We start from the raw sequence: 133,537 nt of genomic DNA on the forward strand, positions 1-133,537 counted from the left end.
CCTCCCATTAGAATAATTTAAGCATCTTAAGAAAACAAGAGATTTTTCTGGATTTCTCTCTGTACTGCAAACTAAAATAAGAAATACAACACTATCCCTGGGGAAAACATTCCATTTTACAGTGGCATCCTGTATAACATTTTTCCTCTTTGTTCCTCATTCACCTGGAAGGGCAAACTCCACACGGCTCAGTTCCAGAGACACAAGGTCAAAACCTACAGTATGAGACTAGAGGACTAAGGTATGTGATAACTTCCGTCAGTATCTTTTGCTTTTTCTATTTCAAATTGACAAATTTTACTAAGCATTGCTTTAAAAAGAGCAATTTTCACTGATCAGTTGCTAAGTCGAATCTGACTCTTTACAACTCCATGAACAGCAGCACGCCAGGCTTCCCTGTCCTTCACTATCTCCCAGGGTTTTCTCAAACTTGTGTTCACTGAGTGGGTAATGCCATCCACCCATCTCATCCTCTGTCGCCCTCTTCTCCTGCCCACAATCTTTCCCAGCATCAGGGTCTTTTCCATTGAGTCCGCTCTTTGCATCATGTGGTCAAAAAGAGCAATACATCTTTACAAATTGATGAAAACCGTATTGTTCCTTTAGGACACATTCTAAGCTTCTACTGCTCTCCACACAACAGGCCAATAATTGAGAGACAAGTCGTTGGGGCAGGAATAACAACTTTATTCAGAAAGTCAGCAAACCGAAAATATGGTGGACTTGTACCCAAAAACCATCTTACCCGAGTTGGAACTCAGTCCCCTTTTATACTAAAAGAGGAGGGAGTAAAGTCAAGTCAAATTCCTTTGAACCTAAGGAATCGAACAGTTAAGTAACAGAGCACAACCTAAACTAACATCAAGGAATCTGAAGAGCAATCAGTCAGTTCAGTTCAGGTCAGTGGGTCAGTCGTGTCCGACTCTTTGCAACGTCATGAATCACACCACGCCACGCCTCCCTGTCCATCACAAACTCCTGGACTCTACCCAAACCCATGTCCATCCAGTCGGTGATGCCATCCAGCCATCTCATCCTCTCTTGTCCCCTTCTCCTCCTGCCCCCAAGCCCTCCGAGCATTCGGGTCTTTTCCAATGAGTCAACTCTTCGCATGAGGTAGCCAAAGCATTGGACTTTCAGCTTGAGCATCAGTCCTTCCAATGAACACCCAGGACTGATCTCCTTTAGGATGGACTGGTTGGATCTCCTTTCAGTCCAACGAACTCCCAAGAGTCTTCTCCAACACCATAGTTGAAAAGCATCAATTTTTCGGTGCTCAGCTTTCCTCATCGTCCAACACTCACATCTATACATGACTACTGGAAAAACCATAGCCTTGACTAGATGGATCTTTGTTGGCCAAGTAATGTCTCTGAGGTTTCTCATGATGTAGTCTGCATATAAGTTACGTAAGCAGGTTGACAATATACAGCCTTGACGTACTTTTCCTATTTGGGACCAGTCTGTTGTTCCATGTGCAGTTCTAACTGTTGCTTCCTGACCTGCATACAGGTTTCTCAAGAGACAGCTCAGATGGTCAGGTATTGGGATCGAATCCAGGTCTCCCTCATTGCAGGCGGATTCTTTACAAACTGAGCTGTGAGGGAACCCCTCGGGGATTTTAGCAAGAGTTATTTTACAGATTGCGTAATGATTCTTGCTCTTCCAAAAGACAACACAAAATCCACTCCATGGAGTCAATGCTGTGGGGAACCGTCTGGATCCCACCTCCAGGACCAATGCACCCATCCCTCCCTGTGGGCTCAGCTCAGGCCTTGATTCTAACACACTGCAGGGGAACAGTCCTCTTCCCAATTCCACTTTCTTCCTTCCTTCTCAGGTGTGATCATGACTTTCCCAATCAACCAACTCATGCAAACTTCAGTCACAGCATCTGTGTCCCAGGGAAACTAAGCTAAGACACTGTGGCATGCCCACCCTTCCAGGAAACCCACAGTTAGCTATGAGCCCACATCCAGGTCCTCCAGTCAAAGCTGAGACCACCCTTGTCGACAGTTCCACACAACATGATCGCACAACTGTTGCAGGGAAAACCAACTGTGATTCCAAGTTGGAACGGTTTCTTTGCCTTGCTTCTCACTGCTGTAGTTATTGTAATCATCCATAATGGCCGGCCTCAGAGGACCCTACCTCTTGGCCTGACTGTTCAACTAAAGTGCCTTTGGTGAGCTCACAGGGAGATACTCTGACCTCCCAACCTGTGAATGGTTGCAGGAAAGAAGAGATGAACACAGAAGGCTGGCTGTCCCTGAGATGTACTGCAAGATGGATGGTCCTTTTGACCTTACTTCCCCACTGCCTCTCCCTCTCCATCCTCCCTTCTGACTTTATTTCCTCACTGCTTCTTTCTCTACTTTCATAAAAGAACCTGACATCCAGACACCAACAAGTTGGCTATTTTGAAAGATTAGTTAGCCATCTTCTTGGTTGGCTGGTTTTCAAAATGAAGTCCCATTGTTTGCCTCAAGAAGTCGTATCCTGGAAGCACTGGCCTCTCTCACAGGCAGCAGAGCGAGCTTGAACTGGGTCACACCACTGTGCTTGCAACACACACATACACCATTCAGAGGGCTCATCCAGAGGCCGAAACTTGCCTCCTCTCACACCTCTCCTAGACCCCCGATAGCTTCCTTGCCACTTCTCCACATTTTGTCACCGCTTTTCTGTGCTCTGTTGAGCAACAGGGCTAAACAGCAGAGACCACTGGGCCTGCGCATCACAGAGAAACACACAAGTCACAAATGCAAAGGCACTGGGCACTCAGTATGGAGACCAAGAAACTGGCCCTCCTGGGAAAACATGCCAGGAACTGGGGATATCCCAAAGTTTTAAAGGTCCTTGAGATTTGGCTCGATTGGGCTCAGTTGAGAAGTCATTGAGAAAGGCCCCAATCTCACTGCCACCTGTTGTCCTTGACTGAGCTAATTGGAAGATACCCCAGCTCTTTTGGAAGGGGGGCCCCCTTCATAGCCCCTTAGATTCCAAAGCTTCTGGCCACTCTAACCACAGTAAAATCAGTTATCCCCCACTCTGAGTAGATAAACTGCTGAAAGCAATGCGTTTCCTCAATACAGCCCTCATTCTGAGTCTCCCATTAACATGAAAAACAATCCTCACATGATTCTATCCTTAAGATCTTATTATACAATCAGCCCACAAGTTGCACACCAAGACCTGAGCCTATTAATAACCCTGTCTCTACATCCGACACAGCTCTGTACAACACTCATGTCACTGACTTCACAATTCTAGGACAACCTCCCTTCTCCGATTAATTTTAATTAACGAAGACAACCCAAATCTACTCAACTCTATCAAAGGTCTGTTAGCTAGAAGCATTTTCAACCAATTCTTTATTTCTGACAATATTCCACCAATAACATTCCCACAAATAACCAGGCCTCATTACTTGAAGCTAACTGCTCCTTGTCCACCGGCCCCACATAATCATCTTAGGTTTAGTGTAGCACTGACAGTCAACCTTGAGGCACAAAATCTAAAACTATCCCTCAAATGCCTTCAGATTCTCAGATCTCTTAAGATATTTTCCCACTATATACACCACTTTCCACTGTACTTGTCAGCAGTCCATAAATCAGCATTATCCACACTGGGTCTCACTGACCGGAAAACTACCAACCAAAACTCACTTCTTTAATTCAAATAAAACACTAGTATCAGACCAAAGAGGCTTCCCAGGTGGCTCAGTGGTAAAGAATCCTGCTGCCAATGGAGATGCAAGAGATGGGGGTTTTATCCCTGAGTCAGAAGATCCCCAGGATTAGGAAACAGCATCCCACTCCAGTATTCTTGCCTGGGAAATTCCATGGACACAGGAGCCTGGCGGGCTACACTCCATGGGGTCTCAAAGCCTCGGAAATGTCTAAGCATAGAGACCATTTTATGTTTTTCTCTGATTCTAGAGCTCATACATGTAACCAGCATCACTAAAAATAACCTCCTAAAATGAAGAGTCTCTGTAGTCAATTTATGACCCTGGTCATATAAACCAGAAAAGGACAGTAATACGCCTCCCTAACACTCGAGAAAGAACTCCAGCTCCACCACCAGTTGCAAAGATTAAATTCTCAGCTAGTTTCTGAACAACTGTTTTGGTATATTTACAAAATTATCAAGTGCCATGCATCAATTATAATGACTTTCCCCCTATAAATTACTATATATTTCTTGGACGATATATGTTTTCCTCAGGAGTTTACACTGAAAGGAAATTAGACGACGGGCCTCTCAAGGCAACAACTGAATTTACTTGAGGAGGAAAGGTTTGGGGATTAGGAAGGTCTGAAGTCACCCGAGACCACAGATACGGAGTAGAGGAGACCCTATGGGCGGAGCTTAACAAGACTAAAAAGGATAAAAACAGTACCTCACCATTCCCGGGGAGACCGCACCTACCAAGTCTCGGCTTCAGGAATTGCTGTAAACAAACATCATTCAGGTGAAGACACCAGAGACTCCCAAGCAGTAGGTTCCAGAGGAAAGGGAGAATGAGGGGCGGAGCCTAGGACACACGCCTCCGTAGGACGCGTGAGGGGCGGGGTCCAGCGGGCCCGGACCGGGGCGCGCGAAAGCCTACCTGCTTGTTCCTCTTTTTGGTTCCAGAGGTGTCTTGTCAGAGTTAAGCAGTACTTGAGAGTCTCTTACGTCTTGTGTTGCAGCATTGATTGCTCATTAGTTTAAGTAACTGTAAACATTTTTAATAAAACCTTAAAATTCTGTGGGATAATCACAATGGAAAGAAAGAAGCTATTGGCATAACATTTGAAGTCCTGCATATCCGATGACAGAGGATGAGATGGTTGGATGGCATCACCGACACAATGAGTTTGAGTAAACTCTGGGAGTTGGTGATGGACAGGGAGGCCTGGCGTGCTGCAGTCCATGGGGTCACAGAGTCGGACATGACTGAGAGACGGAACCAAACTGTACTTGGAGTCCTGCTGATGAGGCTGAAGTGATTTCAGACGACTGGGAACTGAAACTTGGTCTGCTTGCCAGGTTGGGGTTGGGTGGGGGTTGATGTGGGGTGCTGGTGGGGTGGGGCTGGAAGTGGGGTGCTAGCTGAACCCAGGAATATTCCTGCAATTAGAATTAATTTAAGCAGTTTAAGTAAACAAGGACTGGCTTTGTGTAGTGATGACAAGCTAGAATTTGAAACACAAAACTCTTAGAAAGGGCTACTTCATACAAACACTTCTGATAAAAATGTCTTGACATTCCACTTCTCCAAGGATCAAGCTTATTAGTCACTGCAGGGGCCCTGAGTGCACCCTGAGGGGAATGCAGGATTAAGAAAAGCAGGCACCATACTGTGCTTTGGACAGTCTAGCCTTGGGATTTCAGAAAGGGTCTCTTGGGTCCATCTACGTCTTCAGCAAGTCCAGATAAGTTTGGGGGAGTCTCTCCTGGTTTTCAGATCTCCCAGTTATTGGTTGATGACCCCAATTTTGTTTGGCAGTGTTTTAACATACATAGCACCCAGTTAAAAGACACTGAGTAGAACCTCCCTGGTGGTGCAGTGCTAAATAATCTACCTGCCAATGCACAGGACCTGGGTTTGATCCCTGGTGTGGGAGGATGCCACGTGCCTCACAGCAACTAAGCCCGTGCAACACAAGTACTGAGCCTGTGCTCCAAAGCCTGTGCTCTGCAACAGCAGCAGCCCCAGCACTGAGAAGCCTGCACACAAGTAACCAGAAAGTCGCTTCTGCTGCTGCAACTAGAGAAAGCCCACGTGCAGCAAAGAGAGGCTCAGCTCAGCCCATAGAACAGACAGACACTGAGTCCTCTGGACCGACCAAAAGAACCTTCAAAACGCCAGTCTCCAACCATACCCCAGCCAAGGTTACGTGGAGAATTCACAGCCCGATTGCTGCAAAAAGACAAAGAAGCCAGCACAATGAAGACTCAGCAGAGCCAAAGATAAATTTTAAAGATTATTAAGGGACAAACAGACTGGTTCCAAATAGGAAAAGGAGTATGTCAAGGCTGTATATTGTCACCCTGCTTATTTAACTTATATGCAGAGTACATCATGAGAAACGCTGGGCTGGAAGAAGCACAAGCTGTAATTAAGATTGCCACGAGAAATATCAATAACCTCAGATATGCAGATGATACCACCCTTATGGCAGAAAGTGAAGAGGAACTAAAAAGCCTCTTGATGAAAGTGAAAGGGGAGAGTGAAAAGGCTGGCTTAAAGCTCAACATTCAGAAAACTAAGATCATGGCATCCGGTCCCATAACTTCATGGGAACTAGATGGGGAAACAGTGGAAACAGTGTCAGACTTTATTTTGGGGGACTCCAAAATCACTTCAGATGGTGATTGCAGCCATGAAGTATGGCGCTTACTCCAAAAAAAAAAAAAAAGACACTTACTCCTTGGAAGGAAAGTTATGACCAATCTAGATAGCATATTAAAAAGCAGAGACGTTACTTTGCTAACAAAGGTCCATCTAGCCAAGGCTATGGTTTTTCCAGTGGTCATGTATGGATGTGAGAGTTGGACCGTGAAGAAAGCTGAGCGCCGAAGAATTGATGCTTTTCAACTGTGGTGTTGGAGAAGACTTGAGAGTCCCTTGGACTGCAAGAAGATCCAACCAGTCCATCCTAAAGGAGATCAGTCCTGGGTGTTCGTTGGAAGGACTGACGCTGAAGCAGAAACTTCAATACTTTGGCCACCTCATGTGAAGAGTTGACTCATTGGAAAAGACCTTGATGCTGGGAGGGCTTGGGGGTAGGAGAAGGGGATGACAGAGGATGAGATGGCTGGATGGCATCACCGACTTGACAGACATGAGTTTGAGTAAACTCCGGGAGTATTGTGATGGACAGGGAGGCGTGGCGTGGTGTGATGCATGAGATTCCAAAGAGTCGGAAACAACTGAGTGAGTGAACTGAAATGAACTGAGAGAAAACTTTTAATAAGAAATGTATTCTTCTTTATAAAAGTTTCCGTTCCATGCCTATGATGACAAAGCTTCAAAAACTTATATGAGAAAAACTTGTTTACATCATAATATATAATTCTTAAGCCAATACTTCAATGTAATGGAATGTCAAATTTCTATATGATCACTTGATGGTGATTAGGCAATTTACTTCTTGTTGAAAAATTGGAATATATTTTCTCTCATGTCTTTGTTGTCTGTTTCTGAACGATCTGTCACTTGTGGACAACAAAGCACATTGTCAAATATAAAGTCTTAAGACACTAGAATTTGTTTTCACCAAAATTATCAACGTGGCACTATTTATAAATATTTCTATGTGTACTATCTAACTGAACTCAAGTCTTAAAGGAACTGTCTTTAAATTTACAGGGCACCTACTATGTTCCTTGTCATTGTCTACGTGCATTATAATGTGACAAAAGTCTAAAAATAACCCACAGACTTATGTATTTGTTAGTGGAAGGCAGGAAAGAAATGTAAATTAAATTAGATCTGGGTCATAACATGTGGATAGAAAAAGTAACGCTAAGGAAAAACTATTGAAATATACAAAAGAAATAGGATGCCAGTATTTAAGAGATTAGCACTGAAATATATATATTACCATATGTAAAAGAGCCAGTGGGAGTTTAATGTGTGAACAAGTGGTCTGTGACAATCTGGAGGGATACAGTGACAAGAGGTGGGTTCAGGAAGGAAGGGATGTATGTACGCCTATGGCCTATTCAAGATGTACAGCAAAAACCATCACAATATTGTAAAAAAAAAAAAAAAAAATTTACTGATGGTGACTTAGGGCTGAACACAGAATCAAAGCTTTCCCACACTTAACACATTTGTGTAGTTTTCCTTCAGGTTGAACTTTCTGAGGGTCAAAAAGTTAATGTATTTTACTGCATTCTCTACATGTATAAGTTTTCACTGCAGTATGGATTCTGAGATGATCTGCAACGTCATTCCTTGGGACTGAAGGGTTTGCCACATAAATAACGTGTATGTGGTTCCTCTCCTCTATGAAATGCCTAATGGGCAGTTCATGCTGAACATGCACTAGAAACTCTGCCACATTCATTTCACTTGTATGTTGTCTATACAATAAGAACTCTGAATTATAAGGCCTGAACACTGATTAAAGGCTTTGTACCACTCACGACATTTGCACTACAATGTTTCTCACAAAATAACAGTAAATACGTACTTACTGGGGCTCCAGGACAGGCACCTTTGCGGTATATGCAGGTTCCCAGTCCATCCAGCCCCTGGACTGCTTCCTTCTTTGAAGCAGAATAGAAGGCATGCAGATTTTTCTTGGGGATTGGGCAGTTTTTCTCCCATCCTCTCTCACCTTGCCTTCTATATTAATGCTGACTTTGAAAACAAGATTTTGTGAAGCAGGATTTCTGTTCCAAAAGGAAGAGCTAAGACAAGAAAGGAGGAGGTCAGAGGGGAAAGTACGTGTTGATCGCTTCAAGATTCAGATGGAAGTCTAGTTCTCACTGACCAGCTCCGGGTGTGATACTAGAGAGTTGAACTTCTTCAGGCCTTGTCCCTTGTACTAAACCATATATGTAGAGAGGAGACTTCTTTTCTTACCAGAACATTCCACTGACGCAAGGGCTTTATATAGAAAGGCTTTCACTTTGGGGTTCCTTGAGTTTAAAGGATGACTTTTTATGAGCCAGTCTTTGTTTTTTTCCCTTAATGTAGAAAACATAAGTGTACAGATAATTCCTAGAAGTGAGTTCACTTTGAAGACTGTGAAAAGATTGAATGTCATACACTACTCATTTTATCAGTTTATTCCAATATGTTCATGTTCATACCAGGATGAAAAGAAAACCAAACCTCTATGTAAAAGGTAAGCACATTTTTAAGACAAAAATGTTGTATTTCTTCAGTGCAGACTTATTATAAATACCTTATAGAACCGAGTCTTAACCTGTTTTGATTTTTTTTTTCTCTTCCCTGAAAGAGTTATGCAGTTGTTGAAACTTCTAACCAAGGAAGAACTTGAAGGACTGGGAGATTTGGTCCCCTTGTCTCCAGGATGTGACTATAAGTTCCCTCCCTCCATCCCGTTAGGTATTGTTAAATGTAGCAAAGGGATTTTTAGCTTTCATAACCCAAATGAAGAAAGTGGATTTTTTTTTTGTTTGCTTGTGGATTTGTGTAATCATTGAGGGGTAAGTTTGGCTGATTGTGATATAAAGAACAGCTTCTGTTTTCTGTATTTATTCATATACCAGAAATAGTGTTTATTGTTATATAAAGACTATAAAAATTTTCATAAGCCTTTATATTTTGAACTCTTTATTTAAACACTGTTGGGAAATGTGGCATAAATCTTGTGTCATTATTTAATAAACTGTAGTAATATATACTAACAACAAAAATTTTTTTTAATAAAATGTTTCTCACAACTGTCACATTTCTAATGTTTCTCTCTAGTATGAATTCTCCGATGGATTCTAAGTTCGTCAGTTCAAGTAAAGCACCGGCCATATATATCATATTTACATGGTTTCTCTCCTGTCTGAACTGCCTGATGATGTTATGGATGACTGTGCTTAAATGGTTTGTCACAATTCTTATATTTCTAAGGTTCTCTCCAGTATGAATTCTCAGATGAACTGCAAAGTTTGCATTCACACTGAAAGCCCTGCCACATATACCTCACTTATCTGGTTTCTCTCCCGTATGAACTCTCTGATGAATACCAAGGTTAACCGTACAAACAAATGCCTTGCCACATACATCACATATATATGGTTTCTCTCCAGTATGAATTCTCCAATGAAGAACAAGTTTTGCAGTCTGATTAAAGTCCTTGCCGCCACACATCACATTTTTAAGATTTCTCTCCAGTATGAACTCTCTGATGAACAGCAAGATGTCCAGTACGAGTAAACGCCTTGCCACACACATCACATTTATATGGCTTCTCTCCAGTATGAATTCTCCGATGAGCTGCAAGGCTTGCAGTTTGACTAAAGCCTTTGCCACATACATAGCATTTATATGGTTTCTCTCCAGTATGAACTCTCTGATGAACAGCAAGATGTCCAGTACGAGTAAATGCCTTGCCACACACATCACATTTATATGGCTTCTCTCCAGTATGAATTCTCCGATGAGCTGCAAGGCTTGAATTTATACTAAAGCCTTTGCCACATACATCACATTTATGTGGTTTCTCTCCAGTATGAATTCTCCGATGAACTGCAAGGCTTGAATGTGAACTAAAGGACTTGCCACATACATGACATTTATATGGCTTCTCTCCAGTATGAACTCTCCGATGAACTGCAAGGCTTGAAGTTTCACTAAAGCCTTTGCCACATACATCACATTTATACGGTTTCTCTCCAGTATGAATTCTCTGATGAACTGCAAAATGTGTAGACTGATTAAAGGCCTTGCCACATACATGACATTTATATGGCTTCTCTCCAGTATGAACTCTCCGATGAACTGCAAGGCTTGAAGTTTCCCTAAAGCCTTTGCCACATACATCACATTTATATGGTTTCTCTCCAGTATGAACTCTCTGATGAACAGCAAGATGTCCAGTATGAGCAAACGCCTTGCCACACACATCACATTTATATGGTGTCTCTCCAGTATGAATTCTCCAATGAATTGCAAGCCTTGAAGTTTCACTAAAGCCTTTGCCACATGCATCACATTTATATGGTTTCTCTCCAGTATGAACTCTCCGATGAACTGCAAGATGTGGAGACTGATTAAAGGCCTTGCCACATACATCACATTTATATGGTTTCTCTCCAGTATGAATTCTCCAATGAACTGCAAGGCTTGAATTTGAAGTAAAGGACTTGCCACATACATGACATTTATATGGCTTCTCTCCAGTATGAACTCTCCGGTGAACTGCAAGGCTTGAAGTTTCACTAAAGCCTTTGCCACATACATCACATTTATATGGTTTCTCTCCAGTATGAACTCTCTGATGAACAGCAAGATCTCCGGTATGAGTAAACGCCTTGCCACACACATCACATTTATATGGTGTCTCTCCAGTATGAATTCTCCAATGAACTGCAAGGCTTGAATTTGAACTAAAGGACTTGCCACATACCTGACACTTATATGGCTTCTCTCCAGTATGAACTCTCTGATGAACAGCAAGATGTCCAGTACGAGTAAACACCTTGCCACACACATCACATTTATATGGTGTCTCTCCAGTATGAATTCTCCGATGAACTGCAAGGTTTGCAGTTTGACTAAAGGCTCTGCCACATATATCACATTTATATCGTTTCTCTCCCATATGGAATCTCTGATGAACTGCAAGCTTTGCAGCTTCATTAAAGGCCTTGCCACATACATCACATTTATATTGTTTCTCTCCAGTATGTACTCTCAAATGAACAGCAAGGTGTGAATTTACTCTAAAAGTCCTGCCACACACATCACATTTATATGGTTTCACTCCAGTATGAAGTCTCTGATGAACAGTAAGGCCTCCAGTATGACGAAACGCCTTGTCACATACATTGCATTTGTATGGCTTCTCTCCAGAATGAATTCTCTGATGAACTGAAAGGCTTGCAGTTTGACTAAAGTCCTTTCCAGAAACATCACATTTATATGGTTTCACTCTGGTATGAATTCTCTGATGATTTTCAAGGTGTGTACTTTGTTGAAAGCAGTGATCACACACACCACATTTATATGGTTTCTCTCCAGTATGAATTTTCTGACTAACTGCAAGGTTTCCAATTTGAATAAAAGTCTTGCCACATACATCACATTTATGTGGTTTCTCTCCAGTATGAATTCTCCAATGAATTGCAAGTTTTGTAGTTTGATTAAAAGCCTTGCCACACACGTCGCATTTATATGGTTTTCCTCCTATATGGATTCTTTGATGTCCAGTGAGTTCTGAGTCCTGAAGAAAGGTTATGTCACACTCATTACATTTGTAAGGTCTTTTCTTTTGTGTTTCATGGTCTGGTAACAGTTCTGAAGGATGCATAACAACATCCTCATGTTTATGAGAAAAGCCTTTGCAGACATTACAAGTTCTCTGAGGTGGTAAACCTGTGGCCCTGACATTTGTCACAACTTGACTACATTCAAAAATTATCCCTTCAGATTGTACCACCTGCAATTCATTCTGAAAGCTTGATCCGTGCCTCTCAAAAGGTCTCCTTCCTACATCACTTCTACTAGGATGATGTCTTCCATCAGTGAGGTTTTTGTTATGGGATGTAGACATTCCTTTGTCATTTCTTTCATCATCTGTCCACAGACAATCAAAATCATGTATATTTTCCTGGATGTCCCTCAGGTGAAAATCTTTGATTTCAAGGCTTTCAGCTCTTCCAAACATCACTCTTTGAAAAATCTCCCCTTTACCACTGTTTACTTTTGCCTGTAATTTCTTGACCATATGTATATGAGACATATCTACAAGACATAAAGAACCACAGGTATTCTATTAGTAACAATTCATAAATAAATTATTTCTTGTCAAACACATGACATTATACCATGAGTCATATTCGTCCTGAAAATAATTATGAATCTTCACAATGATGATCTTAAAACTATAGAACACTAAAGGAATAGAACTCTTTAAAAAGGAGTGATCATATGCAATTCAAATTAATTTTAGGGTAGTGTAGTTTCAAACACAATCAGAAAACATTCATTTTATGCAAACTCATGTCAGTTCACAAAGAAAACATATTTCCCCACCATGACCTCAAAGCTCATCCTACTTTGTCCTAAACACATTGCTCTCTCATAATTGAGGAGAAAATAATGGTATGTTGTACACACTTTATGCATCCTTATACATGTTTAAATGGTGAAGAACATACAGGACTAGAGAGGTGACTCAGAGGTAAAGAAACCGTCACCAAGAATAAGTTGATGAACTACAGATAGTGAGCCTGTATGGCAAAACTGCTCACGCCCGTGTGCCCAGGGCCCGTGCTTCACAACTAAAGAAACCACCACAAAGAGAAACCGTGCTCCCCGCAACTACAGAGGAGCCCTCACTCGTCTCCAGCAGACAGAAGTCCGCACAGCACAAAAGACCCAGGACAGGCCAAAAACAAAGACCTCGCCTTCATCTCTGTGGGCGCTACAGCTCCACTGGAGGGTGCTGTACATTTCGCATGTCGAAGAACAGAGCCGTCAGTTAGGGAGAAGAAAAACCTCCTGTGAGATTCACAAACATTAAACATCTGTTTTCTCACAGAACTCTCCCCCTTGGAGAGTTTCCCAAACCCCATGGATGGTGCGGCTTCCTCTCTGTCCTTGTGACAGCTGACCTGTGATCACACTGTTGATACTTTCCCGCTCATCTGGATTTTCGCTATTAGCACCTCCTTCTCTACAATCCAGGGGTCTTCCTCCTTGTGCCACAAGAATGGAGATAACGTTCAGATCAGAAACAGAAATTCCTACTCACAAGTAATGCCACATACTGTGGCTTCTTCCAGAAAACAACCTCTCTTTTCCTTAATAAATGTATCTGTTATTCTTAATACATTGGTGCATTAATTTCTTTTGGCTCAGGGGAGTGTTCGCTGCTGCTTGGTCATCTCTCCAAGTTCAGCAAGTAGGGGCTAGGCTGCAGTTGCAGTGCTTGTGCTCCTTACTTGCTTTGGCAAGAGTAAATTCTGTCACTCTAAGAAATCACTCAAAAAAAAAAAAGGAAATCGCTCAGATCAAACAGTTAAGAAATGAGGAAACAGCACGTGAGCTCAGGTGGTTGGGAGTGACAACTGAACCTGAAGAATCAACTAGTTACCAACCAGAGAAGGAAAGAGCATCCACAGAGCATGCCCTGACAATATCTGAAACAAGTTCAAGGAAGCTGAAATACAACAGAACAGCATAAATGTCATGAGACAGGGTCACACCCTCTCCCATCGCAACGCACACAATGTCGATTATCTTGCTACAATTTACATCATTCATGTGATGATGCAGAAAAAACTTATCGCCATGAAATACACTTAAGACAGAACTGAAACTGCTACAAAGCATACACCATTATTTATGAGATGATGTTTTTGTAATAAAACCATGGAGTTACATATCCATATCGAGACACACAGGTATAGCTGCTCTGTGACATGTGGGATCTTCCCAAAGCAAGGATCAAACCTGTGTCTCTTGCATTGGTAGGTGTAGAATCCAGCTCTTTTGTCAGCCAAGGAGTGAGGACATTATAAACCAACAGAAAAATACTTCACAAATAAATTTACTATCTGCCTCCTTCTGAATGCACAGGGAACAGTATAACTTACAGTACAATATGCAGCAGGTATCTAGTTCCTCTCTAAGAACTACTGAACCAAGAACACAGGGCTAGAAAAGAGGCAACTGGATATTTCAAAGTTTGAAATCAGCTCTATAAATGCTCAAGTTCTGAAAAAACTCCTTGTGTATCACACATTGGCAGGTCACCAGAAGGAAAGACAAGTTTAAACTTCTGATGCCAATCATGAAGCTTTATATGTGTGAGTCCACAAGGTTTTGAGTTTAATCAAGAAAAACAGGGGATCTCAAAAGGTACAGAGGGAACATGCCGAGGTACCCCAGGGCAGATCCCCACTTCAGGGGAAGTGATCCTCACCTACAGACAGCAGGTTCCTAAGGGTCTCCACCATCACATCCTCGTACAAGGTCTTCTGGGCAGGGTCCAGGCATTCCCACTCCTTGGGAGTGAAATCTATGAACAGATCCTTGAAGGTCAACTGTGCCTGAAATGAAAACACATTTCACCAACGGGCCCTGAGGAGGGTTCTTTGTTTCACACAAAATGAAAAGAGGTGAGAGGGGTAAAGCTCAATTCAGTTGAAGTAATATTCTGATAGATCCATTAAAAGCTGCTTGAAGCAAACTGTTGGTCTCTAATCGAATTTCCAATTTCCTCTTTTTTCTAAGATTATGATATCCTGCAATCAACATGAATTTGTCATGTATGTGGACAATACATCAAAAATACACATATTAAAACCAACACTGGGTTGTGTATGCAGAGTGTTACATTCAACACACGGAGTGACACAGTCTCACTATCTAGATGAGTTACAGCAAGACTGGTCTCTTCACAGACGACAAAGTCCACAGTCACTTTAAAAGGACACACACATTGTGATGATGACAACAGGTGCGTCAGCAGGTCCTACTCACTAAGCGTTACTCTAAAGACGTCACACGGATGAACTTGTCATCAACATACAGCACATTAGAGAAAGATCTGTGTCCAGCTTACTGGGGAGAAAACTCTGTCACTCTAAGAAATCACTCAGATCAAACAGTTAAGAAATGAGGCAACAGCACCTGAGCTCAGGTGGTTGGCAGAGACAACTGAACCTAAAGAATCAATCAGTTAACTACCAGAGAAGGAAAGAGCATTCAGAGAGTTCCCTGAGAATACTTGAAACAAGTTCAAGGAAGCTGAAATAAAACAGAACAGCATAAATGGGCATGATGCAGGGTCACATCCTCTCCCATCGAAACCCACACAATGTCAAAAACTTACCACAACTTACATCATTCATGTGATGATGCAGAAAAAAATTAATGCCATGAAATACACTTAGGACACAACTGAAACTGCTACAAAGCATATTTATAAGATGATGTTTTTGTAATAAAACCATGGAGTTACATATCCATGCATTCATGCATGCATGTGTAAACACACAATTGCTTGAAACAAGAGGAGTTATCTTTATTTTTTTTCTTTCATTCTATCAAAATTCACTCAGTGTTAGCTTTGCAACTGAAACTTGAAATACAGCAGTGAACATGACGGAGCTTACAATCTAGCAGCCAGCCAGCCAATGCACACGTTTAACGTTACTATTGAAATAAATGCCTGACACAGGCCTGGTGCCAAGACAAGATTAAACAGAAAGTCTTCACCTACATTGAGAAATCACACAAGGTCTGTGAGAGGAAGAAACACTTAGGATTGGCAAGGTTGGAAATGGAAGAGTGTTGCAAGGACAAAGGACAGCCTGAGTGCCAGCTCTGAGGCAGGAAGATATTACTGAACAGAAAATCTGATTGGGACACAGGGAATGTAGATGGGGTGATGCCAGGTAGCAGCTTATTTATGCAAGATCTATAGATTTAGGACTTTAATCCAAAAGATACTGGAAGTGTCTGAAGAATCTGCAAGAGGAAAGTTAGATGCTTAGATTTATTTTCCAGACCTCAATCTGCTGTGTGTGGAAGTTGTCTTTACCTGCTTACTCATGCCAGACTGCAACCCCGCTGATGGCAGCCCACCAACTCCTCTATCCATGGAATTCTCCAGGCAAGAACTGCAGTGGGTTCCCATTCTCTTCTTTCATGTTACTTCTTCAATCAGTAACTTTGTCAACATTCTATTTCTTTTTTAAAGCTTATTTATTTTGCTTATGTTGGGTCTCCGTTGCTCTGAATGGGCTTTCTCTAGTTGCAGCTGCAGTGCCGGGGCTTCTCACTGCAGTGGCTTCTCTTGTTTTGGAGCACAGGCTCTAGAGAGTGCGGGCTTCTGTAGTTATGGCTCCTGGGCTCTAGAGCACAGGCTCAGTAGTTGTGGCCCATGGGCTTAGTTGCTCTGAGACATCTTCCCGGACCTGGGATGGAACCCGTGCACCCTACAGTGGCAGGCACATTCTTAGCCACTGTACCACCAGGGAAGTCCTCAACATTATCTTATTCTAGTTCAAAAAAACTTAAAAGTAATACAAGCAGAAAATAACATACAGAAGATTTCCTCCAATCTTCATAAAATACCTGTATTTAAAGATATCTGGGTCTCCCTACAGTAAGTGGTCAAGAATCCACTGGGCAATGCAAGAGATGTGGGTTGTTGCCTGGTCTGAGAGCCCACATGCTGAAGGCAACTAAGCCCATGAGTCTCAATTCCTGAGCCAGAGCTCTAGAGCACAGTAGGTGAAACTACTGAAGCCGGTGTGCTCTACAGCCTCAGCTGCAAGAGAAGAGAAGCCATTGCAATGAGAAGCGTGCTCACTGCAACCATGTGGCCACTACTCGCCAGAACCAGGGAAAAGACACTGAAGCAAGGAAGATACAGTACAGGAAATAAATATATTTTAAAAAACAGAATGTGATTTTTATCCTTAATTTTAGGTATGTACTTATTAACAAAATCCAAAATTAGTATTTTATTCCATTAAGAAAATATTGAATCAAGATTAGTAAAGTTGGAAAATTCCCTCATGGTCCAGTGGTTAAGATCCCTCACTTCCACTGCAGGGTTTCATGTTCGATCCCTATGCAGCGAACTAAGACCCTGGAAGCTGTATCATGTGGTCAAAAGAAAAAAAAGAAAAAAAATCAGTAAGACTGATTTTACAGTTTAAATTAGATGGTGTAACGAAACACTCCCTAGCTCTGACATCTCTTTCTGAACGCTCCATTCCCTTCCCAAACACTTAACTTTTCAAGGAGGTGCTCATTTAGTTTTAAATGTACTATAAAAAGTCAGAACTGATTTCCACTCATTGGCCTCTGTTGCAGATTTTACCGTGTACTGTACATGTTAATACCTGAGGTCCACATACAGGTTACCCTGGTTGACAGAGAGCAGACAGCACATCCAGATGGGCCCTAAACAGTCCCTGCTGCCCAAAAGCACCGAGGCCCATGGGTGAGAAGACCTGCCCAGGACAGCGTCCAGGGGAGCCTGCTCACAAGGGCCAGGTTACCGGGTCATGGGGAGACGGGATCTAAGTGGAGATGACAGGCCCTGAGGGAAGGCGCCGGGTGAGTGTGCATGTACAGGAGTCAGACAGGACACTCCAGAGTCAGACACAATTGGCGAGCCCAGAGAAGGGCATTTCAGGAAGGCAGTGTGCGAATCCACTGAGAATATGACCTTACCTGAGAAACAGCCATGCCTGACTCCTGTTCTTTCCTCTTCTGGGCTTCTTCATTCATGAGTCTTCACAGTTCTATCGTGAAAGTTGAAAACATGCTGTTTAAAGCTTAGAGTCACCACATCCCTTTCCTGAGCCCCACCACACACCCAGGGAAGCCCTCACCAGGAGGAACACAGTCCTCTGTGCCCACTGTCTCAGGAGGCACTCATGACAATCAACTCCCACACAGAGTTCAACACAGGACTTTCCCACAATTTCCTTGGATCACACTCCCCTCCTGGTGAGGACTCATGCACACAGCAGCAGGGGGCACCTCCACTCACCCCAAAATCCCCTTCAGGTCACACAGCAGGCAGGGTTCAGCCCCACTCAGAACAGAGTGCCCTCCCCGCCCCCAGGGCCTGATCTCAGTCTCAGAAGTGGAGGCTAAGAGTCCTGGTGCTCAATGCAGGATCCAGATCGGAATCATCTGAGGCTCTGTGCACATTCCTGGGGCGAGGCCCCACACGAGATCCTGAGGAGCGTGTCTGATGGGGGAGAACCGACAAACCAAAGGAGTATGTGTATAGATACCACACACCCTGTGACCATGTGACACATGTGAACACTGTGAAATATTTATCACAAACCACTAATGGACACATCCATTGCCAAATTCCCATGTTCTGTGTGTGGTGACAACACTGACGACCTACTCTCCTGACAAATTCCCAGCATGCAGTAACAGAACAGGATTAACTATGGTCAGCATGCTGCGCATACCTCCCCAGGACACACTCATTTTACAACTCAAAGTCTGTAGCTTTTGACCAACATCTCCCTATCTTCCTGACCTTCCAGCGACCACCATCCTACCCTCTGGTGCTAGTGAGTTTCATTTTTTTTCCATTCGATATAATAGAAGGACATATAATATCAGTCTTTCCCTGTCTGTCTTAACTCACTTACCATAATATTCTCTACATTCATCCAAGTTGTCCCAAGTGAGACAAAATCTCCATAATTGTTTACAAGGTCGCCATTGATTGAACAAATCTTTATCCCAAGCTACAAGAAAATTAAATGTAAAGAAAGCAGAAAGCCAAAAGTAAAACCATCACAAAGAACATGGTGAAAGTTGCTTGAAAAGGCAACTTTTCAAAGAGTCAGTCAGTTCTTGCCCCATTTTTTCTCTCACATACCTCTACTCCTCACCAGGAATAGGGGAGGGGGTGACCCACACCTGAGAGAATCAAGTCCCTGCCCCAGTCCCCACCTCAACAGGCTCTGCACATGCATGCTCTTTTAATACAAATAATTACGAAATACACATGCCTCACAGAAGCTTTGCAATTCTCATTCTTATCTGTACAATTTAAAGAAGCAAGATCTGCATTAGATTTTAAAGTCCAAAATCAATGTATGACGACTTAATAATTCTGAGCCAACTGCTTCAGCACTCTCTGGATCTAGTCCCCACCAGCACCTGCACACTAGCTGTTTCCACTTCATTTGGTTGATCTGTTTCCCTACTTCTTTCTACATCTCCCTTTCTCTGCTCTCATCTCTGCTCTCCTGCTGAGCCTGTCCTCCTCTCTACTTCTTCCCTGCCTCCCATCCCGCCTCTCTCTGCCATCTGTGCGCCTTCAAGTTGCTCTCTCTCCAACCTCCCTGGTGAGCCTCAATCTCCCTGCATTTCTGCCTTTCTTCCTCCATCTCTGCCCTCCCTTCCTCCCAACTCTCTGGCACTCCCAAGTGGCTATGCTTCCTTTCAGCTCGCTTTTTTTCTCAGCTCCTCCAATCACTAGGAGTCCCCTTTCTCTCCCAGCAGGATATTCTTGCTCTGGGCCCAACTCTTGTATCGCCTTCGCGGGCTGTCTCTGTGAACTGCCTCTCCACTGTCGCCCTCTTTGGGACCCCTGATTTACAGCCCCTCTCCCTTGAAGGCTACAGAAGGGGGCGGCAGAGGATGAGATGGTGAGATACCATCCCTGGACTCAGCGGACATGGATTTGAGAAAACTCTGGGAGATACAGGGCTCGCAAAGAGTCGGAATGAACAACCACATCTCCCTATCTTGCTCACCGTTAACTCTCCGGAGATCCTGCTTTTTTCTGAATTTCTCTCCTTGCCGCACCCGCTCCCTACAAGGCTCATTCTCGTCCATGAAGCTGTCTCTTCCAAGTTCCTCACAATCCTCTTCACTGCCATCACTTGTCCCACATGCTTTTCTCAATTTTCCATTTCTCTAGGAGTCGCTGTCTCTGCTTCTCCTGATCCAGCCTTCCGCCCACTACTCCTACAGGGTAGGAGACTGAATAAGAAAGGCCCTCCCGCAAGAGCCAAATTCCGGCGGCTGGTATTTGGGGCCGAAGAACCATGGGTGTGACGTGGCTGGCTCAGGTCACCTCCCGCCACCAGGGATCAAGGGAAAAGTCACTCTGAACGGCAGAAGGACCGGCCTGCGGAGACTTAAGGACAAAAGGCTGGGAGGGACTGGGGTCTAAGGAGCGGGGCGGGCTCTCCAGAATCCCAGGACCGGGGAGAGAACGCGGCCTCTGCGGGAGCGGGGCGGCCGGCGAGGCCTCCAGGGCCCGAGAAGGAGAGGCTGAAGAACGTGGAGCGAATAAACCACCTCGCCTAATAGAATTGTATGTGGTACAGAAAAGATAGAGGAGTCAGTGAGGTCAATAAACGGTTTCAAGTCGGAAAAAGGTGCGAAACGCAACGTTTCAGCGTTCCAAAAGCTGGAACCGGGTTCAGTGCGGACTTCAAAGCAAAAGGCAGGCGCCCCTTCGCCGCTTACGGAGACGTCTGAATTTACTGGGGGTGGTGGGGCGGGAGCGGGGATTTAGAGTCAGTAGCGACCTTCAGACCCGGGGTAAAAAGAAAAGGAGACTGCGAGAGGCAGGTGCGACTCCAAAAGACAGAAACTCACGCTAAGCTGGGAGTTCCACTCGCCGCTCTCGGCTTCCACTTGAGTCACGGTGCGCGCACGCGCAGACAAATAGCTGAACGGCTGGAGGCGGGGCCAGGCCGTCAAAGGGTGGGTGGTGGAGAGAAGCCCGACCAGCATAGAGCCTCTGAAAGGTGAGGCGGAACCTCGCTGCGCGCCTGGCGGGTCTTCTCGGCGCAGTGAGAGGGGCGGGCCGGAGCGGAGCGACCTTGTGCGGCAAGATGGAGCGACTCGGCGCGGGTGGAGGGGCGGGGCGGGGCGTCTCAGCGCGGCGGGGCGTCTCAGCGCGGCGGGGCGGGGCGACCAGGCGCGGAGGGAGTGGCGGGGCGGGTTGGCGCGGCGCGGTGGGAGGGGCGGGACGTCGCGGCGCGGCGCGAAGGGAGGGGCGGGGCGGTGCGGCGCGGAGGGAGGGCCGTGGCGACCCGGCGCGAAGGGAGGGGCGGGGCGGTGCGGCGCGGAGGGAGGGGCGGGGCGACCCGGCGCGGTAGGAGGGGCGGGGCGCCGCGGAGCGGCGCGGAGAGAGGGGCGGGGCGGCGCGGGGCGGCGCGGAGGGCGGGGCGGGGCGGGGCGGGGCGGGGCGGCGCGTCGCAGCGGGCGGAGGAAACACTTCAATACTGTCAGTTCAGTTCAGTTCAGTTCAGTCGCTCAGTCGTGTCGGACTCTTTGCGACTCCATAAATCGCAGCACGCCAGGCCTCCCTGTCCATCATCAACTCCTGGAGTTTACTGGACTGCAGCCAGGAAATAAAAAAACAACTGATCCTTGGAAGGAAAGTTATGATAGAACTACATGGAGTATTAAAAAGCAAAGGAATCCCGTTGCCAACAAAGGTCCCTATAGACAAACTATGGTTTTTCCAGTAGTCAGCTAGTGATGTGATTTTTTTTTCTTTTTTTCTTTATTAGTTGGAGGCTAATAACTTCACAACATTTCAGTGGGTTTTGTCATACATTGACATGAATCAGCCATGGAGTTACATGTATTCCCCATCCCGATCCCCCCCTCCCACCTCCGTCTCCACCCGATTCCTCTGGGTCTTCCCAGTGCACCAGGCCAGAGCACTTGTTTCATGCATCCCACCTGGGCTGGTGGTCTGTTTCACTATAGATAATATACATGCTGTTCTTTCGAAACATCCCACCCTCACCTTCTCCCACAGAGTTCAAAAGTCTGTTCTGTATTTCTGTGTCTCTTTTTCTGTTTTCAATATAGGGTTATAATTACCATCTTTCTAAATTCCATATATATGTGTTAGTATGCTGTAATGTTCTTTATCTTTCTGGCTTACTTCACTCTGTATAATGGGCTCCAGTTTCATCCATCTCATTAGAACTGATTCAAATGAATTCTTTTCAACGGCTGAGTAATATTCCGTGGTGTATATGTACCACAGCTTCCTTATCCATTCGTCTGCTGATGGGCATCTAGGTTGCTTCCATGTCCTGGCTATTATAAACAGTGCTGCGATGAACATTGGGGTGCACGTGTCTCTTTCAGATCTGGTTTCCTCAGTGTGTATGCCCAGAAGTGGGATTGCTGGGTCATATGGCAGTTCTATTTCCAGTTTTTTAAGAAATCTCCATACTGTTTTCCACAGTGGCTGTACTAGTTTGCATTCCCACCAACAGTGTAAGAGGGTTCCCTTTTCTCCACACCCTCTCCAGTATTTATTGCTTGTAGACTTTTGGATAGCAGCCATCCTGACCGGTGTGTAATGGTACCTCATTGTGGTTTTGATTTGCATTTCTCTGATAATGAGTGACGTTGAGCATCTTTTCATGTGTTTGTTAGCCATCTGTATGTCTTCTTTGGAGAAATGTCTGTTTAGTTCTTTGTCCCATTTTTTGATTGGGTCATTTATTTTTCTGGAATTGAGATTCAGGAGTTGCTTGTATATTTTTGAGATTAATCCTTTGTTTCTTCATTTGCTATTATTTTCTCCCAATCTGAGGGCTGTCTTTTCACCTTTCTTATAGTTTCCTTTGTTGTGCAAAAGCTTTTAAGTTTCATTAGGTCCAATTTGTTTAGTTTTGCTTTTATTTCCAATATTCTGGGAGGTGGGTCATAGAGGATCTTGCTGTGATTTATGTCGGAGAGTATTTTGCCTATGTTCTCCTCTAGGAGATTTATAGTTTCTGGTCTTACATTTAGATCTTTAATCCATTTTGAGTTTATTTTTGTGTATGGTGTTAGAAAGTGTTCTAGTTTCATTCTTTTACAAGTGGTTGACAAGTTTTCCCAGCACCACTTGTTAAAGAGGTTGTCTTCTGGAGAAGGCAATGGCACCCCACTCCAGTACTCTTGCCTGGAAAATCCCATGGACGGAGAAGCCTGGTAGGCTCAGTCCATGGGGTCGCTAAGAGTCGGACTTGATTGAGCGATTTCACTTTCACTTTTCACTTTCATGCATTGGAGAAGGAAATGGCAACCCACTCCATTCTTGCCTGGAGAATACCAGGGATGGGGGAGCCTTGTGGGCTGCCGTCTATGGGGTCGCACGGAGTCGGACACGACTGAAGCGACTTAGCATCAGCAGCAGCAGATCATTTGGTCAGATTTAGCCAATGTTGATGGGTGTATCATTTAGCTTCTTGATAGGTCACAATGGGCATAAATACCAAGGCTCAGGGTCTAGTGAAAGTCAGCTCTGCCATCTTGGACCTAGTTGGCTCTAACCAGTTTTCTTATGCTGTGTCATTCCTATCATTCCTAACAAAATCCATTTATCTGACTAACTGTAATCCAAGTTTAGAAAATCCTGATCATGGATAACTCATTTTAGTAATTTTTCATACCTTTTTATTTATTTATTTATTTCTGAAAACACACTTTGTACTTTCCTTTAGCAACCAAGAACGTTTATATTAGCATTTTATAGATTGGTGAGCATAAATACCAGTGGTAATTTCTAAAACCCTTGCTTTCTTAGAACATTTTAGGATGGCACCAAACAGTATTCATTTATAGTCCCAAATCTCTTTGTTTCTCTGTAAAAGGAAATTACTGTTTAGTAGTAAATGTTTCAAAATCTTATTTTATTTGGAAATGATCTAACTATTCAATAGACTTCCAACACTTCGTTTAGCACAATCCTTAGAAATTCAAGTTATGCCCATCTGGAGAGACTATTTTAGGCAGATATTTCTAAAGATAATTATTCGTAAAGAGCTTATCTAAAAGCTCATATCTCATTTACTTTTTTTGTTTTTTAGAAGTTTCTTCACTCGAGGTAATGTCATTGTTGACAAACTTGTAACAGATATGATAATATTTAACTTATATTAAACCTAGGTACAATGAATTGTTCTACTTAATATTAATTACTCTAAGACATGTCTATATTAGATAGGTCAACAAACAAGCATTAATATCAGGTATTTAATACTGAATGTTTACCAGTTCACATGAACCTGGAATTTATTGTTTAATTTAGAATTATCTGATTTGTAAGCACTTACCTTTTTTTAAATTAGAAAAAAAAAAAAAAGAGGTTGTCTTTTTTCCATTGTATATCCTTGCCTCCTTTGTCAAACATAAGGTGTCCATAGGTTCGTGGATTTATCTCTGGGCTTTCTATTCTGTTCCATTGATCTATATTTCTGTCTTTGTGCCAGTACCATACTGTCTTGATGACTGTGGCTTTGTAGTAGAGTCTGAAGTCAGGCAGGTTGATTCCTCCAGTTCCATTCTTCTTTCTCAAGATTACTGTGGCTATTCGAGGTTTTTTGTATTTCCATACAAATTGTGAAATTCTTTGGTCTAGTTCTGTGAAAAATACCGTTGGTAGCTTGATAGGGATTGCATTGCATCTATAGATTGCTTTGGGTAGAATAGCCATTTTGACAATATTGATTCTTCCAATCCATGAACACGGTATGTTTCTCCATCTGTTTGTGTCCCCTTTGATTTCTTTCATCAGTGTTTTACAGTTTTCTATGTATAGGTCTTTTGTTTCTTTAGGTAGATATACTCCTAAGTATTTTATTCTTTTTGTTGCAATGGTGAATGGTATTGTTTCCTTAATTTCTCTTTCTGTTTTTTCATTGTTAGTATATAGGAATGCAAGGGATTTCTGTGTGTTAATTTTATATCCTGCAACTTTACTATATTCATTGATTAGCTCTAGTAATTTTCTGGAAGAGTCTTTAGGGTTTTCTATGTAGAGAATCATGTCATCTGCAAACAGCGAGAGTTTCACTTCTTCTTTTCCTATCTGGATTCTTTTACTTCTTTTTCTGCTCTGATTGCTGTGGCCAAAACTTCCAACACTATGTTGAATAGTAGTGGTGAGAGTGGGCACCCTTGTCTTGTTCCTGATTTCAGGGGAAATGCTTTCAATTTTTCACCATTGAGGGTGATGCTTGCTGTGGGTTTGTCATATATAGCTTTTATTATGTTGAGGTATGTTCCTTCTATTCCTGCTTTCTGGAGAGCTTTAATCATAAATGAGTGTTGAATTTTGTCAAAGGCTTTCTCTGCATCTATTGAGATAATCGTATGGTTTTTCTCTTTCAATTTGATAATGTGGTGTATTACATTGATTGATTTGCAGATATTAAAGAATCCTTGCATTCATGGGATAAAGTCCACTTGGTCATGGTGTATGATTTTTTAATATGTTGTTGGATTCTGTTTGCTAGAATTTTGTTAAGGATTTTTGCATCTATGTTCATCAGTGATATTGGCCTGTAGTTTTCTTTTTTTGTGGCATCTTTGTCTGGTTTTGGAATTAGAGTGATGGTGGCCTCATAGAATGAGTTTGGAAGTTTACCTTCTTCTGCAATTTTCTGGAAGAGTTTGAGTAAGATAGGTGTTAGCTCTTCTCTAAATTTTTGGTAGAATTGAGCTGTGAAGCCATCTGGTCCTAGGCTTTTGTTTGCTGGAAGATTTCTGATTACAGTTTCAATTTCCTTGCCTGTGATGGGTCTGTTAAGATCTTCTATTTCTTCCTGGTTCAGTTTTGGAAAGTTATACTTTTCTAAGAATTTGTCCATTTCATCCAAGTTGTCCATTTTATTGGCATAGAGCTGCTGGTAGTAGTAGTCTCTTATGATCCTTTGTATTTCAGTGTTGTCTGTTGTGATCTCTCCATTTTCATTTCTAATTTTGTTAATTTGGTTCTTCTCTCTTTGTTTCTTAATGAGTCTTGCTAATGGTTTGTCAATTTTGTTTATTTTTTCAAAAAACCAGCTTTTAGCTTTGTTGATTTTTGCTATGGTCTCTTTAGTTTCTTTTGCATTTATTTCTGCCCTAATTTTTAAGATTTCTTTCCTTCTGCTAACCCTGGGGTTCTTCATTTCTTCCTTCTCTAATTGCTTTGGGTGTAGAATTAGGTTATTTATTTGGCTTTTTTCTTGTTTCTTGATGTAAGCCTGTAATGCTATGAACCTTCCCCTTAGCACTGCTTTTACAGTGTCCCATAGGTTTTGGGTTGTTGTGTTTTCATTTTCATTCATTCCTATACATATTTTGATTTCTTTTTTGATTTCTTCTATGATTTGTTGGTTATTCAGAAGCGTGTTATTTAGCCTCCATATGTTTGAATTTTTAACAATATTTTTCCTGTAATTGAGATCTAATCTTACTGCACTGTGGTCAGAAAAGATGACTGGAATGATTTCAACTTTTTTGAATTTTCCAAGACCGGATTTATGGCCCAGGATGTGATCTATTCTGGAGAAGGTTCCATGTGCACTTGAGAAAAAGGTGAAGTTGATTGTTTTGGGGTGAAATGTCCTATAGATATCAATGAGGTCTAGCTGGTCCATTGTGTCATTTAAGGTTTGTGTTTCCTTGTTAATTTTCTGTTTAGTTGATCTATCCATAGTTGTGAGTGGGGTATTAAAGTCTCCCACTATTATTGTGTTACTATTAATTTCCTCTTTCATACTCGTTAGCATTTGCCGTACATATTGCGGTGCTCCTATGTTGGGTGCATATATATTTATAATTGTTATATCTTCTTCTTGGATTGATCCTTTGATCATTATGTAGTGTCCTTCTTTGTCTCTTTTCACAGCTTTTATTTGAAAGTCTATTTTATCTGATATGAGTATTGCGACTCCTGCTTTCTTTTGGTCTCCGTTTGCATGAAATATTTTTTTTCCAGCCCTTCACTTTTAGTCTGTATGTGTCCTTTGTTTTGAAGTGGGTCTCTTGTAGACAGCATATATAGGGGTCTTGTTTTTGTATCCATTCAGCCAGTCTTTGTCTTTTGGTTGGGGCATTCAACCCATTTACATTTAAGGTAATTATTAATAGGTGTGGTCCCGTTGCCATTTACTTTGTTGTTTTGGGTTCACGTTTATACAACCTTTCTGCATTTCCTGTCTAGAGAAGATCCTTTAGCATTTGTTGAAGAGCTGGTTTGGTGGTGCTGAATTCTCTCAGCTTTTGCCTGTCTGTAAAGCTTTTGAATTCTCCTTCATATCTGAATGAGATCCTTGCTGGGTACAGTAATCTAGGTTGTAGGTTATTCTCTTTCATTACCTTCAGTATGTCCTGCCATTCCCTTCTGGCCTGGAGGGTTTCTATTGATAGATCAGCTGTTATCCTTATGGGAATCCCTTTGTGTGTTATTTGTTGTTTCTCCGTTGCTGCTTTTAATATTTGTTCTTTGTGTGATCTCTGTTAATTTGATTAATATGTGTCTTGGGGTGTTTTGCCTTGGGTTTATCCTGTTTGGGACTCTCTGGGTTTTTTGGACTTGGGTGGCTATTTCCTTCCCCATTTTAGGGTAGTTTTCAGCTATTATCTCCTCGAGTATCTTCTCATGGCCTTTCTTTTTGTCTTCCTCTTCTGGGACTCCTATGATTCTAATGTTGGGGCATTTCACATTGTCCCAGAGGTCCCTGAGGTTGTCCTCATTTCTTCTGATTCTTTTTTCTTTTTTCCTCTCTGCTTCATTTATTTCTACCATTTTATCTTCTACCTCACTTATCCTATCTTCTGCCTCCGTTATTCTACTCTTGGTTCCCTCCAGAGTGTTTTTGATCTCATTCATTGCATTATTCATTTTTAATTGACTCTTTTTTATTTCTTCTAGGTCTTTATTAAACATTTCTTGCATCTTTTCAATCTTTGTCTCCAGGCTATTTATCTGTAACTCCATTTTGTTTTCAAGATTTTGGATCATTTTTATTATCATTGTTCTAAATTCTTTTTCAGATAGATTCCCTATCTCCTCCTCTTTTGTTTGACTTGGTGGGCATTTTTCATGTTCCTTTACCTGTTGGTTATTTCTCTGCCTTTTCATCTTGTTTAGATTGCTGTGTCTGGAGTGGGCTTTCTGTATTCTGGAGGTCTGTGGTTCCTTTTTATTGTGGAGGATTTACCCAGTTGATGGAGTTGGACGATTGGCTTGTCAAGGTTTCCCGGTTAGGGAAGCTTGCGTCGGTGTTCTGGTGCGCGGAACTTGATTTCTTCTCTCTGGAGAGCAATGGAGTGCCCAGTAATGAGTTTTGAGATGGGTCTATGTGTTAGGTGTGACCTTAGGCAGCCTGTATGTTGACGTTCAGGGCTATGTTCCTGCGTTGCTGGAGAATTTGCGTGGTATGTTTTGCTCTAAAACTTATTGGCTCTTGGGTGGTGGTTGGTTTCAGTGTAGGTATGGAGGCTTTTGGACGGTCTCTTATTACTTAAAGTTCCATGTAGTCAGGAGTTTTCTGGTGTTCTCAGGTTTTGGGCTTAAGTCTCCTGCCTCTGGATTTCAATTTTATTCTTCCAGTAGTCTCATGACTTCTCCAACTATATGGCACTGATAATAAAACTTCTATGTTAATGGCAAAAAGATTCTCCCCCATTAGCGACACCCAGAGAGGTTCACAGAGTTACATGAAGAAGAGGAGAGGGAGGAGGGAGATAGAGATGAGCAGGAGGAGAAAAAGGGGGACTCAAGAGGAGAGAGACAGATCTACGCAGTTTTCTGTTCCCAGAGTGTTCTCCATAGGCCAGACACCCACAAAGATTCACAGAATTGGATTGGGAAGAGAAGGGGAAAGGAGGAAATAGAGGTGTTCTGAGATAGAAAACAGAGAGTCAAGATTGGGAGAGAATAATCAACACACTCCTGAATAAAAATGGGAACTGAATATTGGATTCTTAAATGTTCACAATTTATATCATATACTGAAAAACAAAAATTAAAAATCTAGAGTAGAGGTTAGACCCTTAAAAATACTATATTAAAAACAAAAACCAAAACACACAAAAAAATTTTAGAAATATATATGAAGCTCACTTTAAAAATAGGGCTCCTCTTCTTCTTTTTTTTTTTTTGCAAGGTTATAGTGTATTGAAAATGAAAATTAAGGAGTAGTAGAGGAGTAACAGAGGACTTTAGAAAGAAATAAGAGAAAAGGAAAAATAGAAAATAGAAGAGAAAAAGGAAAAAAAAAGAAGAAAAAAAATTTTCCCTAATTAAAAAAAATCATAAAAATCTATGAAAATGAAAGTTAAGAAGTAATGGGGGCACAGTAGGGAATTTTAAAAGAAAATAAGAGAGAGAAAATAAAAAAGAAAAAATTTAAAAAAAAATTTTTTCCTTACTTAAAAAAAAAATAATAGTAAAAATATATCTAGGAATTTCTCTGGAGCTGTTGCAGTCAGTGTGGGTTCGGCTCAGTTTCAGATAGCTCCTCGTTCCAGCTTACACTTCTCAGTATCTACAGGCCCCTTCCAGTGTAGTCAGTGTTTTCTACAGGGATTTTAATCTGTTGCACCAGTCCCTTCTGAAGCGGTTCCCTTTGTTTATTTGGCTTCTGTTTGCCGGTCTCTTCAGTGCCTCATTTCCGCCCTGACACAGGCGGGCGGAGGTGGTCTCTTATTCAGGTAGCTAGTTCCGTCGCGCTGCGGGGAGGGGCTGGCGTTGCTTTCTCCATCTGCGCTGCTCGGGCTCCCGGCTGCTCTATATGGAGCATGCCCTGCGCTGCGCGTGGTTCCAGCCCTCCGGTGTTCCACAAAAGCGCGGAACACAAAGCTGCGCCTGCTTTTTGTGTCTTCCCCGTCAGAGCGGTTCAGGCAGCCAGGGGCTTGACGGGTGCACTGTCCCCGGGTGCGGCGCGCCTAGTCCCTTCCGCGGTCCCAGCCTCAGTTTCCACCGGTGCCAGTCGGGTGCGTGCGCCTTCTGTCCTCCGCGTCCCCAGCCCCAGCCCCCGCCCGCGCCGGTCGGGTGCCTGCGCTCTCTGTCTTGCCGCGACCCTCCCGGCGGACACCGACCATCCAGAATCTCAGGAGGTCTTTGATTAGAAACTGGAGGTCTGTTTGCAGTGCGGTAGGGGATGCGGTCCTTGGGGCCGAGCCTGCCCTTTCCCCTCCCCCCTGCCTCCAGCCTCCAGCGGGGCTGGGCCGGTCCGAAGCCTGCGAGCTCTTCTCTGGACTTGCTCGGTCCCTTTGTTCTGTGCACGGCCGGCAGTGTGTTCCGGCCGGTTAATTTTCTCTCTCTCTTTTGCTATCCCACAGTTTCAGTTGGTAACTCACAAAAGCTCCCTCCGATTGTCCTCAGGGCACTCAGGCCTGGTCCTTACCCTAAGCAATGCCGCCCGCTCCTCTCCATTCCGCCCCCACTTGCTGGTGGCGGATGCGGGCATCTGGGGTACTTTTCTGCTGGGAGTTGATTTTAGGCTCATAATCTGTGGGTTATATTTATTGTTCCCCTCCCAGTCAGGTTGCCCTCCGAGATTCAAACACTTCCCCCTGACCCGCCAGTGCGAGGGTTTCCTGGTATCTGGAAACTTCCTCTATTAAGACTCCCTTTCCGGGACGGATCTCCATCCTTAGCTCTTTTGTCTCTCTTTTTATCTTTTATATTTTGTCCTACCTCCTTTAGAAGACAATGGGTTGCTTTTCTGGGCGCCTGATGATCTCAGCTAGCGATCAGAAGTTGTTTTGTGAAGTTTCCTCTGCGTTCAGTTATTCTTTTGATGAATTTGTAGGAGAGAAAGTGGTCTCCCCGTCCTATTCCTCCGCCATCTTGGCTCCTCCCCTCAGTGTGATTTAAAAAGTGATGTCAGAGTTGGTCCATAAAGAAGGCTGAGCATAGAAAAATCGATGCTTTTGGGTTGTGGTGCTGGAGATCAGTCTTGAGAGTCCCTGGGAGAGCAAGGATATCAAGCCAGTCAATCCGAAAGGAGACCAACTGTGAATATTCACAGTGAAACTGATGCTGAAACAGTCTGTGTGGGGTAAACCTCTCAGATGAATTCAACTGACAACTTCTGCAGAAGAATTGACTTTTGTGTTAACAAGGTTAAACTTCTACTCTGTTGTGACATGCTGTACTGTTGCCATATGAGACTGTAACTTTTCTGTTAAGATCACCACAGAAACGGAAAATAGGTTTACATTCACCTGACTTGCATAAAATGTTAATAGACCCCAAGGCCAGAAGATAATGTACAAGAATCTCATAAACGAAAACGTATGCAGAATACAGCCTGGTTTCGTGAAGGACAAGCTGATGTCATGTTAAACTATCTTCCTCTTAGAAATGTACGAATTTAGGGTATAAAAGCTACAGTAAAAAATAAAGCATGGCCAGACTCTGCTGCACACCCCCAGTCTGGTCACTCTCTCTCTCTTTCTCTCTCTGTCTCTCGCCGAGACCCTTCATCCTGAGGTTACCCCTGGATCCTACTGGGGCTGGACCCCGGCAACATAGTTTCTATCCAGTGTGAATATTCTCAAGAAGCCTAAGGTGTAAACACCTGACAAAAGCCTGGACACACTGATTGCATTCGGATGGTCTCTCCAGTCCATCACCTGATGTATTTTGAGGCATGAATGCCACCTGAAGGATTTGCCACACTCTTACATTTGTGTCTCTGCATTATGAATTCTCTGCTGATGGGAAAGGTGAGACCTGTTATTGAAGCCCTGGCCACACACAGTATATTTACATGATTTCCTCCAATCTTAATGTTAAGATTGGAGGGACAGACTGTGCTATAAATGTATGGATTCTCACCAGTATGAATTTTCTCATGTTTTGTAAATAACTGAATGCCTTCCAAAAGACTTACCACACACACTATGTGGGTAAGATTTCCATTCAGAATTAACTACATGATGGTTAGGTACGTCTGAACACAGAACCAAAGCTTTGCCCCACCTACCACATCCCTGCGGTTTCCTCTAGTTTGACTTTTCTGAGGGTCAAAAAGTTGATATATTTTATGACTGAAGGGTTTGTCATATAAATTCCATTTATGTGGCTTCCCTCCTGTATGAGCTGCCCAACGGTCAGTTGAGGCTGAACATGCACTAGAAGCTTTACCAGATTTCTTTCATTGGTATGGTTTCTATACAGTATGAATTCTTTGATTAATTATAAGGCCTGAACTCTGACTAAAGGCTTTGCTACACTCATTACATCTGCACTGAAATGTTTCTCATCATTGCTGTCTTTGTAACGTTTTTCTCCACTATGAATTATCTGATTTCTTAGATGGTCATTTCAAGCACTGCCCACATACGTGACATTTCTATGCTGTCTATCCTGTATGAACTGCACAATGGTGAGGCTAGCTGTGCTGTAAAACGTTTGTCAGAATGGTTACGTTTGTAAGGTTTCTCTCCAGTATGAATTCTCCAACGAACTGCAAGGTTTGCATTTAAAGGCCTTGCCACTGAGATCACATTTACATGGTTTCTCTCCAGTATGAATTCTCTGATGAATTCCAAGCTGTGCGTTTCCAGTAAAGCATCAGCCACACACAGCAGATTTACACGGTTTCCCTCCTGTATGAATTCTCTGATGAAATGCAAGGTTTGCAGTTTGACTAAAGGCCTTCCCACATAGTTCATTATTTATATGGTTTCTCTCCAATATGTTTCCATGAACTGCAAAGACCTGGAACTGAAGACTTTGCCACATAAATAACCTTTCTACACTTTTCCTCCGGTATGAACTGCCTGATGGCAATATAAGGATGACTGTGCACTAAAATGTTTGTCCCAATTGTTATATTTGTAAGGTTTCTCTCCAGTATGAATTCTCTGATGAATTACAAGGACTGAATTTCTACTAAAGGCCTGTCCACATACATCACATTTACACGGTTTCTCTCCAGTATGAACTCTCTGATGAACTACAAGGCCTGAATTTCGAGCAAAGGCCTTTCCACACATATCACATTTATATGGCTTCTCTACAGTGTGTACTCTCTGATGAACTACAAGCCTTGAATTTAGACTAAAGGCTTTGCCACATAGATCACATTTATATGGTTTCTCTCCGGTATGCATTCTTGAATGAATTACAAGTATTGACTTTCGAGTATAGCCACGGCCACACACTTCACATATATTTGGTTTCGCTCCAGAATGAAGGGTCTGAAGAACTGTACGCCTTGCTTTTCAACTAAAGGCCTTTCCACACACATCACATTTATATGGTTTCTCTCCAGTATGAACTCTCCGATGAACTACAAGCCTTGCATTTACACTAAAGGCCTTGCCACATACATCACATTTATATGGTTTCTCTCCAGTATGAACTCTCCAATGAATTCCAAGGTGTGACTTTTGAGTAGAGCCACGGCCACATAATTCTCATGTATAAGGTTTCTCTCCACTCTGAAGGGTCTGATGAACTGTACGCCTTGCTTTGTGACTAAAGGCCTCTCCACACACATCACATTTATATGGTTTATCTCCAGTATGAACTCGCCGATGATGTTGAAGCTGTGTATGCTGTTTAAAGCAGTGGCCACAGACATCACATTTATATGGTTTCTCTCCAGGATGATTTCTCTGATGAACTACAAGGTCAATTTATCATTAAAAGCCTTACAACATATGTTACATTTATATGCTTTTCTTCCTGTATGGATTCTTTGATGTCTAGTGAGTTCTGAGTCCTGAAGAAAAGTCATGTTACACTTATTACAACTGTAAGTTTTTTTCTTGTGTCCTTTCTGGTCTGGTCCCAGTTCTGAGGGATGCATAACAGCACTCTTATGTTTATGAGAATTGCCTTTATGGACACTACGTGTTCTCAGAAGTGGCAAATCTGTGGTGCTACTGTTGATATTCGCCACAACCTGACTACATTCAGAAACTGTCCCTTCAGATTCAAGTATCTGCAACTGATCTTGAAAGCTTGATCCATGCCTTTCAACAGGCTTATTTCCTGCATCACTTCTACTATCATGATCTCTTCTATCGGTGAGATTTTTGCTGTGGGATATAGAGGTTCCTCTGTCATTTCTTTCATCAACTGTCCACAGACATTCAAAATCATGCATATTTTCCTCTATCTTTCTGAGGAAAAAATCTTAGATTTCATGGCTTTTGGCTCTTTGAAACACCACTCTTTGAAAAATTTCTTCTTTACCACTGTTTCCTTTTGCCTGTAATTTCTTGATCATACGTATTTGAGACACATCTACAAAATATAAAAACCGTATGCATTCTATCAATTGAAATTCATAAATAAATTGTTTCATGCTGAATACATGGTATTATACCAAATGGCATATCCATGCTGAACAGAATTACGCATCTTCCCAATCATGATCTTAAAAATATTTGAAACGCTAAACAAATAGAACTGTTTAGAAATGAAAGAGGAAAAAAATAAATAAAAAAAATAAAAAATAAAAATAAAAATGAAAGACCAATCACATGTCATCCAAATTAATTTTAGGGTAGCCTAGCTTCAAAGATACAGTCAGAACATATTCATTTCTTCAAAACTCATGTCAGTTCTCAAAGAAAAGGGTATTTTCACACCATGACTTCTAAACTCATTCTCCTTGGTAGTAAACACACTGCTGTCCCATAATTGGGGAGAAAATATAGCATATTGTACACAGTTTATACATACTTATACGTAAGTAAACGGTAAAGGACAGACACGGCTACGTAGATGACTTGGTAGTAAAGAATTAGCCTGCCAATGCAGGAGACGTAGGATAGGGAGCTTCAACCCCTAGGTGGGGAAGATCCCCTGGAGGAGGAAATGCCACCCACTGAACTATTCTTGCCTGAAAAAAGTTCCATGGATGAGGAGCTTAGCAGGCTACTGTCCATGAGTGCCGGGATCCAGCCTCGGCAGGATCCAGGGGATACCCTCAGGATGAACGGCGTCAGCGAGAGAGAGAGAGACAGAGAGAGAGAAGACACGTGAGACCAGCCTTGATAGGGCCAAGTCTATGTTTTACTTTTTGACAACCGGCTTTATACCCTTTCACAGAACGGTTTCAAGGTACAAGATGCTTACTCATGATTACACAGGATTAGCATTACATCATTTTGATTTTTAGGAAAAGCAGGATTTTTTTGCTTTTTAATTTTATAGTAATTCTTAGCCCATGATCTTCTGGCCTTGGGGCTATTAACATTTTATGCAGGTCAGGTGATTGTAAACCTATTTTCTGTTTTTATGGTGACCTTAACTGAAAGGTAACAGTATCATAGGGAAATAGTACAGAGTAGAATTATATTCTTGTTAATACAAAAATGAATCTTTCTGCAAAAGTTGTCAGTTGCGTTTATCTAAGAAGTTTACCCCATACTGACTCTGCGACTTTGGTGAGGCAGCTTCTGCCTAGCACTCCTGACTGACAATTAACAACCATCTCATTGTTACCACACTAGGGCTAAGTTCTTATTTCTCTACATCTTTAACTATATTAACAATGGTTTCTCTAACACAACCTTAGCACATTAAAGGCAAAAATACAGCAAGCAAAAACACAGCAAGCAAATCACAACCCAATAACCACCTATAGAATAATTTTTCTTATGTTTTCTAGTAGGACTCCTTTACCCCTTAAAAGGGCTCTATATCTATTAGGGCTTTTATATAATCAGGTTCTTTATGCTATTTTATGATTAGGATACTATAAGCAATCATGCATATTAGTACCAAGCGCATAAATGCATTTGGCTAACAAACTACCAGCAAAGGAGTTTAAATTAAAACACTCCTTTCACACTGAATAATCTCATAAAACACCACCACCTGGGAAACTTATTGATTAAAGTTCTAAATTGATTCTTATTTGGGAAGAGATCGGGGAAGGCCTTCCTGCCTGTGTCAGAGAAATTAGGGAGTAGTCCATTGAGGCAGGCATCAGAAAGACAGATATCATCTTTAAGGTGAGAGCTGGGGGCAGCTTTTCAAAATCCCTGAAAACTTGATCTGCCTTGCCTGTCAGGCTTTCTCCTCGTGACCTTGTCATGGGTGGGATCTCGTGAGCTGGCCTTTTCGAAAATCCCTGAAAACCTGATCCGCCTTGCCCGTCAGGTTTTTTCCCTTACGGACTTGTTAGGGGTAGGGTCTCGTGAGGTGACTTTTTCGAAAATCCCTGAAAACCTGATCCGCCTTGCCCGTCAGGTTTTCTCCCTTGTGGCCTTGTTAGGGGTAGGGTCTCGTGTGTTGGCTCCCGGCACATGAGATCACAAAGAGTCAGACAGAACGGTCGACTGAACAAGCATTCATTAACAGGCAATACACTGCAATGGTAAATAATCCAAAAGAAGCACTTTAATGAATAATGGAAAACATAAATAGCAGTTGACAACTGTTCAGGAAATTCCCTACAATAATGGGGGGAAGAAAAGAAAACTTTTCTAAATACCTCTTATAAATCTATCAGTAGATAAACATATGGGCATTTTACGACATTGACAAGTGGTTCATGTCAGTTACATTGTGTAATACATAAAGACCATCATCTTTAAATAACAAAATATTCATAAATGAAACATTCTCTACTTAAAGGACAGTCATTCAGTACATCAAGTCCCTATCTATACAGCAACTTTAACTTACTCAGTTCATTCGTTCCAAGATACATGTCAAGGAACAAGCTTTGGGGCCTCCCTTCTGGCTCAGAGGTAAAGAATCCACCTGGTAATTAACGCAGGGCACAAGGGTTCCATCCCTCATCAGGGAAGTTCCCACATACCTTGGAGGAGCTAAGCCTGTAGGCCACAACTCCGTGTTCCAGAGTTTGGGAGTCACAACTACTGAGCACAGGCAGAGAGCCCATACACTGTAACAAGAGAAGGCATTAGAATGAGAAGCCCGTGCACTGCAAGTAGAGAGTCACCTTTGCTTGCCACAAGGAGTGAAAAGCCCCTGAAGCAACAAAGACTCAGTGCAAACAAACAACAACAACAACAACAAGAAAACACTTTAAAAATGTAATGTACTCGTATGAAGAAAAACCAATATTAGTTGAAAACGTATTAATCAGAGTCAGAGACAACACTCATAAAAGTGAAAAGTAAAATAAAAACATACAAGATGTAAAGTAGACAAAGAGATGACACAAGAAGCAAGACAGGAAGTAAATACATTCTTTAAGCAAAAGTAATCTTTGAGGCAAATTCCTTGGTGGTCCAGTCGTTAGGACTATGTACATACACTGGAGGGGGCACAGATTCCATCCAGGAATGGGGAACTAAGATACCACCTGCCTCATGGCACAGGAAAAAAAAAAACCCAAAACAGTAACTTCAGCCCTTTTCTGTAAAACAGGCAACATTCTATGCCACCTAACAGCACTAATTACCTCAATTTTATAAATAAAGGTAGTGGATGCAAAGGGTTCCTGAACACAGCTCCATGGAACATGAAAGTAAATGAGCAAAAGCAGGACTGAAACCGAGACTTACAGATGCATACATGCTCTGAACCACCAGGGCCCACCAGGGCAGAACAGAGGACAAAAAGTTACAGTGAACTCCAGGAGAGTAAAAAGGAAACTTCAGATCAGACACAGAACTGACCTGTGTAACTGTCTTACTCCTGGAAATCGTTTCCAAGGCACCAACAACACATCAATTCAGGTCCTGTCCAAGAGAGGACCTCAATGTCCACTGTCCTTCCAGGTTTCCTGAGTTACAATCACAGAAGATCCAAACCGCATTCCTGTTACACACACCCCTGAAGGATGTGGCAAAAGAAGTCACAACAGGAACAGCTGAGGGCTCTGAACAAGAAGACAGGCTGAAGACAGCTCTGTGTAGGATCTGAGACACCAAATGCAATCGAAGAGCTGCCAGTCTTTCCCCTTCTTCCAATGAGGTCTCCCAAGTGCAGCAAATAGGAAGAGAACCAGGCTGGGTCCGAAATAATCTCTGGAGGTGTCAGCGCTCTTACATGTGGACCAAAAAGCAGGCATCCAATGGAATCCAGACCAGAAAGGGGAGAAAGAGGAAATAGATCCCTTTGAAACACCTCATCACATGCTTCCCATAGTCAAGCAACAACACTGACAGGAGTCAAATGACAGATTGTTACAGATCATATAAAGACTTTCCCTTTGGGGGCCTCTTTTCTTGAGGGTCCACTTTGAATAAAAACGCTTTCTTTTTTTTCTCCTAATCAAATCATTGTCCTCATTGAGAAACAGTCACCTGTAAGTCAGACCTACTTTCTTTCTCCCTCAGTCACTCAGTTCAGTCACTAGTCGTGTCCGACTCTTTGCCACCCCATGAATCGCAGCACGCCAGGCCTCCCTATCCATCACAAATTCCCGGAGTTTACTCAAACCCATGCCCATCAGTCGGTGGTGCCATCCAGCCATCTCATGCTCTGTCATCCCCTTCTCCTCCTGCCCCCAGCCCCTCCCAGTATCAGGGTCTTTTCCAATGAGTCAACTCTTTGCATGAGGTGGCCAAAGTACTGGAGTTTCAGCTTCAGCATCAGTCCTTCCAATGAACACCCAGCACTGATCTTCTTTAGGATGGACTGGTTGGATCTAGTTGAAGTCCAAGGGACTCTCAAGAGTCTTCTCCAACACCACAGTTCATAAGCATCAATTTCTCGGTGCTCAGCTTTCTTCACAGTCCAACTCTCACATCCATACATGACCACTGGAAAAACCATGGCCTTGACCAGATGGACCTTTGTTGGCAAAGTAATGTCTCTGCTTTTTAACATGCTCTCTAGGTTGGCCATAAGTTTCCTTCCAAGGAGTAAGCATCTTTTTATTTCATGGCTGCAGTCACCACCTGCAGTGATTTTGGAGCCCCAAAAAATAAAGTCTGACACTGTTCCCACTGTCTCCCCATCTATTTCCCATGAGGTGGTGGGACCAGATGCCATGTTCTTAGTTTTCTGAATGTTAAGCTTTAAGCCAACTTTCTCACTCTCCTCTTTCACTTTCATCAGTAGGTTTTTAGTTCCTCTTCACTTTCTGCCCTAAGAATGGTATCATCTGCATATCTGAGGTTATTGATATTTCGCCCAGCAATCTTGATTCCAGCTTGTGCTTCTTCCAGCCCAGAGTTTCTCATGATATAATAAAACGTAATTTTCTGGGAGGAGACTGATGGGCTCCATGTTAAATGTCTTGAATGTTGTCATCTTCCCCTTTGCATTCCCTGAGATAAGAGATATGTGGGCTCCAGTTGAGGAATTTACACCTAACAAAAACAGGGTAAATAGACAGTCATTCTCTAATCTCAGGGAATAATTATGGCAAGGACAAAGAAAGGAAAAAACCCTGTTTGTTAAGGGAGACACTATACACGCCCAGAAAGGCTGTTTGGAGCCAAAACTCACAGGATTATTCCAGGCCATAACGAGTCTTGCTCCTCCCAGAAGCCTTCACTTTGAGATCCAACTTGGCTAAGGTGTGCATGCACACTCCAGGGAGGGTCCTGAGACTAATGAACCAGGGCGAATAAACAAGGTGATTGGCCTGAGGGAAGATGAAGACCCGGAAAACTGCACCTTTGTAAAGAATTTACACTTCCCAAAGGCGTCTCTCTCTCTCCCTGAGGTTGCCCATGTGCCTTGCCACATGTACTTTTCCTTTCAATAAATTTTTTCTTTACTCTTTATCTTCTGCCTCATCATCTGAATTTGTTCTTGACGAGGCAGGCCAGACTAGGGCCCGTAGCCCTAAATGTTGGCTCCTGTGGTCCAGGGGTTAGGAGTCTCGATCTGGGAAATTAAGAACTTGCTTCCAGCTTCCGCTCGCTCCCACTCACTTCTTTGAGCATTCCAAATCAATTTCCTTTCTCATAGCTTTTGTTACTAAAAACACGGATCCTACTTTCCTTAAGCAACCATGAACTGTCCTTTATATTAGCATTTTTTGGACTGGTGACCATAAATACCAGTGATAACTTCTAAAAACACTTGCTTTCTTATGGAGAACATCTCAGGGTAGCAGCAAACATATTCATTAATAATCCAAAATCTCTTTAGTTTCTCTATGAGAGGAAATTATCAGTAATCAGTGCCTATGTGTGTGCTAAGTCGCTTCAGGCATGTATGACTCTTTACAAACCCATGGACTGTAGCCTGCCAGCTCCTCCGTCCATGGGATTCTCCAGGCAAGAACACTCTGGTGGGTGGCTATTCCCTCCTCCAGGAGATCTTCCTAACCCAGGGATCAAACCCACCGTTTCCACACTTGCAGGCAGGTTCTGTACCATTAGAGTCATCTGGGATGCCTGGGAAAGGTTAACTCAAGTTTTCCTAGACTAGCTGTCTCAACGAGTTAGTTGCTTTTAACTCCATATGCAAAAAGAACTGGTTGTGCACTTTCAAAGAGAAAAAAAAATTCATTTTAACCAGTTTTCTCCAGAGTCTAGAGAACACCACAGCTATCCTATGTCAAAAAAGTTACCTTTCCTTTTTATAGTCATAGCTTTGTAGCTAAAATACAGATCAAATAGTGCTCAAATTGACTGTGAAAACAAGGGCAGATGGGCTGATAAAAATCTTGGATTGTCCCTCTGGGCAGATGGGGGTCTTGGATTGTTCAGAAGAATCTGAAGGGGTAAAGAAAACTTGCTAGAGTGGGGGAAGCTGGGCTCACTCTCCCCCCAAGAGACAGGGGCAGTTAGAAGGGGACCAGCTCATGGAGAGGGAGACAGAGGGGTTGGGAGGGGTTTAAGGACACACAGGACAGAGAATGGAGACAGAAAGGGCAGTGGGGGACACTATTGGAGCTGTGGGCCGGCTCAATAGAGAGCCGACCTAAAAAGTGAGGGTTTGATCAGCCAAAATATAATTCTGACACTGTAACATGGACAAACATCCTCACTAATTGCATAATTATTTTTCCAGTAACTTCTCTGAGACAGTTTTAAGTTCGCTTTATGTACCTCACGGTAGGAGAGAGGAGGATACAGCCTCTCATCCAGCAGGGCAGATTCTTATCCTTTCTCAAGGGGCAAGAGTCACGAACATTCAGTAACTTCTAAGGGTTCAGCCCTGTTTAATTTACAGTTCCAATTGTCACACAGTCCACAGAAGATGTCCCATGTATTAGCTCATGAGTAATAAGGTGAATCTTCCCATCTGGGAATAAAAACGTCATCAACCTTAATCCCTAGCTTCTTAAAGAGTGGCGTTTTGTCTCACAAATCCTGCCCACAGCGCCAATTAATGCCTTGCCAAAAGTTTTAACTTTCGTTTCATGTTCCAAGGATTTCTTAAGAAAATAAGTCACTCATTCTATACAAAGAAATATTCCAATATTTATTACAGAATTATCTAGCTGACTTTCAATATATTAATCCAACCAGTCCATACTAAAGGAGATCAATCCTGGGTTTCACTGGAAGGACTGATGCTGAAGCTGAAGCTCCAGTACTTTGGCCACATGGTGCGAAGAGCTAACTCATTTGAAAAGACCCTGATGCTGGGAAAGATTGAGGGCAGGACAAGAAGGTGAGGACAGAGGATGAGATGGTTGGATGGAATCACTGACTCAATGGACATGAGTTGGGGTAAACTCTGGAAGCTGGTGATGGACAGGGAGACCAGGCGTGCTGGGGTTCATGGGGTTGCAAAGAGTCGGACATTACGGAGTGACTGAACTGAACTGAAAAGACAAGGAAATAGAAACAGCAGAGGATACATCACCGAATTGGCTTCTGACCAACATCCAGACTGGAACAGCCCTGGGAAGCCCCAGGACACAGCACATCTGGAGTCTCAAATGGCTAAAGGTCCCAGGCAGCTTGTCTACCCATGGGTGAGGCTTTAACATTGCAGTTCGGGTTTCCTCCTTATCATCCCAGGATGCAAACTGATGTCATCAATCTGTGAGCAAACAGCAGCTCTGGTTTCATCTTAATGCTGTTTGTTTTGTCTTATGAAACCTGGATGTTCCTAAGCCTGGGGCTGGGTTGGTCAGAGCCTCTTTGAACAATTTCAAGGGTGAACAATCTCAAGATTCATGTCCTAACTTATCTATGGTGCTGCAAGCCTTGCACTCGCAGCAGGCAGTCAGGGTACTCACAGTCAGGGTGTGTCCAGGCAGGTTGGAGGCAAGCACAGAAGAATGTACTGCTTTGTCTTGAAGCCTAAACAGGACTATTTTTTTAATTTCCCTAACACCCTGGTGGACGCATGGTAAAAAGTTAGCTTGCCCATGAGGGAGACATGGGTTCGATCCTTGTTCTGGGAAGATCTCACATGCAAGGGAGCAACTAAGCTGATGAAGGACAGATACTGAGCCTGTGGAGCGAAACTACTGAAGCCTGTGTGCCTAGAGCTGGTGTTCCACAACAAAAGGAGCCACCGCAACGGGAAGCCATGCACCCTGCAAGCAGAGAGCAGCCCCCACTTGTCTCAAATAGAGAAATGGCCACACAGGAAACAGATCCAGCGCAGCCAAAAAAAAAAAAAAAAAAAAAAAGCCCTTGCCTTTGTCTCTGTGGGCACTACAGCACCACCGGAGGGTGATGTACATTTCACACGTCAAAGAACACAGCAGTAAGTTGAGGAGAAGAAAAATCTCCTCTGAGAGTTCACAAACACTAAGTATCTGTTTTCTCACAGAACTCTCACACTTGGAGAGCTTCCCAAACATGATGAATGCTGTGACTTCCTCTCTGTCCTTGTGACAGCTGACCTGGGATCACATTGTTGATCCTTTCCCACTCATCTGATTTTCTGCTACCAGCACCTCATTCTCCACAATCCAGGGATCTTTCTCATGCTACAAAAATAGAGTTATGATTCAGGTAAGAATCAGAAATTCCTGCTCAGAAGAAATGTCATACTTGACTTCTTCAAGAATCCAAACTTTCTTTTTTAAAAAAAAAATGCATTTGCTATCTTTAATAATTTTGTTTATTCATTTATTTTGGCTGGAGTGAGTGATCATTGCTGCTTGGACTTTTCCCCAAATTGGGCAAGTAGGGGATACGCTCCAGTTGCAGTGTTTGGGCTCCTCACTTGCTGTGGCTTCTCCTGGGTGCCCAGGCTTCAGTAATTGTCCCATATGGGCTCATTAATAGCAGCTCCAGGCTCTAAAGTGCTGCTTTAGTAGTTCTGGCCCATGAGCTTAGCTGCTCTTTGACGTGGGATCTTCCAGACCAGGGATCGAACCCGTGTCTCCTGCATTGGCAGGTGGAAAATCCCGGCTCTTTTGTCTGTCAAGAAGTGAGGACATTATGACAGATAGAAAAATATTTCACAAATTACTTTACTATTTGCCTCCTTCTGAATGTACAGCGAGCAGTATAATATACAGTATAGTATGTATCAGGTATCTAGTTCCTTTCCAAGAGTTACTGAACCAAGAACACAGGGGCATAAAACAGATGACTGGATATTTCAAAGTTTGAAATCAGTGTTATAAACACTCAAGCTCTGGAAAAACTCCCTGTGTATCACACAGTGGGCAGGTCACCCAAAGAAAAGACAAGTTTAACCTCCTGATGCTAATCACGGAGCCTTACATATCTGAGTGAACAAGGCTTTCAGCTCAGTCAAGAAAAACAGGGCGCCCAAGAGACAGGGAGGGAAAAGGCAGAGATAACCCAAAGTAGATTTCTACTTCAGAGGGAAGTGATCCTCACCTACCGACAGCGGGTTCCTGAGGGTCTCCAGCATCAGGTCCTTGTACAAGGTCCTCTGGGCAGGGTCCAGACATTCCCACTCCTCGGGAGTGGAATTTTTGAACACATCCTTGAAGGTCAACTGTGCCTGAAATGAAAACACATTTCACCAATGGGCCCTGAGGAGGATTCTTATTTTCACAGAGAAGGAGAAGAAGTGAGACAGGTAAAGCTCAATTCAGCTGAAGCAATATTCTCATAGATCCATGCAAATCTATATGGAGCAAATTGTTGCTCTCTAATTTAATTTCCTGTTTTTTCATAAGATGATGACATCCTCCAATCAACATGAATTCATCATGGGTGTGGACAAGACATGAAAAACATACAAATTGCAGTCAACAGTGGGTTGTTGATCCAGAAGTGTTACGATCAACAAACTGAGTGACGTTCACTGTCTAGATGAGCTACAGCAAGACTGGTGTCTTCAGAGACGACCAAGTCCACAGCGGCTTTAAAAGAACACAGACTGTGATGAGGATGTCATCATCACACTGACGAGAGGTGTCTCAACACTTCATACACACTAAGCATTACTCTAAAGACTTTACCGATATCAACTTGTCATCAACATAACAGCACGTTAGAGAAAGATCTGTGTCCATCTTACTGGGGAGAAAACTCTGTCACTCTAAGAAATAGCTCTGATCAAACAGTTAAGAAATGAGGCAACAGCACCTGAGCTCAGGTGGTTGGGAGAGACAACTGAACCTAAGGAATCAAAGAGTTATGTAACAGTATCAAAGACCATACACAGAGAGTTCTCTGAGAATACCTGAAACATGTTCAAGGGAGCTGAAGTGCAATGGAACAGCATAAATGGTCACTATACAGGGTCATCCCCTCTATCCCCCCAATGCACACAATGTCAATAATCTGACTACTATTTACATTATTCATGTGATGAGGTAGAAAAAATTAAAGGCTATGGAATACACAGTTCAGATACAACTGCAACTGCTCTAAGCATAAACCATATTTATGAGATGGTTTTGTGATAAAATCATAGAGTTATATATCCATGCACTCATGCATGCAGATGGAAACACACAATCGATTGAAACAAGAAGAGTTGTCTTTATTTTTTTCTTTCATTCAATCAAAATTTAGTGAGTATCAACTCTGTGTCCCAAACTGGGAATACAGCAGTGAACATGACGGAGCTTACAATCTAGCAGCCAGCCACCCAATTAGATCCATAATTTTAACATTACTATTGTTATATGTGCTCTGAAACAAGCCTGGTGCCAAGAGAAGATTCAACAGAATGTCTTGACCTACATCGATAAATCAGAAAGGTCTCTGTGAGGAAGAAACACTTAGGATTGGCAAGGTGGGAAATGGAAGAGTTTTGTAAGCAGAGAGAACAGCCTGAGTGCCAGCTCTGAGGCAGGAAGATATTTACTGAACAGAAAACCAGCCAGTGTGACTGCAACATAGGGAAAGAAGATGGGGTGATGCCAGGTAGAGGCTGATTTCTGCAAGGCCTATAAACTAAGGATGTTATTTCAAAAGCAACTGGACAGCAGTTAAGAATCCATAGGAGGAAAGTTAGAGATTTAGGGTTGTTTTTCAGCACTCACTCTGCTATGTGAGGAGGTAGTTGTTCAGTTGACTCAGTCATGTCAGACTCTTTGGGACGCCATGGACTGTAGCCTGCCAGGCTCCTCTGTCCATGGGATTCTCCAGGCAAGAAAACTGGAGTGGGTGGCCATTCCCTTCTCCTGTTCATGTGTATTTTGGCATCTTTGGGACATTAAAAATGAATCAAATGTATTTCAGTAAGTTTGTTAATATGCGATTTCCTTTTCACAGCTTCTTTGGTTGTTTATGCTGGGCCTTCGTTGCCGTGATCAGCTCTCTCTACTTGTGGCTGCACTGCATGGAGGTGAGTCTGTAGTGCCCAGGCTTCTCATTGCAGTGGCTTCTCTTTGTCTCCGAAGTCAAGCTCAAGCACTGAGTGACTTGTGAAGGGCGGGGCCAGGCTGAGCGAACACCGACCTGCTTCTTCCTCCCTTTGGTTCCAGAGGTGTCTTGTCAGGGTTAAGGAGTACTTGGTCTCTCACGTCTTGTGTTGCACCATTCATTGCTCATTAGTTTAAGTAACTGTAAACACTTTAAATAAAACTTTAAACTTCTGTGGGATAATCGCAACGGAACGAAAAAAGCTTTTGGCATAACATTTGGAGTCCTGCATGTCCGACGACAGAGGATGAAATCGTTGGATGGCATCAGCGACACAATGAGTTTGAGTAAACTCTGGGAGTTGGTGATGGATAGGGAGGCCTGGCGTGCTGCAGTCCATGGGGTCACAGAGTCGGACATGACTGAGCGACTGAACCAAACTGTACTTGGAGTCCTGCTGATGAGGCTGAAGTGATTCAGAGCCCTGGGAACTGAAACCTGGTCTGCTGGCCAGGTTGGGGATGGGTGGGGGTTGATGTGGGGTGCTGGTGGGGTGGGGCTAGATGTGGGGTGCTAGCTGAATCAAGGAACATTCCAACAATTAGAATTAATTTAAGCTGTTTAAGTAAACAAGAACTGGCTTTGTCCAGTGATGATAATCTAGAATGTGAAACGCACAACTCTTAGAAAGGGCTACTTCATACTAACACTTCTAAGGAGAAAAATGTCTTGACGTTCCACTTCTTCAACGATCAAGCTTATTAATCACTGTGGTGGCCCAGCGAAAGTGCACCCTGAGGGGAATGCAGGATTGAGAAAAGCAGGCACCATACTGTGCTTTGGACATTCTAGCCTTGGTATTTCAGAAAGGATCTCTTGGGTCCATCCACCTCTTCAGCAAGGCCAGATAAGTTTGGGGGACTCTCTCCTGGTTTTCAGATCTCCCAGTTATTGGTTGATGACCCCAGTTTTGTTTGGCAGTGTATTAACATGCATAGCGCCCAGTTAAAAGACATTGAGTAGAACCGCCCTGGTGGTGCAGTGCTAAATAATCTACCTGCCAATGCACAGGACCCGGGTTTGATCCCTGGTGTGGGAGGATGCCACGTGCCTCCCAGCAACTAAGCCCGAGCAACACAAGTACTGAGCCTGTGCCCCAAAGCCTGTGCTCTGCAGCAGCAGCAGCCCCAGCAATGAGAAGCCTGCACACAAGTAACCAGAAAGTCGCTTCTGCTGCTGCAGCTAGAGAAAGCCCACGTGCAGCAAAGAGAGGCTGAGCTCAGCCAATAAAACAGACACTGAGTCCTCTGGACCGACCAAAAGAGCCTTCAAAACGCAAGTCTCCAACCATACCCCAGCCAAGGTTACGTGGAGAATTCACAGCCCGATTGCTGCAAAAGGAGAAAGAAGCCAGCACAATGAAGACTTAATAGCCCAAAATAGCCAAAAATAAATTTTAAAGATTATTAAAGAGAGAAAAAAACTTTTAATGAGAAATGCATTCTTCTTTATAAAAGTTGATGACAAAGCTTCAAAAACTTATATGGGAAAAACTTGTTTACATCATAATATAAAATACTTAAGCAAATACTTCAATCTAATGGAATGTCAAGTTACTACATGATCACTTGATGGTGATTAGGCAATTTACTTCTTGTTGAAAAACTGTAATACATTTTCTCTCATGTCTTTGTTGTCTGTTTCTGAAAGATCTGTCACTTGTGGGCAACAAAGCACACTGTCAAACATAAAGTCTTAAGACACTAGAATTTATTTCTCCCCAAATTATCGACTTGGCACTATTTTTAAATATTTCTATGTGTATTATCTGACTGAACTCAAGTCCTAAAGGAACTGTCTTTCTTTACACTTATAGGGCACCTACTATGCTCCCTGTCATTGTCTACGTGCATTTTAATGTTACAAAAGGCTCAAAATAACCCACAGACTTATGTATTTGTTAGTGTAAAGCAGGAAAGAAATGTAAATTAAACATTAAATCTGGGTCATAATATGTGGATAGAAAAAGTAACGCTAAGGAAAAACTATTGAAAAAAACAAAATAGGAAGGCAGGATTTAAGAGATTAGCACTGAAACATATATATTACCATATGTAAAAGAGCCAGTGGGAGTTTAATGGATGAGCAAGTGCTCTGGGACAATCTGGAGGGATACAGTGGCAAGAGAGATGGGTTCAGAAGGGAGGGGACATATGTACGCCTATGGCCTATTCATGACGTACAGCAAAAACCATCACAATATTGTAAAAAAAAAAAAAAAAAAAAAAAAAATTAACTGATGGTGAGTTAGGCCTGAAATCAGAATCAAAGCTTTCCCACACTTAACACATTTTCGTAGTTTTTCTCCAGGTTGAGTTTTCTGAGGGTCAAAAAGCTGATATATTTTACTGCACTTTCTACATGTGTAAGTTTTCATTGCAGTATGGATTCCCAGATGATCTGCAACGTCTCTCCTTGTGACTGAAGGGTTTCCCACAAAAATAACTTTTATGGGGTTCTGTCTAATTCATGCTGAACATGCACTAGAAACTCTGCCACATTCATTTCACTTGCATGTTTTCTATACAGTATGAATTCTCTGAATTATAAGGCCTGAACACTGACTAAAGGCTTTGTCACACTCGACATTTGCACTAAAATGTTTCTCACAACTGTAGTAGCGGCTACGCTGCAGTTGCTGCGCTCGTGCTCCTCACTTGCCGCGGCTTCTCCTGGGCGCACGGGCTTCAGGAGTTGTCCCACGTGGGCTCAGTAGTTGCAGCGTCCAGGCTCTTGGGTGCTGGCTCATAGTCGAGGCACACAGGTGTAGCTGCTCTGTGACATGTGGGATCTTCCCTGACCAACGATCGAACCCGGGTCTCCTGCATTGGCAGGTGTAAAATCCAGCCCTTTTTTCAGCCAAGGAGTGAGGACATTATAAACCAACAGAAAAATACTTCTCAATGAATTTACCATCTGCCTCCTTTTGAATGCACAGGGAAGAGTATAACATACGTTTCAGTATGCAGCCAGGATCTAGTTCTGCCTGGGTCCAGCCCCAGCGGGTCCACGAGTACCCAAGGGATGAGTGGCGTCAGCGAGGAAGGAGACGGACACACAAGGAGGGTTGCATGGACGAAAAGGCTCTTTATTTTTTGGACAGCTCAGCTTTTATAGAATAAACATTACCTCCTCATGTAAGTCACCTCGTATTACATCAGATATTGGTTTCGTGCTTCCGTCAATATTTTTTCTTCCCCATGTTTTTCCCATATGCATTCATCTGGAACATTTCAAATTACAGGGTTTTTTCCCTTGAATGCCCCGTACATTAGTCTTCCTGCTTCAATGGCTTAACATTTTCATTCTGCCAAAAACAATGTTCCATAAAATCTAAACATAATATAAATTCTTTGGACAATAACACAATACATGGGAAGGGTTATAAAAAAACATGTCTGACATTTCTGAGAATAGTACCATGTGAAAACCCTGATATTTTTCTTTACTTGAGACCACAAAACCTCAGTCTACAATATTTAACTATGAAGCAACAAAACACCTCTATTAATATGAGGTACTGGCAGTGTGGCTGGTTAATATAAATCTTCTATTGAAATCCTATGCTACACATTTTCTAATTCTACGAAAATACCCGGAATATTCTATGTTTATTATGGGAATGGAAACAGTGGACAAATAGAAGCACTGAAATAGCAACAATGAAAATCCTCTTGACCAAAGAACATTAACCTATGGTACATCTACTTCTGAATCTCAATGCCTCTATGCTTTTTTAATCTAGAACATTATAATCTTCTAAGCAAGCAGCCAATCTATGCCTGTGGCCTTTTCCTTTTTGACTTGGTACAATGTGTATGGCCGTGTCTTGGCTGGAGCAGTCATGAGCATTTCTGATGCCCGCCCAAGCGTGACGCCACTTGCGTGGTGGATGGTCTGCCACAAACCTGAACAGGCCTTTCATTCCTGGTTAGTCATAAGGTTCCCCATGCTGAGGAGGCAGAGTAGGCCTCGGCCTTAGGGGATCCTTCTTAATAGGCTTGGGCTTTTCCAGGGAGGCCTGATCACTATATGTTACATTCCCAAGAATTAATAGAAAACCCAACAACAGTAAGACAGAAAGAGAAAGGGGACATATTGGGCCCCCGGGGCAACCCCGAGGGGAAGGGCTGCCTTGCAGGTTCCTCTCTCATGCCGTGACCTTGTCACGGCCTGGGCGCGTCCTGGCGGCTCCCGACATAGTTTCTATCTAAGAACTACTGAACCAAGAACACAGGGCTAGAAAACAGGCAACTGGATATTTCAAAGTTTGAAATCAGCTTTATAAATGCTCAAGCTGTGGAGAAACTCCTTGTGTATCACACATTGGCAGGTCACCAGAAGGAAAGACAAGTTTAAACTCCTGATTCCAATCACGAAGCTTTACATGTGTGAGTCAACAAGGTTTTGAGCTTAGTCAAGAAAAACAGAGGACTTCCCTGGTGGTTCAGACGGTAAAGCATCTGCTTACAACTCGGGAGACCTGGGTTCGATCCCTGGGTGAGGAAGATCCTCTGGAGAAGGAAATGGCAACCCTTTCCAGTACTCTTGCCTGGAAAAACAGGGGATCTCAAAAGGTACAGAGGGAACATGCAGAGGTACCCCAGGGCAGATCCCCACTTCAGAGGGAAGTGATCCTCACCCACAGACAGCAGGCTCCTGAGGGTCTCCACCATCACATCATTGTACAAGGTCCTCTGGGCAGGGTCCAGGCATTCCCACTCCTCAGGAATGAAATCTGTGAACACATCCTTGAAGGCCAACTGAAATGAAATGAAATGAAAACACATTTCACCAACGGGCCCTGAGGAGGATTCTTCGTTTGACATAAAATGAAAAGAGGTGAGAGGGGTAAAGCTCAATTCAGTTGAAGTAATATTCTGATAGATCCATTAAAAGCTGCTTGAAGCAAACTGTTGATCTCTAATCTAATTTCTAATTTACTCTTTTTCATCAGATTATGATCTCCTGCCATCAACATGAATTTGTCATGTATGTGGACAACACATGAAAAATACACAAAACCAACACTGGGTTGTGTATGCAGAAGTGTTACATTCAACACACAGAGTGACATAGTGTCAATATCTAGTTGAGTTACAGCAAGACTGGTGTCTCCAGAGATGACAAAGTCCACAGTTGCTTTAAAAGAACACACATAGTGATGATGATGACATCATCACATTGACGACAGGTGTTTCAGCACGTCCTACACACTAAGCATTACTCTAAAGACGTCACACGGGTGAACTTGTCATCAACATAACAGCACGTTAGAAAAAGATCTGAGTCCACCTTACTGGGGAGAAAACTCTGTCACTAAGAAATCGCTCAGATCAAACAGTTAAGAAATGAGGCAACAGCACCGGAGCTCAGGTGGTTGGCAGAGACAACTGAACCTAAAGAATCAACCAGTTAACGACCAGAGAAGGAAAGAGCATCCACAGAGAGTTCCCTGAGGATACCTGAAACAAGTTCAAGGAAGCTGAAATACATTATAAGAGCATAAATGGTCACGATATAGGGTCATACCCTCTCCCATCACAACCCACACAATGTCAATAATCTTACTACAATTTACACCATTCATGTGATGATGCACAAAAAACTTAACGCCATGAAATACACTTAAGATAACAACTGAAACTGCTACAAAGCAAACACCATTATTTATGAGATGATGTTTTTGTAATAAAACCATGGAGCTACATATCCATGCATTCATTCATGCATGTGTAAACAAACAATTGCTTGAAACAAGAGAAGTTATCTTTTGTTTTTCTTTCATTCTATCAAAATTCATTCAGTGTCAGCTTTGCGCCTCAAACTTGAAATACAGCAGTGAACATGACGGAGTTTACAATCTAGCAGCCAGCCAACCAATTTCATCCACAATTTTAATGTTACTATCGAAATAAGTGCTCTGACACAGGCCCAGTGCTAAGACAAGATTAAACAGAAAGTCTTAACCTACACTGAGAAATCAGTCAAGGTCTGTGTGAGAAAGAAACACTTAGGATTGGCAAGGTGGGAAACGGAAGATTGTTGCAAGCAGAGAGAATAGCCTGAGTGCCAGCTCTGAGGCAGGAATATATTTACTGAACAGAAAGTCAGCCACTGTGAGGGGAACACAGGAAGTGTAAATGTGGTGATGCCAGGCAGAAGCTAATTTATGCAAGAGCTATGGATTTAGGACTTTATTCCAAAAGCTACTGGAAGTCACTGAAGAATCTGCAAGAGGAAATTTAGACGCTTAGATTTGTTTTTCAGAGCTCAATCTGCTGTGTGTGAAAGTTGTGTTTACCTGCTTACTCATGCCAGACTCTGCAACCCTGCTGACAGCAGCCCACCAGCTCCTCTAGCCATGGAATGCTCCAGGCAAGAATGTTGGAGTGCATTCCCATTCTATTCTTTCATTTTACTTCTTCGTTTAGTACCTTTGTCAACAAAGTAAGCAAAGCTTACTTATTTTGCTTATGTTGGGTCTTCATTGTTGTGAGTGCGCTTTCTCTAGTTGCAGCTGCAGTGACGGGGCTTCTCACTGCAGTGGCTTCTCTTGTTTTGGAGCACAGGCTCTAGAGAGTGCGGGCTTCCGTACTTATGGCTCTCGGGCTCTAGAGCACAGGCTCAGTAGTTGTGGCCCATGGGCTTAGCTGCTCTGAGGCATCTTCCCGGACCTGGGATGGAACCCGTGCACTGTACCTTGGCAGGCACATTCTTAGCCACTGTACTTACTACCAGTGAACTCCTCAACATTACCGTATTCTAGTTCAAAATAAATAAATAAATAAAAAGTAATACAAGCAGAAAATAACATACAGATTTCTTCCAATCTCTATAAAATACCTGTAGTTAAAAATATGTGGGCCTCCCTACGGGTAAGTGGTAAAAAATCCACTGGGCAATGCAAGAGATGTGGGTTGTTGCCTGGTCTGAGATCCTACATGCTGAGGGGCAACTAAGCCCTTGAGTCTCAATTCCTAAGCCAGAGCTCTAGGGCCCAGGAGGTGAAACTTTTAGGGGAAGCATGCTGATTGAAACCGCCCACCCTGGCCAGGCACCATAGTAACTATGTGCATGAGTTGTTTTATGACAGGCGATCCTGATACGGAATACGGAGCTAATAAGCCACCACCAACCTCAAGAGTTCGGGAAAGGTTGAAAGGAGACACTGCGTGTCAGTCCAGTTCCCAGAATCCCTCTCGCTAGCATCCATCTTGGCTGAGCGATGCGTGTGCCACCAGGAAAGACTCTGAATTAGAATGATCGGCCAAAGACCACCCGGAAACTAATCTCATCACCATAAAACCCAGGACTGCAAGCCACGCGGCAGGGCAGTTCTCCTGGGTTCCCTGACCCTCCTGCTCTCCGCCCGGGTGCCCTTTCCAATAAAATCTCTTGCTTTGTCAGCACATGTGTCTCCTCAGACAATTCATTTCCAAGTGTTAGACAAGAGCCCAGTTTCAGGCCCTGGAAGGGGTCCACCTTCCTGCAACAAAAGTACTGAAGCCAGCGCGCTCGAGACCCTGTGCTGCAAGACAAGGGAAGCCACTGCAGTGAGAAGCGTGCGCACCACAACCAGAGAGCGGCCACCACTCGCCAGAGCCAGGGAAAGGACACGGAAGCAATGCAGATACAGTCAGGAAATAAATCTATTTTAAAAATCATAATGTCATTTTTATCAATTTTAGGTGTGTACTTATTAACAAAATCCAAAATTTATTACTTTATTCCATTAAGAAAATACTGAATCAGTGAGAGGGTAACAGGCAGGAAGGCCAGGGGTCTCCAAATGGAGGAAGTAGGCTGCAAGTGTCAGACATTTTTATCTCTTTTAAACCGCAGGAGGAAACAAATTAGGGATATTTTTTTCCCCTTCTCTATACAAATTTAAAAGGCGCTTTCTCTTAAAATACTTTGTTGCCATAACAACACCTGGTTTCACCTGAAGCTAACTATTCTCAAACCTTGAGTTAACCAATGCATTTTGCTTATGGAAATATTTGTCCTAAGCTATGTTAATGTACTATGCATTTACCCCAGATTCCCCTAATGCCTGAGAACCTATATGACAAACCAGTATGTTACACGCAGATATTGTTCCCCTAATCTATGCAAATGAAACTATTTGTATGGTAATCTGCCCTTCTACAAGATTCAAGTCAAGATTTATGGCCTGAGATGAATCATCTAGTGTCAAGATTACCCCAAAATGCATATTATGGATCAGCGGCCTTGTGCCATTCTGAGTTTTAAGACATTCCTTTCTTTCATTAACAGATTGCTAGTGACTATATGGAGAAGGAAATGGCAACCCACTCCAGTATTCTTGCCTGGAAAATCCCATGGACTGAGAATCCTGGTATGCTACAGCCCATGGGGTCGCAAAGAGTTGGACACGACTGAGCGACTTCACTTCAGTGACTGTATAACATCCAGCTGAAGACTAGGAGGCGGGTACTCTTTCTGCCCACTTCTCATGTCTATGTCAGAAGTTTTCTCTATCTCCTTTATACTTTAATAAAACTTTATGACACGAAAGTTCTGAGCGATCAAGCCTTGTCTCTAGACCCAGATTGAATTCTTCTCCTCCGGAGGCCATGAATCCCAGCGTCTTTTCATTCACCAACAACCTTTCATCAAGATTAGTAAAGTTGGAGAATTCCCTCATGCGCCAGTGGTTAAGATCCCTCACTTCCACCGCAGGGTTTCAGGTTCGATCCCTATTCAGCGAACTAAGACCCTGGAAGCTGCATCATGAGGTCAAAAAAGAAAGAAAAAAAATTAGTAAACCTGATTTTACAGTATAAATTAGACGGTATAACAAAACACTCCCTAGCTCTGACATCTCTTTATGAACGCTCCGTTCCATTCCCAAGCACTTAAGTTTTCAAGGAATGCTCATTTAGTTCTAAATGTTCAATAAAAAGTCAGAACTGATTTCCACCCATGGATCTCAGGTGTCGGGGGCATTCCCTCCTCCACTCTCTGGCTGTCCGTAAATGGGCGAGTCTACCACCATCTCTCCTCCAGTACCCTTCTGCTCACACGGGGCACCCTGGGTTGGTCTGGGTACCTGTGGGCCTTGTGGTCCACCATGGCCAGCTAGGCCTGCAAAGGCTGACCTCCCCTCCAGTGGTCTCTGAGTGGACAAAGATACAACCATCATTTCAGCCCTTTGTGTATTTCTCTGGGACGGTTCAGCCTTTTCAACCATGTCCCTATTATCAAGAACTGAATAAGCCACTTGGACCAAATCGCTCATAGGGGTCTGAGGACTAGCAGTTGCTGTTTGAATCTCGCTCCTGATGTCTGTGGCAGGGTAGGCTATGAAATGCATAGCCAAAAGGGCCTGTCCCTCGAGGGGGAAGGCATCCACACTCATATATATATTGTCTATGCTCTGTCTTTGTTGCTGTGTGGGCTTTTCTCAGCATGGGCTTCTCACTGCAGTGGCTTCTCTTGTTTCAGAGCACAGGCTCTGGGGCCTGGGCTTCGGTAGTTTCAGCTCCCAGGCTTAACTGCTCCATGACACATGGGATCTCCCTGGATCAGGGATGGAGCCCATGTGCCCTGCATGGCACGTGGATTCTTTCCCAGTGAGCCACCAGAAAAGCCCCTGCTATATTTTTTAAAACCTTCTATCAACCTCTCATGAAATGCTTTCCGATCTTCATCTCACCCCTGTTGTACTACCTGCACTTCTTCATAACTGACAGATTTTACTCTAAGTGTCTTCATAACCTCTGTTAATCAACCATGTAGTCTCAGGTCTGCCTCAGGGACAGCGGCGGTGCCCCCTGCCCGCCGTGTGGCCCTCTTGGGCTCGGGCTGCCACTGGGTCAGCACGGACCCTAGCTGCCTGTGGGAGAGTAAAGTCTGCAAGTGTCCCTTTGGATGAGATCAAAAGATCCCATTAACTGGGTAAACTCGGTCCTGGAAAGTTCAGTTCTCAGAAGAATGTATCCATCTATCTTCTGCTGACTTAGATGGACAAGGAGAAAGGTGGAGAAAGAGGGACATGGAGAAAGATGGACATGAAGAAAGGTGCTTCTCACAGAGGTGGAGCCATGGGGCAGTTGGTCAGTAACTTACACGCTGCAGGTGCTGTCTGGGCTGAGATTTGGCCCCTTGGGTAACTCGGGGTACAGAGAAGCAGCTCCTGAATATAGTGGGCAGTCTCTCACCCTTGGGTTCCCTTGACTCTGGGCTAGCGGCCTTGGCTGGAGCAGCGGCTGAGACAGGCTTTGCCGCTCACATCCCTCGAGCAGTAGTTAGCTATCCAGAAGTCACGGTCCTGTGTCGCATTTCACTGTGCAGTTTAGTCAGGATTTGTGCTTACAGCTTTAGATGCTGTCCCTTCCGAGTAGTCTCTCAGCCAGTGTGAGTGGCTGAGAAACTGTCCCAGTAGAATAGTACAGAGTGTGTGTCCAGTGCCATTGACAGGGAGCTTTCAGGAACTAGTCTGGCTGCAAATTGGAAGTAAAGGGTCAGGGGAGGAGGGAAAATCCTGGAAGTTGATTCCCTTCAGTATCCTTGTGCAGGATGCTGAGAATACCTGATAAGAGGCATTTATCCAGCGTGGACACAGATCTTTAAATGATGTGGGTTTTTTTCTATTTCTAGAACATATAGTCCCCTGGTTATAGATTATGGGCATCTGATCTGCATCCAAAGATAGATTACACTGCTGAGCTTCAGACCCAAGCCTGGAATATCTTCCTAACAACTCAATTAAGCTTTACAAAAATATGACAAAAGCGCTATTTAAAAAGTGAGTTTTAGACAGTAGATACTGATCTCAGCCAAACTAAAATTTAATATCTATTAAAACACTATTCCTTTCTTCTTAAATCACCCTAATTTTCCCGAATGTAGCCAAGATAAGATTAATTTGTTTGTAAAATGAATCTGGTTAATTGACAACATAGGCTTGTAAAATTTGTCCAGGAAAGTGCGTGTCTTGATCACTAAAAATTGTACAAAGTATACCCCAAGTGAAAACCAGATTTTAAAAACATGTATTTATTTAATTCGGCTGTGCTGGGTCTGCACTGCTGCTCGGACTTTCTCTATTTGCTGCAGGCAGGGGCTACTGTTTGCTGAGGTGCCCTGGCTTCTCACTGCGGTGGCTTCTCTTTTGCAGAGCACGGGCTGTAGGGCGCACGGGCTTCAGTAGTCCTGGCTCCTGGGCTCTAGAGCACAGGTTCAGTAGTTGGGTCGCAGAGGCTTACTTGCTTCACAGCATGTGGGATCTGCTCAGATCAGGGGTCGAACCCACGTCTCCTGCATTGGTAAGGGGATTCTTTACTGCCGGGCCTCCAGGAAAGTCCATGAGTTAATTTTCTTGCTGACAAAGTTTACAACAAATATACTTACTGACATTGAGTAAACCTGGGTACCATAAAAACGTGCTGAATAGTGATGTTTCACACCGAGGAAGCCAGATCTGAAAGACACGTGCACCCCAGTGTTCATCACAGCACTGTTTATAATAGCCAGGACATGGAGGCAACCTAGATGCCCATCAGCAGTCGAATGGAGGAGGAAGCTATGCTACATATACACAGTGGAATATTACTCAGCCATTAAAAAGAATACATATGAATCAGTTCTAATGAGATGGATGAAACTGGAGCCCATTATACAGTGTGAAGTAAGCCATAAACATAAACAACAATACAGAATACTAACTGATATGTGTGGAATTTTAAAAGATGGTAGTGATAACCATATATGCAGGACCGAAAAAGAGACACAGAAGTATATAACAGACTTTTGGACTCTGTGGGAGAAGGAGAGGGTGGGATGATCTGAGAGAATAGCATTGAAACATGTATATTATCAAGTGTGAAACAGATCCCCAGCCCAGGTTGGATGCAAGAGACAAGTGCTCAGGGCTGGTGCACTGGGAAGACCCAGAGGGATGGGATGGGGAGGGAGGTGGGAGGGGGCATCAGGATGGGGAACACATGTAAATTCATGGCTGATTCATGTCAATGTATGGCAAAAACCACTACAATACTATAAAGTAATTAGCCTCCAACTAATAAAAATAAATGAAAAAAAAGTGATGTGTTTAAATGACATGTCTCTGTTAAATAACAAGCAAACAACAAACTTTAATGCCAGATGTTAATTTAATACTACATGTTTCTTGAGTCATATGAATCTGAAATCCATTTAGCTTAGTTTCTGTTATATTTAGAAATGTTTACTTTGTAAGCACTTTTTAAAAAGGCAGTTAAATAGAGCTCACCTACAAATTAACCTGAGCAATACATATATCGTAATAGAGATCTCATAGTTTCATTTTAAAGCTTAGTCATAAAACAAGCATTGCAATGCAAAGCTCACCAGCTTAGAGATCTTTGAGGACTTCCCTGGTGGTCCAGTAACTAAGACTCCATGCTTCCAATGCAGGGGGCCCAGGTTTCCTTCCGGGACAGGAAACTAAATCCCACTTGCCACAACTAAGAGTCAGTGAAGCCAAATAAATCAGGGTTAGACTTAGAACATAGCAGAAAAGTCCCCAAATTAAGAAGGTAGATTGTCAGATCCTGTGAGCAGCACTCAGACAGTAAAATTCCTTCCTTCTCACATAGCACCTACCCTGTCTCCTGCGCTAGCAACAAGATCCTCTCTGTGTCTCTAGACATCTATACCATCTTTCTATGGCAGCCTGTGCTGACTGAAAAAAAAAAAAAAAACCAAAAAGATAGGACACTTGTGAGGATTACAAGCAGAGGGGGAGAGGGTGCCGACCAGAGAAATTAGTGGGCTACAGTTTTATAATAAAAGGAGAAGTGGGGAGGGGGAGAGTGTCCTTATCTGTCTCTTCTGCTTCCTCTTCTTGAGTTGTTGTTCAGTTGCTCAAGTTGTGTCCAACTCTTTGTGACCCCGTGGACTGCAGCACACCAGGCTTCCCTGTCCTTCACCATCTCCCAGAGCTTGCTCAAACTCATGTCCATTAAGTCAGTGATGCCATCCAACCATCTCATCCTCTGCCCCCTTCTCCTCCTGCCTTCAATCTTTCCCAGCATCAGGGTCTTTTCTGATGAGTCAGTTCTTTGCGTCAAGTGGCCAAAATATTGAAGCTTCAGCTTCAGTCTTTCCAATGAATATTCCAGGTTGATCTGCTTTAGGACTGACTGGTTTGATCTCCTTGCTGTCCTAGGGACTCTCAAGAGTCTTCTCTGACACCATCACTCAAAGGCATCAATTCTTCAGGACTCAGCCTTCTTTACAGTCCAACTCTCACATCCATACATGACCACTGGAAAAACCATAGCTTTGACTAGACGGACCTTTGTGGGCAAAGTAATGTCTCTGCTTTTTAATATGCTGTCTACGTTGGTCATAGTTTTTCTTCCAAGGAGCAAGTGTCTTTTAATTTCATGGCTGCAGTCACCTTCTGCAGTGATTCTGGAGCCTAAGAAAATAAAGTCTCTCACAGTTTCCATTGTTTCCCCATCTATTTGCCATGAAGTGATGGGACCAGATGCCATGATCTTAGTTTTTGAATGCTGAATTTTTTTTTTCAATGTTGAATTTTAAGCCAGCTTTTTACTCTTTCACTTCAGTTTCTCTGCACTTTCTGCCATAAGGGTGGTGTCACTTATTGATGTTTCTTTCAGCAATCTTGATTCCAGCTTGGGCTTCATCCAGCCTGGTATTTTGCATGATGTACTCTGAAGCTAAGGAAAATAAGCAGGGTGACAATATACAGCCTTGACATACTCCTTTGTACTCCTTTCTCCATTTGGAACCAGTCCATTGTTCCATGTTTCATTCTAACTGTTGCTTCTTGACCTGCCTACAGCTTTCTCAGGAAGCAGGTAAGGTGGTCTGGTATTCCCATCTCTTTAAGAATTTTCCAAAATTTGTTGTGATCCACACAGTAAAAGGCTTTAGTGCAGTCAGTGACTCAGAAGTAGATGTTTTTCTGACATTCTCTTGCTTTTTGGATGTTAGCAATTTGATCTCTGGCTCCTCTGCCTTTTCTAAATCCAGCTTGTATGTCTGGAAGTTCTTGGTTCATGTACTGTTGAAGCCTAGCTTGGAGAATTTTGAGCATTACTTTGCTAGCACCAACACTATGAAAAGGCAGAAAGATATGACACTGAAAGCTGAACTCCCCAGGTTGGTAGATGCCCAGTGTGCTACTGGAAGAGAGCAGAGAAATACCTCCAAAGGTGTGAAGAGGCCAAGCCAAAGCAAAAACAACGCCCAGTTATGGATGTCTCTGGTGGTGGAAGTAAAGTCCAATGCTGTAAAAAACAGTATTGTGTAGGAACTTGGAATGTCCAAGGTCCATGAATCAAGGTAAATTGGAAGTGGTCAAAGAGGAGATGGCAAGAGTGAACATCAACTTTCTAGGAATCAGTGACCTAAAATGGACCAGAATGGGTGAATTTAATCCAGGTGACCATCATATTTACTACTGTGGGCAAGAATCCCTTAGAAGAAATGGAGTAGCTATCATAGTCAACAAAAGAGTCCAAAATGCACTACTTGGATGCAATCTCAAAAACGACACAATGATCTCTGTTCGTTTCCAAGGCAAACCATTCAATACCACAGTAATCCAAGTCTATGCCCCAAGCACTAATGCCAAAGAAGCTGAAGTTGAACATTTCTATGAAGACCTACAGATTTCAGAGAACTAACACCAAAAAAAGATGTCCTTTTCATCATAGGGGACTGGAATGCCAAAGTAGGAAGTCAAGAGATACCTGGAGTAACAGGCAAGTCTGGCCTTGGAGTACAGATTGAAGAAGGCAACAAACAGTTACCAACTAACAGAGCAAAGCTAACATTTTGTTAAGAGAACACACTGGTCATAGCAAACACCTGTCAGCTACAAGTGGCATTTACCAAGAGCAATGCCAGTGACTGAGCAACAAAGGCATTTGCCATCTGCCTCTATGGAGACTGAACCCCATGCTGCTATAGCTGCTGACCTTCAACAACTGTGGAGTGAGGCACTCCATGCTCCAGGGAATCCGGTGAGACAGGTCTTCAGATAGCTGGTTTTTTTTTCCCTAATGTTTCTAGGAATAGATTTTTATGGTCTCAATCATTGCATCTCCTCCTATCTAGAGAAGCACTAAATCCTTTTATGGTGACACCATATCCGCATGGCTGAGAAAACACCTTTTGTACAATAAGTGCTTCATGTTATCGAACTTCCCGTTCACCAAAACCTTCTATACTGACTTTCCCCACGGCCGCTTTGAAGCAGTCTCTCAGAGCTATCTGAGATGCCGCCTCCCGGGCTACAGTCCTCATTTTGCCCTCATTTTGTTTGGTGCCATCCTAAAATGTTCTCTCTAAGAAAGCAAAGGTTTTAGAAATTATCACTGGTATCTATGCTCACCAATCTAAAAAATGCTAATATAAAAGTCAGTTCTTGGCAGTCAAGGTGTCCTCCCGGGGGAGGCAGCATGGCTCAAGCATTCGTGAACAGCAACATCCAGTCTGGGAAGGTGGTTGTGTTCATCAAGCCCACCTGCCCCTACGGCAGAAGGATTCAGGATTCAGGATTCCTCAGCCAACTGCCCTTCAAACAAGGGCGTTTGGAATTTGTCAACATCACAGCCAACGGCGACACCAATGAGATTCAAGATTACTTGCAACAGCTCACAGGAGCCAGAACGGTACCTCGGGTCTTCATCGGTAAAGAGTGCATAGGTGGATGCACTGATCTAGTAAATATGCATGAGAGAGGGGAACTGTTGACACGGCTAAAGCAAATTGGAGCTCTGCAATAATTACAGAGCAGATCCAGGCTGATGTCCCCCTTGAAGACTGGGTGGCACTGCCGATAATGCCGACAGTTCCTGGAGGATGGACCTGGGGAAACTACCCAGTTACAGCAACTGTTTACTTAAAATTCTGAAATATGTTAATATCAGTAAAAAGGGACGGGCATTTTGGGAGGCCAAAAACAGCTTCTTTTGATTCAGTATTAAAAATGGACGAACTTGTCAAAAAAAAAAAAAGTCAATTCTTGGTTTCCTAATGTAAGTAGGAACTGTGTTTTCGGTAAAGAAGGTATGGGGAATAGAATTGCATTTTGTGAGGGGAAAAGGAGTAAGGCTGACTTACAGGTGGCTTCTTAGGATGGAAGAACAAAGTAATGGGTACAGAAAGTGATAAGGTTTGTGAAAAGTGAGCCATGAGAAGTGAGCTTTGTACATGGTTTAAAATAAGTGTAAAATAAATTTAATTAAGTTTGCCTTTTAATAATGTAAAACTTATTTAGCTTTGAGTTTCACTTTTCTGTCTGTTGCAAAACTTGACTTTGGCTTTTCTGTCTATTAAGATGACACCTTTCTTCAGATGGTGAACTGCCTTTGATAACAGATTTAAGTTTCTTTATCTCTTAAATGATTTGTTCTGAAATCTTTTATTGTTACTTTGGCTATATGAAGAATGATTGTTTCACAATGACCTATAATCCTATCTGACTGAGTGTTCTAAACCTTTTTGATACTTGTTGACAAAACTTCCTAAGTCATTGTAATGAAGAACTTTATTTCTAGCTAACTTTGCCATGCTTCAGAGGGCCCCTGAAATACCCCAAAGAGACATGTTACACTAACTAGGCTGATTTTCTATACATAATGACATGGGAAGTATTGTCAAGTGAGTAATAAGTCTCAGGTTATATTGTATGGTAAATGTTACTAATACAGATATCATAGAAACTACATGGCGTTCCTAAAACTCTGATATGTTTGGGTAAAATGTTATCAGGCATAATTCTAATTACTACCTCAAAATATTGTCATAGCACTAATCAAGTTTCTCAAAAATACTTGCTCTTCGAGAAGATTTATAGAAAGGAGTTTCAGGTAAATATCAAGTTTCTGAACTGGGTAAGGATTCTAATGAAAAACCTGATGACTTCACAAAGCTTAACAGAAGGACTGAAGAATATGCTTATAACTTTTACGGTTTGCATCTGAAAAATCACTTGCTTGAATATGTGTTTTCCAGGTGTAAGGAAAAAGAACCTTCCCCTGAAAGTAATTATGACAGTAATTTGGTAAAATTATATTTTATACACAAATAGAAACGTTTCTCTTTTCTCCCTATCTGAACCCTTCTGGAATGCAAAAGTAGGAAATCAAGAAACACCTGGAGTAACAGGCAAATTTGGCCTTGGAGTACAGAATGAAGCAGGGCAAAGGCTAACAGAGTTCTGCCAAGAGAACACACTGGCCATAGCAAACACCGTTTTCCAACAACACAAGAGAAGACTCTACACACAGACATCACCAGATGGTCAACACCAAAATCAGATTGATTATATCCTTTGCAGCCAAAGATGGAGAAGCTCTATACAGTCAGCAAAAACAAGACCAGGGGCGGACTGTGGATCAGATCATGAACTGCTTATTACCAAATTCAGACTGAAATTGAAGAAAGTAGGGAAAACCACTAGACCAATCAGGTATGACCTAAATCAGATCCCTTATGACTATACAGTGGAGGTGAGAAATAGATTTAAGGGACTAGATCTGATAGACAGAGTGCCTGATGAACTATGGATGGGGATTCGTGACACTGTACAGGAGACAGGAATCAAGACCATCCCCAAGAAAAAGAAATGCAAAAAAGCAAAATGGCTGTCTGACGAGGCCTTACAAATAGCTGTGAAAAGAAAAGTGAAAAGCAAAGGAGAAAACGAAAGATATACCCATTTGAATGCAGAGTTCCAAAGCATAGCAAGGAGACATAAGAAAGCCTTCCTCAGTGATCAACGCAAAGAAACAGAGGAAAACAACAGAACGGAAAAGACTAGAGATCTCTTCAAGAAAATTAGAGATACCAAGGGAACATTTCATGCAAAGATGGGCTCAATAAAGGACAGAAATGGTATGGACCTAACAGAAGCAGAAGATATTAAGAAGAAGTGGCAAGAATACACAGAAGAACTGTACAAAAAAGATCTTCACGACCCAGATAGTCAAGAAGGTGTGATCACTCACACTCACCTGGAGCCAGACATCCTGGAATGTGAAGTCAGGTGGGCCTTAGGAAGCATTACTACAAACAAACCTAGTGGAAGCGATGGAATTCCAGCTGAGCTGTTTCAAATCCTAAAAGATGATGCTGTGAAAGTGCTGCACTCAATATGTCAGCAAATTTGGAAAACTCAGCAGTGGCCACAGGACTGGAAAAAGTTAGTTTTCATTCCAATCCCAAAGAAAGGTAATGCCAACGAATGCTCAAACTACCACACAGTTGCACTCATCTCACACACTAGTAAAGTAATGCTCAAAATTCTCTAAGCCAGGCTTCAGCAATACGTGAACCGTGAACTTCCAGATGTTCAAGCTGGTTTTAGAAAAGGCAGAGGAACCAGAGATCAAATTGCCAACATCCACTAGATCATCAAAAAGCAAGAGAGTTCCAGAAAAACATCTATTTCTGCTTTATTGAGTATGCCAAACCTTTGACTGTGTGGCTCTCAATAAACTGTGGAAAATTCTGAAAGAGATGAGAATAGCAGACTACCTGACCTGCCTTTTTTAGTTAGATTACAAACTGCTATTTCTTGTACTGTAATCAGAGAAGAAGCCAAAAAACAGCTAGAGAAATTACTTGCTTCTGAGAATGCAAATCAGGAATGTCAAAGAGCTATCCCTCCAACTCCTGAGACTAGGACTATTATTGATTATTTGAAGGCTTGTCGCAATCTAGGATCAGAAACTCAAGAGATGCAAATGCTCGCTGAGACAATGGCTGCTGCCTTTAGAATGGGAAATGAAGGATACTTTACATGTGGAGATAAAAGCCATTTAAAAAGGGACTACCATAAGAAGGCTAATAAAAAACTTCCAAGAATCTGCCCTCGCTGCCATAGAGGAATGCACTGGGCCAAAGACTGTAAATCTAAATTTGATATTGAGGGAAACCTATTCCGGGAAACTCCAAACAGGGGACCCCTCCAGGTCCCCAACGACAAAAACCAGGGGCAAATTCTATCTTTTCCCTCAAACCCTCAACATCCGGCAGTGCTTACTGCCTTACATTTCTATTAACTCCTCTAATTAGGTACGGACAGGCGGATTCAGCAGTACAGATCAGAAACAATCCTTATGGACATCATTGGTATCTGAATATGCCTGACCAAATAGAAATATCAAAATTAATGGAAAAAGATTTCCTGATCTCCTAGACACTGAATCTGATATTAATATTATTTCCAAACATTTATGGCCCAAATCCTGGCCTATACAAAAAATCTCTTGCCAAGTTGCAGGAATTTCTCAAACCAAAGTACAAGAAATTTATCAAAATGTTCAAATCTACCCATATGAAGGACCAAAAAGCAAGCGTGCAACATTTAAGACCTTATGTGATAGATGCACCCCTTAATCAAATAGGAAGGGACTTACTTACACAATGGCCAACTCAGATATACATTCCACATTTTTCCTAGGGGCCACTGCTCATTTAACAAACAAAACAATTCTTAAAATAACTGGGAAGAATGATGAGCGTATTTGGACAGAACAATGGCCCCTTACAAAAGAAAAATTACAGGCTACTAAAGAACTTATAGACACACAATTAGAATTAAAACATATTGAGGAATCTTACTCTCCTTGGAACTCTCCTATTTTTGTAATAAAAAAGAAATCTAACAAATGACATCTCTTAACAGACCTTAGAAAGGTTAATGCATCTATGAAACCTATGGCTGTACTACAACCAGGGATCCCATCACCTACTACTATTCCTCAGAAGTGGCACATTATTAGTACTGATTTACAAGATTGGTTTTTGAATATACCTTTACACCCTTTAGACCGAGAGAGATTCACTTTCTCTCTCCCTTTTCCTAATCACATCGGTTCTCATAAAAGATTTCAATAGAATGTGTTACCTCAAGGTATGCTTAACAGTCCTACTATTTGTCAAAATTTTGTAGCCAAGGCTTTACCTCCAATGTGACAGCAATTCTCTCATGCATATATCATTAATAGTATACTGTAACTACACAAAGGAAAAATGATATTTTTGACACTGAAAGGCCATGATGTTCTTTAGACTCCACAAAAAACTGATTAAAATAAAATCTTTTTTCAAATTGCAAAACAAGTTCTTGTTCCACGTGCAGTTAGGAAAAGGTTAACTTGTTAAAATACATTTTTGGAGCTCCAATTCTGGATGGGAAAAAAAAAATAGGCCTAAGAAAAAACCTAAAGTTAATTCTTATCATGTCCTTGGGATACACAGCCCACTCTATTTGGGACTCCAGCCATAAACAAATTGGTGGAACTCAGAAAAAAAAAAAAAAAATATATATATATATATATCAAAAAGATATTTTAAATTTCAAGCAGAAAACTGTATCTGTCTAAGTAAAATTATCTAGGTCTCAATGTATGTCTTTGCTTTTGGATATGAAATTAATGAGCTCTATTTAAATTCAAGTTCATGTGAACTGAAAAATATTCAATATTAAATGTTTATTTAAATATAAATATAATTAATTGTTTGCTAATCTAATTAAGACAGGTCTTACATCATCAACATTATATAATAATTTTACTGTGCCTAGATTTAAGATAAACTAAATTTGTCAACAAAAAAGTAACTATATATATATAAATATACAAATGAGATGAAAAATTTTAGATAAAGTCTATTAAAAATAATTATATTTTTTAAATGTCTATCTAAAATAATCTCTTAGGATGGGTAACTTAAACTCCTAAAATTGTACTAAACTAAATAATAAAAGTTTATTAAATAGCTAGATCATTTCCAAATAAAGTAAGATTTTAAAACATTAATTACTGAACACTAACTTCCTCTTACAAAAAGTTTCTCTTACAGGAAAACTAAGGAGATTTTAGACTATCAATAAATATATATAAATATAAATATTTACATAACAAAACAAATATATATATAATAAATATATTCACCAATCTATAAAATGCTAATATATAACACTTCATAATTGCTAAATTGCTAATATAACACTTCATAGTTGCTAAAAAAAGATGTATGCTTTTAATAAAAAGATACAAGAAATGGCAAATAAAATGATGAATACAAATATATAAAAAAGGTTTATGACAAATGAAAGAGAATTTTATGGCAAATGGATGTAACTCACTGCCCTGAACTTTCTTCCTCTTCCTTCTTACATGTCTCGATCGATACAAATTCTTCTTTTATATGGGCCACACCTCTCTGAGGTGAAACTACGGGACAAGTTATAACCCACCTGTGAGCTTACGTTGCAATAATGAGAACATCTAATACTATAAAAACAGATTATGGCCTATATTTCTAAGTAGCTCAAACAATTTTTACATCCATTCTCTATTAAACAGATTACAGATATTCCTTATAATCCACAAACACAAGACATAGTTAAACAAAGACATCGCACACTGAAACTACAAATAAAAAATTAAATAAGGGGGAAAACACAGGAACACTTTTATCTTCCTTATCCAGCAGACTTTACTAGATTCCAACGCAATATATTCTTTAAACCTATAACTATTGTTATATAGCTTTATTTGTTTTAAATTTTCTAAACTTACCGCAAGGAGATATCTTGACAAGAGCAAAAAAACATTTTGAGGAATTGAAGGACTCTTCTCTTCCTCTGCCCATATGGTACCAAGACAGGTTGAATAAACAATGGAAATCTGGGAAATTAATCTTACAGGGAAAGGGGTCTGCTTGTATTTCCCCAGATGGATTCAACGAACTCACATGGCTTCCTCTTTGCAACATCCGACCCAAGGGGGCCCCCGGTCTTCAAGATAGAGGCGAGACAACAAAGACTCCAGCAGGAAGAAATTCCAATATGGGCCATGGCGGCTCTAAAGATCTCCAGAAAGCACCGCCCTCAGCGGCATCAAACTTATGATCTCCCCTCTTGAAGACAAATAAAAACCCATTACTAATCAAGGTGAAAATCTGCTTTCTCAACAGAGAATGCCTTGGAGTCCTGAAAATATTTTTGTTGCCCTGCTTGCTTTGGCCTCACCCCCTCATTCGCCCCCAACCCCCGCCACCCCTCCCCGCTCGAGCTGAACTAATTAATCACACTTACTGAGCTTACATACCCAACACCCCTTTACTTCAGGTCATAGAATGGACAGAGAGAGGACCAATTAACCAATGACTCCATATATATGCCGTCTCCCTGGAGCCTTAAAGGGCCCTCACACCCTGAAGAAGAAGGGAAACTAATTAATATCTCTCTAGGTTATGAAGTCCTTCCTTTGTGTATGGGCCCAGCAAAATTATGCATAAACATTAGCCGACAAACTTGGGCTTTTGCCCTGCTTCCAAAAGAGGACTTTACGACGTTGCTTAGATTATTTACTGCCCTTTCTTTGTCCATGAACCATGTTTATATTACTGAAACTTTAGGGAAAGAGTTAGGGAACAAACAAAGAACACGATGCAGAGTGTTTACTAATAAGAACTTTAAATATGCTCTGGTTCATTGGGACAAATGTCAGGCCAAATCAGGAAAATTAATGTCTGTGGCTAATCATACAATTGTCGATTGGGGACCCCATGGTATGTGGTTATCTAACTGCTCAGATGATATTAACAGCACTGTGTGTGATTGTGCTACTCAAGTACCAAAGGTTACTAACACTGCAATGGAACATCACCATGACAAAGGACTTCTTGGGTGGCTTGACGGTGGAATGCCACCCCCTCGTCCTCCAATCGTCCTCGATAAACAGATTGGGCCTGAACAATGGGACATCTGGAAACTCGCTGTGAGCTCCGAAGAACTTGGGACTTGGACTGGACATTTCACAGGGACCAATCGTAGTCATAGAAACTATTTCTTTCGTTATAATCAATCATATGTCTTACAAGCCTGTGTTCCCCTCCCTTGTATTCTAGCTATAGGAAGTTTACAATTCAGTAAGACTTTACATTCTATAACTTGTATAAATTGCAAATTATATACTTGTCTTAACTCTTCGACTTCCTTAAGAAATGAATCCCTTTTGATTCTTCGATCTCCACGTAGTCTGTGGTTACCAATCAATCTCCAGTGGCCCTGGGAAGAAGGTCCCACGGCTGGACTTACTTCCCGGATACTTACTAAACTGCTCCGGCGATCTAAACGATTCATCGGATGGCTGATTCTTGGCATTCTGGGACTAACAGCTATTTGCACCACTGCTGCCATCACTGGCGTTGCATTACAGACCTCAGTTCAAACATATAATTTTATCCAAACTTGGACTAAAGATGCTCATACTATGTGGGCCACTCAGGCTCAGATAGATGAGGATATTCAAGATGAAATACAGGAACTAAAAACAGCCATCAAATGGGTTGGAGATCAATAAATAGATGTACAACAACAAGTGATGCTAAAATGTGATTGGAATTCTACTCAATTTTCTGTTACTCCTGTTCAAGTCAATAATAGTACCTACAACTGGGAACAAATCAAATTTCATTTACAAAACATACATGATAATGCCTCTCTGAATGTACAAGTATTACAAAAAGACATCTTGGAAACCTTTTCTAAAAATCTGCCCTCTTCCACTAATTTGGAAACTTTAGCTGAATAACTAGCTTATCTGGGCTGGAGCCACACGGATAGTTTCAAAGCATTACTCACAGCATCAGGTCTGGAACTGTAATTTGGGTGATTGTCTTGATGATTGTATTTGTTGTTTACCATTGCCTTCATGCAAAAATTGTTAAAAGAAACTCAAATGGTCAGAACCCTTTTTACAAATATTGTAAATAAATAAGGGGGAATTGTCAGGGAATGTTTAACAGGAGGATTCCTACGTGCTGCTTCTCAGAAATCCTCTGTTCCTTACCAGTTTCTCTTGTCAGAAACCAGTGGAATGGCACCGGCTTCCAGGACTGAGGTCATTGGATGAGACAGGGTTGAATCTCCTTCAGTAAACATTCTCCTTACAAAACTGCTTAGTCTCCATCCTCTTTCTTGAGATATGGATTGTCTCCTGACCTTGTGATCATTATTAATCCCTTGGTAACGGTTGCTGTATGTTTGGTTTTCTGATCTTTATCATTATCGAAAGAAATTTCTTGTACAACAGCCTATATATACAACAGAAAGATCATTAAAGCACCTTTGCTCCATCAGAGCTTGGGTCCCCCTGTCTTTCCTTCTTTCTCTCTCTTTCACTTTCTTATCGTTGACTCCAGACTGCCACGTTCTGGTCCATTAAAGGACCCCGACAGATTCCAACGCAATATATTCTTTAATCCTACAACTATTGTTAATACAGCTTTGTTTTAAAATTTTTAAACTTACTGCAAGGGGATATTTTGATAAAAGCAGAAAAAGATTTTGAAGCATTGAAGGATACCGTCCTTCCTCTGCCCACCTGTTATCAAGACGGGTTCACTCAACAATGGAAATCTGGAAAATTAATATTACAAGGAAAGGGGTATGCTTATATTTCTCCAGATGGAACCAACGAAAGCAGTTGGCTCCCTCTTCGGAAGATCCGCCCCAGGGGAGCTACTGGCATTCAAGATAGAGAAGAAATGGCAAAATCCCCAGGAAGAGGAGTTTCTAGTACAAGCAATGGCGACCTTAAACATTTACAACAAACGCCGCACTCGACATCATCGACCTTATGATCTCCCCGCTTTGGGACAGATAAAAACCCTTACTAATCAAGCTGAAAACCTGGTTTCTCAACAGGGAATGCCTTGGAATCCAGAAAAGATTTTTGTCGCTATGCTTGCTTTTGCTTCCCCCGTGCAGGCTGACTTGATTAATCACACTTACTGGGCTTATATACCTAACCCCCCTTTATGGCAGGTTGCAGAACGGACAGATATAGGACCGGTTGTATCCAGTAATGACTCAGTGCATACGCCTCCTCCTTGGAGCTTGGAGGGGCCCTCTCATCCTGAGGAAGAAGGAAGATTAATTAACATTTCTCTAGGCTATGAAATCCTTCCTATATGCATGGGCCAAGCAGAATTATGTATTAATGTTAGTCAACAAACGTGGGCTTTCATCCTGCCTCCAAAAAAGAACTTCCGCACATTGTTTAGACTGTTCATTGCCCTGTCCTTTTATGAGAACCAAGTCAATAGTACCAATATTCTAGGAAAAGGACAAAAGTTGGAATGTAAGAGGTTTACTTATAAGGATTTTAAATATACTCCTGTGTATTGAGATAAATGTCAAGCTAACATGGAAATTAATGTTTGTGGCCAATTACACCATTGTTGATTGGGGAACCCATGGTATGTGGTTGTCTAACTGCTCAGATGATATTAACAGCACTGTATGTGATTATGCTACTCAAGTAGCATAGAAGATTACTAATACTATGATGGAACATTACCATGACAAAGGACTTCTCGGCTGGCTTGACGGTGGAATGGCACCCCCTCACCTCGAATCGTCCTCAATAAACGGATTGGGCCTGAACAATGGGACATCAGGAAACTTTCCGTGAGCGCCAAAGAACTTGGAACTTGGACTGGCTATTTCATGGGGACCAGACGTAGTCATAGTAGCTATTCCTTTCATTATAATCATTCGTATCTCATACAAGCTTGTGTTCCCCTTCCTTTTGTTATAGCCATAGGGAACTTACAATTTAATAAGACTTTACATTCTGTGGCTTGTATAGATTGCAAATTGTATACTTGTCTTAATTCTTCTATTTCTCTAAAAATACAAATCCCTTTGGATTCTTTGATCTCGACATAGTCTGTGGTTGCCAGTAGATCGCCAACAACCCTGGAAAGACGGTCCCATGGCAAGACTTGCCTCCTAGTTACTCACTAAATTACTCCGACGATCTAAGCGATTCACTGGAAGGTTGATTCTTGGCATTTTGGGGTTAATAGCCATCGCAGACATTGCTTTACAAACTTCAATTCAAACACAAAACTTTATTCACAATTTGACTAAAGATGCTCATACTATATGGGTCACTCAGGTACAGGTAGATGAATAAGTTGAAGATAAAATTCAGGAATTAAAAATAGCCATCCAATGGGTTGGAGATCAATTAATAGATTTACAAAAACAAGTATTATTAAATTGTGATTGGAATTCACATCAATTTTGTATCACTCCTCTTCGGTTCAACCACAGTGCTTACAAGTGGGAACAAATCAAATTTCATTTACGAGATATACAGAATAATGCTTCCTTAAATGTACAATTGTTGCAAAAGGAAATCCTTGAAACCTTCTCTAAGAGTCTACTCTCTTCCAACATTTGGAAACCTTAGCTGAACAGCTTGCTGCTCAATTATCTGGGTTAGACCCTCGAAGATGGTTTCAAGGCATTACACATAGTACTGGATCTGGAACTATAACGCTGATAATTATCCTGGTGATTATATTGGTAATGTACTGATGCCTTTCAACTAAAATTGTTCAAACTACACAAACTCAATTCGTCAGGGCCTTTTTCACAAAAGTGTCTACAGTCATCCCCAATGAAGAAAAAATAAAAAAGGGGGAACTGTCAGGGGACGTTCAACTTTAAGGGATCCAATATGCTATTTTCTTCTTCTGTGTGCCAATTTCTCAAGGACTCTCTATTCCTTATCAGTTCCTGGAAAACAGGAATGAGCAGAGCTGCACGCAGTTCTCAGGACTGAGATCACGAGATAGGGCACCTCCTTGGATTCCTTTCAGAGACTCCCTTCAGTGAACTTTCACTTAAAGGTAATCTATTGAGTTATGCCCCTCTTACTCAGGATATTGAATGCTTTCTGGCGCTTTGAAGATTATTTGCTTGGCTTTGTTTCTGCTCAATTTTTTTACTGCCTAAAGCTGCCTTGTATGAAGATATAGAAACATGTGGTTCTGCATATAAAGCACCCTTGTTTCACTTGAGACTTGGGTCCCCTGTGTCCTTCTTCTCATCGAATCCAGTCCCCAGGTCCCGGTCTACAAGGACCGTGACAGCTCTGTCTTCATTTTCCACAGATAAGAGTAACTCTTCTTTAATCATACATACAACAGTTATTTCTATCCAATGGAGAACATGACCCTTTTCCTATGCATTGTTCCTAGCACACCATCAGTCCCTGGTCACTGTCCCTCTCCTCCTACGAAAAGCCCAGTCCTTTTAACATCTTGCCTACTCTTCTCAAGGTCAGTTGGTAGAATATTATGTTTTATAACAGGCTGGACTATGTACAGAAGGGCTTCCTGATCCTACTGACCATGATGAGTCATATCTTAGGTTTACATTATTTTCCACCCTCGCTGTTGCTAATTCACACACACTACTGAATTCTGTAACTCAGGCTGTGTGTTTTTCCAGGAAACAAGGATGTGAATGAATCATATCTGATGAAATCGGCCCCTTCATCTCACTGATTCCTTCCCAGAGACCATCATGAAACGTGTGTAGCAAATGCATTTGATCAATGTATTACCAAAGCCAAGCTCTTAGAGCTCACCACACAACAGGCCAATAAACTGAGAGACTATTTGTTGGGCAAGGAATAGTGACTTTATTCAGAAAGCCAAGAGACCAAAAAGATGGTGGATTACTGTCCCAAAGAATCATCTTTGCTGAGTTAGAATTCGGGTTTCTTTTACACAAAAAGATCTATATAGCTTCTCTGCAAATATAGGCTTACTCCAGTGGCTGAGTACCTGAACTAAAGTCATCAGAGAATACATAGAAAAAGGTAAAGGACTAGCCACAACCACTGAGTCTGGGAAGTATGGCTCCACTATGTTCCTATCTTGTGACTTTGGGGTAAGATCCTTGCCACACACTTGACATTGCTGTGTGTTTTCTCCAGGATAAATACTCTGATGCTACTGGCGAGATGTGAGCTGTGAGGATAGGGTTTTTTCTTTCACATTTGTGAAATTGGTGAGGAATCTTTCCAGAATGAATTCATGTTCTACCTGACATGTTCTAACCTGACTAATAAACACATATATATCTGGCTTCTATCCAGTATGAATTTTCCCATGAAGCCTAAGATGTTGCCACACTCATCATATTTGTATGGTTTCTCAGTAGTATGAATTCTCTGACCAAAACTAGGGTGTGAAGTTTGAACTTTGAATTTTGAAGACTTCTACCATATACCACATTCACATAAGTTTCTCTCATGTATGGATTTTCTGATGTTTAGTGAGTGCTGAGACCTGAGTGAAGGATTTTCCACACTCGAAACATTTGAAAGGTTTCTCTATATGTATTCTCCGATGACTTGTAAGGTGTGAATTTCGACTGAAGAACTTGCCACACTCATTACATCTATAAGGTCTCTCTCCAGTATGAATTCTCCAATGAAGGCGAAGATGTGGTTTTTGACCGAAGACTTTTCCACACTCATCACATTTGTAAGGTTTCTCACCAGTATGAACTGTCTGATGACTTAAAAGTGTTGACTTTACACGAAAGGCTTTGCCACACTCATCACATTTGTAAGGTTTTTCTCCAGTATGAACTGTCTGATGCCTTAAAAGGGTTGACTTTGCATGAAAGGCCTTGCCACACTCATCACACTTGTAAGGTTTCTCTCCAGTATGAAATCTCTTATGACTTATGAACTGTGAAGGTTGACTAAAGTGCGTGCCACACTCATTATATTTGTAAGGGTTCTCTCCAGAATGAACCCGTTGATGACCAGCAAGGTGATCACTTCGGCTAAAGACTTTGTCACATATATCACATTTAAATAATTTCTTTCCTGTATGAATTTTCTGATGTCTCATGAGGTTTGAGCTGTCAGTAAAGGCCCTGCCACACTCATCACATTTGTAAGGTTTCTCTCCAGTATGAAGTGTCTGATGCCTTAAAAGGACTGGCTTTACACGAAAGGCCTTGCCACACTCATCACATTTGTAAGGTTTCTCTCCACTATGAACTCTCTGATGCCTTAAAAGGCCTGGCTTTACACGAAAGGCCTTACCACACTCATCACATTTGTAAGGTTTCTCTCCAGTATGAACTCTCTGATGACTTAAAAGGACTGACTTTACACGAAAGGCCTTACCACACTCATCACATTTGTAAGGTTTCTCTCCAGTATGAACTCTCTGATGCCTTAAAAGGACTGACTTCACAGGAAAGGCCTTACCACACTCATCACATTTGTAAGGTTTCTCTCCAGTATGAACTCTCTGATGACTTAAAAGGGTTGACTTTTCACGAAAGGCCTTGCCACACTCATCACATTTGTAAGGTTTCTCTCCAGTATGAACTGTCTGATGCCTTAAAAGGACTGACTTTAGGCAAAAGGCCTTGCCACACTCATCACATCTGTAAGATGTCTCTCCAGTATGAACTTTCTGATGCCTTAAAAGGACTGGCTTTACTCGAAAGGCCTTACCACACTCATCACATTTGTAAGGTTTCTCTCCAGTATGAACTCTCTGATGACTTAAAAGGGTTGACTTGTCACGAGAGGCCTTGCCACACTCATCACATTTGTAAGGTTTCTCTGCAGCATGAAATCTCTTATGACTTATCAACTGTGAAAGCTGACTAAAGTGCTTGCCACACTCATTACATTTGTAAGGTTTTTCTCCAGTATGAACCCTCTGATGACCAGCAAGGTGTGCATTTTGGCTGAAGACTTTGTCACGTATATCACATTTAAATAATTTCTTTCTTGTATGAATTTTCTGATGTTTCCTGAGGTTTGAGCTATCAGTAAAGGCCTTGCCACACTCATCACATTTGTAAGGTTTCTCTCCAGTATGAACTGTCTGATGCCTTAAAAGGATTGACTTTACACGAAAGGCCTTGCCACACTCATCACACTTGTAAGGTTTTTCTCCAGTATGAACCCTCTGATGAACAGCAAGGTATGCATTTTGACTGAAGACTTTGTGACAGATATCACATTTAAATAGTTTCTCTCCTGGATGAATTTTCTGATGTCTCCTGAGGTGTGAGCTATCAGTAAAGGTTTTGCCACACTCACTATATTTGTAACATGTCACTTCAGAATGAATTTTCAAATGACGTGCAAGCTGTGAACTTTGAGCAAACAATTTGTCACCGACTTCATGTTTATGTAGTTTCTCTCTTGTATGGATGGCCTGATGTTTAATGAGGTATGAGTCCTTAAGATAGGCTTTCCCACACTCATCACATTTGTAAGGTTTTTCCCTGTGTGCTTTGAGGTCTTGTGTTATTACTGAAAGATTCCTAAAATCATTCCCATATATATTAGAAACACTGGTTTGGACACAAGGAGGAATTCTTTGAAGTGGTGAAAATGACAAACTGTTGTTGACAGACCTCTCAACCTCATTATATTCAGAAATTGTCCTGCCAGTTTGAAATATCTGCAGTTTTTCCTGAAAGTTAAACCCAAGCCTGTTTCCAAAGGGCTTGATTCCTGCATCCTTTCTATAATGTGAATCTCTTCCATCAGGCACATTTCCATTAAGGCTTACAGGTGTTCCTTTGTGATTTCTTTTGTCATCTCTCCCCTGACACTCAAAGTCACACATGTTTTCCTGACTTTCCAAAAGATGAAAATGTTTGATTTCACAGCTTTCAGATCTTCCCAGCATCAATGTTTGGAATGGTTCTCGTTTATCACTGTTTGCTTTGGGTTGTAAATGCTTGATCACATGTGTAGGAGAGATATCTACAAGATAAAAAGAACCATAGGTACCTGCTCACCATAATTCAAAAATAAATGTTTCATGTTGAATATCTATTGCACCAAAAGTAATATACCAAGTTATGAAACACCACAATGATGACCTTAAGGTTTTAGAAACACTAAAGGAATAGAATTCTTAACATGAGAAAGCATGATAACATAAATTCACCGTTAAAGTAGCCTAGTTTTAAAAACCATATGCCAAACACACTCATATTGGACAATATTATGGCAACTCTCAAAAACAGAGTTAGTTTTCTACCAGGATCCCTAGGAACATATCAATCGACAGTTGTCTCAAATTGAAAAGAAAAATATTACACTATCATTGTATTCTGCATACATACTATACATAAATAAATTCTAAGCAATATATTATATATTGTAACAGTAAATAATCCAAAACCAAGCTAACCCCATTAATAATGAACTATCCATAATTTGTTGTTTACAATTGGAAACAAATGAGAAAATGAAGAAGATGACTAAAACAATTTTTTGGAAACAACAGTTTTCTAAATCTGCTATAGAACTACGTACCCAACAAGAAAAGGCATTTTACAATGTTAACAAGTAGTATGTGTCAGCTGTATTGCAGAATACACGCTAAAAGACCATCATCTGTAAATGACATATTGAGACGTAAAATATTCACCAGTTTTCTAAAGCCAAGAACCAAAGCAATCCCTACCTATGTTGTTGTTCAGTCGCTCAGTTGTGTTTGACTCTTTGTGACCCCGTGGACTGTAGCCCACAGGACTCCTCTGTCCATGGGATTTCCCAGGCAAGAATAATGGAGTGGGTTGCCATTTCCTTCTCCATGGGATCTTCCTGACTCAGGAATCAAACCTGCATCTTCTGCATTAGCAGGTGAATTCTTGACCACTGAGTCACCAAGGAAGGCTAATCCCTAGCCGTGCACTATTCTTAATTACCTGGTTTAATGGCACCAAAGTATAATAAATAGAAAGTGAGTGCTTTGTGTGTTTATTGACTAGGGTCAGACACAGTATTGCTGAAAAATGTAGCAAGTGAAAAGCGTACAAGATATAAAGGAGTTGAGGTTTGACAGAAAACAAAATTCTATAAGCAATTATCTTTCAATTAAAAAATAAATAAAATTTTAAACAGATACAATGTAGATAAAGTCATATATATCATCAAGAACATGACAGAATGTAGATATTACCTTTCTTAAACAAAAGTAAATGTTGGGTATTTACTATAAAACATGCACTAGTGTAAGCCAACTGACAGCACTCATTTGCTTTAAAAGGCTTCAGGTAAATTAACATGTTTTTCTCTAATCAGAGCAGGAGCTATATTCAATTGGCCCACAGAGTGGTAAGAGAACCAGGATATGAATCTGCACCTACAGACTGAGAAAAATTATTTGTAAACATGACCACCCACCGAATGAATAGATTAGGAAATATTAGAAAAAAAAAAATACAAGGAACTTAGAAAATATCAAGGAAAATACAAGACAGAAGTAGTCTCTTTAACTGTTATTCAACCATCCCATCTCGAAATGGTTTGTGAGTCATCATGGATGCACAGAGTGATTGAGGTCATGTCCTGAGAAACTTGTTCAATAAATGACCAGAGATTATCTTTACAGTGAGAGCATGTAGAAGGTGGAGGGATGTGGTAGGTAAGAACAATGTTTCCATCCGTATCAAGGTACTATGTGAGGAATGGTCAGGACTAACAAAGGGCCTGCATGGAGCATAGGGTACACAGCCTGATGTCAGATATCAGCTTGGGGCTGCATGTCTTTGTGAAAATAACTGAGACCGCAAACTAATATACTGACCTGAAAAGAAAAGAACTGCTTCAGCAAGTTTATGGGCATTATACTATGGGTATGGGACAGAAACAGGAGAGATTTTAAAAGTGACTATGTGGTGATATATGATATCACCATATATGTGGTGATATATGTGGTGATATATGGAGAAAGCAGGATAATACCTGTTATACTATTTACAATGTAATGTATCCAACTGTGAATTTTGTACGTTACAATAGAATGCTTATATTCAAGAAAAACACACACAATATTCCAGGATATTGTATAAGAATCTTATTAGCAGAAATCAGAAGGAAAATCCAGGAAAAGCCTATCTAAACCTGGGTTCCTCTGCCAAGTATGACTAACCTCTCTATCGGACATTCATTTCGCTTCTTCTTCCACACATGTTCATCTCAAGATCGAGGAGTATCAAAGAAAAGAAGGGATTGAAATTGACTCTGGAGGACTGTCCCAGTTACAAAAGCCTTTCTGAGGCTTCCAACTCCTTTTTGTAGAAAAAGGCTTTATTCTTCTAGACCTTCCCTGAGTTCCAAAGCGCAGATTCAAACAGTTACTAATACACAAAAGGATCATAAACCATGATCCAGTGCGATTTACTGCAGGGATGTGAGATTTCTCAATATCCACAAGTTATTCAGTATGATACACCATATAACAGTTGAAGACTAAAAACCGTATGATCATCAGTAGATGCAGAAAAGGTTCCGACAAAATTCAAGTGCCACTTACGATAAAAACCTTCAGAAAGTCAGCACAGATGGACCCTACCTCAACATAATTAAGACTGTATATGTCAAACACACAGCTAACATCATACTCAACAGGGAAAAACTGAAATCATTCCCCTTAACACCATGAATAAGACAAGAATGTTCACTAGTGCCACTTCTATTGAACATATTTTTGGAAGTCCTAGCCACAACAATCAGAAAAGAAAAAGAAATAAAAGGAACTTAAGTTAAAAAAAAATAAAGAAGTAAAACTGTCACTATGATGCTACACACAGAAAATCCCGAAGGTGCCACCAGATGACGACTAGACCTCATCATGAACAGAGTAAACTTGCTGGATACAAAATATATAGAAAACTGCTTCATTTCTATACAGTAATAATAATTTATCAGAAAGTGAAATGAATGAAACACAGCCTCCAAAGCCAGAAAATAACCTGGAAAGATGCATCAGGCCCTCGTGATATTTTCTTTCTCATAATCCTAGAACATACTGACCACTCTACTGGATAGCTTCAAGCAGTGACTTTGAACGGAGCAAGAAAATAACATTAAGAATAGTATCTCCATTAGAGTTTTCTGTTACCTAGTAAATCCACTCCACAGAGACTCACCAGAGGCTACCAATTAAACATAGGTGGATTATCACAGCAAGGAAACCAGATAAAATTTCAGATCCTCAGGAATATATTTCAAAGAAATTTAAGAAGTAAAATGATACAAAGTAAGGAGAATGTAACCTTGGGAACAGTTGACATTCCCAGACTGGGTAGAGCAGCACAAGAGTAAAAACAATACAACACGAAGGTCAGACATTACAGGATCTTGAGATGGGACCATGCGTCTGACCTACAGATGGCAAGCTAAGAGCCCGCGAGATTCACATATGCTCCCCTTGTCGGATCTAGGATCAAAAAGACGACCTCTCTACCACTCTCCTTACATCTTCCTAAGTAACAACCACAGAGGATCCAATCCACCAGCTTGTCCCACTCCTAACCAGAAAAAAACAGCCCTTTTGAGATACTGGTTTTTCTTTATACGTTGTATCTTTGGCTATTTTTACATCACTCCCCATTGTCTAGAGCTTTCTCTCGTGCTCCAATGTGGAGATAATATTCAGATCAGAAACAGAAATTCTGGGACTCCACTGGTGATCCAGTGGTTAAGATGCTACACTTCCAATGCAGGGGGTTCAGGTGTGAATCTTACTCAGAGAGCTAAGATCCCACATGCAGAATGGTGCAGCCAAAAAAAAGTAAACAATCAAGCAAAAACAAACAAAAAGAAATAGACATTCAGGGTTATCAGAAGAAAGAAATCTAAAGTGCTGTGGATTTTTTTAAACACTGAGTCAAAAGTCAAAAGGTACAAAATAGGAAATCGGGTTTCTTGCTGTTTTTCTTTTAACATTTGCCAGTGAGCTTTGGACATAATTAAGCTTTTGGGACAACCTCAGATGTGACATGAGACAGACACAGCATCTGAAAAGGGTCAGTTTAACCTTGTGAAGCTGTGTCATACCCAAGTCACCAGAACTCTCAGATGAAAGACATCAGGGCCTCCCAAGGGGCACACAGGGAAAATGCAGATACCCAACGGCAGCTCTGGAAGGAAGTCATCCTCACCCACAGACAGCAGGTTCCTGTAGGTCTCCAGCATCACATCCCTGTACAAGGCCCTCTGAGCAGGGTCCAGGAATTCCCACTCCTCCTGAGTGAATTTGATGGCCACATCCTCAGAGGTCAGTTGTTCCTGAAATGAAACCACATGTCACCAAAAGGGCCATGAAAAGTTCTCATTTTCATGCAAAAGAGAAAGGATAGTAAGAAGGAGTAAGGGCTAAGAATTGACTGGATTGAAGTATGTGTTCTAACAGATCCATGCAGGGGTATCTGAAGAAATTATGGATCTCTAATTTTAATTTCTTATGCTTTTTCATAAGACCTTATGAGATCCTCCAATTAATATGGACTTTTCAACACTGTTCAAAATTCATGAACTATATATAAATAAACCTCAACACTGTATTGGCTATACAGAAGTGTCAGGTATTACGTTGGACCCAGTGAGTGTAATTCATTATCCAGATGAGGTACAGCATGAGTGGTGTCTTCAGAGATGATGAGGCCACAGCACTTTTAATGGAAAGGTCAAAATTTTCAGTTATGACGTTGAGAACAGCAGCAAAGACCCAAAGTGTTTGAAGGGTTTCTGTTGCTCTAAATTACTGTAGTATTACTCTAAACATTAAGCAAGTAAGTTACAGACAAGAACCTGTCATCAATATAATAGCTCATTGAAGAACGATCTGTTCCCACCTTACAGAAGAAAAACCGTGTCATAGACACTTTGAGAAACTCGACTCAGATCACGAAGGTTAGAAATGTTACACGAAGCACCTGAACTCAGAGACTTGGGCTCAGCAACTGAAGCGTAAGTATCTAACAGTTAAGTAATATGGAGAACATTAAAAGTCCTTTGACACAGGGCTCCTAAAGAAAACTTGAAAGAAGTCCAAGGTGAGCCTCCTCCCTGCCCCTCTGTCTTCTCTGCAGGGGCAGCAGCTCTCAGGCCCCGGGCCTTCATCCCCTGAAAATGGACGCCTGCGCCGAATTCCTCTCCACCCCCTCCCTGATCGGGAGAACCTCCGCCTGCTGAGTGATCACTGTCCGCGGTGGTGAAGGACCGGAGACACTGACCGATGAGGGCCACGGCAGCGTGGCAGCCCCGGGTCCCAGGACCATCTCACTCATTCCTAGCCGCAGCTTCCAAACCAGCGCCATTTCACGGGGCTCTGACACAGAAGCCAAGTGCCCTGGAGCTGGAGCGGCCAGAGCAGGGGAGGCTGGGTCCAGGGCTGGAGGTGGGACCGTGTGCGGGAGCGTCATCACTGCTACCCAGGAACCCTTCTCTGAAACAGTAGCTCGTCTGCGCCGTGGGCTTGGCCCTCTCAAAGGCCATGGGGCTCTTTGGCCTGATGGTGGTCTAGCTCATCTTCCTCACGACGTGAAGGAGCTGCTTCCACCTCCCACAGTTCTTTCTCCTGTGTCTGCCCTGTGTGTTCCCTTTCCTGTAACTCCCCAGGCAGCCTGGGGAAAGTGGTGGGCTCAGGGTTTGACAGAAGGAAAGCAAATAAATATTGTATTAATGTGAAGGAAAAAAAAAAGTCCAAGCTGAACAATGTGGAATGGCATGAAGGTCATTAGAGAAATGGATACAGAAACACAACTGTTAGCAACTTACTACTTAAAACACTAACAGGATTGTTTAGAAAATTTCAAGGCCACAGATTATACTGATAACATAATTTCAATTGAAAAAAAAAAACATAATATGTAGCTTTTAAATCAAGATGTCTTCTATCTAAACCACAGACTTGCACATGAATGCATACATATCTATAAAAAGTTAACTGAAAAAATAAAAAATAAAAAATTAACTGAAATGAGAGGATTTGTCTCTTGACAGATTTTTTGGACAATTTTACATCATCCTTTTATTCACATGTATTTCAGCATCTTTCAGATGATAAAAATGTATACTTTGTACTCAGTTGAGTTTGTCAACAGGATTCTATACTAGCCTACCAAAAGAAAACTGGTAAAAACATTTAAAAAAAAAAAAAGAGAATTTGAACTCAATTCGTAATAAAATTACCATATACAAAAATACAAATACAATTTGATCCATTTAAATTTACATAGTGAGGCATTAACAGAAGCCAAAGACTTTCTTTCCTTTTTTTCCATTAATAAAACAGTGATTTGAAATTAGAAGAGTCATTAGATTATGACAAAAAAAAATTATCACAAGAGTAAAGTAAAAAAACTTCTTGAAGAATTAAAAATCATGGCAAAAGAGAATATAGAAAAAAATATATTCATTAAGCAAGACTATCTCAAGAAACATCAGGATGGGAAGGAAACATTCAATACATTCCTTCTGAAATTACACTGGCATGAAAGGAGCTGTCCAGGGTGCCTGTCTTTCACCAGGATAGGATGCCCATGAGCAGGGGCCACTAGAAGAAGTAACAGGAGGAAAAACACAGGGCAAGAGACACAGAGTTTGTCAGAGAGTTGAAACTGGTAGTACTCACTAACCTAAGGACATGGAAAGGTGAAAAGGGAAAGGATGCAAAAAGACAGTCCATCCTAAAGAGAGTAGGGGAGACTGTTATATCAGACAAAATAAACTGAAGAAAAAACAAGTGCAATGAGATAAATATTATAGAATGATAAAATGGTCAATCTACCAAAAAGCTGTAAGAAGTAAAAATATATATACATCTAACATTAGATATCTCAGACAAATGAAGCAAACATTAAGGGAAAGGAAGACAGAAATAGTGAAACAGGAATAGTATGGGATTTCAATGCCCAGGTTGAACAAGCATGTACACATCACATGGCCCAACAAAAGCATAAAATACATACATCTCAAGGACATATAAAACATTCTCAATGAGAGACCACATGTTAGGCCACAATTAACAATTTTAAGAGACTGATGCTATAAAAGTATCTTCCCCAACAACAATGAAATAAACACAAGAATAAAAGAAAATTCCCCAAATGTGGCCATTAAACAACTTACTCTTACACCACAAATGGGTCTAAGACAAAAATCACATGGAAAATTTTAAATATGTGGATGAAAACGAAAAGACAACAGTACAAAATTTATAACACACAAAGACTGTATTAAAAGAAAGTCTGAACTGTTAAATGCTTACAGTATAAAAGAGAAAAGATCTTAAATCTGAAATCTATTGCTAGACCTCTAGCAAGTAGAAAACGGAAAACAAACTAAACTCAAGTTTAGCAGAAGGAAACAGGTAAATAAGAAAGATTAAACCAGAGAAAATAGAAAGTAGAAAAATATAAAAATCAACAAACCAAGAGTTGATGTTTTGAAAAAACTGTATAGGAAAACCCCCACCTAGACTAAGGAAAAGAGAAAAACAGACTCAAATAACTAAAAACAGATATGAAACAGGAGTGATTACAACTGAGGTCAAAGAAAGTTTCTAGAGATAAGGAAGTATTATGACCAATAATGCCTACAAATGACAGAATACAGGAGATACTGGCAAATTCTCAGAAACATACAAAGTATTTTACTTACTAAGAAATTAAAAAATCAAGAAGTGTTCAAAGTGAAAGTGTTAGCCACTGAGTCATGTCTGACACTTTGTGACCTCACCAACTGTAGCCCACAAGGCTCCTCTGTCCATGGAATTTCTCCAGACAACAATACCGGACTAACCTGCCATTCCTTTCTCCAGGGAATCTTCCCACCCAGGGATAGAACCTGGGTCTCCTGCACTGCAGGCAGATTCTTTATGATATGAGTCACCAGGGAAGCCCATTGTAACTAGAGAGATTTAAAAAGTAGTCAGAAACCTCTAAGAAAAATATGGGACCAAATTCTACCAAATATTTACAAATAATTACCACTGATCCTGCTAATTCTATGGAGCAAGCATGATTCTAATAGTTTGCTGATTTCCGAAAGACACAAGAAAGGAAAACTGGAAACCAATGCCCCTGACGAATACTCATGCAAAACTAAAATACCTGCAAACCAACTTCAACACATATTAAAACGATCTGGAGAAACAGACATAGAGAACAGACGGAGGGGGGAGGGGAGGAAGGAGAGGGTGAGGTGTATGGAGAGAGTAACTTGGAAACTTACATCACCATATGTAAAGTAGAGAGCCAATGGGAATTTGCTGAATGACTTAGGGAGCTCCAACAGGGGCTCTCTAACAGCCTACAGGGGTGGGATAGGGAGGAAGATGGGAGGGAGGGGACATATGTATACCTATGGCTGATTCATGTTGGTATTTGGCAGAAAACAACAACCTCTGTAAAGCAATTATCCTTCACTTAAAATAATTTAAATAAATAAATAAAAAGATCTGACACCATGACCAAGTGGGTTTTATTCACATAAGGCGAGACGTCAACATACAAAAATCAATTAATATGACACAATACATTAACATACTAAAGGGAAGAAAAAAACAGGATCATCTCGATGCAGGAAAAAACCATTCGACAAAAATTTGACAACCCTTCAAGATGGAACACTCAACAAGCTACAAACAATAAATTATACCAACGTCAACATAAGAAATGCCATTATGAAAAGAGCACAGCAATGGGGAAAGAATGAAAGCTTTTCCTCTGAGGTCCAGATGGCAAGGATGCACACTTTGCACTACAGTTCAACAAAGCACTGAAACCCCTGGAGCAGTTAGATGAGAAAAAGAAATCAAAGGTCCCCAAATTGAAAAAGAATTCAATTTATCTTCTTTCCCACATGACAAAGTTTCACAGGTAAAACTCATAAAGATTACAAAAGAAACATGCTATATCAAAAAGGATTCTTTAATAACCACACAAAGGGTCAATCAACCAATTAACTCATTATCAAAGCTGCCATGGCAATCTTTGTAGAAGCAGAATAAAACATGGTGAAAGTCACAGAACTATTCAAAGAGCAAACAGCAACACTCCTGAAGAAGGAAGATAGAGGTCTTTCTATTTCAAAACCTATTACAAGGTAATCAAGGTGATGTAGTACTGGTATACAAACAGACAAATAAACCAACTGAACAGAACACAGTACTCAGAAATAATGCTTTGTGTATATGTAAGGTATATTCACAAGGATGTCAAGATACACAAAAGGGAAAGGACAGTCTCAATTGATCTGATTCCCAGATTTTACCAGCTATTGTGCATATTAATACCTGATTTTCATGGGCAGTTTCCTTACCCCGGTTGACAGAGCAGACAGCACATCCAGAGGGGCCCTAAGCAATCCCTGCTGCCCAACAGCACTGAGACCCCGTCTCCAACCCATGGGTGAGAAGCCCTGCCCAGGACGGTGCCCAGGGGAGCCTCCTCACAAGGGCCAGGTCACCGGCTCATGGGGACACGGGATCTAAGTGGAGACGACAGGCCCTGCGGGAAGGGCCCGGGTGAGTGTGCGTGTACAGGAGTCAGACAGGACACTCCAGAGTCAGACACGATTAGCGAGTCCAGAGAAGGGCATTTCAGGAAGGACAGGCTGAATATGACCTCACCTGAGAAAGAGCCATGCCTGACTCCTTTTCTGTCCTCTTCCTCAACTTCAGGGCTTCCTCAGGCAACACAAGTCTTCAGAGGTCTATCATGAAAGTGAAAACATGCTGTTTAATGCTTAGAGTCAACACATCCCCTTCCTGAGCCCCAACCACACACACAGGGAAGCCCTCACCATGAGGAACACACAGTCCCCTGTGCCCACTGTCTCAGGAGGGACTCAGGACAGGCAACTCCCACAGAGAGACCAACACAGGACTTTCCCACACTTTCCCTGGGATCACACTCCCCTCCTGGTGAGGACTCAGCACACACCGGCTGGGGGCACCTCCGCTGACCAGGCATTCTCCTTCAGGTCACACCGAAGGCCCTGATCCATCCCCACTCAGAACAGAGCACCCCCTCCTCAGCCCAGATCTCAGCCCTCAGGAATGAGAGGACTCACAGTCCTGATGCTCAGTGAGGGATCCAGACTGGAATGAACTGGGGCATCTTAAACATTCTCGAGCTGTGGACCAACACAAACTACCTGAACGGGAATCTCGGGTCAGAGGGTACAAGACATGGGTACGCAAAATGCCTCATCAATGAAACGTGAAGCCTGGACTGAACACCACTCAGAGGAGAGAAGCATCCCCCAACTCTCCTTTTCTTTCCCAGCCTTACTCAGGTGTAACTAACAAAAATGCTGTAAATGTACTGTGTACAAAGTGAACATGTGATAGATTCATACACTGAATAATTATTATAGTCGAGTAAGTTACACTTCCACCTATGAGTACACTGTATTATTTCTCTCTGGGTGAATTTCAAATATATAGAAACACTACAGGCAGCATGCATTACCTCAGATCCCCAGAACTTACTTAGTTTACAACTGAAAATCTCTACTCTTTGACTAACAGTGCCCCATTTCCCCCTCCACCCAGCTCCTGGTAACAGCCTTATTACTCGATGGCTCTATGAGTTTGACAATTCTAGTTTCCACATACAGTATCTGTCCTCCTTTGTCAGTCTTATTTAACTTGGCATAATGTTTTCTAGGTTCATTCATTTTGGCCTAAATGCAGGATCCTTCATTTTTAAACTTATACATGGAGAAAAATAGTTCAGGAACATACAGTATATAATAAATATTTCTATACCACACTTTTGTTACCTATTCTTTGGTCAAGAGACATTTGGCCTGTGTCTATGCCTTGGCTTTGCAAATCCAGTCACACTCATGGGACTGCAGACATTTCCCTGAAAAACTGATCACTTTCCTTTTGGATATCTGTCAGAAATGGGTTTGACAGACTGTAGGTCTTTTTATGTGAATTGCTTAAGGAATTTCCATGATCTTTTCCAACACAGCAGTACCATTTACATTACCACCAACAGTGCAGGTAAGATTCCGTGTGTTCTGTACTGTGCCTGTGTGTGTGCTTATTTTGGGAGGGACAGTAGTGGATAACAGAGAACCCAGCACTGGCCTGGCAGCAAGAGAGTTGCAGCTGCATCTTCTAGAGGACGAGCCTCCAGGCTGCAGATCACTGTGGCATCGCTGCCCTCTCATTTATCGGAGCCTTCTTCCCCTACGTTACAGGACTTTATGACTCTTCTCAGGTTGGGCCCAGAGAGCCCTACCGAGCAGGACCACCTTATAACAAGCATTCTGAGATCTTAACCTTAGTACTCTTAATTTCCCAGCGGAACTCAAACAAGCTTACAAACTTTCATGGTCTCCAACAGTGTCTCCACAAAGCCCATAATGAGCCTCGAACCCTCTTATACCAACACAAAGCATTCCAAGCCCTAATAACTCATGCATGAGACAAAATACAAAAGAGGACACCCAAGGATCCACAGACACAAGACACCATATTTTCATTTACAGTGAGTGATCCAGGTCAAACATGGAAATCTCCAAAGACTGTGAAAAAGAGGGATAATTCCAATGATGCACATGGCCCAGTGAGACCTCAGCATCTTCCATGGAAACACTCCAGATTCTCGTGGTATCTTTCCAAATGCACATGAAACTTTCTTCACCGGCAACCCCAAGTACACAATGATACCAAAGTTGATGCAAAGAACGACCTGAGATGTTCCCTGTTACTCTACAGTGCCTGCCTGCTAAAAGAGCCAACAAAAGCCAGTGAGTGGAGTGGATGATGGGGGCACCTGATAGAACCAGCCCAAGCCCAAGGCTCCCAGCCTCCTGCACCCACAGGTGTCTGTGGCATCAGCCCAGGCCACAGTTCTAACAGTGGAAAAGACTTCTCTGGGCCCAATTCTACGTCTTTCATTGTTGCTCACATGTGGTCATGAGTTGTCCAATCAAACCTGTGCAGGCAAATCTCAGCCTCAGTATTGCTGTCCCAGGGAATATGAGCTAAAGCATTAGAACAGCTCAAACCATTCCATGTCGGTTCTCCAACAAACCCACTTCCAGGTTCTCCAGCCTGAACTGAGACATTCTTTTCCAACAGATCCACACACCCCTTGTCCCTGTAACTACACCTGGGATGGGTGCACACTCCATTCACTGGCCTCACCTTGATGCCCCCAAGTGCTGACACAAGCCTCCTGCAGACCCCACCAGGCTCCCTCCGCTTTCCCCATTTGTCTACCTCTCCTCCCTGCATGACTGGACTAAGCAAGACTAAAGTGCACAGGGGCCTTTGGCAAAGGGGATCACAAGAGGAGTGCACACGAGCTACCACCCAAAGGACACTCACATTCAGGATGAAAATCAAGAAACTGGCCCTCCTGGGAAAGTCGGCCACCACCTGGGGACATTATGGAGTCCAGGTGCAAAGGCATTTGAGATGAGGAAGTCTCAAATCAAGGGTCTCCAGGCCTCACTATCTCCTGTTCTTACCACCCACACCTACTGGGAAGATATTCTAGCTCCTGGGGGGCGGGGAGGGGGGGGCAACATCTCCTTCCTGCCCCGTTAGGTTTTGGATTTCTGCTCATCCTCAGCGCTCTGAAATCACAATCGCTGACACTGAGCATAGGAACTCCTAGATGGCAAAGCTGCTGTCCACGATGGTGACTGGTCCCTGGATGGACAGAGCTTATCTGGGGGCTGCAGCAGATTAAACTCAGCAGACTAAACATGGGGACATCTTAGTCCACTGCTTGAGGACACCAGTTCTGTAGGGCTTTTCAGGATTTCCTATATTTCTTGGCTCTTCTTTTGAGTAATTAAGTAGTCACATGGGGTAAAGATCAATTACAGCTAAACTGTCTAGAACATGGGAAATATCTTCATCACCTGCCCTGTTCTCTTGGTCTTCCCTGAGGATTATTCAGCCCAACCCATAGTCCTGTCATCTAAAGACATTTCCAGGATCAGGTACTGCACCCACGCTGGGAAGAAGAGGAACACTATCAGCCCTAAAAAGAGGGGAACCAGGAAGGACTCAAAATAACCCATGAAGAAGGGCAAGAATCTCTGCTGATGGCAACTGATACAGAGGCAATAAACCTGGGGAACATGAGAGAGACAGTTAGGAGCGGATGGGGAACCTCTCTGAGCCTAGACTTGAAGGGAGACAAAGGGCCTGAGCCAGGGTGACTTGAAGGTGAGAAAAGAACTACAATGTCAGACAGAAAAGGTTCTGGTATTTGGAAACAGAGAAAAGGTAAATGAGACCACGACAGGCTGAACCGTGAGCAGATGGTCAGCTCCCAGGATGAGGCTGGAGACACTGACAGGGCCCTGAGCTTGACAGAGGGCTGTGGAGCCACAGCGAGGAGTCAAGCTTCTGTCCCAAGAACAAATGAAAGCCAGTGGAGGTCTGAACGTCACGACATGAAAAAAAATCTCCCTTCAGATTTAGCCTTATTCATAGAAGTCATCTGATTCTGAGCCTGTGATCCTGCCTCCATCCTACAGTTTTCCTTTTCTTTTTTCATTTAGGGAGGACTGAGATCTATTTAAAATTCTAATTACCACCAGACACTCCCTCCAAACCAGAACTGCCACACACAGACACACAGCCAATTTGGCTAGTCATTTCAGGGGTCAGTGCTGCTCACGCTCAAGTCTAGTCCTGTCTCTGGTCGAGTTTCCGGTCTAGTCTCTCATCTCCATGGTACAAGTGGGCTCCCTCAGGCCCAGAGAGAAGCCGTTTATGAGAAGATCTGAGTTGAGTGAAGAGAACCGGGTAGAACTGAATAATGAAATGGGAGGCTGAAGGGCAAGTGGGCCAAGTTTGTCCTTGTTGCCCATCCCATTTAACAACAGGAACATCTGTCATGTATCTGAGCAAAAGAAACTCTTCTTTCAAGATTGGGTCAAACTGATACGAAGCAGGTAATTCTTTATTATAAGATTGCAGTAAAATATTTTAAAAATACAGAATTGCAGACATCTAGCCACTGGTACAAAACACATTGTAAGGGGTCAGCTTAGAAATAGGATCTGAGCAATGTTTTTCATCATGAAGAGACAGGCTCTGTTGGAAGGTTCCAGGTCAATCCAGCCCATCCTTCCTCATTTGCACAGAAAAGTCAAAAACGGACCTGAAGGAAACATCTTCATATCACCTCACAGCTCACTTTTTTCACTGATCATAGAAAATGGAGAAAACAGACCATTAGACTAACCAGTTAAACTAGGTGTTTTTTTTTTCTTTTTTCTTTTTTGTTGAAAGGAAAGAATGAAGCATTTTGTTGGTTTTATCACGTTAAATGTTCTTTTATTTTCCCATTTCTCAAAGAAATGCCTTTAATTTCACAAGATCTAATGTCATACCTCTGTTATTCTCTGGTAAAGAGCTGAGACCAGAAATATCCATTTGTGTGTGCACAGTAAACACATACACACAATCCATGTCTTTGGTACAACCACAGTTGAAAATATGTCTATTTTATTACACGATGTCCCATACATAAAACCCCCCAAGATGTATTTCTCTTTGAGTTCAGAGAAAGGGAGGGGAGGTGATCTTTGCTAATTAACTTTATTTTTACAGTTTCCTCATTTTTATTTTTTAATTATTTTAATTGGAGGATAATTACTTTATAATATTGTGATGGTTTTTGCCATACATCAAGATGAATTCGACATGTGTCCCCCCATCCTGAACCCCCTTCCACCTCTCTCCTCACCCGATCTCTCTGGGTTGTTCCAGAGCACTGGCTTTGGGTGCCCTGCTTCGTGCATCGAACTTGCACTGATCATTCTATTTTAATATGGTAGTATACATGTTTCAATGCTATTTTCTCAATTCATCCCACCCTCGCCTTCTCCCACTGAGTCCAAAAGTCTGCTCTTTACATCTATGTCTCCCTTTGTTGCCCTGCATGTAGGATCGTTGGTACCGTCTTTCTAAGTTCCACATATATGCATTAAGATACAGTATTTGTCTTTCTCTTCTGACTTATTTCACTCTGTATAATAGGCACTACGTTCATCTACCTCATTAGAACTGATAAACGAGGTGACATTTTTGCTACGCATGGCATAAAATAGTCTAAGATGATTTACTACTTACCAAAGAAAATTTCAAATGTACGAGATGAAGGGAAGAAAGCGCTCAGGCAAGGAAAGAATCTGAAAAAAATTTGAAAAAAAAGAATTGTGAATTATTTTTAATTTAAAAATCTGGTGTCAAAGTTTAAAAAAACAGAGAATAATCATATTTACAAAAGGGTGATTAAGACTAGAATACTGGAAACTAAAAACGCTTAATTCTGAAGATAAAAATGATTACAGACACTGAATGAATTAGGACCTATTCCAAGCTACAAAAAGCACTATACATAAAGGAAGGAGAAAATGTGAATCCATTAAAAAAAAAAAATGCTTTAAAAATGCTACCCAATAGTGATACAGTGGATAAGAATCTGCCTGACAATGCAGGGGACATGGGTTCTATCTCTGGTTCAGGAAGATCTCACAAGTACAAACAACTAAGCCTGTGCACAACTACTGAGCCTGTGCTTTAGAACCTGGGAGCCACAACTCCTGAGCCCACCGCACAGAACCGAAGACAGCACAGCCAAAAAAAATTAATAAAAAAAAAAAAGCTACCACAGAGTGACAGAGTCAGTCATTTCTTGCCCCAGGTCTATTCTTCCTGGACATCGATAGGAAGAGAAGGAAAAGCCAGGAAAAGAGAAGAGGGTCACTCAGAAGTCAGTGAATCAAGCCACTGCCCCAGGCTCAACAGGGTTTGCAAATGAAAGCCATCTTCTGCCACAAGTATTAAAAAAAAGACACAAGCCTTGTAGACAGGAGTTTTGAAATTCTCATCCTCCTCTGTAGAACTAAAATCGTCTGTATCCAAACAACTGGCCACACCTGGATCGAGCTTACCCCTCTGTTCACCTATCTCCCTTATTTCATCTGGGTCTCTGGGTCTCTTTTTCTCCCCCTCTGCCCTCCTGTTCCTGTCCTATTTCCTCCCTCACACGTGTCCTGTCCCAGGCTGCTGCAATTCGTTCCCCCTCTCTCCAATCTTCCTGAGTCTTTCAAAAACCCAAACCTGTGTCTGCCTCCTCCCCCATTTCAGCTCCCTCTTTGCGCTCCAGATTACTCCCCTTCTCAAACCGGGTGAAAACACAACTCGGGACTGTAACCCAAGAGGCCTGGACTCAAACCCAGCCAAAACCCAGTTAGGGACTCTCCACCTCTGATGTCCCTCATCACCCGTCGCCTCCCCGCTCCCATCACTGATACAGGGCAACTCTCCCTATGCTGTTCTCCAATCCCTGGAGATCTGGCTTTCTAATTTATTAATACTTCTCTATTTTACCCACTTGGCTATTTTCAAGGCTTAACCTCTTTGACTTGACTATCCCTTTGCAATCCCTCAGCCATTCTCAGAGTTCGCGTTGGTTCTCCCTGACGCTTTTCTCCTCAGTTTCAGTTATTTCTCTCAGTCCTTCTGACTCTGCTTCTCCTGATCCTCCCGCCTTCTGTATTTACTGAGTGGGCGACAGAAGGAGACGCCCCCGGAGCGGAAGAGCACTTTTTCTGACCGAGTTGAATTGACATGGAACAGCACTGGCTGTCACATGGCTGGCCCAGGTCACCTACCTACGCGGGGTGAGGGGACGGGCTGACAGGAAAGGGGGGCCCTGCGGGGCACAAGGAGCGGCCTAGGAGACGCGAGGACAGAGGGGCTGGGAGGGAAGGGGTCTCAGGAGCGGGGCGGGCTCTCCCGAATCCCGGGACCGGGGAGAGGGCGCGGCCTCTCCGGGAGCGGCGGCGACGGGCTCTGCCTCCAGCGGTAGGGAAGGCGACGCGGCGGAGCGCGACTCTAACTCGGGAGAGAGGGCTGTACTTGGTGAGGCCAGAGGTAAAAAAAGGTTTTAAGCAGGAAAATGTCGCCAGAGGCGGTGGCTACGCGGACCGAGGACCGAAACCGCCTCAGAAACTCTTAAAACCCAAACGAAAGGATAACTGGGCCGCAATGGCAGCGACAGCGTTTATTCGGGGCCGAGCACCGGGCGCCAGGGTTTTCAGGTCGCTGACAATTGTCACACCCTGAGGACGAGTGAGCCGGAGGGGTAGTACCCTAGAAGGAACCTTAGGCGCCGCTCGGGGACCTCGGCTCCGCGCTCTCCAACTTCCGGGTCCGTGTGAAAGGGCTTTTGGTAATAGAGCCGCGGCTTCCGACGAGGGGCGGGGCGCGGACGGGGGCGGGGCCTAATACCTTGACAGGATTAAGTTACATCTGTAACACTGCTCAGGTAAAAGCTTCAAGTTATGTCAGAAGCAAGATACTTCCTCTTAAGACTAAAAGGGTTTATTCTCAATAAAAAGCTGTTTTTCACAGCATGTTGTGCTCAGATCCTGCTAGTGAGGCTGAAGCAATTCAGGGATCTGGGAACTTGGGCAGTTTTAAGAAACAAGAATGGGACTAGTCTCTATATTACAAATACAAAACTCTCCCTGGGTAGAAATGGGCTATTCCCTACTGACACCCTACAAAACAGTAAACTCAGCATAGTGCTGAGTTTAACAATCTCAGGGTCAGTACCTGGGTGTCTGAGATGGAGGACTTGAGGGATGTGATCATTTGGGTCACTAACCAAAGCCTTAAAAAGAGCAAGACACTTTAAATGATTATAAACTGTGTTATTGTTTCTTTTATCCAACGTGTTTTAATTATTGCCCTGTCTAAACCCAACTCTCTAAACAGTGACATAAAGGGGGTTGTATAAGCAACTCTTTCGATGACAAATATCATTGTGTAAGTTTAAGCTACAGAGGAAAATTAACTGATATGTACACTGTGAAACGATTAGCACAATAAGTTTACCTAGCATTCATAATTTTGTATAGATAACCTAAAAAGAGAAAGCAAAATAGGGGAAAAAAACATTTCTTTTTCCTTTGATGAGAACTGCATTATTCTTTACAATGCTCTATCCTATACTTTGGAGGAAGTGCTTTGTCGCCCAGGTGTGTCAGATTCTTTGTGACCCCATGGACCGCGGCCTGTCAGGCTCCGTTGTCCATGGGACTCTCCAGGCCAGAATACTTGAGTGGGTTGCCATGCCCTCCTCCATGGGATCTTCCCAACCCAGGGATCGAACCCAGGTCTTGTGCATTGCAGGCGAATTCTTTACTGTCTGAGCCACCAGGGAAGCCTGACTGTTAAGTATCTTTCCCAAAAACTTGTTTAGGAAATTACACTAAACTAAATAATATCCATAATGTAATTTCAAATTGATTATATGTTCAGTATGAACAGAATTAGAATTGTTCACTTTCTATTTGCAAATTGTAATATATTTTAGGTCTTTATTTTCTAAAGCGATGACAAATCTAGACAGCATATTAAAAAGGAGAGACATTACTTTGCCCACAAAGGTCTGTATAGTAAAGTGATGGTTTTTCCAGTAGTCATGTATGGATATGAGAGCTGGACCATAAAGAAGGCTGAGTGGTAAAGAACTGATGCTTTTGAACTGTGGTGTTGGAAAGACTCTGGAGAGTCCCTTGGACTGCAAGGAGATCAAACCAGTCAATCCTAAAGGAGATCAATCCTGAATATTCACTGGAAGGGTTGATGTTGAAGCTGAAGCTCCAATACTTCGGTCACCTGATGTGAAGAGCCGACTCATTAGAAGAGACCCTGATGCTGGGAAAGATTCAAAGTGGGAGAAGAAGGGGACGACAGAGAATGAGTTGGTTGAATGGCATCATCAACTCAATGGACATGAGCTTGAGCAAGCTCTGGGAGAAGGTGAAGGACAGGGAAGCCTGGCATGCTGCCGTCCATGTGGTTGCAAAGAGTCAGACATGACTGTCCAAGTGAACGACAACAGCGTTCTCTCAAATGTGGGTAACAAAGTCTGAAAAATACAGTCTTCCGAAGATTTGGGACTTATGGATGAACGCCATACCCCCATCAAACCATGGGATCTAATCATTTTCAGAACATTCAAAAACTGCAGATTATATGCTATTTTCAAAAATACATGTCAAAATATATCTATCTTAGCAATATCTTCTTAGATGCACTTCTAGTAGCCAACTCCCACACTAAGGTTTGTTTCAGAGCAGGCTGTTTGATACGAAATCTCGTAGGCATTCTTTTTCTTATAGCTGAGTCAAAATCCTCAGCATGATCAGAAGCTCCCATCACTAGGACCTGGCACCTGGGATCCGTATCCAGTCCATCACAAAGACTCATAAACCGAGCTTTCATCATGGCTAGGCTCCACGGTCAGAAACTGAACATTCTCATGATCAGATTGCTCAAGTCCTAATACCTGAACTCAACGTAAAGGTTTTCCACACTCATTGCATTTGGCAGGTGTAGCTCCAATATGTTCCCCAACTTGTGATCTTTGGGTAAAAGCCTTGCCACACACTTTACATCTGTGTGCTTTCTCTTCACGATAAATATTCTGCCATCTAGTGATAAATGAACAATAACATGAAGCCTCAGCATATTCACTGCAATTTAACTCATGAAGTATTTCGTACGTCTAAGGCACAACCTAAAAGCTTCAAAATTCAGTACATTAGTACTGCTTGGTGCAGTACAAACAACTGGATTACTGGTGCAAGGGGGACCAATGAGAAAAGGTTGCTCACATTCCTGGGACTGGTGATGAACTTTTTTAGAATAAGTAGATTTTCAACGGCCTGACCACATTCAACATCATTTGTTCTCAATCCAGTGTGAATATTCTCATGAAGCATAAGATATGAACCACTGCCGAAAGCACTGCAACCTCAATTGTATTTTCAAGGGCTCTCACCTCTGTACATCATCTGATGGCAAGTTAGGCTTGAAAGTACACTGAAGAATTTACCACACTCATTACATTTCTAACGTTTCTTTTCATTGGAAAAGACCCTGATGCTGGGAAAGATGGAAGGCAGGCGGAAAAGAGGATGAGATGGTTGGATGTCATCACGGACTCAATGGACAGGAGTTTGAGCAAGTCCTGGTGATGGTGAAGGGCAGGAATCCTGCCTCCTTCAGTCCATAGGGTCGCTCAGAGTCCGAGAGGACTGAGTGACTTAACGACAGCCCACTCCAGTATTCTTGCCTGGGAAATCCCACGGACACAGGAGCCTGGCGGGCTACAGTCCATGGGGAGCTCAAAGAGATCTGACTGAGCACTGTGACCATTTTATATTTCTCTTTGATTCTAATGCTCATACAAGTAACCAGCATCTCTAAAACTAACCTGCTAAAATGAAGTCTTTGTGGTCAATTTCCTACCACGGTCATATAAAACAGAAAAGTACAGTAATACGCCTCCCTAACACCCGAGAAAGAACTTCAGCTCCAGCACCAGTCCCAAAGCAGAAATTCGAAACTAGTTCCTGAACACGTGATTTGATACTTATAAAATCATCAAGTGCCATGTCAAAATTAAAATGACCTTTTCCTTATAAATTACTACATATTTCGTGCACTGTATGTGTTACCTCAGGATCTTACCTCGACAGGAAATCAGACCCTGGGCCTCTCACAGCAACTACTGAACTTATTTCGGCTGGAGGAAGGGGTCGGGGAATAGGGAGGTGCGAAGTGACTGGAGACCACGGATAGGGAGGAGAGGGGACCCCACAGGCGCAGCTTAACAACAAAAACAAAAACAAACAAGTACCTCAGGTTCCCAATGGTCGGCCGCACCTACCAAGTCTGGCCTTCAGGAATTTGCTGCAGAATGGCTTGCATCTAAGCGGAAACCGGAAACTCCTCAGCCTTTGGTATCAGAACAGGGAGGGGCGGAGCGTAGGACACAAGCCTGCGCCTGGGAGTGTCAGGGGCGGGGCCGAGCGGACACCTGCTGTGTTCTTCCTTTGGGTTCCCAAGTACCTTGCCAAGGTTTGGAAGTACTTGAGGGTCTTTCCCGTCTTGTATTGCATCATGGATTCCTCATAACTGTAACAGTTTTAAAGTAAAAACTTAATATTCTGTGGGATAATTGCGTTGGAAAGTAAGGTTTCCTCAAAACAGGATTCCTGCTGATGAGGCTGAAGCAGTTCAGCCTGGGAACTGAAACCTGGTGTGGTGGCCGGGCTGGCGGTCGGTAGGGGTGGGTGGGGGTTGATGTGCGGTGGTGGCTGGACCCAGAAATATTCCTGCAATTCGAATTAATTTAAGTAGTTTAAGTACACAAGAACTGTCTTTGTGTAGGTATGACAAGCTGGAATGTGAATCACATAGCTCTTAGTAACACCTCATAGTTAACACCTGTAAGAAGAAAACTATCTTAACATTCCACTTCTTCAAAGATCAAGCTTATTAGTCACTGCAGAGGCCCAACAACAACGCACCCTGAGGGGAATGCAGGCTGGAGAAAAACAGGTACCATTCGGAGCTTCAGACATAGTAGCCTTGGTAAATCAGCAACAGCCTCTTGGGCCCATCCTCCTCCTCAGGAAGTCCAGGTAAGTTTAGGCGAGTCTCTCCTCATAGAGAGTCACTCTCTGTCAAACGTCTGTTAGCTAGGAGCATTTTCAACCTAATTTTTATCTCTGACAATATTCCACCAACAACCTTCCCACAAATAACCAGGCCTCATTACTTGAAGCTAACTGCTCCTTGTCCACTGCCCCACATAATCACCTTAGGTTTACTGTAGCACTGACAGTCAACCGTAATGCACAAAACCTGAAACTATCTCTCAAATGACTTCAGATTCTCTGATCTCTTAAGATACTTTCTCACTATTATATACCACTTCCCACTGTACTTGTCAGCAGTCCATAAATCAGCATTATCCACACTGGGTCTCACTGACTGGAAAACTACCAACCAAAACTCACTTCTTTAATTCAAATTAAACACTAGTATCAAACCAAAGAGGCCTCCCAGGTGGCTCAGCGGTAAAGAATACTCCTGCCAATGGAGATGCAAGAGATGGGGGTTTTATCCCTGAGTCCGAAGATCCCCAAGATTAGGAAATGGCAACCCACTCTAGTATTCTTGCCTGGGAAATCCCATGGACACAGGAGCCTGGCGGGCTACACTCCATGGGGTCTCAAAGAGTTGGAAATGTCTGAGCATAGAGACCATTTTATGTTTTTCTCTGATTCTAGAGCTCATACATGTAACCAGCATCACTAAAAATAATCTCCTAAAATGAAGAGTCTCTGTAGTCAATTTATGACCTTGGTCATATAAACCAGAAAAGGACAATAATACGACTCCCTAACACTCGAGAAAGAACTCCAGCTCCACCACCAGTTGCAAAGATGAAAGTCTAAGCTGGTTCCTGAACAAGTGTTTTGGTATATTTACAAAATTATTCAGTGCCAGTTCTCAATTATAATGACTTTCTCTCTAGTAACAAATTACTATCTGTTTCGTGCACGATATATGTTACCTCAGCATTTTCCACTGAAAGGAAATTAGACCACGGGCCTCTCAAAGTAACAACAGAGTTTACTGAGGGAGGAAAGGTTGGTGGATTAGGAAGGTTCCAAGTGACCCGAGACCACAGATATGGAGTAGAGGAGACCCTATGGGCGGAGCTTAAGAAGACCAAAAAGCAAAAAACAGTACCTTAAACTAATAAGCAATCAACGGTGCAACACAAGCCGGGGAGACCGCACCTACCAAGTCTCGGCTTCAGTAATTGCTGTAAACTCACGTCCTTTGAGGGGAGATACCAGATATTCCCAAGCCGTAGGTTCCAGAGGAAAGGGACAATGAGGGGCGGAGGAGCCTAGGACGCCCGCCTGCGTCGGGCCGTGTGAGGAGCGGGCCGTGTGAGGAGCGGGGCCGAGCGTCGGGCCGTGTGAGGAGCGGGCCGTGTGAGGAGCGGGGCCGAGCGTCGGGCCGTGTGAGGAGCGGGCCGAGCGGGGCCGAGCGGGGCCGAGCGGGGCCGAGCGGGGCCGAGCGGGGCCGAGCGGGGCCGAGCGGGGCCGAGCGGGGGCCGAGCGGGGCCGAGCGGGGCCGAGCGGGGCCGAGCGGGGCCGAGCGGGGGCCGAGCGGGGCCGAGCGGGGCCGAGCGGGGCCGAGCGGGGCCGAGCGGGGCCGAGCGGGGCCGAGCGGGGCCGAGCGGGGCCGAGCGGGGCCGAGCGGGGCCGAGCGGGGCCGAGCGGGGCCGAGCGGGGGCCGAGCGGGGCCGAGCGGGGCCGAGCGGGGCCGAGCGGGGCCGAGCGGGGCCGAGCGGGGCCGAGCGGGGCCGAGCGGGGCCGAGCGGGGCCGAGCGGGGCCGAGCGGGGCCGAGCGGGGCCGAGCGGGGCCGAGCGGGGCCGAGCGGGGCCGAGCGGGGCCGAGCGGGGCCGAGCGGGGCCGAGCGGGGCCGAGCGGGGCCGAGCGGGGCCGAGCGGGGCCGAGCGGGGCCGAGCGGGGCCGAGCGGGGCCGAGCGGGGCCGAGCGGGGCCGAGCGGGGCCGAGCGGGGCCGAGCGGGGCCGAGCGGGGCCGAGCGGGGCCGAGCGGGGCCGAGCGGGGCCGAGCGGGGCCGAGCGGGGCCGAGCGGGGCCGAGCGGGGCCGAGCGGGGCCGAGCGGGGCCGAGCGGGGCCGAGCGGGGCCGAGCATACTTGAGGGTCTCTCACGTCTTGTGTTGCACCATTGATGCTCATTACTTTAAGTAACTGGAACAGTTTTAATAAAACCTTAAAATTCTTTGGGATAATCACAATGGAAAGAAAAAAGCTTTTGGCATAACATTTGGAGTCCTCCATGTCCGACGACAGAGGATGAAATCGTTGGATGGCATCACCGACACAATGAGTTTGAGTAAACTCTGGGAGTTGGCGATGGACAGGGAGGCCTGGCGTGCTGCAGTCCATGGGGTCCCAGAGAGTCAAACACGACTGAGCGACTGAACCAAACTGTACTTGGAGTCCTGCTGATGAGGCTCAAGTGATTTCAGACGACTGGGAACTGAAACCTGGTCTTCTGGCCAGGTTGGGGTTGGGAGGGGGTTGATGTGGGGTGCTGGTGGGGTGGGGCTGGATGTGGGGTACTAGCTGCACCCAGGAATATTCCTGCAATTAGAATTAATTTAAGCAGTTTAAGTAAACAAGAACTGGCTTTGTGTACTGATGACAAGCTAGAATGGGAAACACACAACTCTTAGAAAGGGCTACTTCATACTAACACTTCTAAGGAGAAAAATGTCTTGACGGTCCCCTTCTTCAAGTACCAAGCTTATTAGTCACTGCAGTGGCCCAGCGAAAGTGCACCCTGAGGGGAATGCAGGATTGAGAAAAGCAGCCACCATACTGTGCTTTGGACATTCTGGCCTTGGGATTTCAGGAAGGGTCTCTTGGGTCCATCCATGTCTTCAGCAAGGCCAGATAAGTTTGGGGGACTCTCTCCTGGTTTTCAGATCTCCCAGTTATTGGTTGATGACCCCAATTTTGTTTGGCAATGTTTTAACATACATAGCGCCCAGTTAAAAGACACTGAGTAGAACCTCCCTGGTGGTGCAGTGCTAAATAATCTACCTGCCAATGCACAGGACCCGGGTTTGATCCCTGGTGTGGGAGGATGATACGTGCCTCGCAGCAACTAAGCCCGTGCAACACAAGTACTGAGCCTGTGCCCCAAAGCCTGTGCTCTGCAACAGCAGCAGCCCCAGCAATGAGAAGCCTGCACACAAGTAACCAGAAAGTCGCTTCTGCTGCTGCAACTAGCGAAAGCCCACGTGCAGCAAAGAGGCTCAGCTGAGCCCATAGAACAGACAGACACTGAGTCCTCTGGACCGACCAAAAGAACCTTCAAAACGCCAGTCTCCAACCACACCCCAGCCAAGGTTACATGGAGAATTCACAGCCCGATTGCTGCAAAAGGAGAAAGAAGCCAGCACAATGAAGACTTAATAGCCAAAAATAAATTTTAAAGATTATTAAAGAGAGAAAAAAACTTTTAATGAGAAATGCATTCTTCTTTATAAAAGTTTCTGTTCCATGCTTATGATGACAAAGCTTCAAATACTTACATGAGAAAAACTTGTTTACATCATAATATATAACACTTAAGTCAATACGTCAATGTAATGGAATGTCAAATTACTATATGATCACTTGATGGTAATTAGGCAATTTACTTCCTGTTGAAAAATTGTAATATATTTTCTCTAATTTCATTGTCTGTTTCTGAAATATATGTCAGTTGTGGACAACAAAGCACATTGTCAAATATAAAGTCTTAAGCAGACATTAGAATTTATTTTCACCAAAATTATCAACTTGGCACTATTTATAAATATTTCTGTGTGTATTATCTGACTGAACTCAAGTCTTAAAGGAACTGTTTTTCTTTACATTTACAGGGCACCTACTATGTTCCCTGTTATTGTCTACCTGCCTTTTAATGTTACAAAAGTCTCAAAATAACCCACTGACTTATGTATTTGTTAGTGGAAGGCAGGAAAGAAATGTAAATTAAGCATTAAATCTGGGTCATAACGTGTGGAAAGAAAAAGTATCGCTAAGGAAAAACTACTGAAAAAAACAAAAGAAATAGGATGGCAGGATTTAAGAGATTAGCACTGAAACATATATATTATCATATGTAAAAGAGCCAGTGGGAGTTTGATGTATGAGCATGTGCTCCAGGACAATCTGGAGGAATACGGTGGCGAGAGAGGTGGGTTCAGGAGGGAGGGGACAAATGCATGCCTATGGCCTATTCATGTTGATGTACAGCAAAAACCATCACAATATTGTTAAAAATAAATAAATAAATAGATCAACCGATGGTGAGTTAGGTCTGAATACAGAATCAAAGGTTTCCTACACCTAACACATTTGTGTAGTTTTCCTTCAGGTTGAATTTTCTGACAGTCAAAAAGTTGATATATTTTACTGCATTCTCTACATGTGTAAGTTTTCACTGCAGTATGGATTCTCAGATGATCTGCAGCGTCATTCCTTGTGACTGAAGGGTTTGCCACATAAATAACATGTATGTGGTTTCTCTCCTGTATGAACTGCTTAATGGGCAGTTCATGCTGAACATGCACTAGAAACTCTGCCACATTCATTTCACTTGCATGTTTTCTATACAGTATGAGTTCTCTGAATTATAAGGTCTGAACACTGACTAAAGGCTTTGTACCACTCACGACATTTGCACTAAAATGTTTCTCACAACTGTCACATTTCTAATGTTTCTCTCTAGTATGAATTCTCTGATGGTTTCTAAGTTCGTCATTTCAAGAAAAGCTCCGGCCATATACATCATATATATATTGTTTCTCTCCTGTCTGAACTTGCTGATGATGATTTATGGATTACTAAAAGGTTTGTCACAATTTTTATATTTGTAAGGTTCTCTCCACTATGAATTCTCTGGTGAACTGCGACGTTTGCATTCACACTGAAAGCCCTGCCACATATAGCTCATTTATATGGTTTCTCTCCAGCATGAACTCTCTGATGAACAGCAAGGTTTGAACTTGCCCTGAAACCCTTGCCACATATATCCCATTTATATGGTTTCACTCCAACAGGAAATCTCCGATGAACAGTAAGGTCTGCAGTATGACTAAACGCCTCGTCACATACATTGCATTTGTATGGCTTCTCTCCAGTATGAATCCTCTGATGAAGTGCAAGTCTTGTAGTTTGATTAAAGGCCTTGCCATATGCATTCCCACATGCCTGAGAACAACTAAGCCTGTAGACCTTAAATGATGATTCTGTGCTCTAAGGCCGGGGAGTCACGACTACTGAGCAAACACACAGAGACCATGCATTGCAACAAGAGAATCCACTAGAATTATAAGTTCATGCACTGTAACTAGAGGGTAGACCTTGCTTGTTGCAAGTAAAGAAAAGCCCCTGAAGCAACAAAGACCCAGTGCAGCCATAAACAAATTTTAAATAAATTTTTAACTTAGTTATGAAGATAAAGGATATCTTTTAAGCAAAAGTAACCTTTGAGGCAAACTCCCTGGTGATCCAGTAGTTAGCACTATGTGCTTCCACTGTAGGGGGCACAGAATCCTTCCATGAATGGGGAACTAAGAACCAGACTGCCATGTGGCACAACAAAAAGAAAAAAAGGTAACATCTGATTTTTTGTATAAAATACGGAACAGTCTATGCCACCTAACAGCACGAATTAGCACAGGAAGGGGACAAGGGGAAGTAAATCCTGCTGAAACACCTCATCACATGCTACCCAAAGTCAAGCAGCAAAATTGACAGGAGTCAAATGACAGATTGTTGCAGAACATATAAAGACTTTGCCTTTTGGGACCTCTTTTCTTGGAGTCCACTTTCCATGAAACCTCTCTCTTTCTCTCTCTTTTCTTAAATCACTTTGTTCATTTAGAAACAGCCATCTGTAAGTCAGAAGTACTTTCCATTCTCCTTAATAAAATGTAATTTTGAGGTAGGAATTGGAAGGGCTGAGGTTGGACATCTACAATCAGTTACTCTCCTCCTTGCATGCCCTGAGATAAGAGATAGGTGGGCTCAGGTTGAGGAATTTACAGCCAACAACAACAGGGTAAACAGCCAGTTTGTCTCTTAATTCAAGGGACTGATCATGGCAAGGACAAAGAAAGGAAAAAACCCTGTCTGATCAAGGAGACAGTACACAAGTGCAGAAAGGCTCCTTGGAGTTAAAAGTCAGAGGAGCATTCCAGGAAAAATGAGTCTTGCTTCCTCTGCTGCCTGCTGCTGCTAAGCTGCTTCAGTCATGTCAATTCTGTGCGACCCCACAGACGGCAGCCCACCAGGCTCCCCTGTTCGTGGGATGCTCCAGGCAAGAACACTGGAGTGGGTTGCCATTTCCTTCTCCAATGAATGAAAGTAAAAGTGAAAGCGAAGTCACTCAGTAGTGTCCAACTCTTAGCGACCCCACAGACTGCAGCCTACCAGGCTCCTCCGTCCATGGGATTTTCAAGGCAAGAGTACTGGAGTGGGTTGCCATTGTCTTCTCCATGCTCCTCTGAGAAGCCTTTACTTCAAGATCCAGGGTGTGCCTGTGTAGCCAAGGAGAGGGTCCTGAGACAAACTAACCAGGGGGGACAAAGCAAGGTGATTGGTCCACATTTCTCATCCCTTTCTTCTTACTAAAAACAGACGTCTTACTTTCCTTAAGCAACCATGAGCAGTCCATTATATTAGCATTTTGTAGACTGGTGAACATAAATACCAGTGAGAATGTCTAAGAATATTTGCTTTCTTATAGAGAACATCTCAGGGTGGCACCAAACGTTTTCATTAATAGTCCAAAATCTCTTTAGTTTGTCTGCAAGAGGAAATGAGTTTTCAGTAATCTGTGATTCAGAATCTTATTTTATTTGGAAATGACCTATATATTCAATGAGCTTTCATCTCTTAGTTTAGCACAACCCTAAAAACTCAGGTTATTCAAATCTGGAGAGACTATTCTAGACAGACATAGTCATTCCTAACAGAGTTTATCTAAAACCTCCAACTGCATTTGCATTCTTTCCTTAAAAGCTTCTTCACTCGAGTTACTTTACCTGTTCACAAACTTACTTACCATTAAACCTAAGTACAATAAAAGTATTAGACAATGTTGAAGACTCAAGACGTGTCTTAATTAGATTAGCAAACAAACATTAATACTAGATATTTAATATTGAATATTTCCCAGTTCACGTTAACCTGAAATTCATTTAGGTTAATTTCTCTTGCAATTGTTTGATTTGTAAGTGCTTACTTTTTTTTTTTTTTTTAAAAACAATTGAATTAGAGTTCATTTACAAATTAACCTCAGCAATATTATCCAAAAACAAAGACACACACTGAGACAAACATACATGCAGATCGACAGACATGAGAGCTCTCATACTTTTGTGCTTGAGATTTAAAATGTCTCTTTCACACTTTTCTTACCACCCCCCTCCATGTGGTTTAAAATACTAGTTCGCTCAAGACTGAAATTTCTGGAAAAATGGGTTACGTATTTCAAGGACATGGCAAAGGCTGCATGCTATGCAAGGTCGCTTCAGTCCTGTCCAACTCCCTGCAACCCCATGGAGTCTAGACCACCAGGCTCCTCTGTCCATGATGGGACTCTCCAGGCAAGAATACTGGAGTGGGTTGCCATTCACTCCTCCAAGGGATCTTCCCTATCCAGGGATCACATCCACATCTCCTGTGTCTCCCCCAGGGGCTGGGAGGTTCTTTACCACTAGAGTCATCTGGGAAGCCCTGGCAAAGGTTAACTTTAAGCTTTTTGGGGGGCAGGCCTTTTAAACAAGCTTGCTGTTTTTAATTCCACATGTAAAATGAACTGGATTGTACTTTCAAAGAAAAAAAAATTCATCTTAACCAGTTTTCTCCAGAGTCTAAACAATATCATGGCCATCCTGTATCAAACAAGTTATCTTTCCTTTCTACAGTCAAAGCTTTATGGCTAAAATACCCATCGAATACTGCTCAAATTGACTGTGATAACAAGGCCAGATGGACTGATAAAAATCTTGGAACGTCCCTCCAGGGAGATGGGGGTCTTTGATGAGAAGAATCTAAAAGGGTAAACAAACTTGCTAGAGTGGGGGAACCTGGGCTCCCCCTCCCCCGGAGAGACAGGGGCAGTTAGAAGGGGACTAGCTGATGGAGCGGAGAAGGCAATGGCAACCCACTCCAGTACTCTTGCCTGGAAAATCCCATGGATGGAGGAGCCTGGTAGGCTGCAGTTCATGAGGTCACGAAGAGTCGGACACGACTGACCAACTTCACTTTCACTTTTCACTTTCATGCATTGGAGAAGGCAATGGCAACCACGCCAGTGTTCTTGCCTGGAGAATCCCAGGGACTGCGGAGCCTGGTAGGCTGTCTTCTATGGGGTCGCCCAGAGTCGGACACCACTGAAGCGACTTAGCAGCAGCAGCAGCTGACGGAGGGGGAGACAGAGGGGTTGGTAGGGGTGAAAGGCCACAACAGGACAGAGAATGGAGAGAGAAAGGGCAGTGGGGGACACTATTCGAGCTGTGGGCTGGCTAAAGAGAGTCAACTTAAAAATGAAGATTTGATCAGCCAAAATATAATGTGACATTGTAACATGGATAATCATCCTCACAAATCGCATAATTCTTCTTCCAGTTGGAACTTCTCTTTAAACAGCTTTAAGTTAACCTTTATTTACCTCACGGTAGGCAGAGAGGAGGATCCGGGAGCCAACATGGATGGTGCTAAGCCTGGGGCTTGGTTGGCAAGGGCCCCTGCAAAGGCTGAACAATCTCAAGATTTGTGCCCTATCTTATCTATGCCGCTGCAAGCCTTGCACTCACAGGAGACCCGCTGCAAGCCTTGCACTCACAGGAGACAGTCAGGACATTCACACTCAGGGCAGTTTCCAGGCAGGTTAGAAGCAAGGTCAGAGGAATGCACTGCTTTGTCTTGAAGCTTAAACAAGACTATTTATTTAATTTCCCTAACACCCAGGTGGCTTCATGGTAAGAATCTGCTTAGTAATGCAGGAGGCATGGGTTCGATTCTTGTTCTGGGAAGATCTCACATGTCACGGAGAGTAAGTTGATGAACTACAGATACTGAGCCTGTATGGCAGAACTGCTCACGCCCGTGTGCCCAGGGCCCGTGCTTCACAACTAAAGAAACCACCACAAAGAGAAACCGTGCTCCCCGCAGCTACAGAGGAGCCCTCACTCGTCTGCAGCAGACAGAAGTCCGCACAGCACAAAGGACCCAGGACAGGCCCAAACCAGACCTCGCCTTCATCTCTGTGGGCGCTACAGCTCCACTGGAGGGCGCTGTACGTTTCGCATGTCGAAGAACAGAGCCGTCAGTTAGGGAGAAGAAAAACCTCCTGTGAGACTCACAAACATTAAACATCTGTTTTCTCACAGAACTCTACCCCTTGGAGAGTTTCCCAAACCCCATGGATGGTGCGGCTTCCTCTCTGTCCTTGTGACAGCTGACCTGTGATCACACTGTTGATACTTTCCCACTCATCTGGATTTTCGCTATTAGCACCTCCTTCTCCACAATCCAGGGGTTTTCCTCTTTGTGCCACAAGAATGGAGATAACGTTCAGATCAGAAACAGAACTTCCTACTCACAAGTAATGCCACATACTGTGGCTTCTTCCAGAGTCCAACCTCTCCTTTTTTAATAAACGTATCTGTTATTTTTAATACATTGGTGAATCCATTTCTTTCGTCTCGGGGGACTGTTCGCTGCTCCTTGGTTTCTCTCCAAGTTCAGCAAGCAGCGGCTGGGCTGCAGTTGCAGTGCTCGTGCTCCTCACTTGCTGCGGCTTCTCCTGGGCGCACGGGCTTCAGTGGTCGTCCCATGTGGGCTCAGCAGTTGCAGCTTCCAGGCTCTAGAGTGCTGGCTCGTAGTTCGGGCACACAGGCGTAGCTGCTCTGTGACATGTGGGATCTTCTCAGACCAATGATCGAACCCAGGTCTCCTGCACTGGCAGGTGTAGAATCCAGCTCTTTTGTCAGCCAAGGAGTGAGGACATTATAAACTGACAGAAAAATACGTCTCAAAAGAATTTACTATCTGCATCCTTCTGAATGCACAGGGAACATTACAACATACACTACAATATGCAGCAGGGATCTAGTTCCTATCTAAGAACTACTGAACCAAGGACACAGGGCTAGAAAACAGGCAACTGGATATTTCAAAGTTTGAAATCAGCTTTATAAATGCTCGAGCTGTGGGAAAACTCCTTGTGTATCACACATTGGCAGGTCACCAGAAGGAAAGACAAGTTTAAACTCCTGATGCCAATCACGAAGCTTTACACGTGTGAGTCAACAAGGTTTGAGCTTAGTCAAGAAAAACAGGCACTCTCCAAAGGTACAGAGGGAACATGCCTAGGTACCCCAGGGCAGATCCCCATTTCAGGGGGAAGTGATCCTCACCCACAGACAGCAGGCTCCTGAGGGTCTCCACCATCACATCATTGTACAAGGTTCTCTGGGCAGGGTCCAGGCACTCCCACTCCTCAAGAGTGAAGTCTATGAACACATCCTTGAAGGTCAACTGTGCCTGAAATGAAAACACATTTCACCAATGGGTCCTACAGAGGATTCTTAGATTCACACAAAATGAGAAGAGGTGAGAGGGGTAAAGCTCAATTCAGTTGAAGTAATATTCTGATAGATCCATTACAAGCTGCTTGAAACAAACTGTTGGTCTCTAATCTAATTTCTAATTTCCTCTTTTTTCTAAGACTATGATCTCCTGCAATCAACATGAATTTGTCATGTATGTGGACAATACATGAAAAATACACAAATTAAAACCAACGCTGGGTTGTCCATGCAGAAGTGTTACATTCACCACACAGAGTGATATAGTGTCACAACCTAGTTGAGTTACAGCAAGACTGGTGTCTTCAGAGACCACAAAGTCCACAGTTGCTTTAAAAGAACACACATAGTGATGATGACGACATCATCACATTGATGACAGGTGTTTCAGCACGTCCTACTCACTAAGCATTACTGTAAAGACGTCACACGGAGGAACTTGTCATCAACATAACAGCACGTTAGAGAAAGATCTGAGTCCACCTTACTGGGGGGAAAACTCTGTCACTCCAAGAAATCACTCAGATCAAACAGTTAAGAAATGAGGCAACAGCACGTGAGCTCAACCTAAAGAATCAACCAGTTAATTACCAAAGAAGGAAAGAGCATCCACAGAAAGTTCCCTGAGAATACCTGAAACAAGTTCAAGGAAGCTGAAATACAATAGAAGAGCATAAATTGTCATGATACAGGGTCATACCCTCTCCCAGCACAACCCACACAATGTCAATAATCTTACTACAATTTATGTCATTCATGTGATGATGCACAAAAAACTTAATGCCATGAAATACACTTAAGATACAACTGAAACTGCTACAAAGCATACACCATTATTTATGAGATGATTTTTTGTAATAAAACCATGGAGTTACATATCCATGCATTCATGCGTGCATGTGTAAACACACAATTGATTGAAACAAGAAGAATTGTCTTTATTTTCTTTCATTCTATTAAAATTCATTCAGCGTCAGCTGTGCGCCTCAAACTTGAAATACAGCAGTGAACATGATGGAGCTTACACTCTAGCCGCCAGCCAGCCAATTTCATCCACAATTTTAATGTTACTATCGAAATAAGTGTTCTGACACAGCCCCGGTGCTAAGACAAGATTAAACACAAAGTCTTAACCTACATTGAGAAATCAGACAAGGTCTCTGTGAGGAAAAAGCACTTAGGATGGCAAGGTGGGAAATGGAAGAGTGTTGCAAGCAGAGAGAACAGCCTGAGTGCCAGCTCTGAGGCTGGAAGATATTTACTGAACAGAAAGGCAGCCAGTGTGACTGGGACACAGGGAATGTAGATGGGGTGATGCCAGGTAGAGGCTAATTTATGCAAGATCTATGGATTGAGGACTTTATTCCAAAAGCTCCTGGAAGTCTCTGAAGAATTTGCAAGAGGAAAGTTAGGTGCTTAGATTTGTTTTACAGAGCTCAATGTGCTGTGTGTGGAAGTTGTGCTTACCTGCTTACTCATGCCAGACTCTTTGCAACCCCGCTGACGGAAGTTCGCCAGCTCCTCTATCCATGGAATTCTCCAGGCAAGAATGCTGGAGTGGGTTCCCATTCTCTTCTTTTATTTTACTTCTTCATTCAGTACCTTTGTCAATATTGTATTTCTTTTTCAAAGGTTATCTATTTTGCTTATGTTGAGCCTTCGTTGCTGTGAGTGGGCTTTCTCAGCTGCAGTGCCAGGGCTTCTTGCTGCAGTGGCTTCTCTTGTTTTGGAGCACAGGCTCTAGAGAGTGTGGGCTTCCGTAGTTATGGCTCCTGGGCTCTAGGGCACAGGCTCAGTAGTTGTGGCCCATGGGCTTAGTTGCCCTGAGGCATTTCCCCGGACCTGGGATGGAACCTGTGCCCCCTACATTGGAAGGCACACTCTTAGCCACTGTACTACCAGGGAACTCCTCAACATTATCTTATTCTAGTTTAAAAAAAAATAAAAAGTAATATAAGCAGAAAATAACATATAGAAGATTTCTTCCAATCTCTATAAAATACCTGTATTTAAAAATATGTGGCCCTCCCTACAGGTAAGTGGTAAAGAATCCACTGGGTGATGCAAGAGATGTGGGTTGTTGCCTGGTCTGAGATCCCACACGCTGAGGGGCAATTAAGCCTGTGAGTCTCAATTCCTGAGCCAGAGCTCTAGAGCCCAGGAGGTGAAACTACTGAAGCCAGCGTGCTGGAGACCCCGTGCTGCAAGACAAGAGAAGCCACTGCAATGAGAAGCGTGCGCACCACAAGCAGAGTGGCCACCACTAGCCAGAACCAGGGAAAAGACACTGAAGCAATGAAGATACACTCCAGGAAATAAATACATTTTAAAAATCATAATGTGATTTTTATCCTTAATTTTGGGTATGTGCTTATTAACAAAATCCAAAATTTATTATTTTATTCCATAAAGCAAATACTGAAGCCAGATCAGTAAAGTTGGAGAGTTCCCTCATGGTCCAGTGGTTAAGATCCCTCACTTCCACTGCAGGGACTCAGGCTCGATTCCTACTCAGCAAACTAAGACACTGGAAGCTGCATCATGTGGTCAAAGAAGAAAGAAAAAAAAAAATTAGTAACCCTGATTTTACAGTTTAAATGAGACGGTGTAACGAAATACTCCCTAGCCCTGACATCTCTTTCTGAACGTTCCGTTCCATTCCCAAACACTTAAGCTTTTAAGGAGGTGCTCATTTAATTTAATTTTATTTTATTTTTTAAATTTTTTTAATTTTTTTATTAGTTGGAGGCTAATTACTTCACAACATTTCAGTGGGTTTTGTCATACATTGATATGAATCAGCCATAGATTTACACTTATTCCCCATCCCGATCCCCCCTCCCACCTCCCTCTTCACCCGACTCCTCTGGGTCTTCCCAGTGCACCAGGCCCGAGCACTTGTCTCCTGCATCCCACCTGGGCTGGTGATCTGTTTCACCATAGATAGTATACATGCTGTTCTTTTGAAACATCCCACCCTCACATTCTCCCACAGAGTTCAAAAGTCTGTTCTGTATTTCTGTGTCTCTTTTTCTGTTTTGCATATAGGGTTATCATTACCATCTTTCTAAATTCCATATATATGTGTTAGTATGCTGTAATGTTCTTTATCTTTCTGGCTTACTTCACTCTGTATAATGGGCTCCAGTTTCATCCATCTCATTAGGACTGATTCAAATGAATTCTTTTTGACAGCTGAGTAATATTCCATGGTGTATATGTACCACAGCTTCCTTATCCATTCATCTGCTGATGGGCATCTAGGTTGCTTCCATGTCCTGGCTATTATAAACAGTGCTGCAATGAACATTGGGGTGCACGTGTCTCTTTCAGATCTGGTTTCCTCAGTGTGTATGCCCAAAAGTGGGATTGCTGGGTCATATGGCAGTTCTATTTCCAGTTTTTTAAGGAATCTCCACACTGTTTTCCATAGTGGCTGTACTAGTTTGCATTCCCACCAACAGTGTAAGAGGGTTCCCTTTTCTCCACAGCCTCTCCAGCATTTATTGCTTGTAGTCTTTTGGATAGCAGCCATCCTGACTGGCGTGTAATGGTACCTCATTGTGGTTTTGATTTGCATTTCTCTAATAATGAGTGATGTTGGAGGTGCTCATTTAATTTTAAATGTACTATAAAAAGTCAGAACTGATTTCCACTCACTGGCCACTTTTGCAGATTTTACCATGTACTGTACATGTTAATACCTGAGGTCCACATACAGCTTCTTTACCCTGGTTGACAGAGAGCAGACAGCGCATCCAGATGGGCCCTAAACAGTGCCTGCTGCCCAACAACACCAAGACCCATGGGTGAGAAGCCCTACCCAGGAGGGTGTCCAGGGGAGCCTCCTCACAAGGGCCAGGTCACGGGTCATGGGGAGATGGGATCTAAGTGGAGGCGACAGGCCCTGAGGGAAGGCCCTGGGTGAGTGTGCATGTATAGGAATCAGACAGGACACTCCAGGGTCAGACATGATTAGCGAGTCCAGAGAAGGGCATTTAAGGAAGGGCAGACTGAGAACCCACTGAGAATATGACCTTCCTGAGAAACAGCCATGCCTGACTCCTGTTCTTTCCTCTTCTGGGCTTCTTCGTCCATGAGTCTTCACAGTTCTATCATGAAAGTGGAAAACATGCTGTATAATGCTTAGGGTCAACACACCCCCTCCTCAGCCCCAACCACACACACAGGGAAGCCCTCACCACGAGGAACAGACAGTCCCCTGTGCCCACTGTCTCAGGAGGGACTCAGGACAGTCAATTCTGGCACAGAGAGACCAACACGGGACTTTCCCACGCTTTCCTTGGATCACACTCCCCTCCTGGTGAGGCCTCATGCACACAGCAGCAGGGGGCAACTCCGCTGAGCCCATGATCTCCATCAGGTCACACAGCAGGCCCTGGTCCAACCCCGCTCAGAGCAGAGCGCCCTCCCCTCCCTCAGGGCCTGATCTCAGTCTCAGAAGTGGAGGCTAAGAGCCCTGGTGCTCAATGAGGATCCAGATCGGAATCATCTGCGACTCTGTGCACATTCCTGGGGCGAGGCCCCACACGAGATCCTGAGGAGCGTGTCTGTTGGGGGAGGGGTACAAGACATGGCTGGAATCCCAACACACATCTTTCAGTAACAGCATTGCAGGTGGATTCTTTTTTTTTTTTTTTGCAGGTGGATTCTTTACCAGCTGGGTTACGTAGCTCAAAACAGGTTCCAACTCTGGAAGAGCATCACGTAAGGTCTCAGTCTGTTTATCTGTAGCTAGACCCAGAACCTCGGTGTTGCGTACTTCAGCGTCTCTTAAGTCTTTTATCTCAGTTATAGAGTTAATCTGTTTTTTTAGTTTTGTTCATATCTTTTGGTCATAAGGGTGACTTCCTTGTCCCTCAGGAAACAGAGTGGAGCCTAATTTAACTAGTAAGTGCCTTGAGTTAAAAGAGAGGTGACAGGCACAGATACTGATGTGGAAGCAACTGGCCATTGTTGGAGCATGAAGGGGGTTCCTGGAAAGCAGGCCCTGTGTCGGTGCTAATGTCCCCATTATGCATTTTTAGGGTTGTTAAGGTTTCCAGCCCTTCAGGTTAAGGTGCAAAGGACTGTGCTGGTGTCTGACGGATTCCATCTCGGCCCCCGGTTCAGTGACTCCCCGAGCTTTAGCACTAGTTACATGCACGGTGCTGTGAGCAGAGCCCCTTCTGACCTCGGGGCCCCTCAGTGTTGGGGAACCATCCAAGGCCGAGGGCCCAGGGATCTCAGGTGTCGGGGGCATACCCTCCTCCAGCTCCCTGGCTGTCTGTAAACGGGCGAGTCCACCACCATCTCTCCTCCAGTGCCTTTCTGTCCACACGGGGTACCCTGGGTTGGTCTGGGTACCTGTGGGCCTTGTAGTCCACCATGGCCAGCTTGGCTTGCAAAGGCTCACTTCCCCTCCAGTGGTCTCTGAGTGGACAAAGGTACAACCATCATTTCAGCCCTTTGTGTATTTCTCTGGGAGCGTTCAGCCTTTTCAACCATGTCCCTATTATCAAGAACTGAATAAGCCACTTGGACCAAATCGCTCATAGGGGTCTGAGGACCAGCAGTTGCTTTTGGAATCTCACTCCTGATGTCTGTGGCAGGATGGGCTATGAAATGCATAGCCAAAAGGGCCTGTCCCTTGAGGGGGAAGGCATCCACATTCCTAGATATATATATATATATATATATATGTATGTATATATGAAACTGAAAGAGGACAGTGAAAAAGTTGGCTTAAAGGTCAACATTCAGAAAACTAAGATCATGGCATCTGGTCCCATCACTTCATGGGAAATCGATGGCGAAACAGTGGAAGCAGTGTCAGACTTTATTTTTTGGGGCTGCAAAATCACTGCACATGGAGATTGCAGTCATGAAATAAAAAGCTGCTTACTGCTTGGAAGGAAAGTTATGACCAACCTAGATAGCATATTAAAAAGCAGACACATTACTTTGCCAATGGGCTATGTCTAGAGACACGTAGCCGAATGGGCCTGTGTTTCATGGAACATTACACTCAAAGGATAAAGAACAAAGTTCGATCCAGCCTTAACCCCGGACCCTAGAGCACTCCATCTACAGAGCCTAATGAAGGTACAGGCCCCGGGCCGTCCCTGCCCGGCTCTCTGCACCCTGCCCTGACTTCCCACTTGAGCCCTTGATGCTTGCCTTGCAGCTCCTCCAGGATGTGTGAGGAATGAACACTTCCATTTCACTTTCCCTTGCAGTCTTCTGTTGAGTTGCGACATAAAGTCCAACACCGAGGACCTTGACTTAACAAATGTTAGTGTAACAAAGTCACAGTGGTATTAGACACATCTGACAAACATACAAACACACGAAGCAGAACTAAAGAGCTTCTTCATGAAGGTGAAAGAGTGACAAACTTGGCTTAAAACTCAACATTCAGAAAACTAAGATCATGGCATCTGGTCCCATCACTTCATGGCAAATAGATGGGGAAACAATGGAAATGGTGACAAGCTTGACTTTTTTGGGCTCCAAAATCACTGCAGATGGTGACTGCAGCCATGAAATTGCTCCTTAGAAGAAAAGTTATAACCAACCTAGACAGTATATAAAAAGCAGAGACATTACTTTGCCAACAAAGGGCCATCTAGTCAAAGCTTTGGTATTTCCAGTAGTCATGTATGGATGGGAGAGCTGGATATAAAGAAAGCTGAGAGCCAAAGAATGGATGCTTTGGAACTGTGGCGATGGAGGAGACTCTTGAGAGTCCCTTGGACTGCAAGAAGATCCAACCAGTCCATCCTAAAGGAAGTCAGGCCTGAATATTCATTGGGAGGACTGACGCTGAAGCTGAAAGTCTAATACCTCAGCTACCTCATGCAAAGAATTGACTGATTGGAAAAGACCCTGACGCTGGGAATGACTGAAGGCGGGAGGAGAAGGGGACAACAGAGGATGAGATGGTTGGATGGCATCACCAACTCGATGGACATGAGTTTGAAGAAGCTCCGGGAGTTTGTGATGGACAGGGAAGCCTGAAGTACTACAGCCCATGGGGTGGCAAAGAGTCAGACACGACTGAGTGGCTGAACTGACTAACTGAAGAAACGTACAAAGAAGATTTAGCAGCAACTTGACATGATTTCTATTAGACGAAAGGAAAGGAGGGAACACTTCCCAACTCAATTTATGAGGCCAGTATTACCGTGGGACAATATGAGACAAAGGTATCAGAAGAAAAGAAAAGATAAAGATAACTACCAACTAAATCCCACATGAAGAAGCAAACATTCTTAATAAACTATTAGCAAGAGAAATCAGCAAGAGACAAAAAGAATTGCATGCCGTGATCCAATGGTGTATATGTGAGGGGTAGAAGGCTATCTCGAATTTCAATCAATGTCATCCAGACTGTTGACAGACAAAAGAAGAAAAATCAAACTGTCTTATCAATTGATTCAGAAACTGCATTCAACAAAAGCCAACAACCACTTATAATATAAACTTCAGAAAACAAAGAAGAGTGGGAACCTCCCTCAACTCAAGAAAGAGCACCTGTAAAAGCACCATACTCAATGGTGAAAGACCGGATGCTTTTCCCCAGAGATTAGGAAGCAGACCAGTATGTCCACTCTCAGCACTGCTATTGACATTGTTTTAGACATTCTAGCCAGTCAGTTAAGGGAGTAAAGTAAATAAAACCTGTAAGGACTTCCCTGGCGGTCCGTCCAGGGGATAAGACTCTGTGCTCCCAATGCAGAGGGTCTGGTTTCAATCACTGGGCGGGGAACTAGAGTCCACATGCCGCAACTAAGACTTCATGTGCTGCAAGGAAAAGATGCTACAAGGAAGACTGAAGATCCTAGATGCCACAACCAAAGCTCAAAATAGCCAAATTAATAAATACAAATAAATGTTTTAACAAACAGTGGCAAAAGCTATATGGAGAGAAAAGCATGTTAAAATTGTACACCCATCAGGAGAAGACACTCTGGTTGTGGTAAGCTGAATAAGGCACTCCCCCTGCCCCAATACTGCCCACGTCCTCTTATCTAGAACATCTTGAGTACTACTTTAAATGTCCAAAGGGAGTTTGCAAATGTGATCTAGTTAAAATCCGGAATGTAATATTGTCAGGAAGCATTTAAGAGTAAGATTCCTGTGTGCTGTTTCCTATCTCTCTTGAGCTCTCTGTTCTTTATCAGTCCCTGTCAGGGGCGAGTGGAACAGGTAAGCCTCTCCCAGGACAGAGATCAATGACATGGGATGCTTGCATAGGATTACCTTCATTAGTTTTTCTATACAGGGATAAGTACCATCTTCCTTTTTATGAACCACATGGTAAAAGTGTTGTTTATGACTCTCTCTTTGATAAGGATCGCCTTATATTTTGCAAGTCTGGAATTTTAATCTTTATCTTTGCTGAGAATAACCACACCATGTTGATTAAAACACTTTTGCTCCATCACAGCTTGGGTGTCCATGTCCTTCTTTCTCTCTTTCTCTCTATATCTGGCTGATTCCCTGCAATGTGAAAGCCGGCTGCATAACCCAGGGAATATTAGCCTCTTTCCTTCTTTCACTTTCTTATTGTCGACTCTGGACTGCCAGGTTCCAGTCCAATGAAAGACCAACATGTGGCGCCCAGAACAGGGCCTGGTACACATGGCAGATTCGGACAGAGTGACCCCAGAGGGCCAATTGAGGCTGGTAAGTACTAAGACATGGGTCAATTGGCTGAAAAGCTAGTTTTCATTCCAACCCCAAAGAAAGGCAATGCCAAAGAATGCTCAAACTACCGCACAATTGCACTCATCTCACACGCTAGTAAAGTAATGCCCAAAATTTTCCAAGCCAGTCTTTAGCAATACGTGAACCGTGAACTTCCAGATGTCCAAGCTGGTTTTAGAAAAGGCTGAGGAACCAGAGATCAAATTGCCAATACCTGCTGGATGAAGAAAAAAGCAAGAGAGTTCCAGAAAAACATCTATTTCTCCTTTACTGACTATGCCAAAGCCGTTGACTGTGTGGATCACAACAAACTGTGGAAAATTCTGAAAGAGATGGGAATACCAGACCATCTACCCTGCCTCTTGTGAAACCTGTATGCAAGTCAGGAAGCAAAGGTTAGAACTCGACATGGAACAACAGACTGGTTCCAAATAGGAAAAGGAGTACGTCAAGGCTGTATATTGTCACCCTGCTTATTTAACTTATACGCAGAGTACATCATGAGAAACACTGGGCTGGAAGAAGCTCAAGCTGGAGCCAAGATTGCCGGGAGAAATATCAATAACCTCAGATATGCAGATGACACCACCCTTATGGCAGAAAGTGAAGAGGAACTAAAGAGCCTCTTGATGACAGTGAAAGAGGAGAGTGAAAAAATTGGCTCATAACTCAATATTCAGAAAAGTAAGATCATGGCATCTGGTCCCATCACTTCATGGGAAATAGATGGGGAAACAGTGGAAATAGTGTCAGATTTTATTTTGGGGGGCTCCAAAATCACTGCAGATCGTGATTGAAGCCATGAAATTAAAATATGCTTACTCATTGGAAGGAAAGTTATGACCAACCTAGATAGCATATGAAAAAGCAGAGACATGACTTGGCCAACACAGGTCCATCTAGTCAAGGCTATGGTTTTTCCAGTGGTCATGTATGGATGTGAGAGTTGGACTGTGAAGAAAGCTGAGTGCCGAAGAATTGATGTTTCTGAACTGTGGTGTTGGAGAAGACTCTTGAGAGTCCCTTGGACTGCAAGGAGATCCAACCAGTCCATCCTAAAGGAGATCAGTCCTGGGTGTTCATTGGAAGGACTGATGCTGAAGCTGAAACTCCAGTACTTTGGCCACCTCATGCGAAGAGTTAACTCATGGGAAAATACCCTGATGCTGGCAGGGATTAGGGGCAGGAGGAGAAGGGGATGAGATGGCTGAATGGCATCACCGACTCCACGGACATGAGTTTGAGTAAACTCCAGGAGTTGGTGATCGACAGGGAGGCCTGGCATGGTGCGATTCACGGGGTCGCAAAGAGTCGGACACGACTGAGCGACTGAACTGAACTAAAGGGACTTATAGATACACAATTGAAATGAAAACATATTGAGGAATCTTGTTCCCCCTGGAATTCTCCCACTTTTTGTAATTAAAAAGAAATCTGGCAAATGGCGTCTTTTAACAGATCTTCAAAAAGTTAACAGAAAATGATTGTAAATATTGTTTAAATTGCCTAGAAATATAGGTAGGGCCATTGTCTGTTTTTATAGAACTAGGTGTTCCCATTATTGTAAAGCAAGTTAATAGGTGGGTTATAACATGTTGTGTAGTTTCACCTTGGGGAGGTGTGGCCTACAGAAAAGAAGAATTTGTATCGATGGAGATATGTAGGAAGGAAGAGGAAGAAAGTTCAGGGCAATGAGTTACATCCATTTGCCATAGTTCATTGGGTTGTAATCCTTGAGGATTGATACTTTGTGCAATGGGTCAAAGATGTTAAGGGTCTACAAGGAGAGCAATTATTAATGATTTCTTTAGCATGTCGGTATGGAATTTTCCAAATTTGATGGAATGAGCCAGCATTATTGTGTAATAGAGCATGATGCTCTTCAGGAGTAGCAAAAGAGACAAGTTTATCAGCTTTTTCATTGCCATGAGCCATAGGGCCAGGAAGACAAGAATGTGTTTGAATATGGGTAATATAAATGGGGGAAGTGCAGTTCTTCACAATAGATTGTAGTTCAAGAAAAAGTTGTTGGGTAATAGATTGATTAGAATTTATGGTCGAAGTTTCTATATTTCTTAATACAATTCAGGGGCAATGATTAATCCGGAGTCTTTCAAGCATTGTTGAGCTATGTCAAGCATCTCTTGAGTTTCTAAAACAGATGGAGCTGAAAACAATATGTCATCCATATAATGAATAACAAGAAAATTAGGAAATTGTTTTCTCACAGGTTCAAGGACTTCGGCTACATAATATTGACACATGGTGGGAGAATTCATCATTCCTTGAGGCAAAACAGTCCATTGATACCGTTTATGAGGCCTGATATGATTAGGATAAGGAAGAGAGAAAGCAAATCTCTCTCGGTCTAGAGGGTGTAAAGGTATAGTAAAAAAGCAATCTTGTAAGTCTATAATAATAATATGCTATTTTTGAGGGAAAGTGGTAGGTGATGGAATTCCTGGTTGCAATGCACCCATAGGTATCATAGATGTATTAACTTCTCTAAGGTCTGTTAAAAGACGCCATTTGCCAGATTTCTTTTTTATTACAAAAATGGGAGAATTCCAAGGGGAATAAGATTCCTCAATATGTGTTCATTTCAATTGTGTATTGATAAGTTCTTTAGCAGCCTCTAATTTCTCTTTTGTAAGGGGCCATTGCTCTCTTCAAATAGGCTCGTCAATATTCCAAGTAATTTTAATAATTGCATTGTTTGTTAAGTGAATAGTGGCCCCAAGAAAAATGTGGAAAATATATTTGAGTATGCCATTGCATAAGTAAATCTCTTCCTATTAAATTAAGGGGTGTATCTATCACATAAGGTTGTAATGTTGCAGGCTGGCCTTTTGGTCCCTCACATGGATATATTGGACACTTTGATAAACCTCTTGTACTTTGGTTTGAGAAACTCCTGCAATTTGGCAAGAAATTCTCTGTATAGGACAAGATTTGGGCCATAAATGTTTGGAAATAATAGTAATATAGGATCCAGTATCAAGACCAGAAAATCTTTTGCCATTAATTTTGATGTTTATATTTGGTCATGCATATTCAGATACTATTGATGTCCATAAGGATCGTTTTTGATCTGTATTGGCAAATCCACCTGTCCGGATGTCATCAGAGGAGTTAATAGACATGTAAGGTAAAAGAAATAGTTGGGCAATTTTGTCCCCCTTTTTGAATTGCCATAGTATCTGAGATGACATCATAATTTGAATTTCTCCCTTATAATCTGAATGAATTATTCCAGGGTGAACAGTAATTCCTTTAGAAGTCAAACTAGATTGGCCAAGTAAAAGGCCAAAGGTTTGTGGGGGTAGAAAGAATATCCACCTCATTAGCTTAAGTGGGACCTTATATACTTCTCAACTAGCTGCTGAGAATAGATAAAAAGAATACCTCAATGTTGTAAGAGGTCTATTAGGCCCTTTCCCAAGACATACATCCTGAGATAACTTTGGTACAAGTTTAGCCAGGGAGAACAGGTTCCAGACAATGTCTCTATGCAAGATATACTGTTGCTCTGTAATCAGGGGTACAAGTCTTGAGATACAGATTCCCAGGCAAGATTTGTTACAATTATAGTCATTAACATAGAGCCTCAGAAAAGCATTTCCATGAGTAAGACATTCTGCTGTGTAATCATTAGCTCTGGACCTAAAGCAAGGTCAGTTCTCCGGCAAGATACATGGTTGCACAAGGCTTCAGGAAAGCATGAGTGAGAATGCTTGCCTCCTCCTTCCAGGGCCTTGGACTGCCTGCCTAAGCTTTAACTCTTTCATTTCCTCTTGCTTTTAGGAGAATATGGTTGCTGGGGAAAGGCGGGGGGGGGGGGGGGGGGGGGGTGGAGAAATCGTTCTGTAACTTCTTCCTGCTGGGAAGAGGCATAGACCCTAAATTCTTGAGGCAACATATTCTCCTTGCCCTCATACAGAGGGTCTCTGATCCAGGGGCCCTGAGTAATAGCTAGAGGAGGCAGTGGAAAGTGCAGGAGTGGTGAACAATCACTTGTAACTTAAATGCATAAGCCACTTAGATACAAGGTTCATGATATAGTTGCAGATATAAAAAGCAAACAGCAAGAACAAGATGACTACAATTATTACAGTCAAGATAGTTTTCCACCAAGGAGGGCTTTGTATTTGAGTTTCTACAGCATCACATTGCCCTGTACCGGTTAACATTTCAAAAGTAATTTGGTTTTGGGGAGTGCCAGCTCAAGCATTAGAATTGGCATGATCTCGGGCCACATCCTGAAACCACGTTGTCCACTTAAGCTATTCTCCAAGTTTAAGAAGAGCCCTTATCAAAAGTCGGCAATCATAAGGAACAAAATTTCCAAAAGAAGATGCCATAGCGTTTAAAAGTTCCTTAGCAAAAGGCAAATGAGGGCCGGACACAGTTACAAATTTTTTCATTTGTTGCATGTGCGAAAAATCAATGCCTTCATATTGAGGTATTATTTGCCCTTGGGCTTTGGTATGTCTCAAAACAGGAAAAGCAGAGAAACCGTCGGCCTTAGAGATTCAAGACTGCAAAGCCAGTAACTCAGAAGGCCTACGTTGTGAAGGAGAATGAGTGGATAGTACGTTTTCATAAATACGAGTGCGTGCCAAAGGCTTACCACTGTCATCAAGAAAAGTATTGTCAGCCATAGTGTCAAAAAGAGCCTCAGAAGAATCATTGTCAAGGTCTTCTTGTCCTTGAATTGAGGGGATTTTCAGTTTTGTGTCCTTTGCAAGAAGAAGAAGACGAAAACCAGGGGCAGGGCTGGTAGGAAAATTTTGAAATATTTCCACTTCAGTTCAGTTGCTCAGTCATGTCTGACTCTTTTTTACCCCATGAATCACACCACGCTAGGCCTCCCTGTCCATTACCAACTCCCGGAGTTTACTCAAGCTCATGTCCATCGAGTCACTGATATCATCCAGCCATCTCATCCTCCGTCGTCCACACCACCTCCTGCCCCCAATCCCTTCCAGCATCAGGGTCTTTTCCAACTCTTCACATGAGGTGGCCAAAGTACTGGAGTTTCAGCTTCAGCATCAGTCCTTCCAATGAACACCCAGGACTGATCTCCTTTAGGATGGACTGGTTGGATCTCCTTGCAGTCCAAGGGACTCTCAAGAGTCTTCTCCAACACCACAGTTCAGAAACATCAATTCTTCAGCGCTCAGCTTTCTTCACAGTCCAACTCTCACATCCATACATGACCACTGGAAAAACCATAGCCTTGACTAGATGGACCTGTGTTGGCCAAGTCATGTCTCTGCTTTTTCATATGCTATCTAGGTTGGTCATAACTTTCCTTCCAAGGAGTAAGCATATTTTAATTTCATGGCTTCAATCACGATCTGCAGTGATTTTGGAGCCCCCCAAAGTAAAATCTGACACTATTTCCCCATCTATTTCCCATGAAGTGCTGGGACCAGACGCCATGATCTTAGTTTTCTGAATGTTGAGCTTTAAGCCAACTTTTTCACTCTCCTCTTTCACTTTCATCAAGAGGCTTTTTAGTTCCTCTTCTCTTTGTTGTTCTAAGTGAGCCTTTTGTAAAGTTTCATCATCTAATTAATATTCATGTAACAAGTGTTCTGCCTGTTGTCAAATATTGGGGGGTGGGGGGGAGGCTAGAATAACCTTGAAATGTCAGAACCACAGATTGAATAAGAGCCCATAAGGGACAGAAATCTATTGGAATATTTTAGTCCATCTTGAGGCTCATTCAACATTCTATTTTTTTTTTTTTAACATTCTCTTTAATCTCGTTCCAAATTTCTAAATTGAAACTGCCTTCATCAGGGAACCAGGGATAATGTTCAACCACCGTTTGGAGACAAGTCTCTATTAGCTGACACAAAACCGAAATTCCTTGAACTTTACATAGATGATGAAGTCAAGTAGAGAAGTGGTGGGTCTTTCCAGCCATTTGTCCCATATCCCCGCACTTACCAACCTCCGGAGGTCAACAGTCACTCCGTCCGCTTGCCAAGGGCCTCTCCAGGTCCCTGTTCGGGCGCAACTTGTTATGGTCTTTACAGACTGGGACGTGGGGACTGGAGTCGATGAAAAGAAGGCAAAGAAAAGAAGGACATGGGGGACCCAAGTCTCGAGTGAAACAAGGGTACTTTATTTACAGAAACGCATGCTTATATATCTTCAATAAAATGATTACTCAGCCATTAAGAATGAAATCCCATCAGTTGCAACAAAAAGGGTAGTCCTGTAAGTAAACGGTCACTGAAGAGACTCACTGAAGGGAGTCACTGAAGGGAATCCAAGCAGGTGCCCTTTCCCATCATCTCAGTCCTGAGAACTGCATGCAGCTCTGCTCATTCCTGTATTCCAGTAACTGATAAGGAACAGAGAGTCCTTGAGAAACGATGCACAAAGAAAGAAAATGCAACATATTGGATCCCTTAAAGTTGAACATCCCCTGACACTTATCCAGAGCTGACTTTAGTAGATTCCTGTCAGGGAATGTTTAACAGGAGGATTCCTATGTGCTGTTTCTCATAAATCCTCTGTTCCTTATCAGTTTCTGTTCTCAGAAACCAGTGGAATGGTGCACCGCACCATTCTCATAGGATGAGACGGGCTTGAATCTCCTTCAGTAAACATTCTCCTTATGACTAAACCGCTTAGTCTCGATGCTCTTTCTTGAGATATGGATTGTCTCCTGAACTTGTGACCATTATTAATCCCTTGTTCCCTTGGTAACAGTTGCTATACGCTTGGATTTCTGATCTTTATCATCATCGAAAGAAATTTCTTCTACAACAACCTGTATATACTCACAGAAAGATCATTAAAGCACCTTTGCTCCATCAGACCTTGGTTCCCCGTGTCTTTCTTTCTTTCTTTCACTTTCTTATCGTTGACTCTGGACCGCCAGGTTCCGGTCCATTAAAGGACCCCAGCAAGTGAAGCCCGAACAGGGACTCTGGTATACACGGCATTTCGGACAGAGTGACTCAGGGCCTATTGACGTTGGGACCTACTGAGGTTGGTAAGCATTAAGACACGGGTCAAACGGCTGGAAAGCCCCATCATTTCTCTACTTCACTTCACCATTTGTTTAAAGCGCAGGGACTTTTGGTTTCATGCCAGTGAATAGAGGCTTGCTTTCAAACAGTGGTTAAATGTAATCCTTGGTTCCCTGATAAAGGCAGTTCTGATTTAGAAATTTCGGACCGGGTCAAAGAAAATGTTGAACGAGCCCCCAGGCAGGGAAAAAATATTCCAGTTGATTTCTGGCCCCTATGGGCTCTCATTAAAGCTGTAACTCTGCCATTTCAAGGTAAATTCTAGCCCTCCCAATATTCGACAACAGACAGAACACTTACTGTGTGAATATCAACTAGATGATAAAACTTTACAGAAGGCCCAATTAAAACAACATACAATATTGCACAATTTTCCTACTAGCCCTGTCTCAGCTGCTCCAAATGCTCCTCCTCTGCCAGCAGGCACAGATCCAAGTCTCTCCTTTGTTAGAACCTAATGATTCTGACAATGACTCTCCTAACACATTTCTTGACACCAAAAACTGGCAATGCTTTTCTGGACAAAAATGATAAGTCCTGGGCACAGACTCATATTTCCAAAAAATCAGTAGTTACTCGCTCTCCTCCGCGACACAGGCTCTCTGAATTACTGGCTTTGCGATCACAAGTCTCTGATACCGATGGTTTCTCCATCTTTCCAGTTTGAAGAAATCCTGATGCTCAAGGGCACATAGTACCTCAATATGATGGTATTCATATTTTTTACATGCAACAAATGAAAAAGGCTGTAACTATATATGGCCCACATTCGCCTTTCACTGAAGAGCTTCTAAATGTTGTGACATCTTCTACTGGAAATGTTATTCCCTATGATTGAAGAACTTTAACAAAGCTCTCCTTAAACCAGAATATCTTCAATGGACAATGTGGTTTCCTGATATAGCCAGAGATCATGCTAACAAGAATGCTCGAGCTGGCACTCCCCAAAACCAAATTACTTTTGAAATGTTAACTGGCGCCAGACAATTTGATACCATAGAAGCTCAAATACAATGCCCTCCCTTATGGCATGAACAATTAAAAACAGTGGCCCTTGAAGCTTGGGATCAAATTACTCCTCAAAGAGAGCCTACAGGTAGCTACACTAAAATATTACAAGGACCTAATGAAAGTTATGCTGATTTTTCAGCTAGATTAGAAACTGCTATTTCCCGTACTGTAATTGGAGAAGAAGCCAAAAAACAGCTAGAGAAATGACTTGCTTATGAGAATGCAAATCAGGAATGTCAAAGAGCTATCACTCCAATTTGTGAGACTGGGACTATTATTGATTATTTGAAGGCTTGTGGCATGCAATCTAGGATCAGAAACTCAAAAGATGCAAATACTAGCTGAGACAATGGCTGCTGCCTTTAGAAAGGGAAATGAAGGATACTTTACATGTGGAGATAAAAAGTTTTAAAGAGGGACTGCCCTAAGAGCTAATAAAAAAACTTCCAAGAATCTGCCCTCGCTGCCCTAGCAGAATGCATTCGGCCAAAGATTGTAAATCTAAATTTGATATTGAGGGAAAAGCTATTCCAGGAAACGCCAAACAGGGGACCCCCCGCCCAGGTCCCCTACAACAAAAACCAGGGGAAAATTCTATCTTTTCCCTCAAACCCTCAACATCTGGCAGTGCTGCCATCAGTATACCAGCCCTATATGATTTTTTTCCTTTACCCTCAAGCAGTCCCTTCTAGAGTACCTACCAGACTTTTTGGACCCCTGCCACCACAAACCTTTGGTCTTTCACTTGGCCAATCTAGTTTGACTTCTAAAGGAATTACTGTTCACCCTGGAATAATTGGTTCAGATTATAAAGGAGAGATTCAAATTATGATGTCATCTCGGATTCTATGGCAATTCAAAAAGGGGGACAAAATTGCTCAATTACTTCTTTTGCCTTAAATTTCCAAACATTCATGGCCCAAATCCTGGCCTATACAAAAAATCTCTTGCCAAATTGCAGGAATTTCTCAAACCAAAGTATAAGAAATTTATCAAAATGTTCAAATCTAGGCATATGAAGGACCAAAAGGCCTGCCTGCAACATTAAGACCTTATGTGATAGATGCACTGCTCAATCAAATAGGAAGGGACTTACTTATGCAATGGCAAACTCAGATACACATTCCACATTTTTCCTAGGGGTCACTGCTCATTTAAAAAACAAAGCAATTATTAAAATAACTTGGAAGAATGATGAGCCTATTTGGACAGAACAATGGCCCCTTACGAAAGAAAAATTACAGGCTACTAAGAACTTATAGACACACACTTAGAATTAAAACATATTGAGGAATCTTACTCTCCTTGGAACTCTCCTATTTTTGTTATAAAAAAGAAATCTAACAAATGACGTCTCTTTACAGACCTTAGAAAGGTTAATGCATCTATGAAACCTATGGGTCCACTACCACCAGGGATCCCATCACCTACTAGTATTCCTCAGAAGTGGCACATTATTAGTACTGATTTACAAGATTGGTTTTTGAATATACCGTTACACCCTTTAGACCGAGAGAGATTCACTTTCTCTCTCCCTTTTCCTAAACACATCGGTCCTCATAAGAGATTTCAATAGAATGTGTTACCTCACGGTATGCTTAACAGTCTGACTATTTGTCAAAATTTTGTAGCCAAGGCTTTACATCCAATGTGACAGCAATTCCCTCATGCATATATCATTAATAATATACTATAACTACAAAAAGGAGAAATTACATTTTTGACACTGAATGCCCATGATATACTTTAGACTCCAGAAAAAACTGATTAAAATAAAATCTTTTTTGAAATTTCAAAACCAACTCTTCTTACACGTGCAGTTAGGAAAAGGTTAACTTGTTAAAATACATTTTTGGAGCTCCAATTCTGCCTGGGAAACAAAAACAGGCCTAAGAAAAAACCTAAAGTTAACTGTTATCATGTCCTTGGGATACACAGCCACTCTATCTGGGACTCCAGCCATAAGTAAATTGGTGGAACTAAAAAAAATATATATATATATATACACATGTATATATATATATATATATAAGATATTTTAAATTGCAAGGAGAAAGCTATATCTGTCTATCTAAAATTATCTGTGTCTCAACATATGTCTCTCTTTTTGGATAATATGAAATTAATGAGTTCTATTTAAATTCAAGTTCACATGAACTGAAAAATATTCAATATTAAATATAATGCTTCTTTAAATATAAATATAATTTAAATATAATTGCTTGCAAATCTAATTAAGACATGTCTTACATCATCAACATTATATAATACTTTTATTGTGCCTAGATTTAAGGTAAACTAAATTTGTCAACAAAAAAGTTAACTCTTTATATATATATATATATATATGTAAATATATATATATGTAAATATATAAATGAAAAGTTTTAGACAAACCCTATTAAAAATAATTCTATTTTAAAAAGGTGTATCTAAAATAATCTCTTAGGATTGGGTAACTTAAATTCCTAAAATTGTACTAAACTAAATGATAAAAGTTTATTCAATAGCTAGGTCATGTCCAAATAAAGTAAGATTTTAAAACATTAATTACTGAACACTAACTTCCTCTTACAAAAAGTTTTTCTTGCAGAAAAACTAAAGAGATTTTAGACTATTAATAAATATATATAAATATTTATATAATAAACAAAAAGATATCCACCAATGTATAAAATGCTAATATACAAGACACTTCATAGTTGCCAAAGAAAAGTAATTTGTATGCTTTTGATAAAAAGATAGAAGAAATGGCAAAGAAAATGATGAATACAAAAACATAAAAAAGTTTTATGACAAATCAAAGAGAATTTTATGGCAAATGGATGTAACTCATTGCCCTGAACTTTCTTCCTCTTCCTCCTTACATGTCTCGATTGATACAAATTCTTCTTTTATATGGGCCACACCTCTCCCAGGTGAAACTACACGACATGTTATAACCCACCTGTTAGCTTACACTGCAATAATGAGAACACCTAATTCTATAAAAACAGACAATGGCCCTGCCTATATTTCTAAGCAGTTCAAACAATTTTTACATCCATTCCCTATTAAACAGATTACAGACATCCCTTATAATCCACAAACACAAGACATAGTTAAACAAACACATCACACACTGAAACTACAAATAAAAAACTAAATAAGGGGGAAAACACAGGAACACTTTTATCTTCCTTATCCAGCAGACTTTACTAGATTCCAACCCAATATATTCTTTAAGCCTGTAACTATTGTTAATATAGCTTTATTTGTTTTAAATTTTATAAACTTACCGCAAGGTGCTATCTTGACAAGAGCAGAAGAACATTTTGAGGAATTGAAGGACTCTTCTCCTCCTCTGCCCATTTGGTACCAAGACAGGTTGAATAGACAATGGAAATCTGGGAAATTAATCTTACAGGGAAAGGGGTATGCTTGTATTTCCCCAGATGGATCCAATGAACTCACATGACTTCCTCTTCGGAACATCCGACCCAATGGGGCCCCCCCGGCCTTCAAGATAGAGGTCAGACAACAACCACCCCAGGAGGAAGAAATTCCAATATGGGCCATGGCGGCTCGAAAGATCTCCAGAAAGCGCCACCCTCAGCGGCATCAACCTTATGATCTCCCCTCTTGGGTACAAAGAAAAACCCTTACTAATCAAGCTGAAAATCTGATTTCTCAACAGAGAATGCCTCGGAGTCCTGAAAATATTTTTGTTGCCCGGCTTGCTTTTGCCTCCTCCCCCCAACTCGCCCCCCTGCTTGAGCTGAACTTATTAATCACACTTACTGGGCTTACAGACTCAACCCCCCTTTACTTCAGGTCATAGAATCGACGGAGAGAGGGCCAATCGTATTAACCAATGACTCCATACATATGCCTTCTCCCTGGAACCTTAAAGGGCCCTCACACCCTGAAAAAGGGAAACTAATTAATATCTCTAGGTTATGAAGTCCTTCCATTGTGTATGGGCCCAGCAAAATTATGCATAAACGTTAGCCGAAAAACTTGGGCTTTTGCCCTGCCTCCAAAAGAGGACTTTAGGACGATGCTGAGATTATTTACTGCCCTTTCTTTGTCTGTGAATCATGTTTATACCACTGAAACTTTAGGGAAAGAGTTAGGGAACGAACAAAGAACAACACCATGCAAAGGGTTTACTAATAAGAACTTTAAATATGCTCTGGTTCTTTGGGACAAATGTCAGGCCAAATCAGGAAAATTAATGTCTGTGGCTAATCATACAATTGTCGATTGGGGACCCCATGGTATGTGGTTATCTAACTGCTCAGATGATATTAACAGCACTGTGTGTGATTATGCTACTCAAGTACCATGGGTTACTAACACTGCAATGGAACATCACCATGACAAAGGACTTCTTGGGTGGCTTGACGGTGGAATGGCACCCCCTCGTCCTCCAATCGTCCTCGATAAACAGATTGGGCCTGAACAATGGGACATCTGGAAACTTGCTGTGAGCTCCGAAGAACTTGGGACTTGGACTGGACATTTCACAGGGACCAATCGTAGTCATAGAAACTATTTCTTTCGTTATAATCAATCATATGTCATACAAGCTTATGTTCCCCTTCCTTGTATTCTAGCTATAGGAAGTTTACAATTCAGTAAGACTTTACATTCTGAAACTTGTATAAATTGCAAATTATATACTTATCTCTTCTGTTTCCTTAAGAAATGAATCCCTTTTGAGTCTTCGATCTTGACGTAGTCTATGGTTACCAATCAATCTCCAGTGGCCCTGGGAAGAAGGTCCCATGGCTGGACTTGCTTCCTGGTTACTTACTAAACTGCTCCGGTGATCTAAACGATTCATCGGATGGCTGATTCTTGGCATTCTGGGATTAACAGCTATTTGCACCACTGCTGCCGTCACTGGTGTTGCTTTACAAACCTCAATTCAAACACATAACTTTATCCAAAATTGGACTAAAGATCCTCATACTATGTGGGCCACTCAGGCTCAGAGAGATGAGGATATTCAAGATGAAATACAGGAACTAAAAACAGCCATCAAATGGGTTGGAGATCAATAAATAGATGTACAACAACAGGTGATGCTAAAATGTGATTGGAATTCTACTCAATTTTGTGTTACTCCTGTTCAAATCAATAATAGTACCTACAACTGGGAACCAATCAAATTTCATTTACAAAACATACATGATAATTCCCCTCTAAATGTACAAGTATTACAAAAAGAAATCTTTGAAACCTTTTCTAAAAATCTGCCCTCTTCCACTAATTTGGAAACTAGCTGAACAACTAGCTGATCAATTATCTGGGCTAGAGGCACGCGGATAGTTTTAAAGCATTACTCACAGCATCAGGTCTGGAACTGTAATCTGGGTGATTGTCTTGATGATTGTATTTGTTGTTTACCATTGCCTTCATGCAAAAATTGTTAAAAGAAACTCAAATGGTCAGAACCCTTTTTAACAAATATTGTAAATAAATAAGGGGGAATTGTCAGTGAATGTTGAACAGGAGGATTCCTACGTGCTGTTTCTCCTAAATCCTGTTCCTTATCAGTTTCTGTTCTCAGAAACCAGTGGAAAGGCATGCCGCTCCCAGGTCTGAAGTCATAGCATGAGACATGTTTGAATCTCCTTCAGTAAACATTCTCCTTAACGACAAAACTGCTCAGTCTCGATCCTCTTTCTTGAGATATGGATTGTCTCCTGACCTTGTGACCATTATTAATCCCTTGTTCCCTTGTCAAGGGTTGCTGTACCTTTGGCTTTATGATCTTTATCATCCGCGAAAGAAATTTCTTGTACAACAGCCCACATATACTCACAGAAAGATCATTAAAGCACCTTTGCTCCATCAGAGCTTGGGTCCCCGTGTCTTTCTTTCTCTCTCTTGCACTTTCTTATTGTTGACTCCGGAAAGCCAGATTCCGGTCCATTAAAGGACCCGAACAGATTGCAATGCAATATATTCTTTAATCCTACAACTATTGTTAATACAGCTTTATTTGTTTTAAATTTTTTAAACTTACCGCAAGGGGATATTTTGATAAAAGCAGAAAAAGATTTTGAGGCATTGAAGGATACCTCCCTTCCTCTGCCCATCTGGTATCAAGGCGGGTTGACTCAACAATGGCAATCTGGAAAATTAATATTACAAGGAAAGGGGTATGCTTGTATTTCTCCAGATGGACCCAAAGAAATCAGCTGGCTCCCTCTTCGGAAGATCCGCCCCAGGGAAGCCACCGGCATTCAAGATAGAGAAGAAACAGCAAAATCACCAGGAGAAGGAGTTTCCAGTAGAAGCCATGGCAACTTTATAAATTTCCAACAAATGCTGCACTCGAGGTAATTGAACTTATGACCTCTCCACTTGGGGACAGATAAAAACCCTTATTAATCAAGCTGAAAATCTGGTTTCTCAACAGGGAATGCCTCGGAATCCAGAAAATATTTTTGTTGCTATGCTTGCTTTTGCTTCCCCCGCTCAGGCTGACTTGATTAATCACACTTATTGGGCTTATATACCTAATCCCCCTTTATTGCAGGTTGTAGAACAGACAGATATAGGACCAGTTGTATCCACTAAAGACTCAGTACATACGCCTCCTCCTTGGAGTTTGGAGGGGCGCTCTCAGACTGAGGAAGAAGGAAGATTAATTAACATTTCTCTAGGCTATGAAGTCCTTCCTTCATGAATGGGCCCAGCAGAATTATGTATTAATGTTAGTCGACAAACGAGGGCTTTCATCCTGCCTCGAAAAAAGAACTTCCGCACATTGTTTAGACTGTTTACTGCCCTATCCTCTTATGAGAACCATGTCAATACTACCAAAACTCTAGGAAAAGGACAAAAGTTGGAAGGGATTTACTTATAAGGATTTTAAATATACTCCTGTTCATTGAGATACATGTCAAGCTAAAGCATGGAAATTAATGTTTGTGGCCAGTTACACCATTGTTGATTGGGGACCCTATGGTATGTGGTTATCTAACTGCTCAGATGATATTAACAGTACTATGTGTGATTATGTTACTCAAGTAACATGGAAGATTACCAACAGTTCAATGGAACACTTTCACGACAAAGGACTCCTTGGCTGGCTTTACAGCGGAATGGCACCTCCTTGCCCACAAAACAGCCTCATTAAACGAATTGGGCCTGAACAATGGGACATCTGGAAACTTGCTACAAACACTGAAAAACTTGGAACTTGGACTGGTCATAGTCATAGTAACTATTCCTTCCATTATAATCATTCATATTTTATACAAGCTTGTGTTCCCCTTCCTTTTGTTATAGCCATAGGAAACTTAAAATTTAATAAGACTTTATGTTCTGAGGCTTATATAGACTGCAAATTGTATACTTGTCTTAATTTCTCTATTTCTCTAAAAAATCCCTTTTGATTCTTTGATCTCGATGTAGTCTGTGGTTGCCAGGAGATCGCCAATAGCCCTGGAAAGAGGGTCCGATGGCAAGACCTGCCTCCCAGTTACTCACTAAATTACTGCAACGAGATGGTTGATTCTTGGCATTTTGGGGTTGATAGCCATTGGCATCACTGCTGCTGTCACAGACATTGCTTTACAAACTTCAAATCAAACACAAAACTTTATTCAAAACTGGACTAAAGATGCTCATACTATATGGGTCACTCAGGTTCAGATAGACGAAAAAGTTCAGGATAAAATTCAGGAATTAAAAACAGCCATCCAATGGGCTGGAGATCAATTAATAGATTCACAAAAACAAGTATTATTAAATTGATTGGAATTCGACTCAATTTTGTATCACTCCTCTTCGGTTCAACCATAGTGCTTACAATTCGGAACAAATCAAATTTCATTTGTAAAATATACATGACAATGCTTCCTTATATGTACAATTGCTGCAAAAGGAAATCCTTGAAACCTTCTCTCAGAGTCTACCCTCTTCCAACAATTTGGAAACCTTAGCTGAACAGCTCGCTGCTCAATTATCTGGGCTAGACCCTCGAAGATGGTTTCAAGGCATTACGCATAGTATTGCACCTGGAACTATTAACACTGATAATTATCCTGGTGATTACACTTGTAATAAACCAATGCCTTTAACTAAAATTGTTCAGACTAAACAAACTCAATTGGTCAGGGCCTTTTCCACAAAAAGTATCAACAGTCACCCCCAATCATGAAATAATAAAAAAGGGGGAACTGTCAGGGGACATTCAACTTTAAGAGATCCAATATGTTATTTTCTTCTTCTGTGTGCCGTTTCTGAAGGACTCTCTATTCCTTATCAGTTCCTGGAAAACAGGAAAGAGCAGAGCTGCACGCAGTTCTCAGGACTGAGATCATGAGAAAGGGCACTTGCTTGGATTCCTTTCAGTGACTCCCTTCAGTGACCTTTTACTTAAAGGTAATCTATTCAGTTATGCTCCTCTTACTCAGGATATGGAACACTT

General features: G+C 42.4%; 4 protein-coding genes across 6 annotated transcripts; 1 reads left to right on the plus strand and 3 right to left on the minus strand.

Annotated features, from left to right (window-relative positions):
• Positions 1 to 8,781: 8,781 nt before the first annotated feature.
• LOC122689443 (zinc finger protein 665-like) lies at positions 8,782 to 17,958 on the minus strand. The gene is made up of 3 exons (XM_043895849.1): positions 17,888 to 17,958; positions 14,619 to 14,745; positions 8,782 to 12,433 (listed from the first exon to the last, which is right to left on the minus strand). Exons 1-3 carry the CDS (start codon positions 17,942 to 17,944, stop codon positions 9,846 to 9,848), a joined length of 2,772 nt encoding a protein of 923 aa, XP_043751784.1. The 5' UTR covers positions 17,945 to 17,958; the 3' UTR covers positions 8,782 to 9,845.
• Positions 17,959 to 33,370: 15,412 nt separating this feature from the next.
• Positions 33,371 to 49,810, minus strand: LOC122692841 (zinc finger protein 431-like). Its single transcript, XM_043900654.1, has 5 exons — positions 48,740 to 49,810; positions 43,607 to 43,733; positions 39,018 to 39,202; positions 36,736 to 36,822; positions 33,371 to 33,511 (listed from the first exon to the last, which is right to left on the minus strand). The coding sequence occupies exons 1-5, from the start codon at positions 48,827 to 48,829 to the stop codon at positions 33,371 to 33,373; spliced, it is 630 nt and encodes a 209-aa protein (XP_043756589.1). The 5' UTR covers positions 48,830 to 49,810.
• An 11,246-nt stretch (positions 49,811 to 61,056) lies between these two features.
• LOC122690240 (glutaredoxin-1-like) lies at positions 61,057 to 61,541 on the plus strand. The gene has a single exon (XM_043897302.1). The coding sequence runs from the start codon at positions 61,057 to 61,059 to the stop codon at positions 61,381 to 61,383; it is 327 nt and encodes a 108-aa protein (XP_043753237.1). The 3' UTR covers positions 61,384 to 61,541.
• Positions 61,542 to 73,093: 11,552 nt separating this feature from the next.
• LOC122689551 (zinc finger protein 665-like) lies at positions 73,094 to 97,141 on the minus strand. Of its 3 annotated transcripts, none has more exons than XM_043896112.1 (6): positions 97,011 to 97,141; positions 91,391 to 91,449; positions 85,901 to 85,983; positions 80,427 to 80,553; positions 75,377 to 76,233; positions 73,094 to 75,292 (listed from the first exon to the last, which is right to left on the minus strand). In XM_043896112.1, the coding sequence occupies exons 3-6, from the start codon at positions 85,913 to 85,915 to the stop codon at positions 73,733 to 73,735; spliced, it is 2,559 nt and encodes an 852-aa protein (XP_043752047.1). In that variant the 5' UTR covers positions 85,916 to 85,983; positions 91,391 to 91,449; positions 97,011 to 97,141; the 3' UTR covers positions 73,094 to 73,732. The 3 variants fall into 3 exon arrangements, with proteins under 3 accessions (XP_043752047.1, XP_043752057.1, XP_043752039.1); XM_043896122.1 differs by having other exon boundaries at positions 73,094 to 75,040; positions 75,293 to 76,233; XM_043896104.1 differs by having other exon boundaries at positions 73,094 to 76,233.
• Between the last annotated feature and the right edge of the window lie 36,396 nt (positions 97,142 to 133,537).

This window comes from Cervus elaphus, chromosome 4 (assembly GCF_910594005.1).
Source record: "Cervus elaphus chromosome 4, mCerEla1.1, whole genome shotgun sequence".
NCBI lineage: Eukaryota > Metazoa > Chordata > Mammalia > Artiodactyla > Cervidae > Cervus > Cervus elaphus.

Coding starts and splice junctions, on each gene's coding strand:
- LOC122690240 (XM_043897302.1), top strand. CDS start 61,057: ATGGCTCAAGCATTCGTGAACAGCAACATCCAGTCTGGGAAGGTGGTT.
- LOC122689443 (XM_043895849.1), bottom strand. CDS start 17,944: ATGAATGAAGAAGCCCAGAAGAGGAAAGAACAGGAGTCAGGCATGGCT. Junction 14,746..17,887: donor CAGGCATGGCTGTTTCTCAG/GTAAGGTCATAT, acceptor TTTTCATTTCAG/GCACAGTTGACCTTCAAGGA. Junction 12,434..14,618: donor TAGGAACCTGCTGTCTGTAG/GTGAGGATCACT, acceptor TATGTCTTGTAG/ATATGTCTCATATACATATG.
- LOC122689551 (XM_043896104.1), bottom strand. Junction 76,234..80,426: donor CAGGAACCTGCTGTCTGTGG/GTGAGGATGACT, acceptor TTTATCTTGTAG/ATATCTCTCCTACACATGTG.
- LOC122692841 (XM_043900654.1), bottom strand. CDS start 48,829: ATGCATATGGGAAAAACATGGGGAAGAAAAAATATTGACGGAAGCACG. Junction 43,734..48,739: donor GAGGTGACTTACATGAGGAG/GTAATGTTTATT, acceptor TTTTCATTTCAG/GCACAGTTGACCTTCAAGGA. Junction 36,823..39,017: donor ATCAAGATTGCTGGGCGAAA/TATCAATAACCT, acceptor CTCTTGTTACAG/TGTATGGGCTCTCTGCCTGT.